This window comes from Xiphophorus maculatus, chromosome 9 (genome assembly GCF_002775205.1).
Source record: "Xiphophorus maculatus strain JP 163 A chromosome 9, X_maculatus-5.0-male, whole genome shotgun sequence".
NCBI lineage: Eukaryota > Metazoa > Chordata > Actinopteri > Cyprinodontiformes > Poeciliidae > Xiphophorus > Xiphophorus maculatus.
The window spans coordinates 21,463,103-21,603,631 of NC_036451.1; the positions used below are offsets into that span (position 1 = coordinate 21,463,103).

Here is a 140,529-nt window from a genome sequence, read left to right on the forward strand (position 1 = left end):
CTCACAAATGTGTCAAAGTTCACACAGTGTGATGTGCGAGGTGCAGTAGAGCTCTAACACAGCCATAAATATGTTGTAGTTTTAATGTACAGTAACAGTCCACACTTTTAAAAAAAATAAAAGTTTCTAATTTACGCTAAAATATCAGCAGCTGTGGTTGCCAGAATTTTACAGTTTTTATATGGCAAAATCCAGATAAATACGGATTTTACCCTAAAATTCTGGCAACCACAGGTGCCGGTATTTCACCGTAAATTAGTTTTTTTTTTAGTTGTTTTTTTTTTTTTAGTGCTGAAATATTGTTGCTGTAAACCTTATTCTGGAGGTGTGAGATGTTAGTTGGCGTATCTGCAGTCGTCTCCGCTCCGGCCCGTTCGGCTCCAGTCCAGTAAATGTTTCTGCGTCGTTTCCCCACGCACAATTTTGTTTTTCTTCGTCGAAACGGCCAAATATATCAGACCGCAACAAGTTAGCATGAGCTCAAGTTTACTGGAATCAAAAGCGAGACCATTTTTCTTTTAATTTACATCCCAACTCCTACAGGTGAAACTCCTAATTGTCATTGTTGACATAAATTTGCTTCGTCAAGCAGAAATTACAGAGCGGCACCATGCGCTGTCATCGATTTCCTGCATATTTTAATACCGCTTACTTGCAACAGTCAGGTGTTTTTTTTTTTTTGGGGGGGGGGGGGGCGTTTCGGGTTGTTTTTGTTGACCGGTTTACCTGAAGTGACCCACTTTCCCAGCATGAATAATTTTTTTTTGAAAAACTCCACTAACTGTCTGGCTCTGTCTCACCTGGGAGTTTTGCTTCAGCTCACAAGAAGAAAAAAAGAGAGAGGAGGGAGGGAGAGAGAAAAAAAAAAGGTGCTAATGTGGAGAAACCTTTGACCTTTTCGAGGTTTGCACTTTCTGCCCACCTGCCCCGTGAGCCGCAGAGCTCTGAACTCTCTGCGAAAGGTTCGCGTCGAGCGTTTTGTCCTCTTTTTTTTTTTTTTTTTTTTTTTTTTTAAACTCGCCACACCTCTTCTGATCAGCCTGAGAGGGATTCCCAGCGGTTTGGTTAGCTGTTGCCCCTTTCTGCGCCGTTATCACCTCCCACCTCCCCTGCGGTTTTGCTCTGCCTACGCCGTGGAGATCAAGTCGCTGCTCATGAGTCAGTTGAGTGCAATCATGCTGACACGCTGTGGTTTGTTGATCTTTACGGTCTCCCCGACGAGAATCCATATGGGAAACCTGCAGCACGTCTCGACCAAAACCAGTAGCAAATGCAAAATGCGAGAGCCGCGTGTTTTTTTTTTTTCTTTTTCTCCTTTTTTGCAGAAGTGAAACTAAGCGGAGCACGGTTTGGGCCGCTTGGTCTTGATGTGCTCGCAACATGTGCAACGCTGAATCAAATGTAATGCAACAAGACTGTTACGAGAGTTGGATGAAAGGAGAGGAATAACTTCGGCTGAAGTAAAAAAATTTGATATCGAGGAATAAAAATATATCCCTGCAAAACAAATAAAACGTGTTCTTTTCTGTTCCAATTTTTTTTTAACGCAGAGATTTAAAATAGTTGGGTTTTTGAACAATATTTGTAGTTCTGATACTTATAAATTTAATTATATGTCTGAAATGTTCTGCAGAAAGTTTTCATAGAGTCTGGGTATAATCTTAGGGCAGCACACCAAGAGCCATAACAATATTTCAGGAATCTTATTATGCTGTTGTCATGTGCACTTAGAACCACAATAAATCCATGGGTGAGGTTTAGGGTTTTAACTTTACCAACATTTTTCTTCTGTCTGCACGTAACACTAAAAGTTTGGGTTGGCCCAACCAAAGTAACCGACTTGAGTACTGCAGAGAGTGGAGAATGCTGACGATTAGGGTGATGGCGAGGAGGGCTTCCAGCGAGTCGTCACCAAAAATAAATCATCAAAATGGACAGTAGAAACGCGCCAAAAGCTGCTCATCTGTTACAAAAACGGTTTGATCTTTGCAATGCTAATGTTTCCGTTTCTCTGTCTTTTTTCGAAGAGTATAAATAATATTTAAAGCGCTATTATGCAGATCTTTTGTTTGAGCTTGATTTTCATTTCCCGCCAGAAAACAAAACGTCTCGGTTGAATGGTGATGCATTTAAACCAAAACCCGTCATCGTGTGTGAGGGGTGCCAGTAGTCGGCAACACTATGAACGAAAACAAAAAGGTAGATTCGAGAGGTTCAGCTTTGAGAAGAGAGGGTTACCTCTAAACTGGGTTTATTCCTCTTTTAAAACCAACCAGACTCAGTTGCAAGAGAGCCCCCTGACCTTTAGGAGATCACACTTTTTTTTGTCTGAGTCGCATTACGTGTGGCAGAGGGAATCCCACGTTTCACACAAACACTCACACGACCCAGCAGAGTGTTCTGCAGCGTGCTGACGCGGACCCCACGCACCGGCTGTGGGCGGACGGTTACTCGTCACTGAGCGTCGGGGTGGAAAGGAAAACCCTCTCAAAGTGTGTGCGTGTTTGTGTGAGAGCTGAGGTCGCAGGTACTGGAGCTGCCGAGAGTCTGGTGGTCTGTGTCACACCCACGCTTTCCCCCCCCCCCATCTGTTCTGAAACCGCGTTCGCTTGAGTTCAGCATTATTTCGCCAGAAAATCCTTCCATTGCATCAGACGCACACGTAGCGCTGGGTTACGCTTACACCAACTGATGTTTGGAGGTCAGCCATGTCTACATCAACTACAGTAAACACAAAATACAATTAGAAAAGAAGAAAAAAAAATCCTCATCTAATTCCAGCCTTGAAGACAATAAGTGTCCCCTCATCATACCTTACCCAAAAACTTAATTGCTGCTCTTGCAAACATTTCCGTACTTCCCAGCTTGAGTTTCACTTTTTGTCACATCGCAGCCTCAAACATTAACAAATTTTTGTTTGGCTTTTATGCAGATAATTGCAAAGTGAAGGACAAACATTGTTTTTGTTGTTTTGTTTTTTTAAGGAAGGGAAAATCATTTTTAAAAATGCATTTGCATTCAGGCTTGTTTATTCTCATACGCATGACTAAATAAATCAGCCTCATAAGTCAAATAATTATGTAGTTATGAGTCTAGATGTGTGTAAGGAGATGCAGAAATCCACACATCAGGTGGACAAGCATATTGGCAGGGCAATTATTCGTCATTTTCTTCATAAATCTGAATATGTGTGGTGGGAAATTAACACAGTGCAGAATCCCCATGGTGAAACATGGTGGTGGCAGCACCATCCTGTGGGGATGGTGCTGGGGAGAGGAAAGATAATCATGTCAGTGCCAAAAAAAAAAGAAAAAAAATCAACATGAAAGGATGAGGCCATCCAGCAGGACAACATTAAAAAAAAGTTGAATCAAACATATTCATGTGTTTGAATGGCTCAGTCAAAGTCTGGCCTGTGGTAAGACTAAAACAGTAATGTTGAAAGATGCTCTCCATCCAAACTTAATGGACAGACATTTCAATCTGTACATGTGAGGAGCTGGTAGAGATGTGACCTGGACCTGCACTGGGTGATTGTGGGATGAATATAAATGCGCTTCACAGTCTGCTGATTTGTAAAACAATAGAAGCGTGTGTCATTATCCTTCTACGTCCACAATTATGAGGTACATTGTGTTGCTCTATTATCTAAAATTGCTATGAAATATATTGGAGCTTTTGTTTTGTACTCTGACCAATTATTAAAAAGTTCTGGGGTAATGAAAACAATTAGATGTTGCAGCCTCTTCCAGAAACACTCAAACCCTGCAGAACTGAGATCCGTGCCCGTTGAGCGCGGCGGCGATGCACGGTTGAGGGCGGGACGGGAAGCTCGGCCGTGTCCTGGCTGACGACCAGGTCGGCTCGGATCCCCCCACGCCGTGAGGAGAGGGCAGAGGGGACCCGGTGGAAGGCCTTCAGCCCCGTCCCAGTCAGATGAAAAGAAAACAGCTCCAGTTCAGGTTTCACGTGTCGAGGCGAAGGTTGAAAATGTGTTTTAGATTTCCCCCCCTCTTCCTTCTCCTCTTCAGCTCTGTTTGACTGTGAGCTGGAAGGGAATAACCCCGTAAGAGTTCTCATAACACCTCTCGTTGTCCTGGCTTACTCCAGGGGTTTTTGTTCTTCCTCTGTGAGAGGAGAGTCTGGCCTCGGATGATGTAGTCCAGCATATTTCGGTTTCTTCCTTCCTTCGGGGTAGCGTTTGGGGTTGGCTAATCCACTTCTCCAGGCTTCCTTCCCAGAACGCCGAGACCTTTCTAAAGAAAACACCTCAGAAATCCCTCCACCTCTCTCATTAAAGACGAGGGATGAACGTGAGGTTGATTTTCTTAATTCAATTTCAGCCGGGGAAACTGAGCCCCGGCCACGGCTCTGCGAGTCCAGGATGAAAGAGAGGCAGCAGGAGGAGGTTCACTTAAGAGGCGAAGAACTTAAGTGAACAAAGATGGATCTGTCACACGCTCACAGCTCTGATTTCCAGATATGTGAGCAACATTAAAAGGCAAACTGATCGCTAAGTATAGCAAAAGCGTTCAAAACGCTCACATCTTAGCCTTGCAGTTCATTCAATTCTGCTCTTCTGCTATCTGCATTATCTCTGACCCAATGAGCAGGATTGAAATTACAAGCAGATAAGTCAGATATCGGTGTAATGAGACAAGCCCTGCAGGTGCAGCTGCCCTGAAAGCAGAGCCGTCTACCTCCGCTCACGTGCAAAAAATGTCCGCATGTGCTCGAGAGTTGCGTAATTACCCAGCAGGATAATTGCATGCCAGGTAAATGACAAACCTGCAGAGTTAAACACAGTTCTTAAGTGCATGTAATTCAAACACTAACCCACTGTGAACTGCGCAGTCCTGCCAAGCTGGACCGGTTCTCTATAATCATAATTGTCGTCATTTGGACACAGAAAAGGGAGAAGATTCTTTCTTTGTTAATGCGTTACATAAACGAGGCCCCTGCGGTACCTGGGAGTTGAAATCGACACACGGCGTTGGGATCGGCTGCCTGAACAGAATCCAGGAGGCTTTTTTTAAACCCCCGTACCCTCCTCGCCTCCTCTGTGTTTCAGTGAAGTCAACAGAAAGACACTCGAAAGACTCCAGCATGGCTGTCTGTTCTGCGGACGGCACTGTTTGTCTCTGTGTCGGCAGGCGATCAGCACCTGGAAGCCCAGTATCAAAGTTAAACATCGAGAGTTTCAGCTGGGAAAGAAATCCAGTGAGAGAGTTGGGTTTTTTTTTCTTTTCTTCGTTTTTGTTTTTTGTTGTGGGATTACTTTTGTCCCACTTTGGAAAATGGGCAATGTCTGACAGAGAGGCTGAATCATAACGACTGGTGAGCTGGAGTTGGAAAAAGGGAAATTCATCCTTAAAGTACTAAATAATATGACTGGCTGCACCCAGGGGGTTAATTAAAGGTGCAATTATTACTGGATGGGGCGCAGCTTAACGGTTGCTACTGAATAACTTCATGCAGGATTAGCATCCATCCGTACATCCATCTGTCAGAGAGTGAGAACTGGGCTACCCAGTTAACAAGCCACACGTCCGTCTCAGGACTGAAACAGAAACATTTGACCTTTGACCTTTCACGTTCATAAACATGAGAGTAACTAAGAGTCTCATACGTCCCAAAATACTGTGCGATTTCTAAACAAAACGTTCAGTTTCCGCAGGCTATACCTGAACGAATCCATGTTTGCAGTCTACCACCTAAACACGGGGTGAAGGGTGAAGAATATTAACAATAACAGATCTCTATAAAAACAGACAAATATTCTTACCAGCTTAAACCCTGACCTCATGCAAGCACACAGTCACCGAGCTCTTCTCGCATTTGAGGGAAAAAGCTACGTCTCGTTTCTGCTTTGGGAACCAAACCTTTACCACCCCAAAGAGGTTTCTTTGCATCATAATGTTATAGAATAGAAAAGAATCAAATAGAATAGGATTTCTTGCCATTTGTGCAGATACATTACACGCACATTTGAATTCTTGCGCGTTTCTCCAACTCAAGAATAGCAAAGGCTTATGAAAAGAAAACAAAATATGTAAAAATCTAAGATGAAATGGACACAGAAAACAAACAAAACGCATCGAGTCTGTATAAACAACAGTCACTTTAAAATGATCTAATTGCAGGTCAATTAGAGTGGAGCAATTAGAGTTTATTAACAAGGGAGAGTCGAGCTCAGTCGAAGTTTATTATAAAATCCTTTATGCTCTAAAAGGAATGAATGTGGCTCATTTGAACATGATCGGTGCATCGGTGGTAGCAAAAAAAGACAATAAACTGAGCTCCGTTCCACCCAAGACCTCCAGCAGTCCACCGGTCTAGTGTAATATTTCTATACAACAAACTCATTCAGATCAAATAAAATGGCGCAGTAAACTTTGCTACACACACTTGTTACTGTAGAACAACCTCAAACCACCGTGGGAGTTAATAGTGTGGGGGCAAATGCACTGAAAACCCAGCTGACTGTACTTCCCCTCGCAACAGGGGGGCTACTGTATTCAAACACGACCGAGACTCAACCTGAGAATGTGTTTTTTTTTCTTCTCTTTTCTCTCTCTCTCTCCTCTAACATCGCCAGCTGTGTTCTTGTTGTTCTTTCCTCGTTTTCAGTCCTCCTGTCTGCATCGGAGCCAGCGCCGACGGGCCCCGTCAAACACCGCAGCCACGTCTCTTTCTTCAGAGGTTCTTCACGATTGTTCAGAGCGCGTTGAGCTGTCAAAGCCGCGTTCAAATGAACAGCGCGCATGCGGACGCCTTTTAAAGTCCTCGCCTGTTGCCAAGAGAGGCCTGGAAAACGCTGCAGTCAACTCTCCACGTCTTTGACACGTGAAACGAACAACCGAGTGAAGGAGTTGAGCAGATGTATCCATGCTGGATGAAACACAGTGCCATAGTCATCCCTGAAACACTCCTACGCCAGGATGCTTCAGCCGACCCCCCTCCTCTGGTGTCTCAGGGGAGCCGCCACAAGCTGCCCGGCTCCAGCGTTCTGTACTAACACCAAGGGGGTCTTTAAGGGGGGCAGGACTTACCCACGCCATGATTCCCTGCGGTGGTGCAGGTATACTCATCTTCCTGGAATCAGAGCAAATCAGGGTCACATGTGCTCATAAACAAGGTATGAGCTCGGTTAATGACTCACAGTAAATTCTCAATCTTGGCTGAATTTCCACTGTATTTGGTGGAAATTTAAGCAAGAAAGTTATTGAGAAGAACAGCGAGGGAAAATAACTCTCCCACAACTTCTGATCTTATTTCCTCTCTGCACTTCGGATTTCCTCTTCTGATTGCCCCTGTTAACTGTGACTTTTCTGTGAAAAAAAAAAAAAGAAAAGAGAAATCACAACTGAAAAACAAAGATCACAGAGCGAGCGAAAGTAATGAAGCTGTTTAAGTTGAGCTAAACGTCAACATGGGGTCCCAAGGTGTTAGCACACTAATGTGTGTATTTTGGATTGGTTGCTGGATCTGACATTTTGAATTTCCATTCCATTTCTTTATTTTTGAATATGTACGTGCACACATTTAAACACACATACACAAAACTAGAATCAGTCTTTTGAACTTGTCCGAAAAGGAGGGCGAATTAGTTTTCATTATTTATAATTGACACCCCTTTACGCTGTTATTCAATATACCCTATCAAAAAACACGTGAATGTTTTTTTTTTTAAAGCTTTTGTGTTTAATGGTGGATCTGGATCCCCCCCCCAAAAAAACAGGCGATAAATCAGGATTTTCATATTGCAAAGTGATGACAAATTCTTAAATTTGAGAACTGGCACAGAAGACCTGAGGAATAAAAACCAGGCATGCGGGACATCGACGACGGACAACAGAGAATCTGGCAAAGACTGAAATTCTTTCAGCTACTTGGAAGGTGGATGAAAAACACGAGAGCAGGTTTAACTCATCAGAATGCAAAACAGCTGGGGAAGACCCCGAGCAGGTACGAAGGTGACAAACAACCACAGAGAAGGTGACAAACAACCACAGGTGTGTTTGTTTCACAACCACACCTGTGTTGTTGTGAAACAAACACAAAACACAGCCGGTTCTTGCTAATCAGGAGCTAAAGACTAACGTTTAGAATGAGAATCTAAATTAATACACAAAGAGCAGGACCACTGAAGCTCGACGAACCTCAGCAAACAGACTGAGCATGTAGGGAATAGGGACAATAATCAACAACCACAAATAAACAAAATGCAGAACTAATTGAGAACCACAAACACAAAACATGACCTCATTCTTTGAAATCAGTCACGTCCTGTGCTTTCCTGTTCTGAGTCTGCATATCTATGGGCCACAAATGCAGTAAAAAAAATTTGCCAAGTCTTTTTGAGCTGCAGTCACACGGTTTGTTATTGTGATTAAAAAAAACAAAAAAACATGTTTATCCTGTTTATTTATTTTATACAGAGACAATGCACAATACTTCATAAAAATTTTAAAAGGAGAGATGCATGGTGCCAGGTTATGCCAAAGAAGAAGTCAATTTCCCGGACAGGTTGACTCAGTCAAGTACGATTTAGCAGATTATGACTTGGTGAAAAGCCAGTTTATTAATTAATTACATACATGTTTGATGAGTCATTATTCAAATCTCACTGAAACCAAGCAAACTAAACTACAACCCAACACACAATTCGTAAAACTGTTTTTCAGTTTTCATCAATAACAAGTACAGATCTGCTAATGATTTTGCCAAATTTGCAAATATTTTAAAACTAGATGTTATAATCTCATTTGGCAAGCTAATCCGATTTTACTCTTGTGTTAGAGTTAGTGTCACTTCACTTTGTTCAGGGCCTCTATAGGCTCCCTCATAGTTATGAAATAAGAAAATATAAACAGCGTGCTGCCATTGAAGCTACTTCCTGTGTGTTGATGTCAGAGAATTGTCATCGGTGCAGGATTAGATTAGCATGGTTTAGCACAAATGTGTGGTTTGTACAATGCTGTGAAAAAAAGTTATTTGCCTCATTCATTTCTTTTTGTTTTATCTTCTTTTTGTTTTGGTCACTTCTAAATGTTTTGGATCATCAGACTCGTTTTAATATCAGACAAAGACAACCAGGGTAAACACAGCAGTTTTCAGTTATGATTTTATTGAAGGGGAAAATGCCCTCTAAAGCAGCCTGACAGTACGGCTACACTGTGGTTTTAATCCAGCCATATTGGAGAGGTTGAACCGTAAACAGACTGTTTAGGGTCCCAGCATCTTGACTGCATTTTAATATGGAATTCAGTTGGGATAGTTTTCCCACTTTGATGAGTGAAACGCATTTTGCATTTACTCAGCTTACCTCTGTCTTGATGAAAATGTGTTGATGGGATGATCTGAGTGAGAGTCAAAGCAGAAACAGAAGAAAACAGGACGGGGGTGAAGGATCTATCACAACTCTGCGTGGCGTCATCTTTTTGAGACGTTCATATGTAAAGAATCAGACGCATGAACAGTCAAGAGGTGTTGTTGCTAAAGCAGACTAGAGTGTTTTCAAAAAGCACAGAATTTGCACAAAAAATAATATATATTTTTTTCTACTATACAACGAAGAAATACCAGGACTTTTTATACTTTGCTTAAGGATTCCTCTTCATGGGAGTTCTTGCTGTGGAGAACCGCACACGGTGCTTTTAAAGGTCGTGTTGGCTCAAGTGGCCTTTATTTGAAAGATGCCAGACAGGAAGGTGGGTTGTGAGAGAGGGAGGGAGACATGCAGCAAAGGTCATGGGGCTGGGACTCGAACCTCTGGAACCTGTGTCGATTACCAAGGCCTCCAAATTTGCTGCACTCTACCTCTTTGCCACTGCCGCACCCCGAGTGCTGCCACACTTAAATCGGACCTTGGTGTACCAAAGCCTTAAAATAGACGGAGACTTGATGAGGCCAAGAAGACGATCTTTGCTGAAGTTCTGTCAGAGTGAGTGTTGGGAATTTTCACACCTTCCTCTCCATCCTTTTTAAGATGTCTTCACTACTTCTCCAGCTCTTGTTATGGATGAGTTGAAGTTCGTTCTGGAGGCCATTTTCTGCCACTAAAGATCAGCAAAGCACCTGCCTGAACTGGTGGCATTTTCACTTGTCTGGAGGGCAACAAACAGATGCAGACTCTGATTAATTACCGCTTTAATCAAGTGGTAATTACTCAGCATGATCGGAAGCGACAATTATTTCTCAGTGTAGGGTCTTATTTGTTTCCTTGCTAAGTGTTCTAACCTTTTTAGATTGACATAATGCATGTGCAATAAAAGATTATTTGATTTTAAGGCTTGTTGCACATCATTGCCTGAGTTTGACTTTTTGCACTTTCTAGTGGTTTTATGATAAGGATCAACTCGAGTCTCCTCTGATTCACCAGATGCCGTTGCAGCTAAGGTGAGAACCGGCAGGTTTCTCTTGCTGGGCTGGATGAGAGGTAGCGGTGGTGTGCCTTGAACAGACGCAGTTAGACATCAAACATTTTAACACAGAAGGGCTGGAAACCAAAGATGCCAGTTGTGGTTTTTTAGACCCCACGTTCTCAGTTTCAGGCTTGAGAACCATCCTAATAAACGTTATTGTACCCTCAAAAATGAGTACGAAGTACATACTGTGCCTTGTAAAAGTGTTTATACCCCTTAACAACCGCAACCTGCAAGGTATTTGGTGATAGACCAACACAAAGCAGTGCAAAACAGTGAAGTGAAAGAAAAATGATAAAAGGTTGAGAACATTTTTTGCGCTTAAAATATTTGAAAAATGCGGCCGGGATGTGTTCCTCCTCGGATTCGACACGTTTCAGAACAATTGTTTAGCTCCGGTCGTGGCTGCAGACCTTTTGTCTCTACCGACCGTGCAAGTTCAGACTGACAATTTCTGCCCTGGTTTATTTGCAGAATAGTCAGATGGGACGCAGCAGCATTCTGAACTGGCTTAGACTTTGAGTCATTTTAACTTTGAAACTCCCAGTGTTCAGCAACGTCTGGATGTGCTGTCGGTCCAACCCTTGAATCACATACAGTAGTTTATCTGCCTAAATTAGCCAAAATATTTATTTTATTTTATTTTTTTTATTTGAACACGTTTTTCCACTTGCTTGCTGTGTCCATCACACTACTTTTGCACTTCTTAAGAATTTCTTTCGGCCACACACCCGTTCTTTATAAATGTTTTGTTGTGTGCAAGTTGTCCCACCCGAGGTGTGGATCTCTGCTGTTCCTCCAGAGAAACCTCGGCTGTCTGGACTGCTTCTGTGACTGATGCTCTCTGCTCGCAGCCTCTCAGTATAAGTGGACACCCAGCTTTGGAGAGTACAATTCTCTCTCCAAAGCTTGAAATTTTGTTTTATACCCCCAACCAGGCTTTGGGGTTTTGTTTTGGGGTATCACAGTAAAGGGGGGTGAATAAAAATACATGCCACACACACATTTTTAACAAGCACTATTCACCATTTTCTACAGCTGCAACTAATGATTATTGTAGTCATTGATCAATCTATTGATTATTCTGACAATCAGATGAATTGGCACATTCTGCAGATTTTTCATTTAAGCCTTTTTTAATACAATATTAGAAATGCATTAAAAGATGCAAATAATTAAATTCCTTTCTTTTTTTAAAAAAAAAAAAAGAAAACTTTTTATTGCACATATTGCACTAAAACATTCCTTTAGTGAACACTTGATCATCTTCATCATGTGGTAACTCGGTTCTTTCTGCTCAACGTTTGAATACAGTGCAGGGCTAATCTGTTGGTTTTTGTTTGTTTTATTGCATTAACTGATTCATAGACTGAAAAAGCAAAAGGTGCTTAGCAGGATATTTTTCTTTGCAGAAATTGAACCAGCTGAAGCTGAAGTTTCTTGGTAGCGCATATTTACAGAGAAAGTTTTTTTTCTTTTCATCTTAAATTCAAAATGTGTATACTTTGCAGAGTTTTGGCTTCGATTACTGCTCTGAATGTGTTGCTATTTCAGCCAATGGTCTGTTTTGACTTTGTATTCTCCAGTGAACAATCGGTTCTGAAATGATATGACAGTTATTTCAATAATGGACTGATCTCTACCATGTCTTGTATTATTATGGGCTCCTGTTGGTCTGTCAGATAAAGTTCATCCGGTTCGTCTTCGCCGTGTAGAAAAAGAGGAAGCTGAAGGGCTGTGAATATTTTCGCAAGTTGCAAACTTCACACTCTTCTCTTATATTTCTTTGACAGCCCTCAGAGTCGCAGCTGTTTGATCGGTCTCCTGCGCTGGCTGCTACTCTGTCACGGATTTGTCTGCTGCACACCCACAGGCCACTTAGAGCCCGTTGCCCTTTGACCTTCAGGGGGGGTTAACCATGAGAATGAGAGGGTCACCGAGAAGTGAAGGGTTAATTGTTGTCCTTTTTCACGAGTAATCGCCAACATCACCCTTGCTTAGTGCCTCCTCCCCGCTACGAGTCTGTCAGCCAACACACACACGCACACACACACACACACATTGGACAGCTCTGGCAGATTCGCCATCTTCTGTAGAGTCCCGCATCCCTGCCTCCAGGCGAACAGTCCCCCCTTTTTGTAGACAGATAGATGTTCTTCTTGTTTCCTGCCGCATGTTCAGCATACCACAGAGAGCTGGAAGGTCAGGCCTTGCCCTAGCCTCTCCCCTCATTACTTGATTTGGACCGTACCCCCCACCCCCGTCACCCTCTTCTTCCGCCCCCCTGGGTTCACCCAAACACACAACCAAACCGCCGTCTCAGAAATGCAGTCCCAATGTGACCGAGTGCCGCCAAGGACACTAAGAAATGAACAGAGTGATCCGTAAAAAAAAAAGGAATAAAAATCAAAGTAATTCACTTTATTGGAGAGCTGAAGTTTATCATCCCGTTTCCCCCCGTTGGTTTGAAGGACAGTGTGGGGTTGTTTGCGCGTCTCCGAGGAGAGTGATGCGTGCGTTCATGTGACTGGGTGTGATTAGAGGACGGGATGGAGCGCGGCAGGTTAGGAGGTGGGGATGGAGAGGCAGGGGAAAGCCAGGTTGGGACAGGAGGGTAATTGGCTGAGATGAAAAATGAGAGTCCTTGACCTTTTGTTACCCCGAGCGATCGCTGATAGCTTGAGAGCACATCCCTGATCCCCTCCCCCACCCATAAAGATCTTTAACTAGAGGGATGGAGGTAAAAAAAAAACAAGGAGGGGAGTCGATGGCTTGTTCTTGGGCGTGGTGGTCTCTGAGGGTCTCAGCTGTCTCAGGATCCATTAGTCACTAATAGGGCTGTCACTCTGGGCTTTTAGCTCTTCTTGTTAGCACGGCAGACACCCAGCAAGCCCTCACAGATGTTTCCATTAGTATTGTTCTCTCTAACCAGGCTGTTCCAAACAACCACGGGTCTCGCTTGCGAGGTGAGAGTCCTGCCTCAAACACACACAACACCCACCAGGGGAAAAAAAATAACTGCCAAAAAGCAGCTTTCCTTTGGCACCGATTGGCAGCTGAATGTGGGCTTCATGGTCTATTGTAAAATACAGTTGTAGCATAAATTCCCCAAGCGTCCCTGTTTTGACCTTCGGTGTAAATGTGCTGCAAAGTGACAGGTGTGTCTGTTAATTAAAGCTCAGAGGTAATAACAGGGAGGCAGGCAGAAGTGGCCTTTGAAAAGAACTGAGGCCCGGAGGGAAGAGGATAACCGGACTGGGTTTACAGGAAGACTGAAGACCTTTGTTTTGTTTTTTTAAACAGACAAAAAGTATACTTGGTAAAGAAAAAATGTTGCTGAAATCCAGTTTTGAAAAAAAACCAAAAGAAGACAGAAGCATGTTTCTGTAAAAATGTTCTGTTAAAATCTCTAGTTAAAGAAAGATTCAGAAAAAAATAAAATAAGGTAAATGCATTGTAAAACTATTGGCAATGCACAATAGTTATTGGCCACCACAAGGTATCGTGGGTTTTATATGACAGACTTAAAAAACAACAACAAAAGAAAACAAACTGTGGCATGCATTTGTATCCATCCACAGTGAATCGGATTTTAATCAAATATTTGAACTAAATCTTTATATAATCTCATGGAGGTTTCTTCAGTTCACCTAAAGATGGAAAGAACCTTTATATAAGAAGTGTTAATGAGAGGGTGTTAAACACTTTGTTTGCCACAAGTGGTTCAAAGGGAGCGTTGGGGAAACTAATGCCACACTTCGCCCCTGACACCAGTTCTCTCATAAAACACGGCGGTGGCAGCATCATGCTTTGGGAACGCTCCACTTCAGTGTTGAGAGAAAGATGGATGTCACAACGTCACAATTATGCTCTGCTCTCGCATGCAATTTCAATAAAACCCACTGACATTTGTGGTTGCAGCCTGACACAGTGTGAAAAGGTTTATTAATTTCAATCAGACAATAAAAACTAAATACATAAACAAGACAAGTAGTCATACCAATTTTACAAACAGTTAAAAAAGGAGCCAGTAGTAGATCAAACATTTCACATGCAATCATTTAAGTCTCTCCACACCCTTAAAGTATTCCCACATTTAAAAACTCAAACCTCACGTTCTCATTGCTGAACGTACAATTATTCACACATTAACATCCATGGCAGCTTTGCCCTTTGAGGCACCCATCCTACTTACAACTGTCACGATGTAGTAATTAATAAAGAGTCGGAAAAAAATAAAATAAAACAAACTTACCACAAAAAAAGCTTGGAGAACAGAGACAGGAATCAGAAACGAACAAAAAGCCACCAGGGTAAACCAGGGAAGAAAGAGGATTTAACGAGAGGAACCAATGAGGATGGAGAGCAGCAGAAGTGTTTAAATGCTGTCAGGGTGAATGTTGGAGCAATAGACCTGCTGATTGGCTAACAGGTTGCAGGTGTGAGGAGAGAAAGAAAATGGCACAGGGGGCGAGAGAGAGAGAGAGAGAGAGAGAGAGAGAGAGAGAGAGAGAGAGAGAGAGAGTACACAACCAGGGAACGAGGAGAATGAACCTAACTAACAAATAAGTAGACAAAAACAAACTAGAATGACTAAGAAAGGACTGAAACAGAAACAAAGCTGATCTAATCAAAATATTGAGACTAAGGAACACAGAGTATAATGAGACTAGAATCAACTAATCAAAACCCCAACGACAACATGTTTCCCAATCGGTTCAGTATTTTAAACTGGTTTATATTTTGTACTTCCGGTTCATCATTTAATCCCCTCCATAGATCCGACCCACACACTGGTTGTTCTGATGCTTTGCTGTTGTTTTATGTCAATGTTCAAAAAAAAAAACATTTTTTTTTTTGAACATTGAGCGGAAGATGACGGCTTCTTGCTTTGGACATTTGATTAAAAATAAATAAATAAATAAATAAATAAATAAATAAAGGGTTTGCATGCTCCCGATACTTCCTGATTTCTTTTGTGTCACGTGCAGCGGCTGGACATATAAATGGACTTTATGTGTATGTTTATTACCAAAATGTTAAGGAAAATGCAGTTGGAAAAAAAAAAGATTAAAAAGTCGGGGGGGGTCAACAAGGAAGAGACTTTGATGGAGAAAAACGGAGCAGCGGGAAATTAGGCACCAGAGAGCGAGCAGCTGTGAGGAGGTGCAGGTTCCCCTTGTTAAACTCACCACCATATGGATGGCATCTGAGCCGGTTCTGGGGGTGATTTTTATAACTGCTTTCACAGTTTTACAAGCCTCCCAACGATCCAATGAGAAATAACCTTTCCTACCTGCCAACGCACGACCGTGGAGCTCACGAGGAGGAATAAACGCAAACACTGTCCTGTTTCACATCTGACTAAACGCTTGGACGATCTCCGGGGGGCCGCAGATGTTCACCTGTCCTCGCCCGGTTCTGCTGCTTTTCTTTGTCCACCGCGCCATCCATCATCCGGTCCTTCAGGGGTCTTGAGGACGATTAAGGGCTCACGGAGAAATAAATCCATTTAAAGTAAAAACAAACTGTGCTGATTTCAGTTGTCTTTTTTTTTTTTTCCTAACCTGACGGATGTGCTGCAGTAGCTGAAGGTAAAATAAATACATTCAGCTGAAAACTGAAAAAAGTGCTTCAGTCTGCCCAGAGTGGGCCAATCATGTGCATCCCATTACTTGGCAATTACAATCAGACTTAAGTGTTCAACGACAGATTATGCAACATTGAGCGACAATAATTGCTGTATTTTCAAGATATGCGACAGAATTTTCAGCGCTTAATGATTGTTGAGCATATTTTGCTTTCACGTCAAATCGTTAAAGGAATAAAAGTCACTTCTCAGCGAAGCCCTTCTATGGGAACCCGCCCGCACTCAGACTCACACACACACCCACACACACCCACGCACACACACACACACACACGCACACACACACACACACATATTGTACATTAAATCTGCCAAGAAGCTCATTGCCGCTCATGCTTTTCCCATTGAGTTCACTGAGTTTCGCCGCCGTGTCATCCGAGTTGTCGAGGCTCTCAAGCAAATTGCATTTTTCAGGCTTTTCTCTCAGCGTTTGAACTGGAAATCTGAAGGGGGATCGGGTTTCCACTTGTGGGGCCGGGGGAGGGGATTGGAGAGAATGTTCTCTCTTCTCGTCCCACGTGAGACAGTTGGTCCACGCGCTGCTGTCTGTCAGTGCTCAGCAAGTGTCAAAAGTCTGACTCGTCCGACAAGTCCACTAAAGTTTTCTCAAAACATTTCAGCAAATTGGACCACGGCGCTGTCCAACTGTGTGCGTGCGCGGGTGTGTGTGTGTGTGGAGTGGGCTTGTGTGTTAGGTTTGTGCACAGCCTCTGAGACCTTCTGTTGATTCCCTCCATGCATTTCTCTAAACACTCTTCTCTTTAATCAGTCTATCGATCAATCCAGTTTATTTGGGTAGCACATTTCAACAAGGAGGCAGTTCAAAGAGCTTTACGTCAAAACGCAAAAACAAAACAAAAAAAATCATGAAAACGTCATACAGTCACCAATTGACAAACCAGTATCGAACATGGCCTCCAACAAGCTTCAGAATAAACCCCCATCATATACAAGCCATGCAAGATGTGTACTTACTTCTCTGGTTGGAATTGCACGCACTTATTGTAACTTAGTGCAATAGAGTTTTTAAAAACATATTTCTTGCTTTCGCTCTCAGCTGTTTTGGAGGAAAATAAAAAAATAAAACGGTACGGAACATAGCACGGAGGAAACTAGCCAACCTCTTTGCATCAGTTGTGAAAACAGACGCTTGAGCCAAAACATTTGGTCTATTGTGCTCCAGTCTGAGAGCATCTGTGACTTTTAATGAGGCGGATCTCTGCGGACCAGCCACAGGAGGACATGTGGACACCAGAACTGTCTAAGCAGAAGACTTGCGGGCTTTACCTGCACATCTGCATCATGTGCCCACATGTGAAACAAAGTAATAACAAGATCAGGAACTTCAGAAAGACGAAAACAGATGCTAGTGGATCACGAGTGCCCAAAACTATTAGTATCGCCTCTTTTTTCCAACGTGTTGTACTGAAAGTACCTGATGGACAAAAGCAGCAGTTTTTGCAAATGTTGTTGTGGCTCAGAGCTTCCTAGGTATTCAAGGCTGAGTAAAATAAACTAGAAAATGTTGATACATGTTTACATTTGCTGTACGGCTCTTGAGCTGCAACACCTTTTGAAGTGCAGTGAGTGAGACAGAGTGGTTCCACACAGTGAATGCACAGAGGTGGGAAAGTGACAGTATGGGGGGAGCACATGTGAAAACCCCATGCTAGGAGGATGACATTTAAACAGTGTTCACCGTTGATCAAAAATACAGGCTGATCCAAAATGTGCAGATTTCACCTGATTTATGAAGAGCAAAGCGGAAAACTATTAGGGAGTTTTCTCCTGTCTTCAATACAGTGGAGAAGCCTTGGAACATTATACAATAAAAGTAAGAGGAACACAAAACAGAATCTTAACTGGGCCAGTCTGATACATGAGCATGCTTTGATCAAAACCACTGGTCTCACACTGCGGCCATCGAGTCCTGAAACTCTTAGATGGGTCTCTTGTCCTGCACACTTGGACTAAATGGCTACTTCACCTCCTTACCATGTAGCCAGGCTCTACAGAGCTCTGCTAATGAGCTAATATTGGAGCCAGGTGTGCTGAAACAGAGAGGCATCTAAACGTTGCAGACCACCGGCCCTCAAGGACCACCGGTCTAAACCAACCCACAGTAACCTGGGCTGCTAGTTTAGGGTCGTCTCCTGTTGGAAGCAAAGAGACCAGAGTACGAATGGGAACCACATTTTGAAAACCGTATCACTAGACTTCCACTTTACTGCAATTCACCCCTTTTTTTCCGCCTTTTTATATCATAAAATCCTAAATGAATGCGTCTTGGCTTCTCTTTGCAGAACTGCGTTTAGTTTTGTGCTTCATCTCGGTAAGTAATGTGACCTGTTCGGTACTTTCTCCTGAAACTGTAACTCACTTTGCACCCTAGCACACTCTCTAAATTGTTGTTCCCCCTGTGCACTAATAAATTTCCTGTTTCGCAGAGGGACGGCCAAGAACGCATAAAGCCCCCGATCAATAATCGGGGCGCATTCCTGCACCTGACGCCTTCTGATACCTTCCGACCTTGCCTGTCGAGCGGGATCTTACAGCTTTACTGAGCCGACCAAAAGTTGTGTCTTCGAGTTCAAAGCGAGAGACGTCCGCTGACGCACATCGGTCTATGAGGTGGCTGAGAAGAGCGATCGTTTTATCTCTGTGTCAGGTAACCACAACAGTGGGGGGGTTGTGTGAGTGTTTACATCATGGTAACAGAGCCAGGGCTCACCGCGCCGCCTCCCTCCTCCTTCATCGTGACGTTGTTTTTTGTGTACCGTCGCCAGCAAACTGTTCCACGTCTCCTCCGCCAGCTTCCCCTCTCCTCCCGTCACGTGAGGCTTGACCTTCAGATGCTGATTACAGGCCCACTTTGAGTGTTTTTCTTTTCTTTTCTTTTTTTCCTTTTCGTCTGTGGCAACAGAAAAAAAAATAAAAAATTAGGAGGTTGATACGAGGAAGGAAAAGGAAACCATGAGAACAGCTGGAGTAGAAGAGAGCTTTCGAAATGGTTTTTTTTTTTTCTAAACAGAGAGCCAGTGAGTTGGGAAGGAAAAGGGAGAGGGGGGGAGAGGAGCTGGGAAGAAGGGTGGAACGCACAGAAATCTGAACCGCTGCCAAACTATTGTAAGAGTAGCTGCTCTGCCTGCAGCTGCCTTGGAGATCTTTCTGAAAAAACTCGTTTCCCCTGCACATCTGTCCTCATCCCTCTTCTTTGTCTTCTCTGATGAGGATCTGATCGCCAAAACAGACAGGCCTTGTTTGAGCCGAGGGGAAATCTCGCCACACACTAACAACATGAAGGCGCACTGAGTGATGTGTGTTTAGGGGCAATTTGAAAGGATTTTATTTATTTATTTTTTTTTTATTCTGCTGAAAGAAGCAAAATGGATTCACCTCCCAACCTGATGCTCATGGGGAGAGATGGATTAGAAAGGAGGGCACTTTAAATGGAAAATGGCGGCGTGCCAAGTGGGAAAGTGGCCTTTCAAGCTCTCCGCTTGTTTTATACAGACTCTCCTCCATTTGCCGGTGTGGTTTCAGGTGAGCTTTAGTGCAGAAGTATTCACGCTTTTTTGCATTACCAATACAAACTTCAAAGAGTTTGTTGGGATTTTGCATAATAAGAAGAGTTGATCTGATAGTAGCTCAGACAGGAGGTGGAAGAAATCAAACTTTTTACGGATTATCCGTCAGACGTTACGCTGTCACGACACAGAGACAGTTTTACACATGCATGTACGTAAAACACACATTCTTCATAAACGTTACATAAAGCTTTAAGGACGTAGCAGAGAGAGCCGTGCTAACTCTGGAGGAGTTGCAGAGATCCAGAGCTCAAGTGGGAGAATCTGCCAACAGCAACTTATAACTTATGTATCCCATGTTTTGGGCTTTTCTTGTAGAATGATAAAGGAAATAAATTATTGAAAGGACTCCAAGAGAGAATCCTGTTTACAGTTTGCAAGTTGAACATTTGTCAATTTATACACGCAGGATCCATTTGATTTTCAAGCCAAAACTACGCACCGCTTTGCGCCGATCTGTTACATGAACTACAATTTCATACGCTGAAGTTTGTGGTTTTCGACGTGAAACGAAAAAGTGAAAAAAGTTCAAGGGGCGTGAGCAGCTGTACCTGCCAAAGCGTTTTCCTCTTACAATAAGCTGTAAAAAGCTTTGTGTCGAGGTGCGTGTGAGGGAGTGACTTCCTGTCAGAGTCGTAAAAACGGGGATAACACACTCGAAGGTACGCCTGTCACACATCTCCTTACAAATGGGCTGCGTGTGTGTGTGTGCGTGTGTGTGCCCTCATAAGTCAAACTCCAGTCGTCCCTTTTTGCATTCAAAGCATCACACTGTTTGCTCTTATCTGTGCATCTGGGCAGAAGGAGGAAGGGCGAGCAGCTGACAGGTTGTAATTAAGCTCTCTGTTCCCTCACTGCTCCTCGGCTGCAAATAACATTTGTCTTTAAGTGCTGACTAAGGAGACAGACTGTGTGTTTTTAAATTTTGCCTGACATAATTAAAGAAAAGAAAGGAAAGCACAAACGACCTCTCAGCTCATGTCCCGGCGTCTCCACACATGTAAGTCCCGTATGGTCTTCTCTCTTGGACAGATGTCTCTGAGAGCCTGCGCACGTCCCTACAGTCCAGACCTGGCAACCTGCATCCGAGTTCATTTTATTGCAAGTATTTTACCAGGAATGAGTTTAGTAAATAGGCAACAAATGTACAGCGCCTTGTTGAAGTATTGTCACTCCCCGTTTATGTTTGATGTCACAACACTTCCACAAATTGTAAAATATTTCATTGAGATTTTATGAGACATGCCATCGTAAATTCATGGGTAATTGGGAGGTAGAAGGAAAATGTTGCAACTTTGTTTTATTTTTATTTGCAGCTTTGCACAAAGCATGTCGGTGAAGCAGAAAACCTGCGGAAGAAGATGTCCTGGTCAGATAAGGTTAAGATTAAACTTTATTCCCGACATTTTACGTCTGAACCCTGAACGTGCCATCGCACAGTTAAATGTGGTGGTGGCAGCATCAGGCTGATGGGATGATTTTCTTTAGCAGGAACGAGAGGTGGGTAGACTACCCAAAACTTGTACCATGTATTAGCAGCACTGCTTAAACATAGTTTTTACTCAAGTAAAAGTTTTTTTAAAAAAAAATAGAATTTGGTAGTAAGGTAACTTAAGTACCAAAAATCAGTCATTTAATATGTCAAATGTCCATCATCACACAGACCAACATATAGAGTTATGTGAAGATTTTGGTATTTTAAAGACCAAAATGAAATATTTGAAATGTAACTCATATGATGAATAATAGAAATATAGAAAGTTTTCCAAATCAGTTTCTTTCAATACAAAACTTATGAAACTGTAAAAGGTCTGAGTCTAGTGATTTATTTTATTTTATTTTTTTGTTAAAACAAGCTTCTTCTTGATTTAGTGAAGTAACTCTGAGTGGGTTGGGCATTCAGAAATTTTGCAGAAGTAAGAGTAGTGACACTTCATAATAAAATTACTCACGTAAAAGTAAAAAGTACAACTAATTTTGGTTGCTGAAGTAAATCTGAGTAAATTTATCCAGTTAATATCCAGCTCTGTCAGCGGCTTATAATATGACAAAATATGAAAAGTTATACATTTGTTTTTAGCTTTTATGAAAACGCACAAGAAAAAATATGGCTTCTGATTGGCTACTAAGACAGGAAACAGTATGGACCCCGCCAAAATAAAACACCAGATTAAATGATTCTGTTCTAGCTACAAATATAAATAAAGTCAGACACTAAGAACACAAAGTGGATAAAAAGTGATCTTTAAATTTTAAAAGTGTATAAAAGATTAATCACATTAATTACATTAATGTGATTTTTACTGCCAAGCGTAAGCCTTTTACAGAGTTGCGTTGCTGCTACTGAACTCTGCTCACTGTAGCACAGTGTCAGTATTGTTCCTAAAGAGTTCCCTGCAGAGCACTAACCAGAGTAGATGCACTAAAAACAAAGACCTTTATTTAGAGAAGGCTTGTTAAAATCCTGGAGCATTGTTTGCCCGGTGTACCCTCTTAAGTGGCATCTAGCAGAGGTTGTGATATTGCGCTGAGTTGAGATGAGAAAAATAGTCAAAATTCCCCTCCATCATCTGTAGCCCTTTGTGGCTGATTGTCTGTGTCCTGACATGAGAAAGGCCGGCTGGGCGCAGGCCAGCTGGAGTCGCCCTCAGCTCCTCTGAGAGCCAGAGTTACAAAGGCTCACTGTGTCGGAGTGGCACACTGAAACTGCACCCTGGCAGCAGCTCCAGGCAGCACTTTAGCAGTGATTTTTTTATTTTATTCTTTTTCCATCCACTGTCTTTAAACCCGATCCGGTCATTCTGCTTTTTATTTTCCTGCTTTTGTTTCTGTTTGTGTTTATGATGTCCAGGTTTCTTTCTCCATTCTTTCCCTCTTTCTTTCTATTTTTCTTTCTTTCTTTCTTTCTTTCTTTCTTCCTCTCTTTGCCCGCTCCTCATCTCTGGCACATTATTAAGCAGACTGTCTATTTCACAACAGCTCGCCCTTTCACACAATGTCCTGTCGGCAACATGTTTTTCCATATAAACAAGATTTTCCGGCTCTGTTTACACATGTGCTTGCAGTGAATAGCCCTGACAACAGGGTTACGTTGTCTTCATGTGAGACCGGGATTAGGTGCCCTCAGGTGGAAGCAAGGCACTAATCCGCTGTAAGAAGCCTAACATCGTGGATCCAGATGACAACTGAGAAAACGGCAAGAGTTAGGCGGTGGGGAAGTCCCTTCCTAACCCCATCCATCCTGTCATCTTGCCATTACATCAAGCTGGTTTTAAATCTCTTCTAAAACTGGTGTTACTGAGCCACCTAACGCTGTTTCGGTTTGACTCTCGTCTGTCCGAGTTATCAAAGTAGGAAGGAAAATCTCACCTCTTTTGCTAAGAAAACAAGTCAGGCCTCAGCAGGTTATCTGTGACATTTAACCGGATTTGTAAGATTTCTGATCTTTCAAGTAATCCCTGCATGCAGGCTATGGAAATATGTCGGGCTGAACTTTTGAGTTAAGCGTTCCGTTTCCTCTGGTGACAACAGTGCCAGTGTTTTTGCACACACAAAAAAAGTGTGATTTTCAAAAACCTGCAGGGTCTTGCAAAAGTATCAGAACTCAGTAAACGTTGACACGTTGCTTCACGTTGCAAACACAAATTTCAATGTATTTTATTGAAATGGCATAATAATGCAGTGGGAGGTTTAAAAACAAAAAATCTGGAAAGCATTTGTACTCATTTCCCCTGAGTCATTAAAAAAAAACACCTTTGACTTCAATTACAGCCACAAGTCTTCTGTGGATTTGCACGTCTCAGAACTAAAATAGATATCGAGTCTTATTGCCAAAAATAGCTCCGGATCAGTCAAACTGTATTTGGCAGAAACTATCTGATTCCCTCATGGAACAGATTGCCACAGATTTGTAGAGTTATTACACAGTAATGACACTAAGTCTGATATATCATTATGTTTATAGTGTTGTACACAATTTCTACAAGAAGCACTACTCCAATATACCAATTGCAAAGACCTGATAATAAAATAACTTGCCATGCTATGCATGTGTTCTGTCTGCACGGATGAAGAGGTAATCAGCTCTGGATGCTGAATGCTTGAAGCTGCTTGAGCTGATTGATTACTTTTCATCTAAATTTTATGAATCCTATGGGGCTCGCGTAAAGAATTGAACTTTAAATCCCTCGTGGAGAGCTGATTAAGTATAGAAAATCGGGATGGAGTTGAACACTTTGAATTTTACAGCCTTAAGCCCAAAACACATACACTGTCCACAAGTTTGGTGGCTTAATACTTTGACACAAAGATATGACAGGATAGACAATGAGCTTTATTTCTTCACATTTGGACCTTTCCTGATTTCTGCGGTAGACCAACATGCATGGAAAGTCACAATAGCAAAGTGACAGCAGCGTAAGAGCTCAGTTTTGTTAAAACGAAATTTGGTGTTCAGCTGCGATGGATTGTGGCCCCCACCCTTTGGAGATCGGGAAAGGCCAGATTCTGGGCACTGACCCTACAAAGGTTTAAGCGAGGCTAGAGGACATAAGCGGTCGCTCTGTGCAGCTTGATGTTTGGTGTGTGCCTGTTAAGCGACTGAGTTGACCCCAGAATCGTGGCCGCTGGGTCAGTCAGAGGTGTGAAGCCACTGACCCAACGTCTAACCTGGTGTTTCGGGTCTTTCTCTTCCCAGCAGTCAAATCCAAACACACACAAAAAAATGGAATCAAAGTCATACAGAGTGTTCCCTCTCTGCCATTTCCATCCTCTAAGATCCTCAAGCCTACCTGTGTAAATAAACGCTCCAGTCACCTTTCCTCCTCAACGTCTACTATTTAAGATAAACACAAGGAGGTTGGGGTTGGGGGTGGGTTAATGAGGCCAAGTTTAGGGAAGAGGAGGAGTGAGGAGGGAGTGATGGGGAGCTGGAAAGTGGGGTGGAAGGTAGGGGAGACCCCGGGGAGCTCATTATACTCGGTCGGAGAAGACGTTAACTTACTAGCACAGATTCAGGCCCACACCTCCGAATGTTTTTAACGCACACACAGAGACTTGTTACTCTCCGGGTGTAGCGTACGCTGTTGTAAAAGCTTTTAAAGCGTGCTTATTGAAAGCGGTAGCCAAGACATCCAACTGGTTTCTGGAGGGTTGAAGCGCCATGAACTAAAATTTCACGTAAAACCACAAAACAAAAAGGTGACATTTGTTAAAGAACTGTTCCACAAAAGATTGAAGTTAGTAGATTTTCCAGCATTGGGGGTAAATTTATATTTTTTACCTTTTCTTTTAATAAAGAAACAATCGTTTTCAATATAGGCACATGTATTTTATTATTGGCCCGTAAAATATATTTCTTGTTTTTTTTCCTTCCCTAGCCTTTGTCAGTGTTATTCTGGCTCTGTTTATTTACAAGTCCTTGTTTTATGATCATCGCTTTAATTGATAGTTAACTATGGCTCTGCTCCCCCGCTGTTAGATGAACATAAACAAGCACTAAAGCAAAACATATGTGACTCCCTCCACCCCATGTGTACGTGGACGCAACCCGGGGGTGTGAGAGCCAGGAAAGCCAGACTGGTTTCATTATACTCCAAACTAGCTCATTATGGTTTGGGAAAAATCATCCAAACCCCGAGCTGTTTCCATGGCAATGCCATCTCAGCTCTTCCTCTCCTCTTTTCTCCTTCCTACAGCTTCGGCGCTCGTTTTAGTTTTTTATATTTTTTTGTTTGTCTCATCCTCCTCTTCTCGCCTAACAATCTGAGTAAACACTACACACACACACACACACACACACACACACACACACACACACACACACACACACACATGCACGCACGCATGCACAGGAAAATGGCACTCTCTTCTCCCAGAGATAAAGTTTCACAGCTACCCTCCCTCTGCCCTTTTACTCTGGCTGCCTCCTGCTTAAAGACAAATAAACCAGTGGAAAAGAAAACAGCAGGTTTTTTTTTTGTCTCTGTCCTTTTCCTTGCTGCTTTACTTGTGTCCATTTTTCTTGTTTCTAGAGAATTTATGCTCCCATGCTTCCACTTGCTGTTTTTTTTTTTTTGTTTCTTTTTTGCAGACCAGGATTGTGTGAGACAAAGCAGGAAAGTGTCACAATGAAACTTTACTCTTTTCATCCTAAGTTACATTGTGAAATGACCTTTTTTTTTTCTTGACTTAAATCAAAAACAGAACTGTTTTTTATTTTACTTGTTAACAACAACAACAGCAAAAATTATTCCATTTCAATTTATTTGGGTAGTTCATCCATGGTGGTTGACCTTGGTGTCTGGGGATCAGGGAAGTTCTGTCCGATGAAGACCCCTCTAAATGGTCGTCCAGGGTGAAAGATCAAAGGTGGTGGCATGTAAACTCAAGGGCAGGTAAGGTGGGAGGCGTGGCGTTTCTCTCTCCCTCATAATGTGGCCTTTAGGATGTGGGATGTCCTGGACACAGTGAGCGTCCTGTGTAGGGGTGTTAAACTCAGGTTTAAAGCGAAAGTGAGAATTTCTGCTCCAACACATCAAAAGGAATCAGTGGAGGTAGTTCAGACATCTGATCATATGGATATATAAAAAATGTGATCTGGATATATGAAAGAAAGTGACTTGAGTCCCGTTCTTACAACTGGCAATACATTTGTTCATCTGAGCCCAAAAACAAGTTGAAAACTACATGCCTTCCTTTTAGTAAAGCAAAAGTGCAAAATTATTTTAAACGTTTGGATCTACGATGAAGAACTTTCTACTACCGAAGATTAAATCAATAAACCAGGCTGCTTTTAACATTTTATTTTCTTGAGTGCTTTTGTCTCTACAATTTTGGCCAACGTGACAAAAACGTTTGGACACCCCTGATCTAAACTAATCGTGCTCCCATGTTTGAGAACACAATGAAGTAGATCAGAGCTGTGCGGTTTCTTCTCATTATTGTACGTTGTTTCATGTTTTCTCTTGGTGACCTTCGCTCCAACCCCGCGCGCACTCTGCACGCGCGCGCACACACAGGGGCTCGCACTTTATCATGTGAGCGACCATTTGCGTTGTCACCTTGATGAAGCTCTTGGCGCCTCTCTGGGGGCCGTTTTAAAGCCCAGACATCCTTAGCCATTACTCAGGTGAAACGCCACCGGCTGGTGATCAATGTGTCTCTAATAGCGAGCACGAGAAGGAGCAAAAAGCTAGAGAAAGGCAATGAAATTGATAGAGAGAGATAAAGAGAAGCACCGAGAGTGACTGCACTTTTTACCATCTCGTTTATCACCCTGTTCTTTGGGAGCACTAACCCGCTGCTCTAATAGCCTGTCTGGAGAGAGTATTTACAAGGTGCCATCAAAACAGCTGCATTTATCTGGGCACTTGAATCACACACCTTTATCATTACGCCGGCATGCAGGGGTGAGACGGGGTGTGTGTGTGTGTGTGTGTCTACTGAAAGGCCAGTTGACCCTTGCTTTAGCCAGAGAGGGAAGTGTGAAAAGGTGAGGCTCGACTGCGAGGCGGATAATGTTCCTTAAAGTTCAGCCAGATCATGAGGTCATTGCTCCCGTGTCTGTTTGTCTGCCTGACCTTCAGTCTGCCCATCTGTCTCACCGCCTATCAGTAAGACAATCTCCGCCGTAATGCTTTTGATGTGCGGCGCTTTCAGAACGCGAACACTGCATAAAGAAGACGAGGGAAGAAAAGTAAACAAAGAAAAAAAAGTGCATGTGCAGTTTTTTTTTTTGTTTATGCATGGGAAAAGGGAAGCTGAAGAAGCAAAAAAAAAAAAAAAAAAAAAAAAAAAGACCTTGATAAGAAGATGGAGGAGGGGGACTGATTTTGTGCGAGTGTGTGGGAGACGGGAAGAGCGGAGAGTGCCAGGCGATGCTGGAGGGAGGCTGGGCGTCTGGAAAGCATCAAGCTGTAGCCCAATGCATGTGTGTGTGGGGGGGGGGGGGGGGGGCAGGGTGTGCATGTGTGTGTGTGTGTTTTAGTGTGCGCTGTGCAGCTCCTCTGGTCTCTGGCTTGTTAACCTGAGGGTCACGGGCAGCTTCAGGTGATGAAGTCAATGCCTGGCACACAAGATGGGAATAAAGACCTCTCCCATGGTGAGCACATGTTCATGAATAAACACACATATTTAGAGGCTTATATGCTGTGGCCTCTCTGCACCACAACTCTTTTAAGGGAGTACTTTGACATTTAAGGGATTATGCTTATTCAGCATTCCCCCCCCCCCCCCCCGAAAGGTAAATAACGTAATAAATTCAGTTCTTATGTCAGAAGGATTAAAGTTGTACCACACTGCTTTGGAAAAAGTATTCAAAGCTCTGGAGCTTCACTGCGAAAACACAAAATGTTGTTAGCAAGTATTTTAGGTCTAATCTCTAGTGCAAATATCTTAGTGCATTTGCAATAAGACAAAACTAACTTACAAGTAACTTTTCAGCAAGAAATAGGAGCTCGTTTTAAGTCAATAATTCCTTAATATTGATGAAGTAGAACTAGTTTTAAGTGAAATAATATACCATAGTTAGTATAATTGTTAGTTATATTACAGAACTAATACTTTTTATAAATATTAAGGAATTATTTACATAATACAAGCTTCTATGTCTTGCTGAAAAGTTACTTGCGAGTTAGTTTTGTCTTATTTCAAGTTTACTAAGATATTTTCACTAGAAACTAGATCTAAAATACTTCATAATATTTTGTGTTTTTGCAGTTTCCCCAGATTTTTCTGCAATCACAAACTTTAATGTATCTTAATAAGAATTTTATGTGAAAATCAATACAAAGTAGTGAAGAAATGTTCTACAAGTAGAAAATCTGGAAAGTGTGGTCCATACTTATAATCAGCTCCCTTTGCTCTACCACCTCTACCTCTATTGACTTCAAAAGTCATTTATTTCTCAAGGAGATTAATTTAATTTCAGTATACCCCATGTTCCAAATTATTATGCAAGTGATATTTTCTCAGATTTTCTTAAACGGTCAATGCAAATGATGGTCAGTATAATTTTCAAGTCATGAACTATTACAGTATAAATCAGATTTTACTGAACAAAGCTCCCCATGAGAACAGTATTTTTTTCAAAAATAAAAAACTCAAAATGCACTGTTCCACATTATTATGCACAGCAGATTTTCTAAACATTTTATGGATTATAAAGAACTGCAAACAGTCATTCTTTGAATGTGCAGCATTAAGTGGTCACATGTACTAAAATCAAAAGCTATTTCAATCAAAAACATCTTAACAGACCAAGTTACATGTTAACGTTTCTGCTTGTGAGCTCTGGTTAGGGGCCCAGTAGTAGCTTCATGCACCGCAAGCCTCTGGAGGATCCTCCACCTTGAGGTTCCAGAGGCTCCAGCAGCTTCAAATAACTGTTTGCTGCTTTGTAAGGGTATTTTAGCAGCTGATCTCTTAATCCGATGAATTTGTCTAACAGAAACCTTCCTCATTCTGCCTTTATCTGTACAAACCCATCTTTGTTCTGAATCAGCCACTAATCTCTTCACAGTACAATAAATGCTTCAGTTTTTGTTAAATATCTAATGTTTTTATATCTTGTCATACGACACTAAACTATCTGATGATTTTCATCAGCAGAGAGATTCTTTCTCTTTCCCATATTGCTTGAAACCTGTGGCCTGCTTAATAATGTGGAACATCCTTCTTTAGTAGATTTCCTTTAATTGAGCTCAGCAGACAAACTAATCAACCAGCTCTCTGAAATTAATTATAGTGATTCAAAGAGACCTGACACACAATACCATCTATAAATTCAATAGCACAACAAAAAATTTCATCTTTACGACACTTAAATCCAATTTGATAATAATTTGGAACCCGGTGTAAATCCAGTTGTTTGTCAGAGAATAAGCATCGTCGTGACGACCAAGGAGGAAGAAGAGTGTTAATCACTGGTTAGGATTTTCCCCTCAATGCTTCGCAGCAATGATCAACGTTATGAAATGCCTTTATTAAGCAATTACTAAATAACACATTGAACATGTCAGAGAAGGTGCTCTGGGCAGCTGCAACACATCCTCATCACCAAATTTAGATAACCGATTTTTTCTGGCAAAGTCAAAAGTTTAAAATCCACACTTAAGAGATTTTATTCGTGCTCTCATAACTAGTTTGTAACATTTCAGATTTGGAGGATTGAGACACCAAAAACCCTCCGCTCTGTATCTGTGTGCATTGTGTAGTCAAAAGAGAAAAAGACCAACAGCTGGTACAATGTGTGTGTGTGGGGGTGGGGGGGTGGGGGGAGGCGTGTGTGTGTGTGTTTTGCCTCATGAGGCCTGGATAGGGATCGGTGTCGAATTACACAGAGTGGTTTGGATGAAGAGAGGTGGAGTGAGCGGGCTCCACAGCCAAGAAAGTGAAGGGGTGACAGATGAACAGCGTGATGGGAGACGTGGGGAGGTGAAGGGGGGAATCGGTACTGGCTAATTAAGCCAAAGTCTGACATCCAAAGCGGTTCTCGTGCTCTGGCACAAGCCATTGTGGTCAGGAATTTGAGAAATGCATTTGATCAGTGCGGTGTGTTATTTTGGATGACTCCTGGGGACAATGCAGCCACCGGAGAAGTGAGAAGGAGAAGAGAGGCATCGACTTCATGAACATGTACATCCTTATTTCAGTGCATCGGAGGATGAAACTCCTATTGAGCTCATTTGCTGTGGAGGAAAAAGGTAAAAGCAAAATTCCAGTTCTCAGGAGTAAAAGGGAGCCGAGCATTATTCTACTGGACCCCGAACACCTTGTGACTCCCACCTCGCTCATCTTTCCCTTTTGTCCTCATGGTGAATGTGCGTGTGTGTAAGATGAGTGTTCACCTTTAGACTAAAGGAGTTAATATGATCCCCAGCTCTGCAGTTTTGACAGCTGAATAACCCAACGAAGAAACAGACACCCCAATCTTGGCTTCGGTGTCCTGTCTAGAGATGAAGCCAGCCTGCTGGGAGGCGTTGGGATTCTTCATGAGCGTGCAGCACTGCGCAAAAATATCATGAAGTTTTACACATTTCATAACATTTCCGCCTTGTACTTCGATATACTTAATTGGATTATTATGTAATAAACCAGCCAGAAGCAACAAAAGTGAACTGGAAAGAAATTTATACTATATTACACTGATTTTTTAAGCATTTAAAAAAAATTTTTTTTTTCCAATATAACATGTTCTAGGTGCAGAATGCCTATAGTCTAACTAAATCAAATCCAGTGCAACTAATTGCCTTAAAAAGTCATTTAACGGAGTCCATCTGTGTGTGATTCAATCTCATGCCAAAGTTGTTAAGAAAACGACAAAAAATGTAGGCCTATATGTAAAAAAAACAAGTGGAGCTAAAACTGCAAACATGGAGGTGGCAGCATCATGCTGTGGAAAAACACTTGTTTTTTTTCCATTCAGTTAAACTAAAACCCAAATACAGGTATATTACTACGGTTTAAGATCCTGCTTTTTTCTAGCACCATTACTAGGAATCTTTAGGAAGACATTTTGGCACCAGTATGCAATTAAAACATTTCATTTAGAATTTTACAACATTCTCCATAAGAATAAAAATGTGTGAAAGCATTAAAAACAAATGTTCCTCTAGAGAATAATGTCTGTAAGTGATAATGTCCTGAGTATGCTTCTTCTTAGCCCCAGGGGTCAGACTCCTCTAAAGGCTCACAAGATAAACCTGAGAGGTCAGGGGATGATTAATGGAAGAAAGGGAGAAACAAAAAAACATCACAATTCAAGATGGCGGTATCCCCCCCCCAAACCCCTACTTTTCACCAAACGAACGCAGAGTTTAGAGAGCGTATGTGAGAAATTAGTATTTAAAATGCAACTATATTATTGTATTTATTGTGGAGCTTCATAAAAATCATCAAATTTTAAGCGTCAAGCGGCTTGAAGTTTCATCCTTATGTCACCATTTGAAAGTTCTTCACGCTCGTAGTTGCCAAGCAAAACTCAGGGACGATAACGCATACAGAGGAGTTTCAAAAAGTGTTTATTTGGCAAAAAGAGAAAGAACATGATGAGAGAAAGTTGATTGAATCCTGTACGTGCAATGAATGAAAGTTGGCTCTGAAATTAATCCGTTTTTGTCATACTTAGATGTGGCTTCAACAGTAAATAGTCATCTCAGTTCATGATACTTCTTGTTCTTAGTCGTTTATAACAGGTCGCTTCTTTCACTCCAACAATAGGATGTTTCTATTCCATGTTGGAGGTGACGTGTACGCTTGGCGCCATCTACTGGCAGAGTACAGCTCTGCAGCGACAGAATACAAGCTTTATGTTTGAAGGTTGGAGGAGGACATCTAGTGGTTGGTTATAGGACCTCTAAATGTCTACATGCAGAAAGGAGTAACAGATTTGGATGAAAAAGCTAAGCATAAAGCAGCGATGTATATTTTTTAATTTGGTTTGTATTTCTTTGTCTTCAGATCTGAGTGTAGCGCAGGTATTTTTTCCCAGAAGGCATCTCTTTGGTTGTTACTCCGTTGGGGAAGAGAGCGGAAGCTTCGGAATCGGGAAGTGAAGGAATGACCATGACTTTCTCACCAGGCTAACAAGAAACAAAACAAAGCAAAAATAAATTGTTAAGAAGTAAATAAATAGATTAAAAACGGACAATGGTTTGTCACATCACATGATTAAAATAAGTAGCGTGTCATCTACTTGAGACTGGGACAGTGCTGAGGCTGTGTGTCCATAATTTGAACTTCGTACCTTCCAGTCGACGGGCGTGGCCACCTTCTTCTGCGCCGTCAGCTGCAGAGAGTCGATGGCTCTGAGGATCTCGTCAAAGTTCCTCCCGGTGGTGGCAGGGTAGAGGATGGACAGCTTCAGCTTCTTGTCCGGGCCGATCACAAACACCTGAAATGAACCCAGATCATATTTGAATTTTGTCTCAGAGAGCAAGACTAAGAAAGTATTTCCTCTCAACCAATCAATGCCCTGAGAATATAAACGCTAATGGATAACAGAGTGTTAAACGTAGAGATGTAGAACTCCATGAAAGAAATGAGGGCGGTAGATAAGGAAAAGAGGAGCTAGGTAGGATACATGAGGAAAGAAAAGGAGGAAGGACACAAGAAAGGAAGCAAGGAGAGGCATACACAAGGAAGGAAAAGGGGAAAAAAATTAAATAAAAATCAGGAAAAAAATCTTTCCCCAATGCCATTTTAAAAACTTAATCAGAGCCTCACAAAATACTGAAATCCCATTCCATGGTTTCTCTGTCTGTGCAGGAGTACAACACAACTTAATTTCTGTAAAGTTTTCTGTTCAAAACTGCAACATGTTCTCTGTGGACCTGCAGAGGTTGGAGTCTTGAATCAAACAGAAGAAGGAATTACAGTATTATCTCCGTCTATAAAACGTGCATCACAGAATATGCTGGGTCATTGCTTGTGGCCTGAACAAGTGGATGTTTTCAGACTTGATGCCCTGAATTATTTTTTTTTTTTTTTAGAGTCTGATGTCAATTTTAAGACAAACCTGATCCAGAGAAAATGGTCAAACTTGAATTTTAGTTTTTATTCGTTATTGAAACCAGGCAGAAAGCAGGATTCTTACGCAGCGAGCAGTCAGGGGTAGTCCATCCTTGTTCCTCTCGTCGGGGTCCAGCATGCCCAGCTGGACCGACAGTTCTCGCTTGTCATCGGCGATGATGGGGAAAGGCAGAGGGGTGCCGGCCTCATTGGCAAACGCCATCACATCCTGTAACGGGGCGTCGGACGCATTATGCTTTACACTTTGCTTAGAACTACAACTGGAAGAGTTTTCTACAGTGTCACTGTAGCTAGAGGTGCACTGGTCAGGCTGATATTGGTTCTAGCTTTAAGATGAAAACACATTAAAGAGAAACAGCAGTTCTTTGATAGAAGCAACAGTTTTCAATTAACTTTAAAAACACCATAAAAAAGGATGCTGGTTATTAACCTGTTACTTAAAATAATACCCCCACTTAAAATAGTGGGAGTGGTTAGTTTTGATTCTTTTTTTTTTTAATAATAGCACAGGTGAAAGTTGCTAATGACATTCCAATGGGTTCAGATAATGGACTTGTATGTGTTCTGGTCTTGTTAGAGCCCAGTGCTGCTTTAAAAACAGCCAAAACACAATATTCTTTTAGAAAGTCTTGAACATGCTATAGGGATTCAGGGAACACCACTAAGCAGGTTTATTTGTCTGACAGATTCCAGTTTGTTGATACAAATCAAATCTTTTCACAGTCCATTTGTGGAGTCCCACAGGGTTCAATGCTTGGAGCAATTCTCTTTACTTTCATCTCCATCTATGCTGATGATACTCGGCTATATTCGTCCAAAAATCCGATCCGTTAGGTAGACTACAGGAATGAAGACGTAAAAACCTGGATGACTAATTTTTCTGCTTTTAAATTCTGATAAGACATAATCTTTGAAAAAGAAAATTTTAAAAAAGAAAGAAAAACTGTTTTTTAAGTCAACTGATCTAGATTACATATCTTGTCCAGGACTGATGCTGCAAAAACTAGTCTAAGCATTAGTTACGTTACGGCTGGACTTCTCTAATTGTTTGCAATCAGGAATGAGAAAGGGGATCCTCCGCCTCTCACATATAAAGCCCTTAATAATCAAGTGCCATCATACATCAGAGATCCAATCCCAACAGAGCATTTTGCTCTCAGACTGCAGCTTTACTGCTGGTCCAAAGAATTTCAAAAAGTAGAATGAGTGGCAGAAACCAGCTCCATGAAGCAGATGTCTACTTTTAAAACTACAAAAGTACAAAGCAAAAACCAGATTCAAGTGCCAAAAATGCAACATTATCCTTAAATCGATGGTACACTTGGCCGTTACTCCCAGTGTTTAACCATGCATCTCTTCTAAATAAAGCTATTAGCTGAAATTTTGCTGTGACTAATGTGCTCTCTCTCATCCTATATGCTTGAAAAGTGGCACCAAACTTATCTAAGATGTTTCTCTCCTAGACGAAGCCACTAAAGGAGCTACTGCTGCCATTAATTTCGTACTCTTCTGCGACATAGAAAGTACTGTACAATCAATGTTTCCGTGTCTTTTTTATGCGTAAGCTCCGTCTTCTCAAACATACGTGATTTTCTGCTGCCGCTACGTGCTCATCCCGGAGGAGTGAATGCTGCAAGTCAATGACTCAGAAAACTTAACAGATTAGAGTGATAAGATAGATAGAGTTGTTTGACAATTGGAATAATTTGGAATGCATGCAGGATTGGATTGCATAACTTTTCTTCCCCTCTGCCTTGAGATGACATGTTGTGATTAGGTCCCATATAAATAAACTGGACAGGTGGGGTGGGGGGGAAACAAAACTGTACTTTGGGTGCAGATTGGCAAGAAAAAAAACTGGATGATTCCAACCGCTGTTTGTTGCTCTTCTAGTTGGGACGTGCTCAAGCGCTAATGTTTAACTTTACTGGCCCGTGAGCCAGTACAGTTCACATGGATTAAACTAAACTTCCTTAGCTTCTTATAAAACATTTCTAAATTAAGAATTTTTTTTTAATTTACCCACCAGAAATAGTAAAATGTATTTTACTGACCAATAAACATTCATGAACTAGAGGAGTGTCTCTACGGTTGAAATAATTGGACTTTGAACCAACAGTAAAAGTCAATGAGCACAAAACGTCAATAAAGTGATGAAATCCCTGATTCAGTTTGAGGTTTATCAAAAATAATCCTGCTTCCCCTGGTCATGAGGACTTCAAGCAACCACGCCATTAGAACGCAAACAACTACCGATCGTCATCGGTCGATCCACAAGCACTCTGGGTCTGCTCCGAGTTAGAATGCTTCACCTTGCTCCAGTTCTTGTGATCCTCAACGCTGTCGATGGACAGGGCGATCATCTTCACCCCGCGCTTCTTGAACTCATCGGCGAGCTTGGCGGCGCGTGAGAGCTCGGTGGTGCAGACCGGAGTGTAATCCGCCGGGTGGGAAAACAAGATACCCCACCTGCAGGAAAAAAATAAAATAAAATAAAATCCATCGCCTCCACCGGGCGGATTGACGTCAAGCTTTGCTCACGAACATATGATTTTAACAACACATGACTGCTATTAACAATTGGACCTCAGTAAAGCCTAAAAGGTCAGTGGCACCTCATTCTAGCCACATGTTTGGGAACCTCAGGCTGAGGCACAGGATTTCTGGATTTATTATTCACAAATCCCCTGAAGTGTTGATAAGAGCAACATAAGTTAATAAAATGACAATGCTATGGCAGACATCTAAAGCAAAACATCACATTGTTTCTTTTGATTTGGCATCACATGCAGTGAAAGGGAACAGAAAACCCCTGGCCCCAAGCGGTATGAGGATCACCTGATGTCTAGCTGGCCAGAATCACACCACTTCCTCCCCCCATGCCCTCTGGAGCAGGTTCTAGCAACAAATTATTCAAAATGGGCTTTGTCCTGTGCTTTCCAGGGATTCGACCTTCCACGTGCATTGGCAGGAACAATCTTAATCGATGAATAGCATAACAGGAAGCAAGAAAATCTAGGACGCAGCTTTAACAGATGACTGCCTCTCCCAATTCCCACCGTGAGAAAGAAGTGAGTTACTGTCCAGCACATCTGTGTTCATCTGCCTGGCGTCCGCAGGAGGAAAAGAAATCCACAAAATTTGAATTTAGAGGTTGGTGACAACTGGTTTATCCTGTTTGGCCAAGATTGACCAGTTTTACTAGAAAAGAAAACATCTAAAAAGGTCGTGCAGCATGAGGAAAACATACAGTCCCACCAAATCAACACTATTTTTGAACAAACGAGCCTCAAAGTGCATGTTTTTACATTAATTTCATAAATTAGGCTGTTTTCGAGGCTTTGAATTAGTTCTGTGCTCAGTGAAACATGTAAAATAAAGATTACAGGCAAACAATTAAAGTTATGCACCCTGCTTATATAAACCCATCTATTGTAGCCAGCTGGCATCACTTAACTGGGAAATCTTACGGAGTCAGATAAACACAATAAAACTACATTCAGAACCGATCTGCCGTAATGTCATACTTTCTACTCCACACTCTACAGAGCAGGCTTTCACCACATGTTACACATGTTACTCAAAGATGCAGAAAATTGAGAAGCTGTGCTGAGAGGTAGAGCTCTTCCGAGCTGTGCGCACTTACGAGTCGCCCAGAAAATCGTGAAATTTAATCCTTCCGGAAGTCGTGTCCGCCTCAAAGTTTGGGAACACTTCTCCTAGCAGGATCCCAGGCATGGCTGGCTCTAAGCTGAAGCTCACACACTGTGAAGTAAAAGGCTGGCAGACCTGGAAGAGAGCAGCAGGCACTGCGATAGCGGCTCAAGGGAGCATGAATGAACCCGGAAAAGGGGGCGTGGTTAAAATAACGCACTCTAGACCCCTGACCAATCAGAGAAGAGGCGTTAAATTCGTCATTATTTCTTTTCTTTTCATCTTTAACTAGAACCTGAATGGATAACGTAACCGATACAAATACAAAAAGTAAGAGAAAGAAGCATTTTATGTATGAAATGCCATAATTTTATTTAGTTGTAAATGTGCAGAGAAGATGACGCTTGCACTCACAGTGTTGAAGAAATATTTCAAATGATTTCAAAGTGAGTTTATGTGAAGGCATTTTTAGTGATAGTTTTATAGTGATAATGAAGAAAAAAAGCTGTGATTTTCCAGTCAGATGGCAGAGCCCTTGTTTTAGCTGATTTAAACAACTTAAATCTCAAACTTAAAATGTTTATAGCCACTGTTATCATCTTACTGCCTTAGAGATTACTGTAACACGCGTAACGTAACTACAACAGGTGCAGTTACTTTTAGATTGTAACAAGTACTGGCAAATGGAGTGCCTTTAATCAAACATCGTCAACTTTTACACATTTTCTACAATGACAAAATGTGTGCGTAGTATTGTTTTTTTTTGTTTGTTTGTTTGTTTTTTGTTGTAGACCAAAGCAAAGTAGTTACTAACAGTGGAATTAAATTCAACAGGGTTTTGAAAAACATTTCAAAAGATGGGGGAAAAAGTTTATTTTGCTTTACCTCGCAAGACTTGTATACACATTTAAAGAGCCTCAGTGTTAACTATTTGGTGCAAAAAAAGTGATTGAAAATCGATTTATTCACTGCATGTTTATGTCTGTTTGTATCAGGTTGAGATAGAGCTGCACACGAAAGCGGCCCTTTAAACTATTCAGACTACCAACACAAAAGAGACGCAATTAAAACTGTCAGATGACCTATTACCCCGCGATAATAACTCAGAAATAGTCCAAATAGTTTGGATGTATTTTTTCGTCTTTCCCACTTTCTGTTTCCATTTATATCATAGGTTTGTGATGCATTTCTATCCTAAAGAAAAAGATATAAAACTTCAGATATTTCACGAGATATTAACGTGTGGAAAAACCTCACGAAATCCTTACAATGGCCACCGACACCGTAAGAAAGACTTTCAGTACTCAATTATGCCGCAATAACCTCGTGAGACCTTTTGTTTGATGTGCATTTTTTATGTCTCCTTACTATTTAGGATTAGTATGACCTAATTTTAGTTGAAATTAAATTTTAGCTTTCTATGTGCTCTTGAACTATGTCAACACCAATGCCCTCATATGAGGACAATGGGTCTGTTTTTGCATATACATTTTCTCCTTGTCATTTGGGATCATAAGGACCCAATTAGCCTAAAAATGATATTTTAGCTTTCTACAATAAGTGGTTATCTCAAAACCCAATGTCCTCAGACGAGGACATTGGGCCTATCTGTGTGACGATAAGACCATTCAATCAATGTTATTATTTACATCTGTGTTTACAAAAATGTAATGTCCTCATATGAGGATGCAGGGTCTCACTAATCAGTACATTATTGCGAGAGAACCTTTTGCGTTGCTTCGCAAAATGTAACGCAAAAGAAAATAAAAATTCCCATGTCCCATAAGGGGTTCCGTAGCGTAAGGTCCAACCAGAACAATGCAACAAACACAAAGAAGACTCAATTTCCCAGGGTCCTCTGCGTAAAGAGCAACAAATATGGCGGTTCGCTTCCAGGTACCCGGACGTGACAGGAATTATCAACAGATGAGCTAAAGGAGCGAAAACCTTCGGAAAGCGGCTGACATTTTTCATTTATCGTTTTCGTATCATTTTTTCTTGAGTGGACGGGTTACTAAAGCATAGAAGAGGAAATGCCTTCTCCAAAGGCTAAGAACGCCGGTCGCAGGGATGGCAGCCCGGTGCTCGGCAGTAACTTCGACTTCGTGTCGCTGACCAAGCCGCTGAACCGCTCCTCCCCGCCGCACCTCCTCCAGCGACAGGGCTCCGACCCCACCACCGCTCGCCTCCGGGCCTCGGAGAGCCCCTCGCGTCGCCGAGGCTCCGGCTCCTCCACGGGCTCGGCGAGCGGTCAGGGGCCGCCTGAGGAAGACGGCATACGGCTCAACCCGTCCCTCATCGGCATCTCGCTCAGCTCCCTGCTCGCCATCGACCTTTGGCTGTCCAAGCGGCTCAGCGTGTGCGCCTGCGAGGACTCGTCGTGGGGCAGCGCTCGCCCCTTGATGAAGCTGATCGAGGTATCCGGACATGGCATCCCGTGGCTGGCAGGCGCTGCTTACTCCATGTACAAGAGCGACAGTGCTGCAGGACAGGAAGTCATGCTCAACCTGCTCATGGGTAAATGCGCTCCGTCATGGGTTCATTATTGTAAATAACGCAATAACTGGACTCAGTTGAAGAAAGCAACTGGACTCACATGTAGAAAGCATAATAACCCTGCTTTGCTCTGCCTCCACATCTCGCATAATCCTCGCTATAAGTGACTGATGCTGCCTGTCGTGATCATAATGTTTTTCTTTAAATGTGGAAGCATCACCTGTCATTGTCACCGCTGACATAATATTCTGCAATATTTCATGGTGAACAACAGGGTAATACAAAACAACCAAATGTTTCTCTAATCCCAAAGAAACAGAAATTTGCCAGATTTATTTATTTACATTACTTCAGATCTTGAGTTGGGATGCTATTCACCTTTGTGAAACACTTAAATAAGGGGGAAATAAATCAGTGCTTCATATAAGCGAAGATCCAACACGTACACCGGAAACAATTGGGTTTAAATGAGATTCTGATCACGGGAAGCATAACATTTCTAAACCGCATAGGTCCTGATGAAACAAAGAATAAAACCACAAATATTAGAAAGAATGGAAATGATGAAAAGCAAGTAAAATCTACGTTTATTGAGTGGTGTTAAAATGAATTTGCAGAAAGTAGTATTCATCTAGTTCATTCATAGAGTTATAAAATCAAGATAGTTAAAATGAAAGTACTCATACTCTCTTGTACATACTGCTGTTGTCCATACTCATCCCCCTAAATGTTCTTGCAGCTTTACTTTGATTAGACCATGAGCAATAGAAACAAAGGTCAAATTAGGGACAGATTAATTTTATTTTTACTGAAGAGTTTTTGCTAAATTCTAAAACTTTCATTTTGTCCATGGCTTTTAAAGTTTGTAGAAAATCTAGATCACATTAGACCTCTAAAAAGAGAAAAATCTAATAATTTAGAACAAATGTAGCCAAGCATTTGAATGCATCACTTATGATGTGACGAGAAATACTTGTTTTCATTAGCATTTTTCTAGAATCTATTCTTCTGAGGGGTTTCCCTGCAGATTTTGGCAGAGTTGCCCCGACGTTGCATGAATTTTTTAGCACTCTGTTGCTGGCGGACATAAATCCTCCCAAACATCAGGCGCATCTTAACAGTTCCTCTAATCAGAGCTGATGGTTTTATTCCCTTTTACGTACTGGGAACATTTCTGCAGCATCATGGTCTAACATTAAAATGCGCTGTCGCCACATTAAGCGGTTGTCACATTGAACAATATTTACAGTCTGCGTTCGGTAACATGAGAAGTAGACGTCAGCTCGGTTCACATTCGGTTTACCCAGCAGACTAGGATGTGATTGTTGGTGTCAGATTATTTTAGAGGTTCACGCTTTGTTTTCGTCGACAGTTTTGATCTGACCGCGTTTTATTTCTCATCATTTCTAAATAGCTTTTGCTCCAAATACCGATTTGGCAGTTTCAACTCGCATTTCACTAAGCGCGATTTACCGGCTTCTACTTGCAGAGTAGAAAATCTAAAGTTATGAAGTACAAAAACATCCCATTTGTTGGCACAAAATGATGCATGGTTTGTTCAAAACTGCCTTGTGGAAGTGGGCTCCAGGAATATGAAACTGTGAAAAGGCAAACTGACCTTTGAGAAACCTGTTAATGTTTGTGAGATTAACTTTAAAAATAAAAAACAGTGAATGGGTTTAAGAATACCGTACTCTAACTTTGCTCCTCCATTCATTAAAAACGGTCTAGTGAGCCATAAACTCTTGGAATAAACAGATTGACACCATTAGATTAAATCAACACTAACTTGCTAATTTGCTGATCCTGTCATATTTTGGTCTGATTTAACACCAAATAAAGGTCATTATGACCCAACACTCTTCATTTGTGCAGCACAGGTTGATTTTAACCATCTTCTAAATATTTATATATTTTTTACATTTTACAATATAAAAATTATAGTATTTTTTAATTTAACCTGTTATATTTCTTAATTTTCCAAGCGGCCCCCATATAAGCACTTCTCGGTGGGATAACTAACCATGTTAAAATGTGCAGCCACCATTATTCCCATTTTCTTCTCTACTTCAACGTTTTAAGCTCGATGTTCACTGAACCTGTACATCGTCGTGCATTGAGTTGGAGCTGCAACAGAGCCGGCTGTGTTTCTGGTATTGTTGCATGTATGGAGAGTTGCAGGCTGCACCAGTCTCTCACACTGTGTGGACTTATTAGGACACTTGGAGTAAAGCCATTGGGCAATGTTATTAGTAGCACATGTAATTTTAGTTTTAGGTCAAGTCTGTGTTGGGAAACTTGATTCCAGGAGGACTGAGGAGGTGGCGCTCTGAGGTTTAATCATGTCGCATGTTTCTGATGAGGTACTACAGTCTCTTCTGAGGGTCAATAAGCATTTACAGAGTCTGGAAACTTGATTAATAAACTTGGAGTGAAAAATTGTGTGTTGTCAGATTTGAGCAAATGTCTGAGACTCGGGCACTTTCTTCACACCGCCACCAGATGGCGCCAAGACAATGATGTCTGAATGACTGGAGTTTGATGGGTTTCACTAATCTTGTTATCGTGCAATCTATGTGGAGTAGGGCTGAAACAATTAATTGTGAACTAATTTAGTAAATTATTAATCGTTAACTTGAGTATACAGACTCAAAAAATGGCCACTGGATGAAAAAACAACATATTCAGCGCAGTAATTAAGCCAAAACTGTAGAAAATTATATGTTTTGCATCTAAGATAAAAACACCTTTGTCTGTAAATATGTTCTACACAGAACTCTTTAAGTTTAAGCTTCACCCGGTTTAGATTTACTAAAGGAATGCTATGGAGTTTAGGTAATGAAATGCTAATTTTCTTATTTCAAAAAGCAATTGAAGTATTTGATTCTTTGCATCTTTTAATGTTTCTCTAACACTATTAAAAAGGCTTATTGAGTTAAACAACATATCTGTAGGCTGTGCCACTTTTTTATCCAGCTAATTGTCAGAATAATTGATGGCTTAAAATAATTGTTAGTAATGTAGAGGTAGTCCTCCTGTTTGTGGTGCAGCGTTGTGATGTTCTTCCATGTCTGCTTCTTCTTCTTCTCTCCCACAGGCCTTCTGCTGGACCTCATCCTGGTCGGCGCGGTCAAAGCGGTGGTGCGTCGGCGCCGGCCGGCTCATAACCAAATGGACATGTTTGCCACCTTCTCCGTGGACCGCTACTCCTTCCCCTCCGGCCACGCCACCCGAGCCGCCATGTGCGGCCGCTTCCTGCTGGCCCACCTGGTGCTGGCTGCGCCGCTCAGGGTCCTGGTCTTGCTGTGGGTGGGCCTGGTGGGGCTCAGCCGGGTGCTGCTGGGCAGGCACCATGTTACCGATGTGCTGTTTGGGTTTTGGATGGGGTACTGCCAGTACAAACTGGTGGAGATACTGTGGCTCTCTCCTGAAACTCTACAGGGGCTGCTCGGGCATTTAGCTTAAATTTAGAGACTGAGAGGAAGAGAGGGGGTGCGAAATGGTTTTGCTTTAAGGGCCTCTGCACATTTTTTATTTTCATTTCTCTGCTCTAAAATTATTTTCATTGGGGTAGACTCAGGAGAAGAGTTCCCCAAAGTACTGCTTTCTGCTACTTTACAGACATTCAGTCTGGTTCTTACCTTTCATTTGGGTTTGTAGGTAGGAAGCATCTACTAAACATCAACAACATTATGAAACAAACCTAACACTGCGCAGGTCTGTTTTATGTCGCTAATATGTTTGTAATCAAGCAAAACATGGGTTGAGTCTTCTGAGGGGTCCTGAAGCTGGCCTCTGTTTGGATGAGCAGCTCAGATTATCAAGACGGGTCTCACAGACGCTCCGTCACGTTCAGATCTTTGGAGTTTGGCACTCGGGTCCTCTGGGTCCAGATAAATGCCAGGATCCAAATATCTCTGCAGATCATCGTCAGCGTTAATCACAATGTTGATACCGATTATTTCAAGGGATTAAAGACCAAATTGGAGGAGACTCTGCTTAGCACTTTAGCTAACTCAACTTTCCTGTTCACCAGGATACACACGGTGACTAAATACATTTCTAGGACCAAGTTGTGCTTATGTCTTTAAAAAAAATCACATGATCAAGATAGTTGTTATTTTCCATTAGTTAATGCAGAGGCAAGCGAACATAAGAAGTAGTTTTGAGTTCCGATCCATAAGATGCACTAAAAAATAAAACTAATGCATGTTTAGATGTTTTTCTACTACTGTGGATAAGTCACTGTTGTTAAAGTAAGATTTGTAAAGTTGTTTCAAACATGTGGGTTGGCTGGACCATGTGATACATTACCAGGAGTTCATCAGTAATAAGATCAGCCATATGGTGTCCTCCTCCTCCTTATTCTCAGCGCACATAGATGATCTAGTCATTAACGTCTAAGATTTCATATTCAGCCCATCACATTCAGAGTAAACCCAATTAGCTTCTTATAATCAATATTGTCATCATGTTTACACTTTTTCTGACTGATAATCTGTTCTGTTGAATTGCATCGACCTGGTTTCCCTGCTCTACCAGATCAGATCTGACCACTGAGGGGATATTTTAAGGATTTGGGAGTCAAATGTTGAGTGTTTACACTTGATCCTTTTGGCCATGTTTGCTTGCATCTGTGGATTTTGCTTCACCCAGCAGCAGCAATCATAAAGTTCTGGTTCACTAAGCCATATAAATATCAGCGGGAACATGTATAAGTTTTCAAATCTTCTACTTGATATACTCTAGCACTTAAAATCAGTCATCCGTCACAGCGCCTCCCTGCTTTGGGTGTCAGTTTTTTATTTCACTAGATTATTTCCTTTTTAAGTACTGTTTTTAATAATTTATGATTAATGAGGGACAAATTCTCATCTGAATTTCCAACATTTAAAGAAAATCTCTGAAGAATATGCAATTAGATAAAAGCTAAACTGTTGTTTTTAAGGACTCTTAAATGAAACATTTGCAAAAATAATCGAAAAAAAAAGAGAGAATTGTTAACCGTAAAGTCAAAATTTCTGAGAGACTGTCTAAGCATATTGTTTGTTTAGATAATCAGCTAACGCTGCTACCTTTCCACTCTGCACAGAGAACAGTTTCAGGCTTTCTACACTGTAAAGGACATGTTGCATCGTCATGGCTACCTCCTCAATACCAACATATTCACTGATCAATAATTACAGAACATCTTTAGCTGTAGAGAAACTAAAGACAAAAATCATAGATGTGCTGTTTTATTATTATTATTATTATTATATAAAAGTTTACATGTGTGATGCATGGAGTACGGTTCATTTTCTCCTCAATGTCAAACAATCAAATCAACAGAACAAATAGATGCTTTAGTGACAAAAACAACAAAAGTCAGACAAAGGCTGAGGTTTCAGTGAAGATGTGCTACTTTCCTTTTTTCATACGAAAACTAGCAGAAAATGAACTACTTCCTCTACTGCAGGTGTGTCAAGCCTGTGCTCCCGGTTCACACTGCGAAAACAATCCTTGAAAGGTGTCAAGAACTTAGTTTTGTGCTCTAATGATCCGGTATATGGCCTGAAAGTTCATAGAGGTCAGCAGGTGGTGTACAGTTTTGTAACTTTCTTTACCACGTAGAGTAATAAAAACTTAAACATATCTGCCTGTCTGTGCAGCATGCCAAATAGAATTAGCCTAACCAAGAACATTTTCCAGCTTCGCTGGAGCTGATGTATGCTATATAGTGTCAAACACATTTTCATGACTGTGACAAAAACCGAACTAAATCTTATTTCTCTTCTGCAAACTAGCAAAAGTTGCCTTTCTTGTGAATGTGCTGCTGATCTTTGTTTTAAAATCCCTCATCATTTCTTTCTAAGATCTCTAAAGGCAATAACCTGCAAATGGGCCAGACTGACATCCAGGTGTCTAAACATGATGAGTCTTCCTTTAGACTTAAGCTATTATTTCACAGCGTGTGTTTGAGTGTGCATGGTTAGGAGTTAATTTTTTTATCATCATATGATTGCACTTAATATTTACATAAAAAAAGAGCACTTCTGCAAATCGTCAATGCGTTGTAGTGACGTCATCGGTGGAGATGACTCAACAAATATGTGTGTTTAATAGCAACATGGGGTCACGGAGGCTGAGGACCCTGGTTTGAGGTGTGTGAAGCTCTGGTTAGCCGTAGTGGCTTCTTCCTGGCTTGAGCAGATCCAGACGCTCCATTCGACAAACTTTTCCATCGGCGACTGTTTGGTTGACGCGTGTCAGACTGTGCCCTCTTTCTGCAGCAACGGACCAACAGTCTTCCCAGTACGTGGCGACTTTCCAGATTTCAGCGTCCTTTGCTGTTGCAAATCACAATATGCTGAATAGCACATTTATGACCAAATTTGTTTTATGGTTGTCCTACTGTGAAGAATATGAATATGACTTTAACCTAAGAGAAGCAAAGTAAAATAAGTTGCTACACTGTTAATATGTGAGTGGTGGATAGATTTTGCACTCATCAGCTGTTTTCGGTTTTGCTTACTGAAAACCAATATACTGTATTGAAGCTTTATCTTGAAGTGCTCAGATATATGTTGGTGTGATTGCATTGTGTCGTGTCAGTACATTTGCTTCTGCTGTTAAATATGTTAAAGATTTTTAATTAAATGGGGGACGCAATTGAAACCGCCTACCGTCATTTCTGATGCATGTGTGTGACGAATGATTGGAAAAATCGACTTTATTTTTCAGCTCATAAAGATTTTGGTTTACCCAAATGAGCATGATCAGCGATGTTCATTCCATGTATCATTTCAGGACAAGATGTTTTTAATTATGCACTAAACACCAGCTTTAATAACGGAGTTCATCATGGTTAGGTTGGGTCAAACACTTTTTACATGAGAGCAGTTCATAAATACTACTGCTACATAATTGGTGGTGAAATATTTTCATCCGTGAATCAAGATAATACCAACAAGTCACTCAATTAAGCTAAAAGTTGAAAAGAAACCAAGATGTTGAATGAAGAGATTCAAGATGTTCAAACTATAGATTTGAAGAACAACGGCACATTTTAGAAGTGGAGAGTCTTAATGCAAACACACAGCAAACTCTTCAAATTTTCATTTGAAAAAAAAAAAAACGTATCAATTTCCTTCTAATTCACGTGAATGAAATGAAATAAAAGTTAAACTAAATCATCTGAATGCACTAGTCTTCAAGGGAATGTAAGTCACAACAAACGAGAAGGCCCCTCAATATACTGTAGAAAATGCTTTCAATATTTCAGTAGATTGAAGCTGGACATTGTGCATAAAAAAAATAAAAAATCATAATACAATCATGCAGATGGCGTGTGCAGTGAATGCCACTCGTTCACCCGCCAGCCGTCTCCCACCACTTGATTGGAACGCAATCTGGACTTTAGTCGAAGAAAAACCTCACTGATTTGGGTAAACATTGCTCACGCCAATAAAAGCCTTTTTGGGCAATTGGGTCAGAAAAAAACCCCAATGAGGCTCTGCGATGGTTCCTTTGTGTATAAAAGACTGCACTTCAGGTGATGCTCCTCCAAACTGGTCAGAACAGCGGCACACAAGGATCATCACGGTAAGAAAAGGCACACTAGATCTCTGTCCATTTTATAGGTAAACCATTTGTCAGGTCTAAATACCTATTAAACAAAACACAGGAAAGACAAGAGAGTTAAATTCTTTTTGCACTCGCGAGGAGAACGGACAGAGATGTGCTTTCAGTTACAAATCTCCTACCGCTCTGAAACACATCTTTCCGCTCCTCTCTTTTTATTACTCTTCAGAAACCCTCGTACATTGGGCGCTTGCAACTTCTCAAAGGGAGGGGCAAAAACAATTTATCACATAGTTGCAGCGCTAATGACTTTTACTATTTAGACACATGTTATCTACAATCTAAATCCTTCTTGCTCCAGTCGAGTACCAGACACGGCCGGCGTTGAGTAAAACAAGTTGTATATCACACAGGAGAGCAGAGTTTATTGCTGGGCAATAAACTCTGCTAGAAGAGTTGTCTCCGCTATCTCCCAGGCTTTGCTGATGGCATCTCAAGGAAGTCACAGGAAGGAATCATAATTATTCAACACACAGAGACATTACTTAGAATAGAGGAAAAAGAGAAAAAGCATATAATTAAACATTATCTAAATGTTACTACAAAGCTACATGATACAACGAATATTTGATAATTACTAAAAATACAATTTATCCAACACCATTACAGTCCATGTGTGGTTTAATAAGATGAAACTAAAGGGCTCAAGGAGTTTGCATGGGCCGTTTGATTAGTGTTCACTCTTTGAAATGATCTAATCAAAAATAAAGACAACAATCCAATGCTTTCAATGAATTGTAAGATTGCCTTTGCCCTGATTTGTACTTCTAAGAACCGAGAAGATTTTATGACGGAACATAAAAGCAAAAGCTGATAAGAATATGATGCAGACAGCAGCTGAACTATTAATTACTTTGGGTGCAAGTAGGCAGATAGTGAAATACTGCAAAGGTGTGCTTTTGGTTTAAAATGTCAATAAAGCATTTACAGAAAGTTGACTTATGTAAAGTAAGGACACTAGTTGACACAAGGGGAGGAAAGTTGGGGGAAAAAGGTTTCAGCAAAGTTGCTATAAACACATTGAGAAATGGGGAAGAGGAAAAGGAAATGAAAACTTTAACAATGGAATTGCTCAACTAAAACTGCACATATGGTTGCTAAAATTGAGTTTATTTTCTGTCCTGTTGCAGCTCCTTCATGGTGCAGAGTCGCATTGATCGGGGCGGGCCCCTCGGGTCTCACCAGCGTCAAGGCTTGCCTGGATGAGGGCCTGGAGCCCACCTGCTTCAAAAGCAGCAATGACATAGGAGGACTCTGGATGTTCAAGGCAAGACGCCATCTTTAGTTGAATTTCCCTATGTTTAGTCAGCAAGTACAACCTCGAGAAAGCATTCACATTCCCGGATGTTTTACACATTTTTCACATTATGACTATGAACTTCATTGTACTTTATTGGGGTTTGATTTTCCGGACCAATACAAAAAGGTGGACAATGGTAAAGTGTTTCTTGAGATTTTGTTCCAGACCTGATCCAGACCTTTTAGGTTGGTATTTTTATAAATTTATTATGTGGAAGCCTCTTAGTTTTGCCATGTAATTAGATCCATCCAGATTCCCTTCTGGACCTGGGATGCTCCTGCAGAAGAAAAGCAGCCCTCTTTTTTAACAGTGGTTTTCTTCTTCCTAGTCTCTTTTCCTGCACAGTGTTTTTTTTTTTTGTGCAGGAAGTGCCTGAGCCAAGCAGGGCCAGCATCTACCGCTCTCTCACCATCAATATTTCCAAGGAGATAATGTGCTACAGTGACTTCCCCATCCCTGCTGATTACCCAAACTCTAAGATCTTGAAATACTTCAGGATGTACGCAGAGCACTTTAAAATACTGCAATACATTAGTTTCCAGGTAACATAAAACAACCCAATTCTTAAGAAACCTTTATTGGTCAAAATCTGTGCTGCCAAGCCTGTTTTGATAACTTCTGGGTATTTTGCTTTTTCAGACCTCAGTAAAGAAAGTCACACAAAGACCAGACTTTTCTCGCACCGGTCAGTGGGAGGTGGTGAGAGACCAAAGATGGACTGGAGGAGAGGCACATCTTTGATGCAGTCATGTGCTGCTCCGGTCATTACACCTACCCTAACCTGCTACTTAAAGACTTTCCAGGTATGTCTTGGTCTTGTGTTGTTTAGTTTGCACGTATAGTTGGAAAATTCATAGCAAAACGATCATGACGGATTTTCCAAAACCCAAGAAGCGATTGTAGCCCTTAATACTTGTTGCAGGAATAGAGACGTTTGAAGGAAAATACCTCCACAGCTGGGACTAGAAGGGACCTGAGGACATGCACGGGAAGAGAGTGGTGGTCATCGGCATCGGCAACTCAGGAGGAGACATCGCCGTGGAGGGCAGCAGAGTAGCAGAGCAGGTTCTTGTTCTCTTTGTTTTGTCTTTTTTGAGTTAACATATTTCTGTTACTTGAAGGAATGTTAATTAGTATATGTTCTGCTGCCCAGGTGTATATGAGCACCCGTCGCGGCGCCTGTTGTGATCCATCAGGTTTCAGATATTGGCTGTCCGGTGGACATGATGTACAACACAAGGTTCATCCACATCCTGTTCCAGCTGCTGCCCATCATCTTCTTCACCTGGTTTGAAGAGAAGAAACTCAACGCCGTGTACGGCCACACAACATTCGCCCTCAAGCCCAAACACAGGTGGGTTCTCTCCTGAAAATACACAATGCCGAGCAAAAGCATTTGGAAGTCTATTATGTTTTGTCATGCTACAACCACAAAGAAAGATCAAGTTTTTGATGGTCTAGGTCTTAAAATCTAGTCATCAAAAGCCGGCGTCCTGCAACTGAGAAACATCTTAAAGTTGCAAGACATCAACCCTGAAGGACTGAAGTTGAAGATCCCTAGTCTTTTGAATAAAATCCCATCAAACTCACTGATGTTTATGGAAAACGTGTAGAAATGTTCAAGGCAAGATTAATTAGATTTCTGGATCTCTTTACTGGTTAGTCACTTTGGTGATGTGCATCTTCCCTTTGATCGATCATTATCTCATCATCTCTCCTAAATCCTGTGTTCCTCTCTCTTTCCTGCCTCCACAGGCTCTTCAGTCAGATACCAGTGATCAATGACGATCTGCCTCTAAAGATTCTTTCAGGATCCATTATCATCAAACCGAATGTAAAGGGAATTTGTGGCTCTCCTGTGGTGTTTGACGATGGGAGCATGGTCAAACACTGTGAATCTTCCCTAGGAGGAAGATTCTGGAAAAGGTCCGAATTTTTCTCCTAAGTATTTTCAAGAGTCTTTCCACACTCCCAGAATGCTTTTCACTACCTTCAACATCGTCTTCATTGCAGGTAGACACAATATTTTTGCAATATGTGCTGCTCTCATCAATTTTTGACTAGCTTTATTTGTCAAAAGGGACTTTTAGGGGTTGTAGTACAGCAGTTTTGGAGACAAATAAGGTAAATGTATCAATGACTTCAAAACAAATGATTTGTTGTCAAGTTGGTGAGAAAAAAACATCTGTACACAGATCATACACAGGCATCTAAAAACAATATAAGTTCCCATTTTGTTAAAATGGGAACTTATATATTGTTTTTGTTGTTGGCTGCATATAAGATTCTGGTCAATTTTCACTTTACCAAGTAAGTAATTTTTATTTTGAATCTTCATCCAAAACCACGCGACACAGATTCCACCTGTGGGTTATTTTTAATCACAGGAGAGAAACAGGTACATCTCTTTACAGGACGTCGTGTTTATGTATTTGAGCTAATCATTTTACACCGGTTCAGACCAGACCAACATGAGAAGTTGTGAAAAACACCTTTTAATCCAGCTATTGTCCAAAAAGAGCTTTTGTTGTTTTCTTTTCCTTCAGATTTAAAAGTGAAGTGAAAATATGAATCTGGAGGAACTCAAACGGCATCATAGTGCGCCCCCTGGTGCTGACATCTCGCAGTGTATTCTTCTCATCGTGGGAATTCCAAAGACTTGAAGCTGCTGTAAATGTGAATGTCGCTTTAAGAGTCGAAACTATGAGCTTTTGAAATCACTCCATGGCCTCTGGGACCTGTGAAATTTTTCCATGCACTTTCACTTGCTGAGAAGGTTTTTTTTTTTCTTTTTTTTCCCTCCAGCTCAACACAAAGGGGGGGTTTCGATCAAAGCTACCCAGAACCTTTATCCTCTGGAACTTTTGCAGCCGCCTGCAGTCTGGTACAAAGAGCACACTCGTATGGTTTCTTTCATTAATGAGTAACATTAGCAGCAGATTTTTTTTCTTTCTTTCTTTTTTCAGAAGTTTAATTTTTAAGTTAGGATATCGTGTTTTTGTTCTGCTGTGATGTTTTCTCTTTTATTAATCCAGCATAAATATGAGCCAGTGCATTTACTCATTAGTCGTCCCATTAAGAGTAATCTAAACTACTTTATTCACGAAGAATGTTGATGCACTTAACTCATTTAGGTGCCAGAGACGGGTGGAATTTTCCATCAGCCTGGACAAAGTCTGGCCTGCTCTGTCCACGTTACCTTGACGCTTTTTTCCCCCGCATGTGGCATTATCACACATGACACATACAGTATATAGGTCTTCCAACATCCTCAAACCATTCTTACTCTACTCCTTCTACAGATTTGGTAATAAATTCTTGTTAGCTGGGAAGTGATTTTTAAACCTTTTTTTTATTATTTTCTAAAATCAGCCAAGTTCCAAATAAGTTTGGATGCACCAAAGTCAGGGTTCTGAACTTTGACCCCCCCCCCCCCCCCCCCCCCCCCCCCCCCCCGGAGCTACTAGATTGTGCTTTTCCATTAAACCAAAAAGGATTTGTAACCGGTGGAGCGTCGAGGAAGAAGCTAAAATGTGCAAAACATAGAGGACATTAGGGGATAACATCCAAACCTCAGGTCATTTTGATAACTTTTACTCAACCATAAGAGAGAAAACAGTGACTTGCAAAAGTAATAATTTGATCCAAACCTTCGCACTGCAACTGACTGAATTGATGTCCTGATGGAAGGTGAATCTCCATCACAATCTCAAGGCTACTGCAGCCTCTAGCACAAATTTTCTCACAATATTGTCATGTGTAGCTCCATTCATCTTCCATTAATCAGCTTTTCTGTCCTCCTCACAGCATGATGCTGCCACCACCCTGCTTCACCATGGAGATGCATCAAGTGACGTTCACAGTGATGTGCTTTGCTTCTTTTCTATAACACATTATATTGTCAATGTAGGCAAACATTTTAGGCAGATCACCTTCTTTCCTGTTGGTGCCTACAGACAAACTATGATCAGGACTTAATGTGTCTTTCTTTCAACACAAGTTTTCTATTTGCCAGATTTGTGGAGTGTACAAATAACAATAATTCTGTCAACACATTTCCCCGTTCGAGCTGCGGATCTCTGCAGCTCCTCCAAAGTTACTATAAACCTGTCTTACTAGGTTTATTCTGTTGTATTTTTTCCCATTCCTGAAGGAAGGACATACTTGCAGGGATGGAATACAAATACACTTTTCAGATCTTCGTCTTTAAAAATGCTGAACGGAGGGGGGAACGCATCTTCTAGATGCTTCAACAGACTGAGATGTTTAAAGTGTTGATGTGAGGTCTGAACGTCATTCAACGGTAACCCAACTTACCGTCCTTTCACAGGACATGACCCATAGTCTCCGTTTCGTCAAGAGAACTGTCCTGTCTGAGCACAGACGCTGAAAGGCAGTCAGAGGCAATCTCTGAGTAAACAATAGTTTACTGAAGAGTTGACACTCATAAGTTGGGAAAGTTTGTACACATTAACCAATTTATTGATTCCATCTACTGCAGACTTACCAAGTGCAATCGGGTTCACATAAAATGATTTGGGAACTATAGCAATGCAACCCAGTCAGCTGTGACCTTGACTTTTAGTCAGCGTGATGAAGGACAGAGTGATTGAGGAAGAACTGTGACCTGCTGAACAGACGTCAGTAGACGGACTGAGGACAGAGGATGCAGCTGCACAGACGAGCTCCACGAACTGCAGAATTATTTTTATTTTTTTAAACTTCGTGTTTTTAGATTTGTTTCACGCTCTGTCGTGTACAACGAGTTCACTCCTATCCACGCCGTCTTGTTTGTAACCGCAGTTTGTCAAACGGCGCGCGCATCTAGACGGCGGTGTGCACGCGCAGCAGCTCTCTCAAACAGGTTAGAGTAACACGCGCGCGTCCGAGCGAGCGCACACCAGACATTAGTGATAATTAATATCACCATGTACTTTTTTATTATTATTATAAAAATAAAAAATAAAAAGCACATCTTGACCAAACCGTGCTGCCCATATTTGTAACGACTCTTGACATGTTTTTTCTTCCTCGGTTGTCTAACAGCTCACGGTTTTCCCGGCATCGGCGGATCAGGTCCTCAAAGTTTTGGACCGCCCCTTTAAAGCCACATGACCCAAACTTAAGAGTACAGTTACAGTAGTCTGTACTACGGCACTACTGATAAAGCTCTAAAATAAAGAAAAAATACTTCCATAAATTAATTGATGGTGTATTTCTCTGATTAATAAAAGAAAAAGTACACGATCCTCTCATCCACAGACTGTATACAGATACAGTCGGGTGTCTTTGTTGCCTGGAGAGAAAAAAAAAAAAAACTCAGCAGCGGTCTGTATAAAAGTCGGCGCTCTGATGAGATTCGTCCCTTTTCCAGAGACAGGCCAAGAAGCACACAAGGTAAGACAATTAAGCTACTGCAAGAAAGCTTTTTATTATTATTTTTTTTACAGCTGTTACGTTATTTTTCACAATTAAATCCTTTCATCTTTAACATGCCTGCTCTTTAAAGTCGTGAAGAAAATAGCGAGGTTATTACAAATCTCGCCATGGTTTTGCACTGTTATTATTTTTTTGCATGGATTGTGTTGTTATTATGCATTTACATAGAACATTCCAATTGGTGTATTAAAAGGTTAAAATATCTACCAGCTTTTACGTTTTCTTGAAAAAAAATTTGAATGAGAAGAAAACGCACGCTGTTATTTTATTTCAACAAATGGAACATCAGAACATTGTGCAGAAGGTTTTTGAAAATAGTTTTTATTTTGTACATATACTGTATATATGTATGTATATATATATATATATTGTCTTTGACATATTTCTGTTTGTTAAAAAAAACAATACAATCAAAGTTTCTCTGTGCAAAAAAAAGTAAGGATTAACCAAACTTTTCAATAAAAAAAAGAGACAAAAGTTGCACAAGGCAAAAAGTTCCAACGGGGAAAGATAACGGGTCTTAACAGGAACTGCACAGATGTGATATAACAATTTGCGGGGTCATTGGGTTTATGTGATTTAAAGCAAAACCTTTGTTCTGCTTCTAGGAACTTGTTTTATGGCTCTGGCTGCAATCAAGAGCAGAGCATTACTGAGGGTTTTATCTGGAAGCCACAAAAGGCTGCCTCCCCTCAAATGTTGGCCGTGTTTATCAAAACTCAAACTTATCTTTAAGTGCTTGCACTGTAATGATTTTTTTGTGAATTCAGCTGAGCAACAGTTTGGTGCTTTGCTCTGATTTCATCATCACATAAAACTATGGTCACATTTAGAAACCACTTTGTAAGATGTTTTTTGCTAAAAAAAAAAAAAAAAGAGACTTTTTTTTTTTACCTTTGTTTCTGTTTACAAGTGGTGCTAAATGCACCATTACCTGTATAGGAGTAACATGAACAATATTTTTTCGAAAATGAACAATTAAACCGGATTGAAGTCAAGAAGCGCTGATTGTAACTTTTTTTTTTAAAGCACAAAAAATGTTTTCTTATCTCGTGGTCATATGAAAAGTATTGCTAGAGAAAACCTCATCTAAATCACCTGAGACTCTGCCATTTTTCCACCTTCCTCCTCAAGCTGCGTCTTGCCAAGGGAATGTAGTCAAAACTTGTTGAAGTGTGTAAGCACACTCAAAAGGAGACAGATCCTTCTAATAGGAAAGAGAACAAGAAGTTCCTTTACACAGCAGAGAAACAAATGGTAGCAGTTTGGAAAAAAAAGGTTGGATTCAGGATTTAAACGGCGAAGGATGAAAACATATTATAACCCACACATAAAATGTTTTCCTGCTTTAAGCAACCACCTTGACTGGCAGGTCAGTAATGGGTTTTGAAGCATATTTCTGTAGGTTGTATGCTAAAACCCTAAAATTGTGGGGTAAATAGTAATTCTAGTCTGCTCTAAAGACTTCTTTAAAGTGAGTTTGTGACACATCATTACTTTAATTTGATTCAACAATTTAAAGTTAATTGCGTGGAACACCGTGACATAGATTTTTCAGTAAAATATTTGATCTTATCCACTGTAACTTATACACTTTTCTGTCTTCCTGTCCTGTTGCAGCTCCATCATGGTGCAGAGAGTCGCAGTGATCGGGGCGGGCCCCTCGGGTCTCACCAGCGTCAAGGCTTGCCTGGATGAGGGCCTGGAGCCCACCTGCTTCGAAAGCAGCGACGACATAGGAGGACTCTGGAAGTTCAAGGCAAGAATCTGCTGGCTGCTGCTGTGGAGATCGTTTTAATCCTGCAGATTTCCCTGAGGAAAGCAGTGACTGAGTCACTTTCAATTCTCCGTCTTCCCAGGAAGTCTCCGAGCCGAACAGGGCCAGCATATATCGCTCCCTAACCATCAACATCTGGAAGGAGATGATGTGCTACAGCGACTTCCCCATCCCAGCTGATTACCCAAACTACATGCACCACTCTAAGATCCTGAAGTACTTCAGGATGTACGCAGAGCACTTTAAAATACTGCAGCACATTCGTTTCCAGGTAAATGCACAGGAAGAAGACCTCATTAAATCATTCTGGAGCTGTTCAGAGAGCTTTGTTGACCTTTTCCTTGCTCTTTGTCTATAACTCAGACCTCGGTGAAGAAAGTCACGCAGAGACCGGACTTTTCTCGCACCGGCCAGTGGGAGGTGGTGATAGAGAATAAAGATGGACTGGAGGAGAGGCACATCTTTGATGCAGTCATCTGCTGCTCCGGTCATTTCAACTACCCCAACCTGCCTCTTAAAGACTTTCCAGGTAAAACATGGTGGAAAACACAGAGCCTTGTGCAAGTATTCATTCTTGAACTGTTTGATATTACGCTACAAAAACACAAGTATTATCAAGTATTCTTTGTTTTTTTTGTCTAGCTTCTAGTGAAGTTATCTTATAGTACACTTGAATCCAAACTAACTTACAAGCTTGTTTTAAGTGAACAGGTCCTTGATATTGATTTTAAAAATGAAGTACACTTTCCTTTGGCAGATTTTTCACTTGTAACATTGGAAAAATGTACAAATAATTTCATAAGTTGCTGTTTTAATGCTAATCATCCTCGTTATTTGCATTCCACACGCTCAAATATTTTTCCAATATGTTCCAGGAATTGAGACGTTTGAAGGAAAATACCTCCACAGCTGGGACTACAAGGGACCTGAGGACATGCACGGGAAGAGAGTGGTGGTCATCGGCATCGGCAACTCAGGAGGAGACATCGCCGTGGAGGGCAGCAGAGTAGCAGAGCAGGTCGAGAAGACTTTCTGTTTTTTTTACAGCTGTTGCCACATTGAAAGTCTTGCTCTCCCTGTAAAATGCACTGCACACTTTCAGCGATGGCTTCATTTACTTGTTGTCCTTGAATCTTTTCCCGCAGGTGTACCTGAGCACTCGCAGCGGTGCCTGGGTCATCCGTCAGGTTTCCGACAACGGCTTGCCGGTTGACAGGTTCAACACGCGCTTTGTCCATGTCATGTTCAAGCTGCTGCCCATGAGTTTTCTCAACTGGCTGGGGGAGAAGAAGCTCAACGCCATGTACGATCACGCGGTGTACGGCCTCAAACCCAAACACAGGTACGGTACTTCAATGCTATGAAGAGGGGGGTCAATCGTTGTTTTCTGAGCAGATAATTATTTTCCTCAGCAAAACTAAATTGGTATTTGTCAATCAAATTGCAGCATCTCCTCACTGATCACCCTTTATGGAGTGTCGTCACTCTGTTGGGGAGCATGGTCTAAAAGCTACTCCAATCGTCATCAAAGTTTTCTGATTCCAGCTATAGAACAACAAACCATTATGTCCAATCTAGCAGGAGAGCAGCTTGAACTGTCAAAACAAGACCTTGGATAGATAGGTGCCTAAGCATCCACTAGATTGCAATATGTTGCTCAAGGTGCCGCTGAGGGTTAACTCAGCGGCATCTGAGCCAGCCAGTCTGAGCCAGACTGTATCTGACAACACAAGTGTCTCCTGCTGTCAGTAGAGTCAGTGGGCCAACAGGAAAATATTAACCTCACTGTGGGAAATAGGCATGCATACTTTGTTGCTTTGACATGCACCACCTACCAGGGGTTAAGCTCGAGTTATCTAGGGGTAAAGCTCCAACACGTGTTTTCCCAACTGTGTTAGACTGTCGGAGCAAGAGCTGTTCTATAATCTGTTCTGGATTTGATCAAATCTTTTGTGGGAGCAAGAAACACGACTGCTTAGTATTAAGTTAGAAAGGAATCTTTAGACTACGAGGGCATCAAACCCTTGTTTTGCTAATGTTCTACGAATATTCTACTAATGACTATTGGGTTCATCTGTGTTAAAGCAGAGAGTCTTGGAGGACTGGAGTTTGACACCTGTGAAATTGATTTTAAATCTCTTTGCACTCCACTAAAACCGGGCTGGATAAGATGGGTAAAAAGCCTAGAAAATGAATTCATCTGTGACTCCAGTGTCATAATCTTGCACAACAACTTTTAACATAACTCTGTTTATTCAATCTGGGGTAAAAAAAAAAGAAAAAGAAAAGAAATGTTAAGAAAAAGTATCCAAATTTATGGACAACAATTCCATTGAGATTAAAACATTTTTTACTAACAGTAATCAGTCAGGGTGTGGCAGGAGAGAGAAGGGCTAAAGATGTGCTGCAAAGATCCTGAAGTACCAAACACTAGAGGGCAGTGTGCTTCACCACACCCCACAATGTTACACAAACAATGATTCTATTTCCACCATTTCAAAATGAAAAGACAAAAACACGCCAAGAACATTTTTCCAAGACAATAATCACCATGATTGCTCCAGGATTACCTGATTGCAGTTCAGAAAATAAACTATCTCTACTTGATTTTCAGAGGATTTCATCATGTTTGCAGTCTACTGTTAAATCATTATCTCCTCTTCTTTTTCCTAAGACTCTTCAGCCAGATTCCAGTGATCAACGATGACCTTCCCTTCAAGATTTTGTCCGGGTCAGTCCTCGTCAAGCCAAACTTGAAAGAGATCCGTGGCTCCACCGTGGTCTTTGATGATGGCAGCGCTGCGGAAAATGTTAGAGGAAAACGAGATGTGTCCCAACCTTTTGTTTCTTTGAGGGGGGGAAAAAACAACAACCTTCTAACCAACGTATTTCCTCTCACAGGTGGATTTGATTGTGTTCGCCACGGGGTACAACTATGATTTCCCCTACTTGCCGAAGCACGTCATGTACAAGTCGGGGCACCGTGTGGGCCTCTACAAACATGTTTTCCCCCCAGTCCTTGAGCAGCCTACTCTGGCTATTGTGGGATTTATCCATTCTGACGGATCCATCATGCCACAGGCTGAGATGCAGGCCCGCTTTGTCACTCGTGTCTTCAAAGGTGAGGCTTCACTTCAACAGAGGCCTTCTTGAAATGGTGCAAATACTACTTACTTGTCCCAACCTCGGCACAGACGTAAAGGTCTGGTTGTTAAATGTCTGCTTTCTGTCTTTGGCCCTTCAGGACATAAGAAGCTTCCCTCAAATCAAACCATGATCAAGGCTGTTGAGAAGGACACCAAAAACATTGAGAAAAAGTACGAGCGACATTCATTATGACCTAGATGAAAGGTTCTTAACATTACAAGCCTGAAAGCAAGGCTTTTAGTTCTGTTGAAATCGTTTTTAAGCTCACATGTTTTTCTCCTGCAGCTACGTTGTGTCGAGGCTGACGCCACTGCAGGTGGACTTTCTCGAGTACATGGACGACTTAGCGAAGGACATCGGAGTGCGCCCAAGTCTCCTCTGGCTGCTCCTCACCGACTTCCCCCTGTTTATGCGGGTTTTCTGGGGACCCATCACTGCTTACCAGTACCGACTGATGGGACCGGGAAAATGGGACGGGGCCCGCAGGGCGATCTTCACCCAGCTGGACCGCCTGTACCAGCCCCTGAGAACCCGACAGGTCTGAAATGAGTGCTTTGTACACTCCTGGTCAGAAGTTTACATACAGTCATCATCTGCACTAATATTTTTTTAACTGCTTCATTTTTTTTTTACATTAGAATAAAACGCAGAACCTCATTAATTTTCAAAATAATTAAATGGCATATGGACTGCACTTGTATAGCATTTTGATCACTCAAAGCATTTCACACTAGAGTCACATTTATTCAGCGATATGCAGTTTGGGGTTAAGTGCCTTGCCCAGGGGCATATCAACATGTGGCAGTAAAAAGCTGGAATTGAACCTACAACCTTCAGATCACAAGAAAACTACTCTACCCATAGAGCCACAACAGTCACCCCATAAATGAAGGGATTTCTCAAAGTCCTCAAAATATACATGCAAAGTAAAATATAACTGAAATCTTATATTTCTAACAGTCAACAACAAGTTTCTGGTAGATCTGTAACCTTGGCACAATTTGAAGAGCTGATTTCAGGCATGTAGTTTCCTGGCATAGATAAAACTTAAGCATAATCAACATATTTTATGTGGGGTTAAAGTTGGGGCTATTCTAGAGGCCTAATGTTGTGTAGAGTGAACCTTGAGTGTTGGTCCAATGTGGTTCATGGGCCGTTCCTGTTCATTTTAACTAACTTCCTGCCATCTGAGAGGATCATTTAGTACAAATGGTTAGAAACTTGGACACATTTGCGCGATCCAAGAGTTGAATAATCCCAAACATACATTGAAAGTGATTTCAGAATGGATCAAACTGGCCAACCTTGAGCTTCTGGGAGGATTCTGACCTACATCTCTGAACCTGTATGTTTAATTTGATCATGTTTCGGGAAAAATCCACAATAAATTACCCCTTCAGCCTGATTTTTACATCTAAATATTGTTGAATTTGTATTATCATGCCATCTTTAAAGAAAGAATACTTCCAATGGATCATCAAAACACCCAAATCAATTTGACTTTCATGCCGTTTGACGAGTAAATTCAGACAATAACTGTTTGTGTGCTCCCACAGCTGGGGCCTCGGCAGAGCTCGACAGCAGGCCGCCTCTTCAAGTGGAGCTTGCTGCTCGTGGCTGGAGGAAGCGCCCTCTACTACATCCAAGTTCACAATCCCACCATCATCCCCACCCTGATGTCCAAACTCCGTCCACCAACCGTCTAAGAAACCCCAAGTTTAGAACCTCTGATGTTAACTGTGGACATGTGTCAGTCACGCAGCAGTGTAACCCTATCGAACAATGCAGCTCTTTTTACTTTAACATGCAACGCCGGTGACACTCAGACTAGCCTGCACTGAAGTAATGTTTCATATTGCAAAAACTATTGCAGTTTAACTGTTTACAAGCAGGCCAGAACTAAACACTGCAGACCATTGTTTATTGACAAGAAGGGAGGATGTTGAGCCAGGATCAGAAAGCTGACAGAGTTCACCTTCCTGAACTATGGAAGCAGAAAAGAAGAGGGAGAGACACAAGAAGTCAGGGAAAGCAAAATAAGGACATCAGCTGTTCCTATAATGAACTGGGCTCTGATTATATATGTCATACAAAAAGCATTCCTGAGAATAATGTGAACCTGCTTTGTTCATGTCAAACCCACCTCTTGTGCATTTTTAGGATAGATTCATGGTTGGAACACCAAATTATGTCTAAAGTTCAAACATTCAGGTGGTAACTTGAGGTAAAATGACCAGAGTGTTCTTAGGTTTAAGAGCCGCGGTTTGACTTCTCCATAGATTCCTGCCTCTTGTGGTTTAAACATTGCCTGCACTTGTCAAAAACTCTGCACAGTTTGTGTTGTAGTTCTTCTCCTGCACCAACAACCAGACGCTGTCGTCACCATAAATATGCTACCATTACAAAACTGTTTCTTTTTGTCTTTTTGATATTACATTATTTTTCATATAGACTACTAACTTCTGGTGTTTTCAGTGAACACGAAACGGCTTTTGTCATTTGAATAAACGTTTTAAAGGAACATTAAAGCAATAGGTGCTGCTAATGCTACTTTTCCACCCAGAGTTTGACTGAGTGCTCTTTTTTTATTTCTTCTTTCTGTCTTAGGCTTATTATCTCTTTTTTCACTCTAAGAAGCAATTAGAAAATCTTAATGTAAAATGAAACCTCTCTTGCAGCTCTGCAAGCTTAGAGAAGATTCAACAGCAGGTCAAGCATGCGCGCCTGTCTGTTTTGAGAGTGATGAAGGTATTGGCGGCCGGTGGAAGATCAATATCGGAGCAGATTTTGTAATGTTTCTGTTGTCTCACATGTATAAAATATGAGCAGAAATCTCCCTGCTTGTGGGCCGCTGTTGGCCGTCTTTGTTAGTTTCAGCCTCTTTTTTCTGAATCTATGGGAGCAGACTGATGGCATGAACCCCACCTTGATTTAGTCCCTCCTTCTGCAGTCAAAAATACAACCAAATAGGCCCACAGCCTTAATGAAGACCATAGAAACTGGCACACATTTTTCGTTTGAGTATTGGTTTAACATGCTTTTCCTCTGCAGCCACAAAAATGGTTGTATTCAACTGATCAAGGCACTTAAATACTATAAACCAGTGGTTCTTAACCTGGGTTCGATCGAACCCCAGGGGTTCGCTGAGTCGGTCTCAGGGGTTCGGCGGAGCCTCTGCCGCGGAGGTGAAGACACACTTGTGTAAAGTCGTGATGACACGCCCCGCTTGGCCATCGCTTGCTGCAGAGGATCATGTTGCATTGCTCGGCCAATCAGGGCTGCGGGGAATTTAGTGCGCGCAGTATCAGCGGCTGTCGTAGTTGTACGTCGCGTGGTTTCTTTCTTAATATTTTAATCCATACTAAATATGTCGAGCAAAAGAAGAAGAAAATGAACAGACTTTGCTCTGAAGATGCACTTGCCAAGGTGAAGCCACGCCTCTCAAACAGCAGAAGTCACACTGATTTGCAGGTATGTCATTTGTGCAATACTTTATTCTGGCCCCAAAAAAGTATTTTGTGGATTCAAAATGACAAAAAACAAATTAAATTAAAAATAAAACAAATAAAGAAAAAAAATTAATTCTGTGAAAAAATCCAAATTGATTTTTAATTAGTAAAATAGTAAAAAAAAAATATATTTTGGGGGGCTGAAATTCTTTTATGGGGCCGAAATATTTTTGGGGGGCCAGAATAAAGTAACACTGTAACTTGCTGTGAGTTCATGGTTTTGTTCTTTGAGCAGAGGTGACGTTCATGCATTGCTCATTTTGTGCACCAGCAAAAAACATATACATATGTCTTGAATTTGGAAAAAGTTTTTATTTTATTTATCACTAAAGAAGGGTTCGGTGAATGCTCATATGAATCTGATGGGTTCGGTACCTCATAAAAGGTTAAGAACCACTGTTTTGGAGTGTTAATTTAACAGATGTGGAAAAATGCATTATAACAATTTTTTTTTTTAGTTTAGCTTAGCATCGTTTAGTTTAGTTCAAATATTTGATGTAGCCAGAAGACATATCAGTATTTTCTCAGAGTTGAACACGGACATTATTTTTATGCCTTCTGAAAACTTACTTTGTTGTTCACAGTGTATAGTTTTATTTTTTCTTTGTATGTTTAAAATCTTGCAAAAAAAATATTTTAAGCGTACCATCTGGTCAACCCTGCAAATAGTTCCCTCAGCACCACGGAGGGTTAAACTCCCTCCTCTGCCTTACTGTTCAACTGCTGACGTCGCTGCAGCGGCTCGGTTTACAGGCTCTAAAGGCTCTTTCAAAACTTCCGGCTGCTTTGCAACTTTGCTTTTACACAGCTTACAACAAAAGGAGAGAGCAGTCGTGCACATGTAGCATTTCTCACAGACTGCAAAAATATGAGCACTGTTGCTAAATAACTGCAAGGCAACCTCCTGCCTCTGTCTCTGTGAAGTCCGGGTGAGTAAAATAAGTCTATTGTCATACATACTTTGCAAGCTAATACTAGTGAAATCATGTAATGATAACTAATTGTTCGTAACTGCTGCTAAGTTCATTTTTGTATTGTTCAGTAACTCACACAGATTTTAGTGTTTGATGTGTCATTTTCACAGCTCATCGAGGATGTACATAACTCTTTTGCTTTTGAATAAAACTTTATTGAAGTTTCTGCAGAGTGACAGATTAAACCAGGGGTGCTCAATACGTCGATATATATACTGTATATATATATATATATATATATATATATATATATATAGTCGTATATATAGTAGTGATTGCCTAAAGATGATTTTATTGTGCAAAACTGAAACGTTGCTTTGCAAGATGAAACCTCTCTGACAATCCTGTTTCTCCTCAGCGATGGTTCGCCGTGTGGCAGTAGTCGGTGCAGGCAGTTCGGGTCTGGCCTGTGTCAAAGTCTGCTTGGAGGAGGGCTTGGACCCTGTCTGCTTTGAAAGTAGTGATGACATTGGTGGCCTGTGGAAATTTAAGGTGGGACAGGTGGAGTAATTTTGATAGAACTTGTTAGTCAAGCTGCTACCCAAGTGTCTTCTTACCAAAGAAAAACCTAAGGCTGTTTGGTAAACATAAATATTCAAGTCAGGCATTTGTTTTTATTTTTACTTTTTTTTATTTTAGTTAGCTCTATCTATAATTCTATCATCTCTGGTCAACTTTATTTTTCCCATTCCCACAGCATAATACTGCGTCCACCTTGTTTTTTCTAACAGAATTGGGTTTAGGTTGATGTGTAGTGTTAGTTTTTGACTTGATTTTGGTCTTGTCTTACCACAGGACCTTCTTTCACACAAATGGATGGTTAAATTGATTCTGAAGGCAGTCAGCTGCACTGAGTTTGATCTAAACGGTTCACTTTAAAGGGAGTTAAATATAAATGCAACCATCTTATTTACATAGACAAAAACATTGGACTCAATGTATCACTTTTTTCTTCCACTTCAGAATCATGCAATCTTTTGTGTTTGTAAGTGCGTAAGGCACAGTAATGGTCTTCTTTAACAGCTCCCGTCTTTATTTTATTTTTATTTTTTTCTGCGCCTGCAGGAGTCTCCAGAACCAGATCGATCCAGCATCTACCGCTCTCTGGTGGTGAATACCTCCAAAGAGATGATGTGCTTCAGCGATTTCCCCATGCCTGACGACTATCCCAACTACATGCACAACTCCCAGCTGCTGCAGTACTTCAGGCTCTACGCTGCGCATTTTCACCTGCTCCAACACATTCGCTTTCAGGTCCGTCCTGTTTTGTTGTGGCCTTTTTTTTTAATATGAAAAGGTAATTGATCTCTACATTAAGGCTTGCGTTTCTGCACACGTTTCAGACCACTGTGAGGAGTGTTACACAAAGGCCAGACTTCTCAGTGTCTGGTCAGTGGGACATAGTGACCATGAACAAAAATAACGAGGAAGAAAGACACATCTTTGATGCGGTTCTGGTGTGTTCAGGACACTACACCCATCCGGTCTTACCCCTGTCAGATTTTCTAGGTATTAAGATTACTTCAGTAAATTTAAACTATCATAAAAGCCTTTGCCTCTGAGCTGTTTTGCCATATGTTTTTCTCCAGGACACGAAACATTCCTCGGCAGGCTTCTTCACAGCAGGGAATATAGAGACGCAGATTCCTTCAGGGGTGAAAGGGTGGTGGTTGTTGGCTTTGGGAACTCCGGAGGGGATGTTGCGGTAGAGATTAGCAGATCTGCAGAAAAGGTGAGAACAGGACAGACACAGGAGAACTGCCACGTTGTTTGAGAATCGAAGAGAGACGACAACAACATCTAATATTCTCCACCCTCTTCAGACCTTTCTCAGTGTTCGGGACGGGTTCTGGGTGATGAGCAGAATGGCCCATAGGGGCCTGCCCGTGGATATGACATTGATCTCCAGGTTCAACATCCTCCTGCTGCAGCTGCTCCCCAAGACTTTAATCAACTGGGCAGCAGAGAGAGCACTGAACCAGAAACATGACCATGAACTCTACGGTCTGAAGCCCAGACACAGGTATCACTGTTCGAATCAACCGACTAGTTTTGACTATTGCTCAAAAACAACAGGAGCTGAATTCAACGCAGACAAATTAGCGTAGCACGCAACAAAAATTTTATACCAGGCGGACCTCTCTAAGTTCAGTGTTGAAGACCACTCTGGCACTAACGCTGCAACCGACGAGGTCAATCATTCAGAACCAGACTGCTGGGCAATGTGGGCGCTGCACCAGATTTTCCGGTCAATAGGTGAAAAGGCATCTCAAACGTCCCTCACAGTATAGTGTATAAGTTCAGCTGAAAAATAATCAAGAGAAAGGTCCAAAAAATACTTATACACAATATTAAACAAGGTCAAGCACCAGACATGAAATCTAGGAAAGAAAAAACTACAGAAACAACAAAATAAAAATTTAGAGGCGCTATTGCACAGCAGCCTGCAAATAAATGTCAATAAACATCTCTTTTGCAATTTATTTCACAGACTTCTGGACAAAAGGCCTCTGGTCAATGATGATCTTCCTGGTCGAATTCTTCAGGGAGCCCTTGTCATGAAGCCCAACATACGAGCTTTCAAGGATTCAGGAGTTACATTCGAAGACGGGACAGTTGAAGACAACATTGACTCTGTGGTCTTTTGTACAGGATATAAAGGAATCTTCCCGTTCTTGCCCTCTGCTCTGTCTGAAGGGCCACACAGTGAGCTGACGCTATACAAGTAAGTCAATGCAGAGAAAGGTTCACTGTTTAAGGGGGACAGACAAGATACATCACAGAACATGATGTAAAGCGTGTGCTTTATATTATGAAAGATTACTTAATTTATTTACTTTTTTGTCATAATTCAGAAGAGTGTTTCCTCCGTCTCTTCAACAACCCACGCTGGCCGTCATGGGTTTTTTCCAAGTAAGGGGACCAATCATGCCGATTGTGGAGATGCAGGTCCGCTGGGCTGTGAAGGTGTTTTCAGGTAGACACAATATGTATACACACAGTGACTTACTAAAGTATTCATAGCCCTTTTGACACGATAAACCCACAAACGTCAATATATTTTAAAATAATTGTGTGTGACAGACCCACAAAAGGTAATTCCTAATTGTAAAATTGTTTTTCAGAATTAAAAAAAATTAAAATCTGAAAATGTGTCATACATTTCCTCCGCATGCATGTATGGATTCTCCCTCCGACTTCTTTCCTTCAGTCCAAAAAAAAAAAAAAGACAACTTGAAATTGTCCATTGGTATGAATATATGTGCTTTCTGGCTCTCTGTTGCTTGTGATGGACTGACAATGGACAGATTGGCAACACAGTAGACACATGTAATGGAAAACACTTGTGTGTGATAGAGAGCTAACACTGCGCTCTCCCATAACTCCCAACATGAATCATGTTAATGGTATGATGGGATACCTTTTACCCAACAGAATCATACAGACTGGTCAGAGTTAATGGGAGCTCAATACGGGGAAGAAAACCTGTGGTAACACTTTATTTGACGGGTTGTGAATAATTAAACTTTAGCTTTAATAACATAAAGCTACATAATTTTTAAAGTTTAATCAGTAATACTTTTATAACAAATTTATGTCAGATCAAGATTTCTTGGTTAATGTCAAGTTGTCGTAACGAAGACATTTTGAATAATGTCAACTTTGTATTAAAAGTGTCATGATTTACCGAATGACACTTTATGACAACAGTCATAAATATTCATGAAGACTTACTCATGTTCATGACAGGTGTTATGTCATGTTTATGACAGTCTTATTCACAACCCGTCAAATAAAGTGTTACCAAACCTGTCAGAAAGTGCAAATGACTTGAGACCGGGGCGAAGGTTCACCTTTCAACACCTCAGAGACCTCAGATACAGCCACAGCTGCAGCCGAGGGCTTTGATCAAATTCCGATCATGTTAGAATGGTGTAGTCAAAGCCCAGAGATGAATGCAACTGATAAATTCTGGCAGCACTTTTTGTGTCCCCAAATGTTTTCCACCAAATCCATTCTCAGGTTGAGTTAATTTGTAAAGAGTTCAAAACGTCTTTTATATTATTGATCTATCAAATAGAATTCCAATAAAAAATCCTTCATTTAAGTTTGTGGTTTTCAGAAGAAATCTAAAAAAGTTCAAGCGTTATGTATATCATTGCAAAACACTGTAAATTAATTTTGGGATGAAGAAGATGATACGTTTAATGTTTCAGGTTTGACTCGTCTCCCATCGACGCAGAAAATGCTTGAAGTCATTGAGACTGAAAGGAGGTTAAACTTGCCCAGGTAGCCATCATTCTCACACTCAAAGTTGATTTTTACGCCAAAATAAGTTGGCTGACATTCCTTCTTATGGTTTTTAAGCTTCCCTAACCCTCAACAAGCTGTTCTCCAAGTTGATTTCATCCAGTACTTGGATTTCATGGCCGAGGAGGTGAGTAGGTCCTAACACTTTGTTGTTTACAGCATCTAAGACACAGACAACCAAATAATAATAAGCTTTTCCTCACAGATTGGTGTTAAACCACATCTTTGGAGACTGCTCCTAACAGACCCAGTCCTCTGGGCAAAGATCTTCTTTGGTCCCTGCACTCCTTACCAGTATCGCCTCACTGGGCCTGGACAGTGGGCAGGAGCCAGACAAGCCATCCTCACACAGTGGGAGCGGGTTGCTAAGCCTTTCAGAAGCAGAGCGCTACCAGAGCCAGAGGTCCGGAGGTCTTTCCCGTGTTCTCCCTGGCTAACGGCATGTGCAGGAACTATGGTCATGGCTTTGCTTTTGTCACATAAGATTGTCCCGTTAGTCCAACGTGCCACCCAGATGCTGAGCAGGAGTAAGAGTTTTCTGGGTGATTTGTGGTTCACTGACTAACCTCAAAGACTTGAAATAATCGTCACTTAGAAGAACTGATGTAGAGTCGGCTGGATCAAAGCGACTTCACAGGGAATCAGAGGTAATCTGGACCTGAGTTGTCTTGCTTTGTGTTTCTTTACTGAGAATATACAAATAGAGTATACTCATCTTTTCGCCAGACTCGCTCTTCATCGCCATCAGTAAAACTCGCACATTCTCAGCTCAGCTTACGTTTGCCTTTCTGCAAATCCAGTTTAACCACTTACCTTTCTTGTCCACTGTGGACCCAGAGCAGTTTTCCCCTTGATAGTCTTCTTTTCAGAAATAATTTTTTCACATGCTGCCTGCTCCAGAGTCCAGTTGTGAAAACATGACAGACACTCTTAAGTCTGTTAGAATGATCAAAATCTTAATCGACTAATCCTCACTTTTGTTGGCATCATTTCAAGGATTGGTCAGGACAAAATAAGAGAGTCTTCATCAGCGCAGACAGAACAACTGCATAGTGTAGCATGAGATTAATATTACCTCAACATTTAAATTGCATTTGCATGAATACTGTAACAATGTTGCTATCTGGGCTTTCCATTTGTGATGCTGCACATTGTCTTGACGTGTCAAAGAAATCATTTACGGTCATTCTCGGCTAGAAAATTATATATGCTACGAAGAGGCAATGTTGGACAATTAATAACTTAAAGCAACAAATCTTCATAAGCAATGGAAATTTAAGACAAATATGTATCACTTTCACAAGGGTGTGATTTTCTTTGTCTTGCCCTTTCTTTTAGTTTGACATAACACATGTGTCAAACTCGAGGCCCGGGGGCCAAATCTGGCCCGCCGTAGCTTTTAATGTGGCTCTTTAAATTCCAAATTGCATCAATAACTTCTTCCAGTTTTTCACAAATCTGCAAAATTGACACAAAATTAAGAAATCTCCACATTTCTTTTTCTAATTTTACTGTAGATTTTCTCAAAATTGGTCAGACACACATTGAGTAACTGCAGCCTCACTTGATGTCACGTTATAGTCTGCAATTTATATGGAAAGTAATAAGAAGTCACATTTAACGTCATACATTAGCACAAACATCATAATTCCTTACAAACATTTCTAAATTGGCACCACAAAATCTGCAATTTTGACTGAAAAAAAACCACTAAAACAATCACAAAATCTGGGAAGAACAGCAATTTATTGATATTTTAGCTATTTATTGGGTTTTATCAAAACATTCTGGCGAAACCGGCCCTTTAAGAGCATTCAGGTTTTTGAATATGGCCCAAAATGAAAATGAGTTTGACATAAGGCTGAGGTTTCTGGGGACGAGTGTAAATACCAACACACTTGTGGAGTCAGCTGCCACCTGACAGAAGACGGCAGAAGACACCAGAGGTCGATCCCAGGAATGGACGATGACGGAAACTCAAACTGTGGAAGGAGAGCGGACACAAGGTAAGGATGGGGGTGGGAATCTGAATATTTACATCACAAGGCTCAGGCCTGGTTACCACTTATCGTGAACAAACCATTTGACATTCATTTCAGAGTACAAGCATCTCTAAAGCGGTGGTTCTTAACTCTGGTCTTCAAAGCAATCTGCCCTGCATGTTTTAGATGTTACCCTGCTATAATTTCAATTCGTGGCTGATTGACAAGTTTTTGCTGAACTGCAATCATCTCAGATGTCTTACATCACCTAAAACGTTCAGGGCAGGTTTGGGAAACACTGCTGTAAAACCACCTCCTAAAGGCTCCTGATTGTTCTCAGCTTGGGGTCAGATCTGTCTGTCTCCCTTTTCACACCAGAATTTAATCTGCCAGCAATTTTACTGAGTTTTCCAGCTAACCCTAAGGAAGAATTTTAAATAGCAATTATTATTATTTTGCTTTTCAATTTAAATGAAGCTTAAATTCATTTAAGCTTAAATTATCTGTAAGAGAGGCAGAAGAAACTCTTTGGATTATGAAAGTTGCAGACCTCTAGACTGTACCCTCTCTCTCTCTCTCTCGCCAAACACTGTTGATTGATCTGCTTTTGTGCTTCAAGAAATGAAATCTGATCTTCAGGCAGCCCTGTCTGCATTTCTGCAAGTTGAAACACAACCAAGTGGTTAAATAGGAGGACATGCAGCTTTTCTAAACCACTTTCTCCCAGGAGAGAAAAGGTCAGGTTGGTCAACTCCGTTAAATATTTAGCTTGTGTAGTAGTGGCCATTGTTTGCCAAACCAAACATCCAATGAAAGTCCCATCAAGCCACTATAAGGCACTTGGGTAAAATTTTTTGTACGCCGGCAAAAGAAGGTTCATTGTCCTAACTTGTTGATTGTTCTGGATGATTTATTTTTCCTATTTCAGCAAACAATTACAGAGTTCAAACTTTCCTTTGTTCTCATGCTGCCTCTCTTGCTCTGGTTAAAAAAAACCATAAGCCCCAAACCCAAATGCCTGCTGGTCCTTTACCAGGCCCCTACACTCATAGAAAGTGGGCTGACCCACCCTACTTCCTGTCTGAAGTAAGGTGGGCCTTACTTCAGACAGGCCCACTTGTCTGAAGTAAGTGGGCCTTCAGACAAGTGGGCCCACTTGTCTGAATTATTTTTCTTATTATATAAGAAAAATAATTAAACAAAAGATAAATAGAATAAACAATTATTAACCTGTACATTTACTCTGTAAATAATACAAAAAATAGAAATTTAAGAATAAAACTAACAAAATTCAAATGGATAAAGAAATAAAGAATAAATAGCTCCCACAGCTTATATATATATATATGTAACCCATGTTAATTTAACAAATATGAATTATAGCCTGTAGTACACTACATTGTCGATAGGTGGCAGTAAATGGTTTCAAGTAGTCTAAAACTACATTGATATGCCGCAGTATATGAACTAGAATAACCAGAAGATGAAACCGGAAGAAACGTTTTGTGGTCATTTTATTGACAAAACTCTGTGTTATTTTCAATATTTTTCAAGAGCTAGTTTTCATCTATGGTTGATTTTTCGATTCTTGTGTAACCGGACCCGGGAGAACTTTGTTTTTGATATTACATTTATTTGTTTTTTTGATGCGAATCTCCGGTGAGTTCTGTGCTATAATTTTCTTTGTTAGCTATCGATTAGCCACAAGCTAATATTTTGCTGTTATGTATTAAAAGTTATATTGTGATTTCATTTTACAGTTCAATGTTGAAAGGGAAAAAAAAACAATCGGAGATACTTGTTTATGATTAAGAATGTATGTTTTGTATGAAAATTAGCAATGCTTACGGCTAACTCTGAAAGGCTATTCTGCTAATATTGCGCCTTTTTTTTTCTTCTTGGAATACTGATACTGATGAGGTATCTAGTGACAGTGAGTTATTTATTCCACTGTGCGGAATTGAAGAATGCTAGAAAAAGATATGTCAATTCAGTGAATATTATGTTGTGATGTTTTGTTGAGCTAAAAGACAAAATTGGTTGTCGCAGCTGTAAATTATTTTATTTACATGGAGTGAAAGATAAACATTCACTGAAATGACTTAGAATGGTGTATCACAAAATAGTAAAATACATTTCTGCTATATGCAGGTTGTTTTTTTTGTGTTGAGAGACATCGTGTGAAGAACGGCGAGCCAGGATCCAAAAGAGCAGATTGAGATTGTGTCCACTACGACGTCAAAGAATAACGTTCTTCTGTTCCACTTGATCGGTGGGATTGCACATATTAACACTACCCGGGTAGCTACCATATAACATTCAGATCTGAAAACTGAATTGAACTGAAAAAAAAGAAAGGAAAAACTTTTGAACTCGACTGACTTGACTTAGGACTACCAAAAGGAAACATTGACTATTTTGTTCTGTTTCATTATTGTCAAATTGTGTAATAAATGTGTTTTGTTCAACACATTGTTTCCCTCGCTCCTCCTGAGTTGAACCTAGTTCTGATGCGCTATTTAATTGTAAAGATTAATAGTCACCGATTCCTTTGTTACAGGTGCCTTACCAGATAAGTACAAAGTCTTACATATATATATATATATATATATATATATATATATATATATATATATATATTTTTTTTTTTTTTTTTTTTTTTTTTTTTTAATTAAAAATTGAAGTCATAAGAAGAGTAGGGATATTCTGAGTCCAAGATTAAAGGGATTAAGATGGTTGCTATATAAAATTACTTTTCAAAGGGCAGCTTTACCAAGAGTTTCTTTAAAATATAACCATTCTAACAATTATCTTAAACTGTTACATCTGTTTTTGGGGCTGTGGGAGTTCAGTCAGTACTTCTCGCTGTGATTTTTGGTTTGTAAAGCAAAGACTGCCAGTGTTTATGTCAATGGTTTTATGCAGGAGTCTGAAATTTAACAATTCACTATGTTCCTCTAGAAATATAACTATTTTATAATTTTTGACAAAGAGCATGCTTCAGTGGAACTGTGATTCTACTGTGTAAGGAGAAAATTGACAGTTCAATGAAGCCACGTTTACCAAGTGGAGGATCCTGGTTAGAACTGAAAGCCACTTTAAGCTCAATGGTTTGTGTGAAAATGAGTTTATTAACCTTTGAGGGAGGATATTTTCTCCAGTTGTTGTTTGATTCTTTATTTTAAAGAGGCTGAGAATCACCTGTTGGATATTAAACACTTGATTTTATTTATATAGTGTCTAGCTCCAAAATGTTGTGATTAGAAAAGGCTGAACTAAAACTTTCCATGCAGTGGCTCTTTCTGATAAAGGCAACCACCCAGGGCGTTCTCATTCGAGGGCATGGGACAACGCCCCACGACCTTTGTCCTCTACCACCACCCAGGATTAACCTGTGGGGAGTGATTGACCGGAGGCGCCGGTATGGTTGTTCGCCTAGGGCACCTGACTGCCTCCGTTTCCATGTTATCAAATCACTTTCTAAGTTTTGCAACTTTAAAAGTGTGGTTAGACAATTTAATGACTGTCTGTAAACTCAGTGGGTTGTTTAAAAAAATATAGACATCATTTCTATAAATGTAGTTGTATATTGACTGCTGGTTACTTTCTCCCTCTTGTGGTCAAAAGGAAACAAGTGGTTGTTCTCTCCCATCTATTAGCGTGTTGCATGTTTCTTTTTCAACTTTCATAATGTGGATGGAAACAAATACAAAGATTTATTTTTTTGTGACTACATTAATTAAAGGGAGGGAGGATTAATCTCTTGTTGTCGTCATCAACAAACTCAAAGGCTGAATGTGAGAAAGTCTTAAATTAACAGGTGCACAAGACCACATTTTCACATGTCTCAATATTTTCAAATGTATTTATTTGATCCAAATCTTCCTTCCAACACTGATTTGTGGTCTTTAATGACAAAACAGGACCAGCCAAGTCATTAAAGCAACTGAACCTCCTGCACAGACAAATTAAAGCTACACATCATTCAAATGAACAGAATTAAAAATCAGACCACATTCCCTGACTTTTTTCTCTCCCTGTCTTGTTTCTCCTGCAGTTTAATCTGGTCTAGCTGGTCAGGATTCCCTCTGCTGCGAGCATCGCTTCTTCCACCAGAAGGTGGCAGTGATGGGCGCCGGCCCCTGTGGTCTGAGCAGCATTAATGTAATGCTGAAGGCTGGGTGTCAGAAAGAGAAGGAGCTTCTTAAAGAGACAAGGCGTCAAACTGCAAAGTCAAATTTCTTTGTTTCGATACATACAACCACTGGGTGCACCGATTGCAGTTTTCTGGCTGATGGCCAATTACCAATCTTTTAAAAAGCTTAACCTGCCGATTCCGATATTGGCTGATTCCAATTCTATTTTTTGTCTGAAATGCTGTTGAGTTGGCAACAGTGAGGTCACTGTTGATAATTGTAAACGTCCAGACATAAGTCGGTGGGCCGGTCTGTCAGTCAAACCTTTCTTACTGGAGAGCAAATGAGGACAGTGGTTGATTCTTAGGCCTTTGCCAAGCTAGATAAGATCGGTGGATAAGATCGGCTACATATGTAAAAATCGGTCAATCACCGATCTCCCAAAATTAAGGAAATCGGCTGGCCGATAAATGGGTGCACCCCTAGATGGTAAAATGGTTAATTTATTGTGCAATAAAATTGCACTATGTGCCTGGAATCACATAATACCGCTCTTTTAAACTCTGCAGAGCTTTCACCCATAAGGATCCTCAGTTAACTCCATGTTGGAGACTAATTTTCAAAGTAGGAAAGCCTAGAAATATTTTCTCTATTATGACATCTGGTCTATCATCACATCAATACGCATCTGTGGGAAGCAGATATAGCTGCGCATTACTAATAAGTTGTTCATCTTGGTCCTGACATTACACAAAACCATGTCAGTTATGGGCAAATGCACTCTAATTCAATCAATCTCAAACACAACATTTGGTACCTTCTGAGAAAGAAAAGAAGGGGAGACTGACAAAGAAAATAGAGCAGAAGTGGAACATAAAGAGGAAAAACAGAGAAAAAAGTTTTATCTCAAAGTGTGAAGACAGAAAAGAAAGAAAAAGAACACAAAGAGTGAAACCCCTTTTGCCATCTCACACAGAGAAATAAAAATTTGTGTAGTTACCAGGGAGGATGCTTTCATCCTGGTGTTTCTATAGCAACACTTACCATTTTACTGAGAGAAGATATTATTATGCAACGTGTAAGAAAAAAAACACAAAATGCTGAAAACAATTTGATAGGTGTGATGATTACATGTTTGTTGCACTAAAGCAAAAACCCATTAAGAGTAGACAATTTTATTTAAAGAACTAGAAAATTCCTGAAGAAATTTAACCGTGGCCTGCCAAAGTGTGCCCGTCGGTTTGAACCCAGTGTTCGGATGCTAAAAATTAGCATCAATGCTAAGATTAGCTACTGCGCAAGACAGTGATCTGACCTGAGAGAAAAAGATAATGCAAGGTAATATTATTGCACCGCCTATGGCAGTGCACTAGTGGAGGGCAGTGAAGTGCTAATGTTTGTGCTAATGTTAATGTACTGCTTTGCTATGAAAGGCAGCGCACTAACCTAAGAGAGAAAGATGATACAGCCTAAAATTATTGCACCGCCTATGGCGGTGCACTAACCAGAGGGAAGTATTAAGGCTTTTATTTTGAAATTTTAAGTAAGCTTCATTTTAAATGTCCAAACTAATCCCATGAGTAACAGTGATTGGGTTAAATCGTTTCGATAATGCCCAAAAGAGCAATTACCTGATGTAAAAATTGTCAATGCTTTTATTTTGAATTTTTTAGTAAGCTTCATTTTAAATGGCCACACTAATCCCATGTGTAACAATGGTTGGGTAAAATCAGCTATAAAATGCCCAAAACACAAGTAGTTCTAAAGGCCAGCTCATTCCTCCTCTGTAGTAACTGACAGTTCCGCCATGTTGTAGTCCTAACCTTGAGTCATTGTAGTTCTAAAGAGCAGCTCAGCTGTCGCGTGATGAAGCAGACAGGGAGAGACAGAATTATAATAGTTTGAAGTAGTTAGTTTTTCTGAAAGACCTGAGAGGAATATTCAGGCTTTTATTTTGAAATGTTCAGTAAGCTTCATTTTAAATGTCCAAACTAATCCCATGAGTAACCGTGATTGGGTTAAATCAGTTATATAATGCCCGAAAGAGCAATTACCTGATGTAAAAACTGTCAAGGCTTTTATTTGGACATTTTTATTAAGATTAATTTAAAATTGCCACACTAACCCTGTGTGTAGCAATGGTTGGTTAAAATCAGCTATAAAATGCCCAAAACACAAGTAGTTCTAAAGGCAGACTCATTCCTCCTCTGTAGTAACTGACAGTTCTGCCATGTTGTAGTTCTAACCTGCATGTTCTGCCATAGTTAGAACTACAGTGATGCGTTTTTGTAGTCCTAATCAGCTGCACTGCTCTGTCCTGTTCTTTGTTCTGTTGCTATGGTAATGAAGCATGTCTGTCAGACACTCAGGGCTGACAGAATTCTATTTCTTTGAGCCAGCCAGTTTGACTGAAAAAAGCAGTCCTAACAACTCCTTCCCGTTCGCGAACCGTGATACGTACTTGAAAACCGTTTGAAGCATCTGAGAGGGCTATTTGTCGTCTCCGATAGTACCACGATTCATATTCTCTACCTCACTCGCAGTAATAACAGCGATGAGAGAAAGATGGTGTGCGCTGAGCTCAGAAATTGGAAGTCAATCTGTGACTATCCTCAGAGGGATATTGAGGCTTTTATCTTGAAATTTTCAGTAAGCTTCATATAGAATTGTTGTTTGGGTTAAATGAGTTATTTACTGGCAAAACAGCCAGTAGTTCTAAATGGCAGCTCTTAATTGCTTTTAATTGAGTGTTAGAACTAGAGATATGGCGTTTTTGTAGTCCTATCTATTAGCATTAGGTTAAAGGCTAAAGCTAATAGATAGGCACTATCTGCGCAAGCCAGTGCCTTAACCTGAAATAACAAGATAATGCAGGCTAATATTAGGCCCCAATAAAGAGACGTTCTATTGGGTGTGGAACAATAGGTGCCTGCCATGCAATGCATGGAGGCAGTGACTGACTTGCTTTGCAAGTCAGTGTTTTCAAGAAGGTTAGGGATGCAAATTTTCTAACCTTGAAATGTTGAAGATTTTAGAAATTTGGAATGAAGATGATGTCATGGAAAAGAGAACTTCCAACTACAAACACTTGTTTGGATTCTTGTTGGAAAGAAAGAAAATGGTTAAAATACCAGTGGAAACCATTTAAAAAAAAATAGTACTTAACAGTTGATTTCTTTTTACATAAAATCATGGTAAGTCTGGCTATTTTTAGACCAGGGGTCACCAACCTTTTTGAGACTGGGGGCTACTTCACAGGTTCAGAGTAACACGAAGGGCTACTTGTTTGATACAGACATAAATTTTCTTTACAACAAAAATTCATTTAAGTAAATATGATTACATGCTGCCTGAGCATATTAATGTTAGGGACTATGCACAATAGTTATCAGTAAGGACAGCTATGGTTAATTGCTATATTGTGGTCAGACGTTTTTAGTTCAGAGTTTTAAGTTGGTGAGGTGGGGAACGCCGAAGCCTAAATCTTATAAGTCAATTTTCTTTTTCTGTGAGCTAAAAATGATGACTGGAGTTTGAACCACTCATCATTTGAACCTCAGGTTCTGCTTGAGCTTTTTACAGTGCGCGGTTCTGGCGGGTTGTCGGTTTATTAGCTTTTTTGTGATTTTGCGAACTGAACAGCTGACGGGTCACCTGCGGGCTGACACAAGCAGATGTCGAAAAAAAATGTCTGACAGATTGGAAGGTACAAAACTATCACTGCACCTGACCTGCAGGAGCACAACCACCTCTCCAACGCGCAAAAATCGGCACAAAACTAAACCACTAAAGCAGTGCACCCTTTTTTTTTTGTTTTTTACACAAACGATGCTAAATAATAAAGACATTGAAGCGAAGCAGTGAGATCCACGGAAAGAGGAGGATTGGTGGGATCTTAGAACTACGGGAGGTTCAAACTCCACTCATCATTTTTAGCTCACAGAAAAAGCAAACTGACCAATAAGATTTAGGCTTTGGGTGCCATTTGACCCCCACAGACTCACACTGATGTGCGCTACATACACTGCTCAAAAAAATAGAGGGAACACTTAAACAACACAATATAACTCCAAGTAAATCAAACTTCTGTGAAATCAAACTGTCCACTTAGGAAGCAACACTGATTGACAATCAATTTCACCTGCTATTGTGCAAATGGAATAGACAACAGGTGGAAATTATTGGCAATTAGCAAGACACACTCAATAAAGGAGTGGTTCTGCAGTTGGGACCACAGACCACTTCTCAGTACCTATGCTGTCTGGCTGATGTTTTGGTCAGTTTTGAATGTTGGTGGTGCTTTCACACTCGTGGTAGCATGAGACTGACTCCACAACCCACACAAGTGGCTCAGGTAGTGCAGTTCATCCAGGATGGCACATCAATGCGAGCTGTGGCAAGAAGGTTTGCTGTGTCTGTCAGGTAGTGTCCAGAGGCTGGAGTCGCTACCAGGAGACAGGCCAGTACACCAGGAGACGTGGAGGAGGCTGTAGGAGGGCAACAACCCAGCAGCAGGACCACTACCTCCGCCTTTGTGCAAGAAGGAACAGGAGGAGCACTGCCAGAGCCCTGCAAAATGACCTCCAGCAGGCCACAAATGTGCATGTGTCTGCACAAACGGTTAGAAACCGACTCCATGAGGATGGTATGAGGGCCTGACGTCCACAGATGGGGGTTGTGCTCACAGCCCAACACCGTGCAGGACGTTTGGCATTTGCCAGAGAACACCAGGATTGGCAAATTCGCCACTGGCGCCTTGTGCTCTTCACAGATGAAAGCAGGTTCACACTGAGCACATGTGACAGAGTCTGGAGACGCCGTGGAGAGCGGTCTGCTGCCTGCAACATCCTTCAGCATGACCGGTTTGGCAGTGGGTCAGTAATGGTGTGGGGTGGCATTTCTTTGGAGGGCCGCACAGCCCTCCATGTGCTCGCCAGAGGTAGCCTGACTGCCATTAGGTACCGAGATGAGATCCTCAGACCCCTTGTGAGACCATATGCTGGTGCGGTTGGCCCTGGGTTCCTCCTAATGCAGGACAATGCTAGACCTCATGTGGCTGGAGTGTGTCAGCAGTTCCTGCAAGATGAAGGCATTGAACCTATGGACTGGCCAGCCCGTTCCCCAGACCTGAATCCGATTGAGCACATCTGGGACATCATGTCTCGCTCCATCCACCAACGTCACGTTGCACCACAGACTGTCCAGGAGTTGGCGGATGCTTTAGTCCAGGTCTGGGAGGAGATCCCTCAGGAGACCATCCGCCACCTCATCAGGAGCATGCCCAGGCGTTGTAGGGAGGTCATACAGGCACGTGGAGGCCACACACAATACTGAGCCTCATTTTGACTTGTTTTAAGGACATTACATTAAAGTTGGATCAGCGTGTAGTGTTATTTCACTTTAATTTTAATTTTGTGGCTCCAAATCCAGGCCTCCATTGGTTAATAAATTTGATTTCCATTGATGATTTTTGTGTGATTTTGTTGTCAGCACATTCAACTTTGTACAGAACAAAGTATTCAATGAGAATATTTCTTTCATTCAGATCTAGGATGTGTTATTTGAGTGTTCCCTTTATTTTTTTGAGCAGTGTATAAGATGTTTTGGCACAAAAGTACTTTTTCTTCTCCATAATTTTGTTAATAGTAAACAGGGTTGGATAATAGAAATACAATAACTTTTCTTTTTTTAATTTAAAGGAAAATCTCTCAGTGCATCCAGCTGTACAGCTGCTGCTGCAACAATCCAAACTCTCAGTCACTTGTGGGCAATTTAGAATCACACAGAAAAGCTCCAAAAGGGAATCAAACTCAAAACTCTGAACTAAGAACTTCTGATCACATAATAGCAATTAGCCATAGCTGCCATGGTAAATTATTACTGATAACTACTATCAGTAGTCCCTAACATTAACATGATCAGGCAGCATGTAATCATATATAAATATATATGATTACAACACAATGTTTATAGTTTTCAAATGTTTTATGATTACCAGTCTCTAAAAGGTTGGTGACCCCTGATCCCCTGATCTAAGGAATCTGGGTGAATGGGAAAGACAACGGTATGCTTTAAACTTCTACTTTAATAATTCTGTATTTTCCACTTTTCCTTCTCTAATGTCTCCTCCCACTTAGTTAATTAAGAAAACAGAGAAATAAATATATGGTAAACTGCTCTAATATTCCCTAAGTAAACATGCTCTGATCTGCATCCAGAAGAGCTTAGAAAGTTCTCAATTAACTATTGTTCTATTGTCTTTTCTGCAAAGAAAATATCATAAAGCATAACTTATTTTAAATACTTCATGTAAATAGATGCACATTTAATATGCATGTCTTAAAAGTCTTAACTGTGACATTTGTAAAGCATTTCTTGAGGAAACAATGATAGTTCCCCTCTCTGCTTTCGCTAACCCCAAACATCCTGGTACCAGCAACCCCCCAAGCTCCCCTCTCTGCTGTCGCTATCCCCAAACATCCTGGTACCAGCAACCCCCCAAGCTCCCCTCTCTGCTGTCGCTATCCCCAAACATCCTGGTACCAGCAACCCCCCAAGCTCCCCTCTCTGCTTTCGCTAACCCCAAACATCCTGGTACCAGCAACCCCCCAAGCTCCCCTCTCTGCTGTCGCTATCCCCAAACATCTTGGTACCAGCAACCCCCCAAGCTCCCCTCTCTGCTGTCGCTATCCCCAAACATCCTGGTACCAGCAACCCCCCAAGCTCCCCTCTCTGCTGTCGCTAACCCCAAACATCCTGGTACCAGCAACCCCCCAAGATCCCCTCTCTGCTGGCGCTATCCCCAAACATCCTGGTACCAGCAACCCCCCAAGCTACCCTCTCTGCTGTCGCTATCCCCAAACATCCTGGTACCAGCAACCCCCCAAGCTCCCTTCTCTGCTGTCGCTATCCCCAAACATCCTGGTACCAGCAACCCCCCAAGCTCCCCTCTCTGCTGGCGCTATCCCCAAACATCCTGGTACCAGCAACCCCCCAAGCTCCCCTCTCTGCTGTCGCTATCCCCAAACATCCTGGTACCAGCAACCCCCCAAGCTCCCCTCTCTGCTGTCGCTATCCCCAAACATCCTGGTACCAGCAACCCCCCAAGCTCCCCTCTCTGCTGGCGCTATCCCCAAACATCCTGGTACCAGCAACCCCCCAAGCTCCCCACTCTGCTGGCGCTATCCCCAAACATCCTGGTACCAGCAACCCCCCAAGCTCCCCTCTCTGCTGTCGCTATCCCCAAACATCTTGGTACCAGCAACCCCCCAAGCTCCCCTCTCTACTGTTGCTAACCCCATACTTACTTCCAGTGACCTGAAATTTTTGTCAGTAATTAAAAAATCCAGGGTGGCACCCAGTTCCTCAGCGTTCCCGAATTATATATGTCAACAAAAACACGCCCAACTCTCTGGAATATATTCGGTTTTGGTGTTTCTTCCTCCTGGGGTTGATCAATTTGTGGCTCAATCTTGTTTTTTTTCCACCCTGGATTCCATTCTGTCTATCTTGATTTTTAAAGACACGATCTGCTTATTCAATTCCTCGTTCTCCCTAGTAACCCAGAGCAGTCTTTCAGTCTTTTCTTTTAAAGCATTTTCCGCATCAATTTTTGCCGTGGCCCGCTTCCGTTCTAGTTTTAATTTCAATTGTTGCATGTTGCAATAATCATTTTGCATTCCTTTAATTGTTGTCCTCGCTTCCTCCAATTCCAAATTAATTTTAACAATTTGTTTTTTATAAAACTGATTCGAACGTATGAGTAGGTTATTTTCTGCATGCCAATTTGCTGGGTCATCAGTCCTGTTCAGTCTCTCCAGTTTCCTCTTCAGAAGCTGTTCTATTTTCTGAAGCTGTTCATTTTCCCTGTTCAGCTTCACCTGGTTCTCTGAGAGACTCTCTAACTTTCTTAATATGAAATCTTTCTCCGCCATTGTTTCTTTCTCGTTCGAACCTTAAACTGCAAATGAATTTCTCTGTGGAATCTGGGAATACAAAGACAGTCACCAGTGATGTCACAAACAGGATGTGTGACATCACAGTTTGACATCATAGCCACAAGAAGTCTGTTGGGTGTGGGGGAAAAGGGGGATGTTTTTTAAAAAAAAAAAACTTTATTAACACTGTATGACGACAGAGAGAAACATTTGTTCTGCCTCAAGAATAAACAAATACAGATAAACATGTTCAAGAAAAAGAAAACGCTAAAGGGCTTCGGTTCCCAACTGTACATTCAAAGCAATACAGATTTCAATTGTTTTAATATCTATTTTTTGTCTTTGATAGTCGGGATATAAAACTTAACTTCATGGTAAAATGCAGCAAGGCATGGCTTCCCCTACCTGGAACAGTGAATATGATATTTAGCTAGTGACAATAAAGGATTTATCAGAAACTCTGAATTGTTGAGCTTCTAGTGAGGCCAAGTAAGAATCTTCCCATAACAGCATAAATTGTGCTTCTATGTTGTTGTGGATAAAGTCACATGTATTGCTAACTAAGGCTAGGCGCCTGACTACAAATATGGTAATAGGCAGTCAGAAAGGTTCGGCTGAGGAGCCCGAGTGTGAATAAAACACCAAGAGACAGGTAGTAAGTTTAAGTTATTGTATTCAAGCTTACAGTTTTGCATAAATGTATGGACTAGTTCGGCAAACATCAAAGAAGCTCATAAACCGACGACCCACCAGAACCGCACACGGTAAAAAGCTCTGCCGGGATCCAAACAACCGCTCTTAGAACTACGGGAGGTTCAAACTCCTGTCATTCATTTTTATGTCGTGTCTCCCAGTCCTCCCTCATCGCCCCCTGGTGGTCCCAGTGCTCCCTTGTCCCTTCTCAAGTCAGTCACTGCTCTCCTTATGCATTGCTATGGGCAGGCCCCAATTATCTTGAGACATTTTATTTAAATTGAATGGAAACAAAAATCAAAGAAGGCAAAACGTATATATGTATCACCACATGCTTTTTGAGGAATTAGGAAGCAGAAAAAAGCTTCTGATCCCAGCAAACAAAGAGGGCTGAGACTTCAGAGAGGACCAGCAGCAAGTTCTATACCTATACCAACTTATACCAAGTTGTATTACCTATGCTGAAAAGTTTTCTAAAAAAAGACACACAGATGCAGACTATTCAGGCCATAACTTCTTCTGTTTGACAGTTTTTTTTTCCATAGTGTTTCACAGTTGTTGCTTTAAGTTTTATCGTGACTCTGCTTCTTGTCTTCTACATAATAAAGAGATAAATACATGAATAAGCAAATTAATAAAATTTGCATCACTTCACTAAGAGAGCAATAATGTTAACGTACAATGTTTTTTGTGAGCCATATGAGCCAAGAGCTGCCTGCTTTTTCCTATCTTTTACTCATGTTGGTTTATCTGACGCCCCATTAAAGGTAGATTCAAATGTGAAGTTAAAAATTTTCTGAAACATCAACTTCCGTCAAATCTATATGTAGGCTATTTCTCATTTGCAATACATCCTGTTACATACTTTGCACGTGCCTTAGAATGAATGATGTACAATTGACAGTGTGATGCCATCATTTTTTTTTCTTATGACATACTTAATCGTTGCTTGACCAATTAAATTTGAGCCAGCTGGCATTACAAACTAACTTAATTGTAATACAACTGGGATTGAATTGGAATGTATGTAACCTGTCTTTACAGCTAGATTGATTTGAAAAATTTGTTTCTATATGAAATAGAAATGTTTGTTTTGATATGTCTTGTTGTAAACCAGCTCTGTATAAATAAACTCAGTAAATTGACTACGAAACGTTGCCGTTTTAGGAAAGCAGACCGATGCAAAAAGGTTTATCCAAAACTTGAGGTCATCCATCATCGACGGCCTGCTTGTGTGCATCCATGCAGGCAAAATCACACTTGCAGCTCTTTAACTAACTGTGTCATGTACATGCGTGATTTGTTCACTCTGTTTTTTACTTTTCATATAAGCCAAACATGATTTATCATTCTGTTTAGCTGTGACACATTCCTGGAGGCTGGGCATTGGCTGAGCTACTGCTGCCAACAACTTAACATTCTCTCTTGATAGATGATGAAGTTGATCTTAGTTCTCTCCTAGACAAAATCACTAGCTGAGCTTTTGTTGTGACTAACTTTATGTGTTCTCTTTCATCCTACTGCCATTAAAACTGGCTTAGAGCTTACCTGTTAATGTTTCTCTTCAAATGAAGATGCTAAAGGAGCTACTAATGCCATTAACTTCTTCCTTTTCAATAACATAGAAAGTATTCCTGGATCAGGGATTCTGTATTTTTATGCATGTGCTACGTACTTTGAATTGAACCAGGTTCTGTTGGAGGTTTCTTCCTGAAAGAGGGGAGTTTTTCCTCTCCACTGTCACTACATGCATGCTCAGTTTGTATGAGGGATTGCTGTAAGGTAAAAAACAACAGAAGCAATTTTCCATTGTACATTATCATCCAGGAGTGAATATTGCAAGTCAATGACTCAGTGCAATCTGCTCGGGTTTTTTTAGATAGAAGTTTATTTTTTTAACTATGTTGAATAATTAACTGAATTGTTTGATAACCAAAATCAATTGAAATGAGAATGATTGGATTGAATTGATTTTTTTTTTTTGTTAAATACTTTGAGATGGCATTTGCAAATGGCGCAAATTATATTAACTGAGTTGAACCTGAATTTCTCAGGTAACATAATTAACATAAACATTGCAGCATTGCCACATGCTGTGTGCAGTGGGGCCTTAAAGGCTAAAGGTAAAGAACTGGAATACCTCACTAACCATATTAATAGTAACGACTGGAGCTATGATTTAGATGTTATTGCTATGCAGTCACAGTCCAAGCAAGGATCCTTTGCAAACAATGTTACTTTCATGATGCCCTTCAGAGAATAAAATAGATTGAGCTTGATGTGAAAAAGAACATGGAAACAAAAGAGTGCAGCTCCGCTACAGAAACCATTTAGGACAATATACAATTTGTGTTATGACGACCACATATATCATGTGTTAAACAAGATCACTGCCTGTGCTGTCCCAATCCTCTTTTTCTCTTTTTGACTTTGACCATGTTGATTTTTCCTTCTGGTTCACTTTTTGATGCTCAGGCCTGTTTTCCTGTCTCTGTCTTCCTCCCTCTCTCGTCTCAAGTGTGTTCAAACCTGTTGCGATGGTAACTGACCTGCTACAAGAATGCTGCTCTGTGATTAATGTGTCCTTTCATTTTTTTTTTTATTATACTGTATCATATGTATCTACTGTATATAGTTGGTGATTTAACAAAAACAAAATAACAAAAGCAACTTCTTTCAATTACTTTATGTGTATCATGCAGTATTTATAATATTAACATTATTATTATTACTATTAGTAGTAATATGTTATGTAGTATCTGGTTGCAAATTATTGGCGCTAAAATACTACATAGAAAGACACAACAAGGTTAGGACTTGCATGCACAAGGCATTATGCCAGAGGATGGGTGTAAGTACAATTGACAAGTGGTATGAGCACAGGACTGAGAAAGAAGATAGAATAGAATAGATAGCATTTATTGTCATTGAACAGAATTCAACGAAATTTCCATTGCAGCTCCCGTGCAAAAGGTCAAATATATACAGTATAAATAAGCAAACACACAATAATAATAATAACAATATATACAACTAAATTAACTAAAGGCACTCAACCATCCAAAGAAGTAGCAGCAGGTCCAATTATGGCAAAGTACAGATAATGTGACAGTGCAAAGTGCAGAACAGTGTGGTTGACAATGAGGATTATATTGTAATGTGGAGCGATACCCGCTCTAAAAATCATACCTGTGCCATTTCTACAAAGCAGCCAGACCTTATGCTGTAAGAATAACAAAATATGTAATTTGCTTGATGTGTTTATCCCAGATGACAATAACATCTTAAAGAAAATGGCAGAGAAAATAACAGGCTAGAATCTTGAGATAGAAGTCAATTGCATGTGGAACAAAAAAAACCTGAGTTAGGCCACTTGTAATTGAAGCGTTAGAAACAATTAAAAGATTGCAAGAGCAACTGGAAAACCTCCCATGCAGAGTAGGTGCCAAAGAAATGTGCTGGTAGGGAGCTCTCGCATACTTCAACGGGTACTTGGCTGAACACCTGTCTGAGACTAAACCTGAGGGACCTTTTTGGCCTGGTGAATAAACCTGAAATAAGGGAAGAATGTTGAGAAAATAAAAATGATAAGAACAAATGCTAAATGCAACATTAAAAAGTAAATTGGCCCATTTACAGCTACAATGTCTGAGAGTCCAATAGAAATGTTAAATCAGCTTTCACCATAAATGTTTCCTGCAGATTTTAGATTGTGAATCAGAGCATCTTTCCTTGCAGTAGGTTCCTGGAATGCCTCATCCTGCACATTGCCATGTACATGCTCAAGCACATATTTTCACAGGCCATCAGGCTGGCAGCAAAACAATACCCCTGGAGAAATGTGGAAGTCTCTGCCTTGTTCAAGGGCACTTCAGAATTGGGTTTAGGTTGATGTGTAGTGTTAGTTTTTGACTTGATTTTGGTCTTGTCTTACCACAGGACCTTCTTTCACACAAATGGATGGTTAAATTGATTCTGAAGGCAGTCAGCTGCACTGAGTTTGATCTAAACGGTTCACTTTAAAGGGAGTTAAATATAAATGCAACCATCTTATTTACATAGACAAAAACATTGAACTCAATGTATCACTTTTTTCTTCCACTTCAGAATCATGCAATCTTTTGTGTTTGTAAGTGCCCAAGGCACAGTAATGGTCTTCTTTAACAGCTCCCGTCTTTATTTTATTTTTATTTTTTTCTGCGCCTGCAGGAGTCTCCAGAACCAGATCGATCCAGCATCTACCGCTCTCTGGTGGTGAATACCTCCAAAGAGATGATGTGCTTCAGCGATTTCCCCATGCCTGACGACTATCCCAACTACATGCACAACTCCCAGCTGCTGCAGTACTTCAGGCTCTACGCTGCGCATTTTCACCTGCTCCAACACATTCGCTTTCAGGTCCGTCCTGTTTTGTTGTGGCCATTTTTTTTAATATGAAAAGGTAATTGATCTCTACATTAAGGCTTGCGTTTCTGCACACGTTTCAGACCACTGTGAGGAGTGTTACACAAAGGCCAGACTTCTCAGTGTCTGGTCAGTGGGACGTAGTGACCATGAACAAAAATAACGAGGAAGAAATACACATCTTTGATGCAGTTCTGATGTGTTCAGGACACTACACCCATCCGGTCTTACCCCTGTCAGATTTTCTAGGTATTAAGATTACTTCAGTAAATTTAAACTATCATAAAAGCCTTTGCCTTTGAGCTGTTTTGCCATATGTTTTTCTCCAGGACACGAAACATTCCTCGGTAGGCTTCTTCACAGCAGGGAATATAGAGACGCAGATTCCTTCAGGGGTGAAAGGGTGGTGGTTGTTGGCTTTGGGAACTCCGGAGGGGATGTTGCGGTAGAGATTAGCAGATCTGCAGAAAAGGTGAGAACAGGACAGACACAGGAGAACTGCCACGTTGTTTGAGAATCGAAGAGAGACGACAACAACATCTAATATTCTCCACCCTCTTCAGACCTTTCTCAGTGTTCGGGACGGGTTCTGGGTGATGAGCAGAATGGCCCATAGGGGCCTGCCCGTGGATATGACATTGATCTCCAGGTTCAACATCCTCCTGCTGCAGCTGCTCCCCAAGACTTTAATCAACTGGGCAGCAGAGAGAGCACTGAACCAGAAATATGACCATGAACTCTACGGTCTGAAGCCCAGACACAGGTATCACTGTTTGAATCAACCGACTAGTTTTGACTATTGCTCAAAAACAACAGGAGCTGAATTCAACGCAGACAAATTAGCGTAGCACGCAACAAAAATTTTATACCAGGCGGACCTCTCTAAGTTCAGTGTTGAAGACCACTCTGGCACTAACGCTGCAACCGACGAGGTCAATCATTCAGAACCAGACTGCTGGGCAATGTGGGCGCTGCACCAGATTTTCCGGTCAATAGGTGAAAAGGCATCTCAAACGTCCCTCACAGTATAGTGTATAAGTTCAGCTGAAAAATAATCAAGAGAAAGGTCCAAAAAATACTTATACACAATATTAAACAAGGTCAAGCACCAGACATGAAATCTAGGAAAGAAAAAACTACAGAAACAACAAAATAAAAATTTAGAGGCGCTATTGCACAGCAGCCTGCAAATAAATGTCAATAAACATCTCTTTTGCAATTTATTACACAGACTTCTGGACAAAAGGCCTCTGGTCAATGATGATCTTCCTGGTCGAATTCTTCAGGGAGCCCTTGTCATAAAGCCCAACATACGAGCTTTCAAGGATTCAGGAGTTACATTCGAAGACGGGACAGTTGAAGACAACATTGACTCTGTGGTCTTTTGTACAGGATATAAAGGAATCTTCCCGTTCTTGCCCTCTGCTCTGTCTGAAGGGCCACACAGTGAGCTGACGCTATACAAGTACGTCAATGCAGAGAAAGGTTCACTGTTTAAGGGGGACAGACAAGATACATCACAGAACATGATGTAAAGCGTGTGCTTTATATTATGAAAGATTACTTAATTTATTTACTTTTTTGTCATAATTCAGAAGAGTGTTTCCTCCGTCTCTTCAACAACCCACGCTGGCCGTCATGGGTTTTTTCCAAGTGAGGGGACCAATCATGCCGATTGTGGAGATGCAGGTCCGCTGGGCTGTGAAGGTGTTTTCAGGTAGACACAATATGTACACACACAGTGACTTACTAAAGTATTCATAGCCCTTTTGACACGATAAACCCACAAACGTCAATATATTTTAAAATAATTGTGTGTGACAGACCCACAAAAGGTAATTCCTAATTGTAAAATTGTTTTTCAGAATTAAAAAAAATTAAAATCTGAAAATGTGTCATACGTTTCCTCCGCATGCATGTGTGGATTCTCCCTCCGACTTCTTTCCTTCAGTCCAAAAAAAAAAAAAAGACAATTTGAAATTGTCCATTGGTATGAATATATGTGCTTTCTGGCTCTCTGTTGCTTGTGATGGACTGACAATGGACAGATTGGCAACACAGTAGACACATGTAATGGAAAACACTTGTGTGTGATAGAGAGCTAACACTGCGCTCTCCCATAACTCCCAACATGAATCATGTTAATGGTATGATGGGATACCTTTTACCCAACAGAATCATACAGACTGGTCAGAGTTAATGGGAGCTCAATACGGGGAAGAAAACCTGTGGTAACACTTTATTTGACGGGTTGTGAATAATTAAACTTTAGCTTTAATAACATAAAGCTACATAATTTTTAAAGTTTAATCAGTAATACTTTTATAACAAATTTATGTCAGATCAAGATTTCTTGGTTAATGTCAAGTTGTCGTAACGAAGACATTTTGAATAATGTCAACTTTGTATTAAAAGTGTCATGATTTACCGAATGACACTTTATGACAACAGTTATAAATATTCATGAAGACTTACTCCTGTTCATGACAGGTGTTATGTCATGTTTATGACAGTCTTATTCACAACCCGTCAAATAAAGTGTTACCAAACCTGTCAGAAAGTGCAAATGACTTGAGACCGGGGCGAAGGTTCACCTTTCAACACCTCAGAGACCTCAGATACAGCCACAGCTGCAGCCGAGGGCTTTGATCAAATTCCGATCATGTTAGAATGGTGTAGTCAAAGCCCAGAGATGAATGCAACTGATAAATTCTGGCAGCACTTTTTGTGTCCCCAAATGTTTTCCACCAAATCCATTCTCAGGTTGAGTTAATTTGTAAAGAGTTCAAAACGTCTTTTATATTATTGATCTATCAAATAGAATTCCAATAAAAAATCCTTCATTTAAGTTTGTGGTTTTCAGAAGAAATCTAAAAAGTTCAAGCGTTATGTATATCATTGCAAAACACTGTAAATTAATTTTGGGATGAAGAAGATGATACGTTTAATGTTTCAGGTTTGACTCGTCTCCCATCGACGCAGAAAATGCTTGAAGTCATTGAGACTGAAAGGAGGTTAAACTTGCCCAGGTAGCCATCATTCTCACACTCAAAGTTGATTTTTACGCCAAAATAAGTTGGCTGACATTCCTTCTTATGGTTTTTAAGCTTCCCTAACCCTCAACAAGCTGTTCTCCAAGTTGATTTCATCCAGTACTTGGATTTCATGGCCGAGGAGGTGAGTAGGTCCTAACACTCTGTTGTTTACAGCATCTAAGACACAGACAACCAAATAATAATAAGCTTTTCCTCACAGATTGGTGTTAAACCACATCTTTGGAGACTGCTCCTAACAGACCCAGTCCTCTGGGCAAAGATCTTCTTTGGTCCCTGCACTCCTTACCAGTATCGCCTCACTGGGCCTGGACAGTGGGCAGGAGCCAGACAAGCCATCCTCACACAGTGGGAGCGGGTTGCTAAGCCTTTCAGAAGCAGAGCGCTACCAGAGCCAGAGGTCCGGAGGTCTTTCCCGTGTTCTCCCTGGCTAACGGCATGTGCAGGAACTATGGTCATGGCTTTGCTTTTGTCACATAAGATTGTCCCGTTAGTCCAACGTGCCACCCAGATGCTGAGCAGGAGTAAGAGTTTTCTGGGTGATTTGTGGTTCACTGACTAACCTCAAAGACTTGAAATAATCGTCACTTAGAAGAACTGATGTAGAGTCGGCTGGATCAAAGCGACTTCACAGGGAATCAGAGGTAATCTGGACCTGAGTTGTCTTGCTTTGTGTTTCTTTACTGAGAATATACAAATAGAGTATACTCATCTTTTCGCCAGACTCGCTCTTCATCGCCATCAGTAAAACTCGCACATTCTCAGCTCAGCTTACGTTTGCCTTTCTGCAAATCCAGTTTAACCACTTACCTTTCTTGTCCACTGTGGACCCAGAACAGTTTTCCCCTTGATAGTCTTCTTTTCAGAAATAATTTTTTCACATGCTGCCTGCTCCAGAGTCCAGTTGTGAAAACATGACAGACACTCTTAAGTCTGTTAGAATGATCAAAATCTTAATCGACTAATCCTCACTTTTGTTGGCATCATTTCAAGGATTGGTCAGGACAAAATAAGAGAGTCTTCATCAGCGCAGACAGAACAACTGCATAGTGTAGCATGAGATTAATATTACCTCAACATTTAAATTGCATTTGCATGAATACTGTAACAATGTTGCTATCTGGGCTTTCCATTTGTGATGCTGCACATTGTCTTGACGTGTCAAAGAAATCATTTACGGTCATTCTCGGCTAGAAAATTATATATGCTACGAAGAGGCAATGTTGGACAATTAATAACTTAAAGCAACAAATCTTCATAAGCAATGGAAATTTAAGACAAATATGTATCACTTTCACAAGGGTGTGATTTTCTTTGTCTTGCCCTTTCTTTTAGTTTGACATAACACATGTGTCAAACTCGAGGCCCGGGGGCCAAATCTGGCCCGCCGTAGCTTTTAATGTGGCTCTTTAAATTCCAAATTGCATCAATAACTTCTTCCAGTTTTTCACAAATCTGCAAAATTGACACAAAATTAAGAAATCTCCACATTTCTTTTTCTAATTTACTGTAGATTTTCTCAAAATTGGTCAGACACACATTGAGTAACTGCAGCCTCACTTGATGTCACGTTATAGTCTGCAATTTATATGGAAAGTAATAAGAAGTCACATTTAACGTCATACATTAGCACAAACATCATAATTCCTTACAAACATTTCTAAATTGGCACCACAAAATCTGCAATTTTGACTGAAAAAAAACCACTAAAACAATCACAAATCTGGGAAGAACAGCAATTTATTGATATTTTAGCTATTTATTGGGTTTTATCAAAACATTCTGGCGAAACCGGCCCTTTAAGAGCATTCAGGTTTTTGAATATGGCCCAAAATGAAAATGAGTTTGACATAAGGCTGAGGTTTCTGGGGACGAGTGTAAATACCAACACACTTGTGGAGTCAGCTGCCACCTGACAGAAGACGGCAGAAGACACCAGAGGTCGATCCCAGGAATGGACGATGACGGAAACTCAAACTGTGGAAGGAGAGCGGACACAAGGTAAGGATGGGGGTGGGAATCTGAATATTTACATCACAAGGCTCAGGCCTGGTTACCACTTATCGTGAACAAACCATTTGACATTCATTTCAGAGTACAAGCATCTCTAAAGCGGTGGTTCTTAACTCTGGTCTTCAAAGCAATCTGCCCTGCATGTTTTAGATGTTACCCTGCTATAATTTCAATTCGTGGCTGATTGACAAGTTTTTGCTGAACTGCAATCATCTCAGATGTCTTACATCACCTAAAACGTTCAGGGCAGGTTTGGGAAACACTGCTGTAAAACCACCTCCTAAAGGCTCCTGATTGTTCTCAGCTTGGGGTCAGATCTGTCTGTCTCCCTTTTCACACCAGAATTTAATCTGCCAGCAATTTTACTGAGTTTTCCAGCTAACCCTAAGGAAGAATTTTAAATAGCAATTATTATTATTTTGCTTTTCAATTTAAATGAAGCTTAAATTCATTTAAGCTTAAATTATCTGTAAGAGAGGCAGAAGAAACTCTTTGGATTATGAAAGTTGCAGACCTCTAGACTGTACCCTCTCTCTCTCTCTCTCGCCAAACACTGTTGATTGATCTGCTTTTGTGCTTCAAGAAATGAAATCTGATCTTCAGGCAGCCCTGTCTGCATTTCTGCAAGTTGAAACACAACCAAGTGGTTAAATAGGAGGACATGCAGCTTTTCTAAACCACTTTCTCCCAGGAGAGAAAAGGTCAGGTTGGTCAACTCCGTTAAATATTTAGCTTGTGTAGTAGTGGCCATTGTTTGCCAAACCAAACATCCAATGAAAGTCCCATCAAGCCACTATAAGGCACTTGGGTAAAATTTTTTGTACGCCGGCAAAAGAAGGTTCATTGTCCTAACTTGTTGATTGTTCTGGATGATTTATTTTTCCTATTTCAGCAAACAATTACAGAGTTCAAACTTTCCTTTGTTCTCATGCTGCCTCTCTTGCTCTGGTTAAAAAAAACCATAAGCCCCAAACCCAAATGCCTGCTGGTCCTTTACCAGGCCCCTACACTCATAGAAAGTGGGCTGACCCACCCTACTTCCTGTCTGAAGTAAGGTGGGCCTTACTTCAGACAGGCCCACTTGTCTGAAGTAAGTGGGCCTTCAGACAAGTGGGCCCACTTGTCTGAATTATTTTTCTTATTATATAAGAAAAATAATTAAACAAAAGATAAATAGAATAAACAATTATTAACCTGTACATTTACTCTGTAAATAATACAAAAAATAGAAATTTAAGAATAAAACTAACAAAATTCAAATGGATAAAGAAATAAAGAATAAATAGCTCCCACAGCTTATATATATATATATGTAACCCATGTTAATTTAACAAATATGAATTATAGCCTGTAGTACACTACATTGTCGATAGGTGGCAGTAAATGGTTTCAAGTAGTCTAAAACTACATTGATATGCCGCAGTATATGAACTAGAATAACCAGAAGATGAAACCGGAAGAAACGTTTTGTGGTCATTTTATTGACAAAACTCTGTGTTATTTTCAATATTTTTCAAGAGCTAGTTTTCATCTATGGTTGATTTTTCGATTCTTGTGTAACCGGACCCGGGAGAACTTTGTTTTTGATATTACATTTATTTGTTTTTTTGATGCGAATCTCCGGTGAGTTCTGTGCTATAATTTTCTTTGTTAGCTATCGATTAGCCACAAGCTAATATTTTGCTGTTATGTATTAAAAGTTATATTGTGATTTCATTTTACAGTTCAATGTTGAAAGGGAAAAAAAAACAATCGGAGATACTTGTTTATGATTAAGAATGTATGTTTTGTATGAAAATTAGCAATGCTTACGGCTAACTCTGAAAGGCTATTCTGCTAATATTGCGCCTTTTTTTTTCTTCTTGGAATACTGATACTGATGAGGTATCTAGTGACAGTGAGTTATTTATTCCACTGTGCGGAATTGAAGAATGCTAGAAAAAGATATGTCAATTCAGTGAATATTATGTTGTGATGTTTTGTTGAGCTAAAAGACAAAATTGGTTGTCGCAGCTGTAAATTATTTTATTTACATGGAGTGAAAGATAAACATTCACTGAAATGACTTAGAATGGTGTATCACAAAATAGTAAAATACATTTCTGCTATATGCAGGTTGTTTTTTTTGTGTTGAGAGACATCGTGTGAAGAACGGCGAGCCAGGATCCAAAAGAGCAGATTGAGATTGTGTCCACTACGACGTCAAAGAATAACGTTCTTCTGTTCCACTTGATCGGTGGGATTGCACATATTAACACTACCCGGGTAGCTACCATATAACATTCAGATCTGAAAACTGAATTGAACTGAAAAAAAAGAAAGGAAAAACTTTTGAACTCGACTGACTTGACTTAGGACTACCAAAAGGAAACATTGACTATTTTGTTCTGTTTCATTATTGTCAAATTGTGTAATAAATGTGTTTTGTTCAACACATTGTTTCCCTCGCTCCTCCTGAGTTGAACCTAGTTCTGATGCGCTATTTAATTGTAAAGATTAATAGTCACCGATTCCTTTGTTACAGGTGCCTTACCAGATAAGTACAAAGTCTTACATATATATATATATATATATATATATATATATATATATATATATATATATTTTTTTTTTTTTTTTTTTTTTTTTTTTTTTTTAATTAAAAATTGAAGTCATAAGAAGAGTAGGGATATTCTGAGTCCAAGATTAAAGGGATTAAGATGGTTGCTATATAAAATTACTTTTCAAAGGGCAGCTTTACCAAGAGTTTCTTTAAAATATAACCATTCTAACAATTATCTTAAACTGTTACATCTGTTTTTGGGGCTGTGGGAGTTCAGTCAGTACTTCTCGCTGTGATTTTTGGTTTGTAAAGCAAAGACTGCCAGTGTTTATGTCAATGGTTTTATGCAGGAGTCTGAAATTTAACAATTCACTATGTTCCTCTAGAAATATAACTATTTTATAATTTTTGACAAAGAGCATGCTTCAGTGGAACTGTGATTCTACTGTGTAAGGAGAAAATTGACAGTTCAATGAAGCCACGTTTACCAAGTGGAGGATCCTGGTTAGAACTGAAAGCCACTTTAAGCTCAATGGTTTGTGTGAAAATGAGTTTATTAACCTTTGAGGGAGGATATTTTCTCCAGTTGTTGTTTGATTCTTTATTTTAAAGAGGCTGAGAATCACCTGTTGGATATTAAACACTTGATTTTATTTATATAGTGTCTAGCTCCAAAATGTTGTGATTAGAAAAGGCTGAACTAAAACTTTCCATGCAGTGGCTCTTTCTGATAAAGGCAACCACCCAGGGCGTTCTCATTCGAGGGCATGGGACAACGCCCCACGACCTTTGTCCTCTACCACCACCCAGGATTAACCTGTGGGGAGTGATTGACCGGAGGCGCCGGTATGGTTGTTCGCCTAGGGCACCTGACTGCCTCCGTTTCCATGTTATCAAATCACTTTCTAAGTTTTGCAACTTTAAAAGTGTGGTTAGACAATTTAATGACTGTCTGTAAACTCAGTGGGTTGTTTAAAAAAATATAGACATCATTTCTATAAATGTAGTTGTATATTGACTGCTGGTTACTTTCTCCCTCTTGTGGTCAAAAGGAAACAAGTGGTTGTTCTCTCCCATCTATTAGCGTGTTGCATGTTTCTTTTTCAACTTTCATAATGTGGATGGAAACAAATACAAAGATTTATTTTTTTGTGACTACATTAATTAAAGGGAGGGAGGATTAATCTCTTGTTGTCGTCATCAACAAACTCAAAGGCTGAATGTGAGAAAGTCTTAAATTAACAGGTGCACAAGACCACATTTTCACATGTCTCAATATTTTCAAATGTATTTATTTGATCCAAATCTTCCTTCCAACACTGATTTGTGGTCTTTAATGACAAAACAGGACCAGCCAAGTCATTAAAGCAACTGAACCTCCTGCACAGACAAATTAAAGCTACACATCATTCAAATGAACAGAATTAAAAATCAGACCACATTCCCTGACTTTTTTCTCTCCCTGTCTTGTTTCTCCTGCAGTTTAATCTGGTCTAGCTGGTCAGGATTCCCTCTGCTGCGAGCATCGCTTCTTCCACCAGAAGGTGGCAGTGATGGGCGCCGGCCCCTGTGGTCTGAGCAGCATTAATGTAATGCTGAAGGCTGGGTGTCAGAAAGAGAAGGAGCTTCTTAAAGAGACAAGGCGTCAAACTGCAAAGTCAAATTTCTTTGTTTCGATACATACAACCACTGGGTGCACCGATTGCAGTTTTCTGGCTGATGGCCAATTACCAATCTTTTAAAAAGCTTAACCTGCCGATTCCGATATTGGCTGATTCCAATTCTATTTTTTGTCTGAAATGCTGTTGAGTTGGCAACAGTGAGGTCACTGTTGATAATTGTAAACGTCCAGACATAAGTCGGTGGGCCGGTCTGTCAGTCAAACCTTTCTTACTGGAGAGCAAATGAGGACAGTGGTTGATTCTTAGGCCTTTGCCAAGCTAGATAAGATCGGTGGATAAGATCGGCTACATATGTAAAAATCGGTCAATCACCGATCTCCCAAAATTAAGGAAATCGGCTGGCCGATAAATGGGTGCACCCCTAGATGGTAAAATGGTTAATTTATTGTGCAATAAAATTGCACTATGTGCCTGGAATCACATAATACCGCTCTTTTAAACTCTGCAGAGCTTTCACCCATAAGGATCCTCAGTTAACTCCATGTTGGAGACTAATTTTCAAAGTAGGAAAGCCTAGAAATATTTTCTCTATTATGACATCTGGTCTATCATCACATCAATACGCATCTGTGGGAAGCAGATATAGCTGCGCATTACTAATAAGTTGTTCATCTTGGTCCTGACATTACACAAAACCATGTCAGTTATGGGCAAATGCACTCTAATTCAATCAATCTCAAACACAACATTTGGTACCTTCTGAGAAAGAAAAGAAGGGGAGACTGACAAAGAAAATAGAGCAGAAGTGGAACATAAAGAGGAAAAACAGAGAAAAAAGTTTTATCTCAAAGTGTGAAGACAGAAAAGAAAGAAAAAGAACACAAAGAGTGAAACCCCTTTTGCCATCTCACACAGAGAAATAAAAATTTGTGTAGTTACCAGGGAGGATGCTTTCATCCTGGTGTTTCTATAGCAACACTTACCATTTTACTGAGAGAAGATATTATTATGCAACGTGTAAGAAAAAAAACACAAAATGCTGAAAACAATTTGATAGGTGTGATGATTACATGTTTGTTGCACTAAAGCAAAAACCCATTAAGAGTAGACAATTTTATTTAAAGAACTAGAAAATTCCTGAAGAAATTTAACCGTGGCCTGCCAAAGTGTGCCCGTCGGTTTGAACCCAGTGTTCGGATGCTAAAAATTAGCATCAATGCTAAGATTAGCTACTGCGCAAGACAGTGATCTGACCTGAGAGAAAAAGATAATGCAAGGTAATATTATTGCACCGCCTATGGCAGTGCACTAGTGGAGGGCAGTGAAGTGCTAATGTTTGTGCTAATGTTAATGTACTGCTTTGCTATGAAAGGCAGCGCACTAACCTAAGAGAGAAAGATGATACAGCCTAAAATTATTGCACCGCCTATGGCGGTGCACTAACCAGAGGGAAGTATTAAGGCTTTTATTTTGAAATTTTAAGTAAGCTTCATTTTAAATGTCCAAACTAATCCCATGAGTAACAGTGATTGGGTTAAATCGTTTCGATAATGCCCAAAAGAGCAATTACCTGATGTAAAAATTGTCAATGCTTTTATTTTGAATTTTTTAGTAAGCTTCATTTTAAATGGCCACACTAATCCCATGTGTAACAATGGTTGGGTAAAATCAGCTATAAAATGCCCAAAACACAAGTAGTTCTAAAGGCCAGCTCATTCCTCCTCTGTAGTAACTGACAGTTCCGCCATGTTGTAGTCCTAACCTTGAGTCATTGTAGTTCTAAAGAGCAGCTCAGCTGTCGCGTGATGAAGCAGACAGGGAGAGACAGAATTATAATAGTTTGAAGTAGTTAGTTTTTCTGAAAGACCTGAGAGGAATATTCAGGCTTTTATTTTGAAATGTTCAGTAAGCTTCATTTTAAATGTCCAAACTAATCCCATGAGTAACCGTGATTGGGTTAAATCAGTTATATAATGCCCGAAAGAGCAATTACCTGATGTAAAAACTGTCAAGGCTTTTATTTGGACATTTTTATTAAGATTAATTTAAAATTGCCACACTAACCCTGTGTGTAGCAATGGTTGGTTAAAATCAGCTATAAAATGCCCAAAACACAAGTAGTTCTAAAGGCAGACTCATTCCTCCTCTGTAGTAACTGACAGTTCTGCCATGTTGTAGTTCTAACCTGCATGTTCTGCCATAGTTAGAACTACAGTGATGCGTTTTTGTAGTCCTAATCAGCTGCACTGCTCTGTCCTGTTCTTTGTTCTGTTGCTATGGTAATGAAGCATGTCTGTCAGACACTCAGGGCTGACAGAATTCTATTTCTTTGAGCCAGCCAGTTTGACTGAAAAAAGCAGTCCTAACAACTCCTTCCCGTTCGCGAACCGTGATACGTACTTGAAAACCGTTTGAAGCATCTGAGAGGGCTATTTGTCGTCTCCGATAGTACCACGATTCATATTCTCTACCTCACTCGCAGTAATAACAGCGATGAGAGAAAGATGGTGTGCGCTGAGCTCAGAAATTGGAAGTCAATCTGTGACTATCCTCAGAGGGATATTGAGGCTTTTATCTTGAAATTTTCAGTAAGCTTCATATAGAATTGTTGTTTGGGTTAAATGAGTTATTTACTGGCAAAACAGCCAGTAGTTCTAAATGGCAGCTCTTAATTGCTTTTAATTGAGTGTTAGAACTAGAGATATGGCGTTTTTGTAGTCCTATCTATTAGCATTAGGTTAAAGGCTAAAGCTAATAGATAGGCACTATCTGCGCAAGCCAGTGCCTTAACCTGAAATAACAAGATAATGCAGGCTAATATTAGGCCCCAATAAAGAGACGTTCTATTGGGTGTGGAACAATAGGTGCCTGCCATGCAATGCATGGAGGCAGTGACTGACTTGCTTTGCAAGTCAGTGTTTTCAAGAAGGTTAGGGATGCAAATTTTCTAACCTTGAAATGTTGAAGATTTTAGAAATTTGGAATGAAGATGATGTCATGGAAAAGAGAACTTCCAACTACAAACACTTGTTTGGATTCTTGTTGGAAAGAAAGAAAATGGTTAAAATACCAGTGGAAACCATTTAAAAAAAAATAGTACTTAACAGTTGATTTCTTTTTACATAAAATCATGGTAAGTCTGGCTATTTTTAGACCAGGGGTCACCAACCTTTTTGAGACTGGGGGCTACTTCACAGGTTCAGAGTAACACGAAGGGCTACTTGTTTGATACAGACATAAATTTTCTTTACAACAAAAATTCATTTAAGTAAATATGATTACATGCTGCCTGAGCATATTAATGTTAGGGACTATGCACAATAGTTATCAGTAAGGACAGCTATGGTTAATTGCTATATTGTGGTCAGACGTTTTTAGTTCAGAGTTTTAAGTTGGTGAGGTGGGGAACGCCGAAGCCTAAATCTTATAAGTCAATTTTCTTTTTCTGTGAGCTAAAAATGATGACTGGAGTTTGAACCACTCATCATTTGAACCTCAGGTTCTGCTTGAGCTTTTTACAGTGCGCGGTTCTGGCGGGTTGTCGGTTTATTAGCTTTTTTGTGATTTTGCGAACTGAACAGCTGACGGGTCACCTGCGGGCTGACACAAGCAGATGTCGAAAAAAAATGTCTGACAGATTGGAAGGTACAAAACTATCACTGCACCTGACCTGCAGGAGCACAACCACCTCTCCAACGCGCAAAAATCGGCACAAAACTAAACCACTAAAGCAGTGCACCCTTTTTTTTTTGTTTTTTACACAAACGATGCTAAATAATAAAGACATTGAAGCGAAGCAGTGAGATCCACGGAAAGAGGAGGATTGGTGGGATCTTAGAACTACGGGAGGTTCAAACTCCACTCATCATTTTTAGCTCACAGAAAAAGCAAACTGACCAATAAGATTTAGGCTTTGGGTGCCATTTGACCCCCACAGACTCACACTGATGTGCGCTACATACACTGCTCAAAAAAATAGAGGGAACACTTAAACAACACAATATAACTCCAAGTAAATCAAACTTCTGTGAAATCAAACTGTCCACTTAGGAAGCAACACTGATTGACAATCAATTTCACCTGCTATTGTGCAAATGGAATAGACAACAGGTGGAAATTATTGGCAATTAGCAAGACACACTCAATAAAGGAGTGGTTCTGCAGTTGGGACCACAGACCACTTCTCAGTACCTATGCTGTCTGGCTGATGTTTTGGTCAGTTTTGAATGTTGGTGGTGCTTTCACACTCGTGGTAGCATGAGACTGACTCCACAACCCACACAAGTGGCTCAGGTAGTGCAGTTCATCCAGGATGGCACATCAATGCGAGCTGTGGCAAGAAGGTTTGCTGTGTCTGTCAGGTAGTGTCCAGAGGCTGGAGTCGCTACCAGGAGACAGGCCAGTACACCAGGAGACGTGGAGGAGGCTGTAGGAGGGCAACAACCCAGCAGCAGGACCACTACCTCCGCCTTTGTGCAAGAAGGAACAGGAGGAGCACTGCCAGAGCCCTGCAAAATGACCTCCAGCAGGCCACAAATGTGCATGTGTCTGCACAAACGGTTAGAAACCGACTCCATGAGGATGGTATGAGGGCCTGACGTCCACAGATGGGGGTTGTGCTCACAGCCCAACACCGTGCAGGACGTTTGGCATTTGCCAGAGAACACCAGGATTGGCAAATTCGCCACTGGCGCCTTGTGCTCTTCACAGATGAAAGCAGGTTCACACTGAGCACATGTGACAGAGTCTGGAGACGCCGTGGAGAGCGGTCTGCTGCCTGCAACATCCTTCAGCATGACCGGTTTGGCAGTGGGTCAGTAATGGTGTGGGGTGGCATTTCTTTGGAGGGCCGCACAGCCCTCCATGTGCTCGCCAGAGGTAGCCTGACTGCCATTAGGTACCGAGATGAGATCCTCAGACCCCTTGTGAGACCATATGCTGGTGCGGTTGGCCCTGGGTTCCTCCTAATGCAGGACAATGCTAGACCTCATGTGGCTGGAGTGTGTCAGCAGTTCCTGCAAGATGAAGGCATTGAACCTATGGACTGGCCAGCCCGTTCCCCAGACCTGAATCCGATTGAGCACATCTGGGACATCATGTCTCGCTCCATCCACCAACGTCACGTTGCACCACAGACTGTCCAGGAGTTGGCGGATGCTTTAGTCCAGGTCTGGGAGGAGATCCCTCAGGAGACCATCCGCCACCTCATCAGGAGCATGCCCAGGCGTTGTAGGGAGGTCATACAGGCACGTGGAGGCCACACACAATACTGAGCCTCATTTTGACTTGTTTTAAGGACATTACATTAAAGTTGGATCAGCGTGTAGTGTTATTTCACTTTAATTTTAATTTTGTGGCTCCAAATCCAGGCCTCCATTGGTTAATAAATTTGATTTCCATTGATGATTTTTGTGTGATTTTGTTGTCAGCACATTCAACTTTGTACAGAACAAAGTATTCAATGAGAATATTTCTTTCATTCAGATCTAGGATGTGTTATTTGAGTGTTCCCTTTATTTTTTTGAGCAGTGTATAAGATGTTTTGGCACAAAAGTACTTTTTCTTCTCCATAATTTTGTTAATAGTAAACAGGGTTGGATAATAGAAATACAATAACTTTTCTTTTTTTAATTTAAAGGAAAATCTCTCAGTGCATCCAGCTGTACAGCTGCTGCTGCAACAATCCAAACTCTCAGTCACTTGTGGGCAATTTAGAATCACACAGAAAAGCTCCAAAAGGGAATCAAACTCAAAACTCTGAACTAAGAACTTCTGATCACATAATAGCAATTAGCCATAGCTGCCATGGTAAATTATTACTGATAACTACTATCAGTAGTCCCTAACATTAACATGATCAGGCAGCATGTAATCATATATAAATATATATGATTACAACACAATGTTTATAGTTTTCAAATGTTTTATGATTACCAGTCTCTAAAAGGTTGGTGACCCCTGATCCCCTGATCTAAGGAATCTGGGTGAATGGGAAAGACAACGGTATGCTTTAAACTTCTACTTTAATAATTCTGTATTTTCCACTTTTCCTTCTCTAATGTCTCCTCCCACTTAGTTAATTAAGAAAACAGAGAAATAAATATATGGTAAACTGCTCTAATATTCCCTAAGTAAACATGCTCTGATCTGCATCCAGAAGAGCTTAGAAAGTTCTCAATTAACTATTGTTCTATTGTCTTTTCTGCAAAGAAAATATCATAAAGCATAACTTATTTTAAATACTTCATGTAAATAGATGCACATTTAATATGCATGTCTTAAAAGTCTTAACTGTGACATTTGTAAAGCATTTCTTGAGGAAACAATGATAGTTCCCCTCTCTGCTTTCGCTAACCCCAAACATCCTGGTACCAGCAACCCCCCAAGCTCCCCTCTCTGCTGTCGCTATCCCCAAACATCCTGGTACCAGCAACCCCCCAAGCTCCCCTCTCTGCTGTCGCTATCCCCAAACATCCTGGTACCAGCAACCCCCCAAGCTCCCCTCTCTGCTTTCGCTAACCCCAAACATCCTGGTACCAGCAACCCCCCAAGCTCCCCTCTCTGCTGTCGCTATCCCCAAACATCTTGGTACCAGCAACCCCCCAAGCTCCCCTCTCTGCTGTCGCTATCCCCAAACATCCTGGTACCAGCAACCCCCCAAGCTCCCCTCTCTGCTGTCGCTAACCCCAAACATCCTGGTACCAGCAACCCCCCAAGATCCCCTCTCTGCTGGCGCTATCCCCAAACATCCTGGTACCAGCAACCCCCCAAGCTACCCTCTCTGCTGTCGCTATCCCCAAACATCCTGGTACCAGCAACCCCCCAAGCTCCCTTCTCTGCTGTCGCTATCCCCAAACATCCTGGTACCAGCAACCCCCCAAGCTCCCCTCTCTGCTGGCGCTATCCCCAAACATCCTGGTACCAGCAACCCCCCAAGCTCCCCTCTCTGCTGTCGCTATCCCCAAACATCCTGGTACCAGCAACCCCCCAAGCTCCCCTCTCTGCTGTCGCTATCCCCAAACATCCTGGTACCAGCAACCCCCCAAGCTCCCCTCTCTGCTGGCGCTATCCCCAAACATCCTGGTACCAGCAACCCCCCAAGCTCCCCACTCTGCTGGCGCTATCCCCAAACATCCTGGTACCAGCAACCCCCCAAGCTCCCCTCTCTGCTGTCGCTATCCCCAAACATCTTGGTACCAGCAACCCCCCAAGCTCCCCTCTCTACTGTTGCTAACCCCATACTTACTTCCAGTGACCTGAAATTTTTGTCAGTAATTAAAAAATCCAGGGTGGCACCCAGTTCCTCAGCGTTCCCGAATTATATATGTCAACAAAAACACGCCCAACTCTCTGGAATATATTCGGTTTTGGTGTTTCTTCCTCCTGGGGTTGATCAATTTGTGGCTCAATCTTGTTTTTTTCCACCCTGGATTCCATTCTGTCTATCTTGATTTTTAAAGACACGATCTGCTTATTCAATTCCTCGTTCTCCCTAGTAACCCAGAGCAGTCTTTCAGTCTTTTCTTTTAAAGCATTTTCCGCATCAATTTTTGCCGTGGCCCGCTTCCGTTCTAGTTTTAATTTCAATTGTTGCATGTTGCAATAATCATTTTGCATTCCTTTAATTGTTGTCCTCGCTTCCTCCAATTCCAAATTAATTTTAACAATTTGTTTTTTATAAAACTGATTCGAACGTATGAGTAGGTTATTTTCTGCATGCCAATTTGCTGGGTCATCAGTCCTGTTCAGTCTCTCCAGTTTCCTCTTCAGAAGCTGTTCTATTTTCTGAAGCTGTTCATTTTCCCTGTTCAGCTTCACCTGGTTCTCTGAGAGACTCTCTAACTTTCTTAATATGAAATCTTTCTCCGCCATTGTTTCTTTCTCGTTCGAACCTTAAACTGCAAATGAATTTCTCTGTGGAATCTGGGAATACAAAGACAGTCACCAGTGATGTCACAAACAGGATGTGTGACATCACAGTTTGACATCATAGCCACAAGAAGTCTGTTGGGTGTGGGGGAAAAGGGGGATGTTTTTTAAAAAAAAAAAACTTTATTAACACTGTATGACGACAGAGAGAAACATTTGTTCTGCCTCAAGAATAAACAAATACAGATAAACATGTTCAAGAAAAAGAAAACGCTAAAGGGCTTCGGTTCCCAACTGTACATTCAAAGCAATACAGATTTCAATTGTTTTAATATCTATTTTTTGTCTTTGATAGTCGGGATATAAAACTTAACTTCATGGTAAAATGCAGCAAGGCATGGCTTCCCCTACCTGGAACAGTGAATATGATATTTAGCTAGTGACAATAAAGGATTTATCAGAAACTCTGAATTGTTGAGCTTCTAGTGAGGCCAAGTAAGAATCTTCCCATAACAGCATAAATTGTGCTTCTATGTTGTTGTGGATAAAGTCACATGTATTGCTAACTAAGGCTAGGCGCCTGACTACAAATATGGTAATAGGCAGTCAGAAAGGTTCGGCTGAGGAGCCCGAGTGTGAATAAAACACCAAGAGACAGGTAGTAAGTTTAAGTTATTGTATTCAAGCTTACAGTTTTGCATAAATGTATGGACTAGTTCGGCAAACATCAAAGAAGCTCATAAACCGACGACCCACCAGAACCGCACACGGTAAAAAGCTCTGCCGGGATCCAAACAACCGCTCTTAGAACTACGGGAGGTTCAAACTCCTGTCATTCATTTTTATGTCGTGTCTCCCAGTCCTCCCTCATCGCCCCCTGGTGGTCCCAGTGCTCCCTTGTCCCTTCTCAAGTCAGTCACTGCTCTCCTTATGCATTGCTATGGGCAGGCCCCAATTATCTTGAGACATTTTATTTAAATTGAATGGAAACAAAAATCAAAGAAGGCAAAACGTATATATGTATCACCACATGCTTTTTGAGGAATTAGGAAGCAGAAAAAAGCTTCTGATCCCAGCAAACAAAGAGGGCTGAGACTTCAGAGAGGACCAGCAGCAAGTTCTATACCTATACCAACTTATACCAAGTTGTATTACCTATGCTGAAAAGTTTTCTAAAAAAAGACACACAGATGCAGACTATTCAGGCCATAACTTCTTCTGTTTGACAGTTTTTTTTTCCATAGTGTTTCACAGTTGTTGCTTTAAGTTTTATCGTGACTCTGCTTCTTGTCTTCTACATAATAAAGAGATAAATACATGAATAAGCAAATTAATAAAATTTGCATCACTTCACTAAGAGAGCAATAATGTTAACGTACAATGTTTTTTGTGAGCCATATGAGCCAAGAGCTGCCTGCTTTTTCCTATCTTTTACTCATGTTGGTTTATCTGACGCCCCATTAAAGGTAGATTCAAATGTGAAGTTAAAAATTTTCTGAAACATCAACTTCCGTCAAATCTATATGTAGGCTATTTCTCATTTGCAATACATCCTGTTACATACTTTGCACGTGCCTTAGAATGAATGATGTACAATTGACAGTGTGATGCCATCATTTTTTTTTCTTATGACATACTTAATCGTTGCTTGACCAATTAAATTTGAGCCAGCTGGCATTACAAACTAACTTAATTGTAATACAACTGGGATTGAATTGGAATGTATGTAACCTGTCTTTACAGCTAGATTGATTTGAAAAATTTGTTTCTATATGAAATAGAAATGTTTGTTTTGATATGTCTTGTTGTAAACCAGCTCTGTATAAATAAACTCAGTAAATTGACTACGAAACGTTGCCGTTTTAGGAAAGCAGACCGATGCAAAAAGGTTTATCCAAAACTTGAGGTCATCCATCATCGACGGCCTGCTTGTGTGCATCCATGCAGGCAAAATCACACTTGCAGCTCTTTAACTAACTGTGTCATGTACATGCGTGATTTGTTCACTCTGTTTTTTACTTTTCATATAAGCCAAACATGATTTATCATTCTGTTTAGCTGTGACACATTCCTGGAGGCTGGGCATTGGCTGAGCTACTGCTGCCAACAACTTAACATTCTCTCTTGATAGATGATGAAGTTGATCTTAGTTCTCTCCTAGACAAAATCACTAGCTGAGCTTTTGTTGTGACTAACTTTATGTGTTCTCTTTCATCCTACTGCCATTAAAACTGGCTTAGAGCTTACCTGTTAATGTTTCTCTTCAAATGAAGATGCTAAAGGAGCTACTAATGCCATTAACTTCTTCCTTTTCAATAACATAGAAAGTATTCCTGGATCAGGGATTCTGTATTTTTATGCATGTGCTACGTACTTTGAATTGAACCAGGTTCTGTTGGAGGTTTCTTCCTGAAAGAGGGGAGTTTTTCCTCTCCACTGTCACTACATGCATGCTCAGTTTGTATGAGGGATTGCTGTAAGGTAAAAAACAACAGAAGCAATTTTCCATTGTACATTATCATCCAGGAGTGAATATTGCAAGTCAATGACTCAGTGCAATCTGCTCGGGTTTTTTTAGATAGAAGTTTATTTTTTTAACTATGTTGAATAATTAACTGAATTGTTTGATAACCAAAATCAATTGAAATGAGAATGATTGGATTGAATTGATTTTTTTTTTTTGTTAAATACTTTGAGATGGCATTTGCAAATGGCGCAAATTATATTAACTGAGTTGAACCTGAATTTCTCAGGTAACATAATTAACATAAACATTGCAGCATTGCCACATGCTGTGTGCAGTGGGGCCTTAAAGGCTAAAGGTAAAGAACTGGAATACCTCACTAACCATATTAATAGTAACGACTGGAGCTATGATTTAGATGTTATTGCTATGCAGTCACAGTCCAAGCAAGGATCCTTTGCAAACAATGTTACTTTCATGATGCCCTTCAGAGAATAAAATAGATTGAGCTTGATGTGAAAAAGAACATGGAAACAAAAGAGTGCAGCTCCGCTACAGAAACCATTTAGGACAATATACAATTTGTGTTATGACGACCACATATATCATGTGTTAAACAAGATCACTGCCTGTGCTGTCCCAATCCTCTTTTTCTCTTTTTGACTTTGACCATGTTGATTTTTCCTTCTGGTTCACTTTTTGATGCTCAGGCCTGTTTTCCTGTCTCTGTCTTCCTCCCTCTCTCGTCTCAAGTGTGTTCAAACCTGTTGCGATGGTAACTGACCTGCTACAAGAATGCTGCTCTGTGATTAATGTGTCCTTTCATTTTTTTTTTTATTATACTGTATCATATGTATCTACTGTATATAGTTGGTGATTTAACAAAAACAAAATAACAAAAGCAACTTCTTTCAATTACTTTATGTGTATCATGCAGTATTTATAATATTAACATTATTATTATTACTATTAGTAGTAATATGTTATGTAGTATCTGGTTGCAAATTATTGGCGCTAAAATACTACATAGAAAGACACAACAAGGTTAGGACTTGCATGCACAAGGCATTATGCCAGAGGATGGGTGTAAGTACAATTGACAAGTGGTATGAGCACAGGACTGAGAAAGAAGATAGAATAGAATAGATAGCATTTATTGTCATTGAACAGAATTCAACGAAATTTCCATTGCAGCTCCCGTGCAAAAGGTCAAATATATACAGTATAAATAAGCAAACACACAATAATAATAATAACAATATATACAACTAAATTAACTAAAGGCACTCAACCATCCAAAGAAGTAGCAGCAGGTCCAATTATGGCAAAGTACAGATAATGTGACAGTGCAAAGTGCAGAACAGTGTGGTTGACAATGAGGATTATATTGTAATGTGGAGCGATACCCGCTCTAAAAATCATACCTGTGCCATTTCTACAAAGCAGCCAGACCTTATGCTGTAAGAATAACAAAATATGTAATTTGCTTGATGTGTTTATCCCAGATGACAATAACATCTTAAAGAAAATGGCAGAGAAAATAACAGGCTAGAATCTTGAGATAGAAGTCAATTGCATGTGGAACAAAAAAAACCTGAGTTAGGCCACTTGTAATTGAAGCGTTAGAAACAATTAAAAGATTGCAAGAGCAACTGGAAAACCTCCCATGCAGAGTAGGTGCCAAAGAAATGTGCTGGTAGGGAGCTCTCGCATACTTCAACGGGTACTTGGCTGAACACCTGTCTGAGACTAAACCTGAGGGACCTTTTTGGCCTGGTGAATAAACCTGAAATAAGGGAAGAATGTTGAGAAAATAAAAATGATAAGAACAAATGCTAAATGCAACATTAAAAAGTAAATTGGCCCATTTACAGCTACAATGTCTGAGAGTCCAATAGAAATGTTAAATCAGCTTTCACCATAAATGTTTCCTGCAGATTTTAGATTGTGAATCAGAGCATCTTTCCTTGCAGTAGGTTCCTGGAATGCCTCATCCTGCACATTGCCATGTACATGCTCAAGCACATATTTTCACAGGCCATCAGGCTGGCAGCAAAACAATACCCCTGGAGAAATGTGGAAGTCTCTGCCTTGTTCAAGGGCACTTCAGAATTGGGTTTAGGTTGATGTGTAGTGTTAGTTTTTGACTTGATTTTGGTCTTGTCTTACCACAGGACCTTCTTTCACACAAATGGATGGTTAAATTGATTCTGAAGGCAGTCAGCTGCACTGAGTTTGATCTAAACGGTTCACTTTAAAGGGAGTTAAATATAAATGCAACCATCTTATTTACATAGACAAAAACATTGAACTCAATGTATCACTTTTTTCTTCCACTTCAGAATCATGCAATCTTTTGTGTTTGTAAGTGCCCAAGGCACAGTAATGGTCTTCTTTAACAGCTCCCGTCTTTATTTTATTTTTATTTTTTTCTGCGCCTGCAGGAGTCTCCAGAACCAGATCGATCCAGCATCTACCGCTCTCTGGTGGTGAATACCTCCAAAGAGATGATGTGCTTCAGCGATTTCCCCATGCCTGACGACTATCCCAACTACATGCACAACTCCCAGCTGCTGCAGTACTTCAGGCTCTACGCTGCGCATTTTCACCTGCTCCAACACATTCGCTTTCAGGTCCGTCCTGTTTTGTTGTGGCCATTTTTTTTAATATGAAAAGGTAATTGATCTCTACATTAAGGCTTGCGTTTCTGCACACGTTTCAGACCACTGTGAGGAGTGTTACACAAAGGCCAGACTTCTCAGTGTCTGGTCAGTGGGACGTAGTGACCATGAACAAAAATAACGAGGAAGAAATACACATCTTTGATGCAGTTCTGATGTGTTCAGGACACTACACCCATCCGGTCTTACCCCTGTCAGATTTTCTAGGTATTAAGATTACTTCAGTAAATTTAAACTATCATAAAAGCCTTTGCCTTTGAGCTGTTTTGCCATATGTTTTTCTCCAGGACACGAAACATTCCTCGGTAGGCTTCTTCACAGCAGGGAATATAGAGACGCAGATTCCTTCAGGGGTGAAAGGGTGGTGGTTGTTGGCTTTGGGAACTCCGGAGGGGATGTTGCGGTAGAGATTAGCAGATCTGCAGAAAAGGTGAGAACAGGACAGACACAGGAGAACTGCCACGTTGTTTGAGAATCGAAGAGAGACGACAACAACATCTAATATTCTCCACCCTCTTCAGACCTTTCTCAGTGTTCGGGACGGGTTCTGGGTGATGAGCAGAATGGCCCATAGGGGCCTGCCCGTGGATATGACATTGATCTCCAGGTTCAACATCCTCCTGCTGCAGCTGCTCCCCAAGACTTTAATCAACTGGGCAGCAGAGAGAGCACTGAACCAGAAATATGACCATGAACTCTACGGTCTGAAGCCCAGACACAGGTATCACTGTTTGAATCAACCGACTAGTTTTGACTATTGCTCAAAAACAACAGGAGCTGAATTCAACGCAGACAAATTAGCGTAGCACGCAACAAAAATTTTATACCAGGCGGACCTCTCTAAGTTCAGTGTTGAAGACCACTCTGGCACTAACGCTGCAACCGACGAGGTCAATCATTCAGAACCAGACTGCTGGGCAATGTGGGCGCTGCACCAGATTTTCCGGTCAATAGGTGAAAAGGCATCTCAAACGTCCCTCACAGTATAGTGTATAAGTTCAGCTGAAAAATAATCAAGAGAAAGGTCCAAAAAATACTTATACACAATATTAAACAAGGTCAAGCACCAGACATGAAATCTAGGAAAGAAAAAACTACAGAAACAACAAAATAAAAATTTAGAGGCGCTATTGCACAGCAGCCTGCAAATAAATGTCAATAAACATCTCTTTTGCAATTTATTACACAGACTTCTGGACAAAAGGCCTCTGGTCAATGATGATCTTCCTGGTCGAATTCTTCAGGGAGCCCTTGTCATAAAGCCCAACATACGAGCTTTCAAGGATTCAGGAGTTACATTCGAAGACGGGACAGTTGAAGACAACATTGACTCTGTGGTCTTTTGTACAGGATATAAAGGAATCTTCCCGTTCTTGCCCTCTGCTCTGTCTGAAGGGCCACACAGTGAGCTGACGCTATACAAGTACGTCAATGCAGAGAAAGGTTCACTGTTTAAGGGGGACAGACAAGATACATCACAGAACATGATGTAAAGCGTGTGCTTTATATTATGAAAGATTACTTAATTTATTTACTTTTTTGTCATAATTCAGAAGAGTGTTTCCTCCGTCTCTTCAACAACCCACGCTGGCCGTCATGGGTTTTTTCCAAGTGAGGGGACCAATCATGCCGATTGTGGAGATGCAGGTCCGCTGGGCTGTGAAGGTGTTTTCAGGTAGACACAATATGTACACACACAGTGACTTACTAAAGTATTCATAGCCCTTTTGACACGATAAACCCACAAACGTCAATATATTTTAAAATAATTGTGTGTGACAGACCCACAAAAGGTAATTCCTAATTGTAAAATTGTTTTTCAGAATTAAAAAAAATTAAAATCTGAAAATGTGTCATACGTTTCCTCCGCATGCATGTGTGGATTCTCCCTCCGACTTCTTTCCTTCAGTCCAAAAAAAAAAAAAAGACAATTTGAAATTGTCCATTGGTATGAATATATGTGCTTTCTGGCTCTCTGTTGCTTGTGATGGACTGACAATGGACAGATTGGCAACACAGTAGACACATGTAATGGAAAACACTTGTGTGTGATAGAGAGCTAACACTGCGCTCTCCCATAACTCCCAACATGAATCATGTTAATGGTATGATGGGATACCTTTTACCCAACAGAATCATACAGACTGGTCAGAGTTAATGGGAGCTCAATACGGGGAAGAAAACCTGTGGTAACACTTTATTTGACGGGTTGTGAATAATTAAACTTTAGCTTTAATAACATAAAGCTACATAATTTTTAAAGTTTAATCAGTAATACTTTTATAACAAATTTATGTCAGATCAAGATTTCTTGGTTAATGTCAAGTTGTCGTAACGAAGACATTTTGAATAATGTCAACTTTGTATTAAAAGTGTCATGATTTACCGAATGACACTTTATGACAACAGTTATAAATATTCATGAAGACTTACTCCTGTTCATGACAGGTGTTATGTCATGTTTATGACAGTCTTATTCACAACCCGTCAAATAAAGTGTTACCAAACCTGTCAGAAAGTGCAAATGACTTGAGACCGGGGCGAAGGTTCACCTTTCAACACCTCAGAGACCTCAGATACAGCCACAGCTGCAGCCGAGGGCTTTGATCAAATTCCGATCATGTTAGAATGGTGTAGTCAAAGCCCAGAGATGAATGCAACTGATAAATTCTGGCAGCACTTTTTGTGTCCCCAAATGTTTTCCACCAAATCCATTCTCAGGTTGAGTTAATTTGTAAAGAGTTCAAAACGTCTTTTATATTATTGATCTATCAAATAGAATTCCAATAAAAAATCCTTCATTTAAGTTTGTGGTTTTCAGAAGAAATCTAAAAAAGTTCAAGCGTTATGTATATCATTGCAAAACACTGTAAATTAATTTTGGGATGAAGAAGATGATACGTTTAATGTTTCAGGTTTGACTCGTCTCCCATCGACGCAGAAAATGCTTGAAGTCATTGAGACTGAAAGGAGGTTAAACTTGCCCAGGTAGCCATCATTCTCACACTCAAAGTTGATTTTTACGCCAAAATAAGTTGGCTGACATTCCTTCTTATGGTTTTTAAGCTTCCCTAACCCTCAACAAGCTGTTCTCCAAGTTGATTTCATCCAGTACTTGGATTTCATGGCCGAGGAGGTGAGTAGGTCCTAACACTCTGTTGTTTACAGCATCTAAGACACAGACAACCAAATAATAATAAGCTTTTCCTCACAGATTGGTGTTAAACCACATCTTTGGAGACTGCTCCTAACAGACCCAGTCCTCTGGGCAAAGATCTTCTTTGGTCCCTGCACTCCTTACCAGTATCGCCTCACTGGGCCTGGACAGTGGGCAGGAGCCAGACAAGCCATCCTCACACAGTGGGAGCGGGTTGCTAAGCCTTTCAGAAGCAGAGCGCTACCAGAGCCAGAGGTCCGGAGGTCTTTCCCGTGTTCTCCCTGGCTAACGGCATGTGCAGGAACTATGGTCATGGCTTTGCTTTTGTCACATAAGATTGTCCCGTTAGTCCAACGTGCCACCCAGATGCTGAGCAGGAGTAAGAGTTTTCTGGGTGATTTGTGGTTCACTGACTAACCTCAAAGACTTGAAATAATCGTCACTTAGAAGAACTGATGTAGAGTCGGCTGGATCAAAGCGACTTCACAGGGAATCAGAGGTAATCTGGACCTGAGTTGTCTTGCTTTGTGTTTCTTTACTGAGAATATACAAATAGAGTATACTCATCTTTTCGCCAGACTCGCTCTTCATCGCCATCAGTAAAACTCGCACATTCTCAGCTCAGCTTACGTTTGCCTTTCTGCAAATCCAGTTTAACCACTTACCTTTCTTGTCCACTGTGGACCCAGAACAGTTTTCCCCTTGATAGTCTTCTTTTCAGAAATAATTTTTTCACATGCTGCCTGCTCCAGAGTCCAGTTGTGAAAACATGACAGACACTCTTAAGTCTGTTAGAATGATCAAAATCTTAATCGACTAATCCTCACTTTTGTTGGCATCATTTCAAGGATTGGTCAGGACAAAATAAGAGAGTCTTCATCAGCGCAGACAGAACAACTGCATAGTGTAGCATGAGATTAATATTACCTCAACATTTAAATTGCATTTGCATGAATACTGTAACAATGTTGCTATCTGGGCTTTCCATTTGTGATGCTGCACATTGTCTTGACGTGTCAAAGAAATCATTTACGGTCATTCTCGGCTAGAAAATTATATATGCTACGAAGAGGCAATGTTGGACAATTAATAACTTAAAGCAACAAATCTTCATAAGCAATGGAAATTTAAGACAAATATGTATCACTTTCACAAGGGTGTGATTTTCTTTGTCTTGCCCTTTCTTTTAGTTTGACATAACACATGTGTCAAACTCGAGGCCCGGGGGCCAAATCTGGCCCGCCGTAGCTTTTAATGTGGCTCTTTAAATTCCAAATTGCATCAATAACTTCTTCCAGTTTTTCACAAATCTGCAAAATTGACACAAAATTAAGAAATCTCCACATTTCTTTTTCTAATTTTACTGTAGATTTTCTCAAAATTGGTCAGACACACATTGAGTAACTGCAGCCTCACTTGATGTCACGTTATAGTCTGCAATTTATATGGAAAGTAATAAGAAGTCACATTTAACGTCATACATTAGCACAAACATCATAATTCCTTACAAACATTTCTAAATTGGCACCACAAAATCTGCAATTTTGACTGAAAAAAAACCACTAAAACAATCACAAAATCTGGGAAGAACAGCAATTTATTGATATTTTAGCTATTTATTGGGTTTTATCAAAACATTCTGGCGAAACCGGCCCTTTAAGAGCATTCAGGTTTTTGAATATGGCCCAAAATGAAAATGAGTTTGACATAAGGCTGAGGTTTCTGGGGACGAGTGTAAATACCAACACACTTGTGGAGTCAGCTGCCACCTGACAGAAGACGGCAGAAGACACCAGAGGTCGATCCCAGGAATGGACGATGACGGAAACTCAAACTGTGGAAGGAGAGCGGACACAAGGTAAGGATGGGGGTGGGAATCTGAATATTTACATCACAAGGCTCAGGCCTGGTTACCACTTATCGTGAACAAACCATTTGACATTCATTTCAGAGTACAAGCATCTCTAAAGCGGTGGTTCTTAACTCTGGTCTTCAAAGCAATCTGCCCTGCATGTTTTAGATGTTACCCTGCTATAATTTCAATTCGTGGCTGATTGACAAGTTTTTGCTGAACTGCAATCATCTCAGATGTCTTACATCACCTAAAACGTTCAGGGCAGGTTTGGGAAACACTGCTGTAAAACCACCTCCTAAAGGCTCCTGATTGTTCTCAGCTTGGGGTCAGATCTGTCTGTCTCCCTTTTCACACCAGAATTTAATCTGCCAGCAATTTTACTGAGTTTTCCAGCTAACCCTAAGGAAGAATTTTAAATAGCAATTATTATTATTTTGCTTTTCAATTTAAATGAAGCTTAAATTCATTTAAGCTTAAATTATCTGTAAGAGAGGCAGAAGAAACTCTTTGGATTATGAAAGTTGCAGACCTCTAGACTGTACCCTCTCTCTCTCTCTCTCGCCAAACACTGTTGATTGATCTGCTTTTGTGCTTCAAGAAATGAAATCTGATCTTCAGGCAGCCCTGTCTGCATTTCTGCAAGTTGAAACACAACCAAGTGGTTAAATAGGAGGACATGCAGCTTTTCTAAACCACTTTCTCCCAGGAGAGAAAAGGTCAGGTTGGTCAACTCCGTTAAATATTTAGCTTGTGTAGTAGTGGCCATTGTTTGCCAAACCAAACATCCAATGAAAGTCCCATCAAGCCACTATAAGGCACTTGGGTAAAATTTTTTGTACGCCGGCAAAAGAAGGTTCATTGTCCTAACTTGTTGATTGTTCTGGATGATTTATTTTTCCTATTTCAGCAAACAATTACAGAGTTCAAACTTTCCTTTGTTCTCATGCTGCCTCTCTTGCTCTGGTTAAAAAAAACCATAAGCCCCAAACCCAAATGCCTGCTGGTCCTTTACCAGGCCCCTACACTCATAGAAAGTGGGCTGACCCACCCTACTTCCTGTCTGAAGTAAGGTGGGCCTTACTTCAGACAGGCCCACTTGTCTGAAGTAAGTGGGCCTTCAGACAAGTGGGCCCACTTGTCTGAATTATTTTTCTTATTATATAAGAAAAATAATTAAACAAAAGATAAATAGAATAAACAATTATTAACCTGTACATTTACTCTGTAAATAATACAAAAAATAGAAATTTAAGAATAAAACTAACAAAATTCAAATGGATAAAGAAATAAAGAATAAATAGCTCCCACAGCTTATATATATATATATGTAACCCATGTTAATTTAACAAATATGAATTATAGCCTGTAGTACACTACATTGTCGATAGGTGGCAGTAAATGGTTTCAAGTAGTCTAAAACTACATTGATATGCCGCAGTATATGAACTAGAATAACCAGAAGATGAAACCGGAAGAAACGTTTTGTGGTCATTTTATTGACAAAACTCTGTGTTATTTTCAATATTTTTCAAGAGCTAGTTTTCATCTATGGTTGATTTTTCGATTCTTGTGTAACCGGACCCGGGAGAACTTTGTTTTTGATATTACATTTATTTGTTTTTTTGATGCGAATCTCCGGTGAGTTCTGTGCTATAATTTTCTTTGTTAGCTATCGATTAGCCACAAGCTAATATTTTGCTGTTATGTATTAAAAGTTATATTGTGATTTCATTTTACAGTTCAATGTTGAAAGGGAAAAAAAAACAATCGGAGATACTTGTTTATGATTAAGAATGTATGTTTTGTATGAAAATTAGCAATGCTTACGGCTAACTCTGAAAGGCTATTCTGCTAATATTGCGCCTTTTTTTTTCTTCTTGGAATACTGATACTGATGAGGTATCTAGTGACAGTGAGTTATTTATTCCACTGTGCGGAATTGAAGAATGCTAGAAAAAGATATGTCAATTCAGTGAATATTATGTTGTGATGTTTTGTTGAGCTAAAAGACAAAATTGGTTATCGCAGCTGTAAATTATTTTATTTACATGGAGTGAAAGATAAACATTCACTGAAATGACTTAGAATGGTGTATCACAAAATAGTAAAATACATTTCTGCTATATGCAGGTTGTTTTTTTTGTGTTGAGAGACATCGTGTGAAGAACGGCGAGCCAGGATCCAAAAGAGCAGATTGAGATTGTGTCCACTACGACGTCAAAGAAGAACCTTCTTCTGTTCCACTTGATCGGTGGGATTGCACATATTAACACTACCCGGGTAGCTACCATATAACATTCAGATCTGAAAACTGAATTGAACTGAAAAAAAAGAAAGGAAAAACTTTTGAACTCGACTGACTTGACTTAGGACTACCAAAAGGAAACATTGACTATTTTGTTCTGTTTCATTATTGTCAAATTGTGTAATAAATGTGTTTTGTTCAACACATTGTTTCCCTCGCTCCTCCTGAGTTGAACCTAGTTCTGATGCGCTATTTAATTGTAAAGATTAATAGTCACCGATTCCTTTGTTACAGGTGCCTTACCAGATAAGTACAAAGTCTTACATATATATATATATATATATATATATATATATATATATATATATATATATATATATATATATATATATATATATATATTTTTTTTTTTTTTTTTTTTTTAATTAAAAATTGAAGTCATAAGAAGAGTAGGGATATTCTGAGTCCAAGATTAAAGGGATTAAGATGGTTGCTATATAAAATTACTTTTCAAAGGGCAGCTTTACCAAGAGTTTCTTTAAAATATAACCATTCTAACAATTATCTTAAACTGTTACATCTGTTTTTGGGGCTGTGGGAGTTCAGTCAGTACTTCTCGCTGTGATTTTTGGTTTGTAAAGCAAAGACTGCCAGTGTTTATGTCAATGGTTTTATGCAGGAGTCTGAAATTTAACAATTCACTATGTTCCTCTAGAAATATAACTATTTTATAATTTTTGACAAAGAGCATGCTTCAGTGGAACTGTGATTCTACTGTGTAAGGAGAAAATTGACAGTTCAATGAAGCCACGTTTACCAAGTGGAGGATCCTGGTTAGAACTGAAAGCCACTTTAAGCTCAATGGTTTGTGTGAAAATGAGTTTATTAACCTTTGAGGGAGGATATTTTCTCCAGTTGTTGTTTGATTCTTTATTTTAAAGAGGCTGAGAATCACCTGTTGGATATTAAACACTTGATTTTATTTATATAGTGTCTAGCTCCAAAATGTTGTGATTAGAAAAGGCTGAACTAAAACTTTCCATGCAGTGGCTCTTTCTGATAAAGGCAACCACCCAGGGCGTTCTCATTCGAGGGCATGGGACAACGCCCCACGACCTTTGTCCTCTACCACCACCCAGGATTAACCTGTGGGGAGTGATTGACCGGAGGCGCCGGTATGGTTGTTCGCTTAGGGCACCTGACTGCCTCCGTTTCCATGTTATCAAATCACTTTCTAAGTTTTGCAACTTTAAAAGTGTGGTTAGACAATTTAATGACTGTCTGTAAACTCAGTGGGTTGTTTAAAAAAATATAGACATCATTTCTATAAATGTAGTTGTATATTGACTGCTGGTTACTTTCTCCCTCTTGTGGTCAAAAGGAAACAAGTGGTTGTTCTCTCCCGTCTATTAACGTGTTGCATGTTTCCTTTTCAACTTTCATAATGTGGATGGAAACAAATACAAAGATTTATTTTTTTGTGACTACATTAATTAAAGGGAGGGAGGATTAATCTCTTGTTGTCGTCATCAACAAACTCAAAGGCTGAATGTGAGAAAGTCTTAAATTAACAGGTGCACAAGACCACATTTTCACATGTCTCAATATTTTCAAATGTATTTATTTGATCCAAATCTTCCTTCCAACACTGATTTGTGGTCTTTAATGACAAAACAGGACCAGCCAAGTCATTAAAGCAACTGAACCTCCTGCACAGACAAATTAAAGCTACACATCATTCAAATGAACAGAATTAAAAATCAGACCACATTCCCTGACTTTTTTCTCTCCCTGTCTTGTTTCTCCTGCAGTTTAATCTGGTCTAGCTGGTCAGGATTCCCTCTGCTGCGAGCATCGCTTCTTCCACCAGAAGGTGGCAGTGATGGGCGCCGGCCCCTGTGGTCTGAGCAGCATTAATGTAATGCTGAAGGCTGGGTGTCAGAAAGAGAAGGAGCTTCTTAAAGAGACAAGGCGTCAAACTGCAAAGTCAAATTTCTTTGTTTCGATACATACAACCACTGGGTGCACCGATTGCAGTTTTCTGGCTGATGGCCAATTACCAATCTTTTAAAAAGCTTAACCTGCCGATTCCGATATTGGCTGATTCCAATTCTATTTTTTGTCTGAAATGCTGTTGAGTTGGCAACAGTGAGGTCACTGTTGATAATTGTAAACGTCCAGACATAAGTCGGTGGGCCGGTCTGTCAGTCAAACCTTTCTTACTGGAGAGCAAATGAGGACAGTGGTTGATTCTTAGGCCTTTGCCAAGCTAGATAAGATCGGTGGATAAGATCGGCTACATATGTAAAAATCGGTCAATCACCGATCTCCCAAAATTAAGGAAATCGGCTGGCCGATAAATGGGTGCACCCCTAGATGGTAAAATGGTTAATTTATTGTGCAATAAAATTGCACTATGTGCCTGGAATCACATAATACCGCTCTTTTAAACTCTGCAGAGCTTTCACCCATAAGGATCCTCAGTTAACTCCATGTTGGAGACTAATTTTCAAAGTAGGAAAGCCTAGAAATATTTTCTCTATTATGACATCTGGTCTATCATCACATCAATACGCATCTGTGGGAAGCAGATATAGCTGCGCATTACTAATAAGTTGTTCATCTTGGTCCTGACATTACACAAAACCATGTCAGTTATGGGCAAATGCACTCTAATTCAATCAATCTCAAACACAACATTTGGTACCTTCTGAGAAAGAAAAGAAGGGGAGACTGACAAAGAAAATAGAGCAGAAGTGGAACATAAAGAGGAAAAACAGAGAAAAAAGTTTTATCTCAAAGTGTGAAGACAGAAAAGAAAGAAAAAGAACACAAAGAGTGAAACCCCTTTTGCCATCTCACACAGAGAAATAAAAATTTGTGTAGTTACCAGGGAGGATGCTTTCATCCTGGTGTTTCTATAGCAACACTTACCATTTTACTGAGAGAAGATATTATTATGCAACGTGTAAGAAAAAAAACACAAAATGCTGAAAACAATTTGATAGGTGTGATGATTACATGTTTGTTGCACTAAAGCAAAAACCCATTAAGAGTAGACAATTTTATTTAAAGAACTAGAAAATTCCTGAAGAAATTTAACCGTGGCCTGCCAAAGTGTGCCCGTCGGTTTGGACCCAGTGTTCGGATGCTAAAAATTAGCATCAATGCTAAGAGAGAAAAAGATAATGCAAGGTAATATTATTGCACCGCCTATGGCGGTGCACTAGTGGAGGGCAGTGAAGTGCTAATGTTTATGCTAATGTTAATGTACTGCTTTGCTATGAAAGGCAGCGCACTAACTTAAGAGAGAAAGATGATACAGCCTAAACTTATTGCACCGCCTATGGCGGTGCACTAACCAGAGTGAAGTATTAAGGCTTTTATTTTGAAATTTTCAGTAAACTTCATTTTAAATGTCCAAACTAATCCCATGTGTAACAGCGATTGGGTTAAATCAGTTATATAATGCCCGAAAGAGCAATTACCTGATGTAAAAACTGTCAAGGCTTTTATTTGGACATTTTTATTAAGATTAATTTAAAATTGCCACACTAACCCTGTGTGTAGCAATGGTTGGTTAAAATCAGCTATAAAATGCCCAAAACACAAGTAGTTCTAAAGGCAGACTCATTCCTCCTCTGTAGTAACTGACAGTTCTGCCATGTTGTAGTTCTAACCTGCATGTTCTGCCATAGTTAGAACTACAGTGATGCGTTTTTGTAGTCCTAATCAGCTGCACTGCTCTGTCCTGTTCTTTGTTCTGTTGCTATGGTAATGAAGCCTGTCTGTCAGACACTCAGGGCTGACAGAATTCCATTTCTTTGAGCCAGCCAGTTTGACTGAAAAAAGCAGTCCTAACAACTCCTTCCCGTTCGGGAACCGTGATACGTACTTGAAAACCGTTTGAAGCATCTGAGAGGGCTATTTGTCGTCTCCGATAGTACCACGATTCATATTCTCTACCTCACTCGCAGTAATAACAGCGATGAGAGAAAGATGGTGTGCGCTGAGCTCAGAAATTGGAAGTCAATCTGTGACTATCCTCAGAGGGATATTGAGGCTTTTATCTTGAAATTTTCAGTAAGCTTCATATAGAATTGTTGTTTGGGTTAAATGAGTTATTTACTGGCAAAACAGCCAGTAGTTCTAAATGGCAGCTCTTAATTGCTTTTAATTGAGTGTTAGAACTAGAGATATGGCGTTTTTGTAGTCCTATCTATTAGCATTAGGTTAAAGGCTAAAGCTAATAGATAGGCACTATCTGCGCAAGCCAGTGCCTTAACCTGAAATAACAAGATAATGCAGGCTAATATTAGGCCCCAATAAAGAGACGTTCTATTGGGTGTGGAACAATAGGTGCCTGCCATGCAATGCATGGAGGCAGTGACTGACTTGCTTTGCAAGTCAGTGTTTTCAAGAAGGTTAGGGATGCAAATTTTCTAACCTTGAAATGTTGAAGATTTTAGAAATTTGGAATGAAGATGATGTCATGGAAAAGAGAACTTCCAACTACAAACACTTGTTTGGATTCTTGTTGGAAAGAAAGAAAATGGTTAAAATACCAGTGGAAACCATTTAAAAAAAAATAGTACTTAACAGTTGATTTCTTTTTACATAAAATCATGGTAAGTCTGGCTATTTTTAGACCAGGGGTCACCAACCTTTTTGAGACTGGGGGGCTACTTCACAGGTTCAGAGTAACACGAAGGGCTACTTGTTTGATACAGACATAAATTTTCTTTACAACAAAAATTCATTTAAGTAAATATGATTACATGCTGCCTGAGCATATTAATGTTAGGGACTATGCACAATAGTTATCAGTAAGGACAGCTATGGTTAATTGCTATATTGTGGTCAGACGTTTTTAGTTCAGAGTTTTAAGTTGGTGAGGTGGGGAACGCCGAAGCCTAAATCTTATAAGTCAATTTTCTTTTTCTGTGAGCTAAAAATGATGACTGGAGTTTGAACCACTCATCATTTGAACCTCAGGTTCTGCTTGAGCTTTTTACAGTGCGCGGTTCTGGCGGGTTGTCGGTTTATTAGCTTTTTTGTGATTTTGCGAACTGAACAGCTGACGGGTCACCTGCGGGCTGACACAAGCAGATGTCGAAAAAAAATGTCTGACAGATTGGAAGGTACAAAACTATCACTGCACCTGACCTGCAGGAGCACAACCACCTCTCCAACGCGCAAAAATCGGCACAAAACTAAACCACTAAAGCAGTGCACCCTTTTTTTTTTGTTTTTTACACAAACGATGCTAAATAATAAAGACATTGAAGCGAAGCAGTGAGATCCACGGAAAGAGGAGGATTGGTGGGATCTTAGAACTACGGGAGGTTCAAACTCCACTCATCATTTTTAGCTCACAGAAAAAGCAAACTGACCAATAAGATTTAGGCTTTGGGTGCCATTTGACCCCCACAGACTCACACTGATGTGCGCTACATACACTGCTCAAAAAAATAGAGGGAACACTTAAACAACACAATATAACTCCAAGTAAATCAAACTTCTGTGAAATCAAACTGTCCACTTAGGAAGCAACACTGATTGACAATCAATTTCACCTGCTATTGTGCAAATGGAATAGACAACAGGTGGAAATTATTGGCAATTAGCAAGACACACTCAATAAAGGAGTGGTTCTGCAGTTGGGACCACAGACCACTTCTCAGTACCTATGCTGTCTGGCTGATGTTTTGGTCAGTTTTGAATGTTGGTGGTGCTTTCACACTCGTGGTAGCATGAGACTGACTCCACAACCCACACAAGTGGCTCAGGTAGTGCAGCTCATCCAGGATGGCACATCAATGCGAGCTGTGGCAAGAAGGTTTGCTGTGTCTGTCAGGTAGTGTCCAGAGGCTGGAGGCGCTACCAGGAGACAGGCCAGTACACCAGGAGACGTGGAGGAGGCTGTAGGAGGGCAACAACCCAGCAGCAGGACCACTACCTCCGCCTTTGTGCAAGAAGGAACAGGAGGAGCACTGCCAGAGCCCTGCAAAATGACCTCCAGCAGGCCACAAATGTGCATGTGTCTGCACAAACGGTTAGAAACCGACTCCATGAGGATGGTATGAGGGCCTGACGTCCACAGATGGGGGTTGTGCTCACAGCCCAACACCGTGCAGGACGTTTGGCATTTGCCAGAGAACACCAGGATTGGCAAATTCGCCACTGGCGCCTTGTGCTCTTCACAGATGAAAGCAGGTTCACACTGAGCACATGTGACAGACGTGACAGAGTCTGGAGACGCCGTGGAGAGCGGTCTGCTGCCTGCAACATCCTTCAGCATGACCGGTTTGGCAGTGGGTCAGTAATGGTGTGGGGTGGCATTTCTTTGGAGGGCCGCACAGCCCTCCATGTGCTCGCCAGAGGTAGCCTGACTGCCATTAGGTACCGAGATGAGATCCTCAGACCCCTTGTGAGACCATATGCTGGTGCGGTTGGCCCTGGGTTCCTCCTAATGCAGGACAATGCTAGACCTCATGTGGCTGGAGTGTGTCAGCAGTTCCTGCAAGATGAAGGCATTGAAGCTATGGACTGGCCAGCCCGTTCCCCAGACCTGAATCTGATTGAGCACATCTGGGACATCATGTCTCGCTCCATCCAACAACGTCACGTTGCACCACAGACTGTCCAGGAGTTGGCGGATGCTTTAGTCCAGGTCTGGGAGGAGATCCCTCAGGAGACCATCCGCCACCTCATCAGGAGCATGCCCAGGCGTTGTAGGGAGGTCATACAGGCACGTGGAGGCCACACACAATACTGAGCCTCATTTTGACTTGTTTTAAGGACATTACATTAAAGTTGGATCAGCGTGTAGTGTTATTTCACTTTAATTTTAATTTTGTGGCTCCAAATCCAGGCCTCCATTGGTTAATAAATTTGATTTCCATTGATGATTTTTGTGTGATTTTGTTGTCAGCACATTCAACTTTGTACAGAACAAAGTATTCAATGAGAATATTTCTTTCATTCAGATCTAGGATGTGTTATTTGAGTGTTCCCTTTATTTTTTTGAGCAGTGTATAAGATGTTTTGGCACAAAAGTACTTTTTCTTCTCCATAATTTTGTTAATAGTAAACAGGGTTGGATAATAGAAATACAATAACTTTTCTTTTTTTAATTTAAAGGAAAATCTCTCAGTGCATCCAGCTGTACAGCTGCTGCTGCAACAATCCAAACTCTCAGTCACTTGTGGGCAATTTAGAATCACACAGAAAAGCTCCAAAAGGGAATCAAACTCAAAACTCTGAACTAAGAACTTCTGATCACATAATAGCAATTAGCCATAGCTGCCATGGTAAATTATTACTGATAACTACTATCAGTAGTCCCTAACATTAACATGATCAGGCAGCATGTAATCATATATAAATATATATGATTACAACACAATGTTTATAGTTTTCAAATGTTTTATGATTACCAGTCTCTAAAAGGTTGGTGACCCCTGATCCCCTGATCTAAGGAATCTGGGTGAATGGGAAAGACAACGGTATGCTTTAAACTTCTACTTTAATAATTCTGTATTTTCCACTTTTCCTTCTCTAATGTCTCCTCCCACTTAGTTAATTAAGAAAACAGAGAAATAAATATATGGTAAACTGCTCTAATATTCCCTAAGTAAACATGCTCTGATCTGCATCCAGAAGAGCTTAGAAAGTTCTCAATTAACTATTGTTCTATTGTCTTTTCTGCAAAGAAAATATCATAAAGCATAACTTATTTTAAATACTTCATGTAAATAGATGCACATTTAATATGCATGTCTTAAAAGTCTTAACTGTGACATTTGTAAAGCATTTCTTGAGGAAACAATGATAGTTCCCCTCTCTGCTGTCTCTATCCCCAAACATCCTGGTACCAGCAACCCCCCAAGCTCCCCTCTCTGCTGTCGCTAACCCCAAACATCCTGGTACCAGCAACCCCCCAAGCTCCCCTCTCTGCTGGCGCTATCCCCAACATCCTGGTACCAGCAACCCCCCAAGCTCCCATCTCTGCTGTCGCTATCCCCAAACATCCTGGTACCAGCAACCCCCCAAGCTCCCCTCTCTGCTGTCGCTATCCCCAAACATCCTGGTACCAGCAACCCCCCAAGCTCCCCTCTCTGCTGGCGCTATCCCCAACATCCTGGTACCAGCAACCCCCCAAGCTCCCATCTCTGCTGTCGCTATCCCCAAACATCCTGGTACCAGCAACCCCCCAAGCTCCCCTCTCTGCTGTCTCTATCCCCAAACATCCTGGTACCAGCAACCCCCCAAGCTCCCATCTCTGCTGTCGCTATCCCCAAACATCCTGGTACCAGCAACCCCCCAAGCTCCCCACTCTGCTGTCGCTATGCCCAAACATCCTGGTACCAGCAACCCCCCAAGCTCCCCTCTCTGCTGGCGCTATCCCCAAACATCCTGGTACCAGCAACCCCCCAAGCTCCCCTCTCTGCTGTCTCTATCCCCAAACATCCTGGTACCAGCAACCCCCCAAGCTCCCCACTCTGCTGTCGCTATCCCCAAACATCCTGGTACCAGCAACCCCCCAAGCTCCCCACTCTGCTGTCGCTATCCCCAAACATCCTGGTACCAGCAACCCCCCAAGCTCCCCTCTCTGCTGTCGCTATCCCCAAACATCGTGGTACCAGCAACCCCCCAAGCTCCCCTCTCTGCTGGCGCTATCCCCAAACATCCTGGTACCAGCAACCCCCCAAGCTCCCCTCTCTGCTGGCGCTATCCCCAAACATCCTGGTACCAGCAACCCCCCAAGCTCCCCTCTCTGCTGTCGCTATCCCCAAACATCTTGGTACCAGCAACCCCCCAAGCTCCCCTCTCTACTGTTGCTAACCCCATACTTACTTCCAGTGACCTGAAATTTTTGTCAGTAATTAAAAAATCCAGGGTGGCACCCAGTTCCTCAGCGTTCCCGAATTATATATGTCAACAAAAACACGCCCAACTCTCTGGAATATATTCGGTTTTGGTGTTTCTTCCTCCTGGGGTTGATCAATTTGTGGCTCAATCTTGTTTTTTTCCACCCTGGATTCCATTCTGTCTATCTTGATTTTTAAAGACACGATCTGCTTATTCAATTCCTCGTTCTCCCTAGTAACCCAGAGCAGTCTTTCAGTCTTTTCTTTTAAAGCATTTTCCGCATCAATTTTTGCCGTGGCCCGCTTCCGTTCTAGTTTTAATTTCAATTGTTGCATGTTGCAATAATCATTTTGCATTCCTTTAATTGTTGTCCTCGCTTCCTCCAATTCCAAATTAATTTTAACAATTTGTTTTTTATAAAACTGATTCGAATGTATGAGTAGGTTATTTTCTGCATGCCAATTTGCTGGGTCATCAGTCCTGTTCAGTCTCTCCAGTTTCCTCTTCAGAAGCTGTGCTATTTTCTGAAGCTGTTCATTTTCCCTGTTCAGCTTCACCTGGTTCTCTGAGAGACTCTCTAACTTTCTTAATATGAAATCTTTCTCCGCCATTGTTTCTTTCTCGTTCGAACCTTAAACTGCAAATGAATTTCTCTGTGGAATCTGGGAATACAAAGACAGTCACCAGTGATGTCACAAACAGGATGTGTGACATCACAGTTTGACATCATAGCCACAAGAAGTCTGTTGGGTGTGGGGGAAAAGGGGGGATGTTTTTTAGAAAAAAAAAAACTTTATTAACACTGTATGACGACAGAGAGAAACATTTGTTCTGCCTCAAGAATAAACAAATACAGATAAACATGTTCAAGAAAAAGAAAACGCTAAAGGGCTTCGGTTCCCAACTGTACATTCAAAGCAATACAGATTTCAATTGTTTTAATATCTATTTTTTGTCTTTGATAGTCGGGATATAAAACTTAACTTCATGGTAAAATGCAGCAAGGCATGGCTTCCCCTACCTGGAACAGTGAATATGATATTTAGCTAGTGACAATAAAGGATTTATCAGAAACTCTGAATTGTTGAGCTTCTAGTGAGGCCAAGTAAGAATCTTCCCATAACAGCATAAATTGTGCTTCTATGTTGTTGTGGATAAAGTCACATGTATTGCTAACTAAGGCTAGGCGCCTGACTACAAATATGGTAATAGGCAGTCAGAAAGGTTCGGCTGAGGAGCCCGAGTGTGAATAAAACACCAAGAGACATGTAGTAAGTTTAAGTTATTGTATTCAAGCTTACAGTTTTGCATAAATGTATGGACTAGTTCGGCAAACATCAAAGAAGCTCATAAACCGACGACCCACCAGAACCGCACACGGTAAAAAGCTCTGCCGGGATCCAAACAACCGCTCTTAGAACTACGGGAGGTTCAAACTCCTGTCATTCATTTTTATGTCGTGTCTCCCAGTCCTCCCTCATCGCCCCCTGGTGGTCCCAGTGCTCCCTTGTCCCTTCTCAAGTCAGTCACTGCTCTCCTTATGCATTGCTATGGGCAGGCCCCAATTATCTTGAGACATTTTATTTAAATTGAATGGAAACAAAAATCAAAGAAGGCAAAACGTATATATGTATCACCACATGCTTTTTGAGGAATTAGGAAGCAGAAAAAAGCTTCTGATCCCAGCAAACAAAGAGGGCTGAGACTTCAGAGAGGACCAGCAGCAAGTTCTATACCTATACCAACTTATACCAAGTTGTATTACCTATGCTGAAAAGTTTTCTAAAAAAAGACACACAGATGCAGACTATTCAGGCCATAACTTCTTCTGTTTGACAGTTTTTTTTTCCATAGTGTTTCACAGTTGTTGCTTTAAGTTTTATCGTGACTCTGCTTCTTGTCTTCTACATAATAAAGAGATAAATACATGAATAAGCAAATTAATAAAATTTGCATCACTTCACTAAGAGAGCAATAATGTTAACGTACAATGTTTTTTGTGAGCCATATGAGCCAAGAGCTGCCTGCTTTTTCCTATCTTTTACTCATGTTGGTTTATCTGACGCCCCATTAAAGGTAGATTCAAATGTGAAGTTAAAAATTTTCTGAAACATCAACTTCCGTCAAATCTATATGTAGGCTATTTCTCATTTGCAATACATCCTGTTACATACTTTGCACGTGCCTTAGAATGAATGATGTACAATTGACAGTGTGATGCCATCATTTTTTTTTCTTATGACATACTTAATTGTTGCTTGACCAATTAAATTTGAGCCAGCTGGCATTACAAACTAACTTAATTGTAATACAACTGGGATTGAATTGGAATGTATGTAACCTGTCTTTACAGCTAGATTGATTTGAAAAATTTGTTTCTATATGAAATAGAAATGTTTGTTTTGATATGTCTTGTTGTAAACCAGCTCTGTATAAATAAACTCAGTAATTTGACTACGAAACGTTGCCGTTTTAGGAAAGCAGACCGATGCAAAAAGGTTTATCCAAAACTTGAGGTCATCCATCATCGACGGCCTGCTTGTGTGCATCCATGCAGGCAAAATCACACTTGCAGCTCTTTAACTAACTGTGTCATGTACATGCGTGATTTAGAGACAGACTTTAAACAGAGGCACTCAGGATCATTAAACTCAGTGGATGCTGCGTTTTGCCTTTAGCACATCCCATGACAACACAATTTTGTCAACTCCTTTGCATAACCTTTTTTGTTGCTGTAGTAATTGCTGATTAAGAGTCTGTTAGAAAAACAAGAATAAGTCGAGTGTGGAGGTTGAAACTGAGAGACACCGTAAGAGGATGGCAAAGGAAAGAAAAGAAATTGATACCTCAATTGATACCTCTTTAGAAATGTGCCCCCATTTTGATTCTGACATGTTACATAAACCACCGTCTGGTCTGAAAAATGTCTTGAAAAGATTTCCGCTGAATCTATTGAAACAGAAACAGCACATAAAAACAGAGACAAATAAAGGAATTCAAGTTATGAGGGGATGTGAGGTAATGGGTTGTTTTTCTTGCTGGTCTGACTGAATTTTTAGAATGGAAAATAAGACAAAAAACTGAAGAAAAATAAATTAAAATACACCCTCAAGTCCCTCAAGGTCAACAGGAGAATCATCAGCTAATCACCAATGGTTGTTTATATCAATTAAATTTAATCATAACTGCCAGAGATTGAACATAGTTTGCTCACAAAAAACGACATTTGAAATTTATGCTTTTGTGAACTAAAAGTGCATACATACAGTACTTATAATACATCATATATCACTAATGAAGCCGCAGAAGCCCTTTGTGTCTGTTACAAGTGTAATTTAGTCAGGGTGAGACTCTAATATGAGAGAAGTAAGATAAAGCATTAGAAGGAGTCTGGAAAAGAAAAAAAGGAGTTTTTAAATAAATAAAATGGCACACATTGCAGTTCTTGTAACATCTAGGTTTTTTTCAAAATTCTGCTCAATGGTTTTGGCTCAAATAAGACTATAAAAATGTTGACATGCTGTAATTGTTTATATTGTCTGCTCTTTTTAAAGCAACCATATAATGACAACCCTTCTCACATCTACTATTTCCTTGAACTTTCCTCCACAGTTCTCTGAACTCCTTACAAGTTCAGTATATATTTATGAAGTTCCTTTAATCCAGTAAGACCCACTGCTGTAAAATCACATCTTTATTTCAAACTGCAAAAATTCCAAGTTTTGACTTTTCTATGTGTACATACTTGTGTACATATGTAAATTTTGTGCAACTTGTGTACATATGTAATTTTTGTGCAACACTACAAAGCAAAATACAGTGCTGCTTGAAAGTTTGTGAACCACCCGAATATGGTCATTATTTTCTAAAGAAAAATTATAATAATCATGTGAAATGAACATCCAAATCTCAAATTGTAAAGCAAACCTTCCAAATAAGGGAAACAAAGAAAAAAGGATACATGTTTTCATTATTTATTCAACAAAAGTATTTTATCTGTCAAAAAACTGAAAATCTGGAAAGTGCAAAAGTATGTGAACTCTTTCAGTTAGTACCTTGTGGCTCCTCCTTTTGCAGTCATTACTTCAACTAAACGTCTTCTATAACCACAAACGAGTGTCTCACATCTGCTTTATGGGATTTTTGTCCACTCCTCCTTGCAGATCTCTGCCAGTTGAGTGAGGTTAGGGGGACATCTGGCATGTACTGCCCGTTTCAGATCTTGGCACAGCATTTGCTCAGCTTTTTGGCATTACTCTGTCAAAAAGCATTTTTTAAAAATATATATCAAACGGTAATAAACTCAAGCAATTTAGCAGAAACGTGAAGGTTTTGGATCAAAGCTGATAGCTTTTTTTTTTGTTTGTTTTTTTGTTTTTGGTACTAATCATAAATTCTTCCACTTTGACAAAAAAACCTCGAATAAAACTAACCCCGCAGCATGACACCACCACCCCCGTGTTTCTCCGCGGACGTGCTTTTCTGTCAGTGACGTTCTGCGTGGCAAACAAACAAAGCAATCTGCAACTGTGTTTCAAAAAGTTTCCTCTCGTAAAGCACGTTCTCAAACAAGATAGTGGGAGTATTTTTAAAACACGCAAACGCCTCAAACCCGAGAGCATCGTGTCTAAATTAAAATTTAAAAAAAAATTAAAAAGCGACTAAGTCATAAAATATCTTATCAATAACTCTCATCTTTTAAATGTTCGCCTTTTAGCTTCTATGTCGTGTCGCTATCTCTCCTACAGGTTGTTGTTGCCAGCAGCATGATTAATGATTGTTTAATGTAGCGGGTATTAAAGCGTTTCCCAGCCCAGGAAGTCTGTTTACTTTTCCTCCCTGTCTCTGTGAAGAAGCAAAGGTTCAGTCTGCAGTGGAAGCTCCAGGTTGCGCTCCACCCACTGCGTGCAGTTATATAAAACAGCAAGGAAACCGGTTTCCTCCTGTCGAACCAAAAAAAAAAAGGTACGCCATTTAAGATCACTTTTTGGCACTTTTAGCGGAGAATGAATGTTGTGTTTCTTGCCAATGAAAGCGCCAAAAAATGAAGCTTCGGAGCAGCAGCAGTTGTTGTTTTGCCTTGAAACTCTCGGGGAGGGAGGAGCGTCACGCTTTGCGCTCTTTTCGATTAGATATGGAAAAAAATAAAATAAATAATAATAATAATAATGTAAAAGTTGTTTTTAATTTGTTTGGTGACTCTTGAATCGTTTAATCAAGTGTTTTGACGTAGGAGGTGTGTGTAAGACTTTTTGGGGGGTTAAAAAGAAAAAAAACAAACAAACTTGGAACTATAAGATCAAGCAGAGTTAAAATGCAGCTACGTGACGTGCGTCGCTGCACGGATGCAGCGTGGATGTTCCGCGGGGTAATAGTGGTTTCTTTCTCCCCGACGATCAGAGCTGAAGCATGAGTCGTCGCGTGGCCGTGGTCGGAGCGGGGAGTTCGGGTCTGGCCTGCATGAAATGCTGCCTGGACGAGGGGCTGGAGCCCGTCTGCTTCGAGAGCAGCGATGACATCGGAGGTCTCTGGAGGTTTAAGGTCGGTGCACGCATTTTGAAGCGAGGGTCGCCTCGGTTAATCAGAATATCAAATGCATGTTTTTTTTTTCTGGAGGGGTAGTGAGTTCAGTACAGTAGGTTCATTACACATAAAGCGATATCCATTCCAAGGGTCGTTTATTCTTTCTTACAGGACATGAAGCCCCCAAAGTTCAACTTTTCAGAGAATTAAAATTTGATACAAGACTAAAAAAACATCTTCAAGAACTGCCCCGTGAAGGGTAATAGTCGAGCTGTATGTTCAGAGAGCTGTGAGCATATAGCTGGGAAGTTCAGTGGAAGGAAAAACTACACGAGCATTCCTTGTGATATTCCCATTGATAACCGCATTTCTTGCAAAATTGTAAAGCAAAATCGGATCATTTATGTGTAACATTTTAATTGGAAATCAATGTCCCAGGAGTCTGATGGAAGAGGGGGAAGTGGCGAAGCATCTAAGTGGGTGGAAAGAACAGTTTGGGGTTCCATCTCATTTTCAAATTTTCTGAAAGATTTTAATTTGGGTTTTCATTAGCAATAAGACGGAATGATTTAGATTATCAAAGCTATATGCTTAAAGTTGAACTTTTTTGAGTGGAGATGCAGCTGTACTGTCACAACATATAGGGCTTAATGGACTTTGCTTAAGCCCCAGCTGTGTGTCGCTGCAGGAGAATCCAGAGCCGGACCGCGCCAGCATCTACAATTCACTCATCATCAACACCTCCAAGGAGATGATGTGCTACAGCGACTTCCCCATCCCTGCACACTTTCCGAACTACATGCACAACGCTCTCATCTTGGACTACTTTCGGATGTACGCGGACCACTTCCAGCTCACCAAGCACATCCGCTTACACGTAAGGACGCAACTGCCAACGCCAGGCTTCCGCCTCCAGCGCGTGCGATCGGTCTCCGTGGCCGACCGTTTCTGTCTCTCTGTTTCCCCAGACCCGCGTCGTGAACATAAAGAGGAGATCCGACTTTTCCCGTTCGGGACAGTGGGATGTTGAAACGGAGAACAAGGACGGCAAAAAGGAGAAGCACATTTTTGACGCTGTAATGATCTGCATCGGACATCACTGCCACCCTCACCTGCCTCTCCATGACTTCCCTGGTAACGCCTCGGAAAAGTTTTACACCCTTTCAACTGTTTCACATTTGTAGTGGCAACAACAAACTTCGGTGTACTTTAGCTGATGCACCACTAGAGCATATTTGTGAAGAGAAATGAAAAAGGAAATATGGTTTTTCTGTTTTTCGCAGGTGGAAAACTCTGAAAAGTGTGGTGTGCATTTGTATTCACCCCCACTTTATGCTGTTACCCCTAAATCAGTCAAATCCACTGCAACCAGTTGCCTTCACAGGCACCAATGTTGTAAATATCCTTCCTGTCTGGCAGAGTTAGGTTTTAAAACACAATCCAAAGCTCCAAAGATCTCCCATCATCTGAAAGTAGCCGTAATGCGGCACAAGTCCAAGCTAAATGCGGGTCAGTCCTGGAGGAAAACCTGCTGGAGTCTGTGCAGTCAGCACTACTTAGCATCGGTCTGTCATGTAAAATCCTGATAACACACGTTGAAGTTTGTGTCTGCTCTGTAACAAAAGGTTTACAGAGGAACAAAGAAAAAGGATAACTCTGTTCAAGGCAGAGAACATATAAATATCCTTGTTTTTATGCAACACCTGCTGTGGTATGTTGACCACAATTGCAAAACCTAGCAACCTTTGAAACAGCTCAGCTTATCGTGCTGTGGTAACTCTTTACTGAACAGTGTGGTTTATTATTAGCAACAACACCCAGCAATATTATAGTGTCTGCAATCTGCAACCACCTAGCTAAGGGACAGTTTTTATCTAACCCACCTCCCTCTCACCTTCGACCCCTTGCAAACACACTCACACCCATTCGCTGGACTTTAAAACTGCTAGACGTTTGCAACGGGGCCCACTGCTTTATGCCAATGCCGCTACTGTCGCTTTCGCACTTTATCATTTGCATAAAATGCCTAGAAGTGTAATTTCAACTCTCAGTACAAACTTGTTTTAATTTATCTCTTATATTCTTCTGAGTTTTGCCCCTTTTTATCGTTTCTCCATATACATGTATATGTATTTTTTTCTATATCACAAATTAGACCACTGCAATTTTGTTATTTTCTAGCAACATAATGACAAATAAAAACCTTCTGTCTTTATCTCAGGCATCGAGACTTTCAAGGGAGAGTATTTCCACAGCAGAGACTACAAGACTCCAGAGCAGTGGAGAAACAAGAAGGCGGTGGTGATCGGAATAGGAAACTCCGGTGGAGACATTGCAGTGGAACTGAGCAGATTCGCCAAGCAGGTGGGACTGAAATCACCTCGGACCTGACTCGTCTCTTTAAACCGAGATGACCTTTATGGAGCTTTCGACTAAAGGCTTTCACATCCACGAATGTTTTCTCATTTTGTCTTGACACAAGCATAAATTCGGTGTATTTGCTTAGGATTTCAAACGGCAGAGCAACACCGAATAGTTTATGAAGTGAAAGGAAAGTGACGGAAGTTGTGGTTTTTTTTTTTATAAATCTTTCACACATTAAACTCTGAATCGTTTTATGTGTGCACAAACTCTCGACTAAAAGTGGAGGGTTGGTGCTTGGTTTAGCTAAAATTATAACAAAGCAACAAATGTATTTTCCCTTTTGGTTTAAACTTGTAGTGGTATTTCCATGAAGATGACCGCAAAGTGGCAATTTTTTATTTGTTTCTTGTTTTGGTCCTTCAGGTTTACCTGAGCACTCGAAGGGGGGCCTGGATTCTGAACAGAGTTGGAGACAATGGAATCCCGCGTGATATGGTGTTTACCAGAATGATGTATGCTCTGCGTCATGTGATTCCCTCTAGCTATATATGTTCTATTATGGAGAACAAACTCAACAGCAGAATGAACCATTCTCTGTACAGTCTAAAGCCCAAACACAGGTACTGGATGTTTGCAGATTCTATTACAACCTGCAAAAAAAAAGCAAAAAAAACACTGAACCTTACCAATGCATCTATCATTTAATTTGCCTTATTTCAGATCTTATCAATAAAATCCTTATAATTCCTGCAGCTAAGTTGTGAATTTAGCCTCTTTGTGCACCGCGCCTCCTGTTTCCCAGGTTGTTCAGTCAACATCCTACCGTCAACGACGATCTTCCCAACCGCATCCTGTCCGGGACAGTTCAAGTAAAACCCAACATCCGCAGATTTCATGGCTCCTCTGTCGAGTTTGATGATGGAAGCGTAGTGGACGATGTTGACCTTGTGGTGGGTTTAATTGTCTTTTTGTGCAAAAAAAAAGTGGCAGCGCTGGGTCAGAGACTGACAACCTCTCTTTGTGTCTTGAAGGTGTTTGCAACAGGTTACAAGTTTTCCTTTCCTTTTCTGGCCTCTAATGTGGTTCCAGTGACTGATAACCAAACATCTCTGTACAAGTATGTGTTTCCACCTGACCTGGAACGCCCCACGCTGGCTATCATTGGATTGGTGCAACCATTGGGAGCCGTCATGCCTATCAGTGAAATGCAGGCTCGATGGGCTACAAGGGTCTTCAAAGGTAAAGGCAACATTAACCCCTCCTCCGTTGTCAAGTCTCGCTCCACCCAGTTAATGTCCAGTTCGGTTTCAGCCAAGTTGGATGTGTTTCCATTGGTGTCGTGTTCCTCACAGCGTGGGCGTGAATGTGGGACCCAAAAAATGGGGAGGAACGACACGAATCTGACGGAGGCTAAATGGGGAAGAACAGGTTACCATAGCCACGTCCAGAGGGGAAGGGGCGTGGCCTCACTGTAGACGTTCTTACTGAGGGAGGAAACCCCTTAGTAAGAAGGTTTTCTGCATCAGCGAGGTGCTTAGAAGCTGAAGTACAAACGCTGTAGGAAGTTGTACTTTCAATGACGAGACATGCCTGTTGTTAATTCTTGCTGCGAGAGCAAAACTTTCAGCAAATAACTGGAAGATTGAATGGAGCACGAGAAAGTTTCCTGATTTTCTTCCCTCCTGTCAGGAAACATGCTGGATTTTGGAAATGTTGACAGACTTTTGGAAATCCTAAGTTAAATTAAAAACGTATGCTCTCTTTGGAATACATTTGGGGAGGTTTAAGTAATGCTTGCTGCTCTTCACTGCACTTACAGTGCTAAAGACAAGCAAACAAAAATAATTTAGTAACCGCTTATTGCAGGAGGGCAAGAAAAACGTATTAAAAATGCAGTTTTTATATCTTTTTATGCTATAGTTCTTAAAGAGAAATCATAAAAAACTGCAATCAGTTCAGAGTTGTCAGAAATGTGCAAAAGATGTGCTACCACTATATTTACTGTATATGTGTCTTTTCCAATGTCTTAATAAAATGTCTTTTTTTGTTGTTGTAGGCTGCATAAAGCTCCCCTCATTACCCAACATGCAAAGAGACATCCAGTGCAAGCAGGAAGCCATGGCTAAAAGGTAAAAGTTACTCAATGGTTTTTATTAACCTCTGTGTGCGTCATGTTGTTCGCATGCTGAACTCGAGCCTTTGCTATCAGGTACGTCAACAGTCAGAGACACACCATCCAGGTGGACTACCTCGACTACATGGATGAGATTGCAGACCTGGTGGGAGTCCGACCCAGAGTCTCCAGACTGCTGCTGACCGATCCCAAGCTGGGGCTGAACGTGCTGTTCGGCCCCTGCACCCCTTACCAGTATCGACTCAGGGGACCCGGAAAGTGGGCCGGCGCCCGCAAGGCCATCCTTACCCAGTGGGAGAGAGTCTGCCAGCCCTTGCAGACCAGGCCTTGCAAAGACCCCGAGCGACGGAGATCTCTGAAGCTGCCTCTGCTTCTGTCCGCGGCGGCGGTGGGATTGGCTGCCTACTACAACCGGAGCAGCCTCCCAGCGTTTCTGCAGGATCCTGCTGCCTTGCTGGACAGGGTGAAATCCTCCCTGCCCACACAATGACGCTAATGTCCATCCATTCATCAATTACCTCGACCTGCTTGTCCTTGCCGGGTTGCGGCGTGAAGCTAATGTCATGACTGATTACATTTGCCTTTAATTACAGTTTTAATTCATAAACTTTTTTGCATACTGTTTTACTACTGATCTTTTTAAATGGCTAAAACTAAAACTTTACAATAGCTTATTCTCTATTTGACCAAATTGAACCTTTCTGTATACAGTTATTTTCCTGTAGTCCTTGGTTTATATAATTTTATGAATCTGTTGCAACACCTACACGCTCTGTTCTCAAGTTAAGTTTTGAAATGCCTCCATGCATCCATCTAAGACCAAATACGGTTAGTATTTTTAATTCTTACACTCTGAAACCCTCTTTTGAAATCATGTATGCAGCGCATCTAATAAATGTTGTGTAAAAGTTTTTTCTTTCTTTCTTTGTTCAAGTTTACAGACAGAAACCAAACAGAAACCTTTAGTCACATTACAGCCACAAACTTTAGTATGCGTTTTATTTTTATGTGACGGACAAACACAAAATAGTGAATAGTTGTGAAATGAAGGGCAATTGTGAGGCATGCATTCACAATTCAGATACTCAGATACAATTCAGAGCTAAATGCAGGACAATTTATAAAACCGAAACGCTTCTAGATTGTGCAAAAGACTTGAGAGTAGGGGTTAGGTTTGCCTTCCAGTCTGACAAGAACACTGAACATAGAGCTTGATCTACAACACAGTGCTTTAGGTCAAAGTATTTCCATGTTTCACATGCTACAGTGACCCGAGGAAAGTGCAGACCTTAAACTGATTAATCTGTTTTAGGACATAAATAGACTAAATTGCCATCTTTAAATGTCCCAAATGGATAGCAACAGCACAAAAACACTTGCAGCTGCAACGGCAGCAAAAATGATTTCTGTAAGGGACTGACTCAGAATGTACGATAAAGCACCTATATGACAACATACAGGAGAAGTAAAGAAAAATCCCTAAAAGTACACATGCACACCACACTTTTCAGATTTTTGTTTGTAAAAAAATGTTGAAAAGCAAGTATCATTTTCCTTCGACTTCTGAAATATAGCTCATTTTGTGTTTGTCTGACACAGAAAATCCTAATTTAATAAACTAAACACACAAAAATGCATTTCTATGTATCTAGCGACAGACTGATGTCGAACTGAGCTGAAAACGTTTAATAATCTCTGTATTTAAAGCCAAAGGACTTTGTTCTCTCTGCTTCACAAACCTTTCCATGTAACTTTCTGGCAACTTTTCTCAAACCCTTTAATAAGTTACATTTCAGGAAAAGAAGATAAGAAGTGTTTTTAGGTAAAGTCTTTACCTAAATCACTTTTGATAAGTTTGCGATGGGATAAAATACGCTCAGGCTTTTTTTTATTTATTAGAAAAGCCACTTCATCGTCAGTGAAATAAACCAATCACTTTCTGAATGAGATGAGGGGCTGGAGTAACTTGGCAACTGTTTGTTTATTTCCAGCAGGCTTTTGATAAGGAGAGCCCAAAGTAGGTCAACACCGAGCTTTTAATGATCATTGTTGACGTACTTTGGTCTCTCACAGTGACACAAAGACACAAATTTGTACAATGTAATGCTGATATGGTACTACAATTATTATCAAAGGGACAAAAAAAAAATCAGCTTTTAAAACACTGATAAGCTTCGGTTTGAGCAATAGGTTATCCATGAACACCGTTGACACTGTGCTAAACAAACTGTTTTGCATTCACACAGAGACACTTTTCCTTTGTCCGCTCTCTCAAAGTGTTGCACACCAATATCTTAAAGAGGCAGAAATATTTTTATATTTTAAAAAAATGCTTTGATTTTTCATTCAGTGAAGTTTTTGTCGCAGATATTCCGGAAAGTGACACTTGATTCTACAAAATATATAATGGAGTTGGAAAAAGCAGACAGAAAAGGCTCTTTGATACGCTGAAACTGAAGGGACCTTTGATCGGGCCTCTGGCTCTGTCGGCTGCAGCTGGGTTATGGACGGTCAACAAACATCCTTTCGGCTCTATCAAAGGCTCTACTGAACACACATTAACAGAAACATACAATATAAAAAAATCCTGACTTGGCAGACTTGTAGTTACTTGCTTTTCAGTATTTAGATTCCGCAACAGCAAAAGATTTAAAGAAAAACTAATATTTAAACTTTGAATTTGACACCTCTGTTGAATTCATATATGAAAGGATAATAGAAACATATCTGCCTTGTGTGACAGTCTATTTCCACGGTGGACATCGGGTTTAGACATCGTTCATTTGCTTATGGCGCCATCTAACGGTGAGTGCAGATTGCAGCCTGAGTTCGGGGTGGAAAGGTCAGGGCTTGTTGTGGTTCACCGCATCACACTGTCGGCATGTGACAGGAAGTTCCCGCTGGGAACCGAATCAGATGTGGAACAACTGCAATGCAGGATCAGCTAAAAAAGAGCAAACGTTGTATTTTGTTGCTTTTCCTCAGGTATAAGTGGTCATGGAAATGGAGACGATGCACGTTGCAGTGGTTATCCCTCCGCTAAATTCCCTGGTACAGATGATGTGTTGATTGCTAGTCTTCTTGAAACAGTCAGAAGGATTATTTTTACTGAATGGTCCTCCATTTTTGAGAAATGTAGTAGCCTCCCAGTGTTCGTCGTTCTTTAGGTCTTGGGGTAAATATTCTGGCATAATTCAGGTTGTGTTTTCAGACCTGTCATTTTTGCAAACTGGGTAAGAGTTCAACTGCTTTTCTGGAACAGAGATATCTTTTTTCTTCTTCTTCTTCTTCTTCTTCTTCTTCTTCTTTTTTTAATAATTAGCAAATATATTCCTGAAATCATTAGGCCTTATCCCAAAATACAGAAATCATTTTTGAATGCAAACGTATTTCTGCTACTTGCATTAAACTACTGCAAGTAGTTTCCAGTCATTGCTCTGTTAGAACACCCAAAATACCAACCATCTGATCCAAACACAAATGAAAGACGGTTTGTTAGAATGAGCAAGAAAAACAAAGAAACCATCAAGACTTGATTTCTTCTAATATGGGCAGATGAGACAAGGATTGAGCTATATTCAACAAGCTTGTCTTTCACTTATTCTGATATTTTGAAAGTAGAAATTATTTTCGGTAATCTATCCTAAAACAGAGAAGATGTCGTCTGATTTATTGGCAGACTGGGAAATATGTCTTTTTTAGACAATGTATTTAAATATTTGATTGATATTTGATTTGATTGTAGGTCAAGGTCAAAGGTTTTAGAATGGTCCAGTCAAAGTTCAGACTTGAATCAATTTGAGAATCCTTTGATAATTCACAGACTATCCCCATCTAGTTTGAGGTATTTTGTAAGGAAGAACGAACTAAAAAGAAATAAGGACAGATGTGCAAATCTGGAGAATGACTCAAAAAAAAAAAAAAAAAGCTAGCAGCTGCAATAACAGCAAAATGTTTTGTTGTTCTTTTTTGAAAATGCACACCTGAACCTTCACAAAACGCTTTTAAGATTCTGATTTGGAAATAATAATAATAATAATAATAATAATAATAATAATAATAATAATAATAATAATAATAATAATAATAATAATAATAATCGAAAACAATTTATGGAATTTATTCGCCATCAAAATGATGAACTGGTTTGTATTGGTCCACCACATGAAGTGTCATTAAATTACAAAATGTGAAAATGTTGCATGTGGTGCAGCGAATAAATTCCTTAATTCCCGTCGAATAATCTGAGATCTGCTCTTTGCCTCACAAAGCAAAGTTTATGATTTAATTTAAATAATGTGAATCACAGAGATTTTAATGACTCGACGCTTGGAGCGACATCCAGATCGGAGACACTTCGTTGGATCAAGTCGGCAATAGAGACACGGACAGACAGACGGACAGAAAGAATCAACACTGATTCAGTAAATCTGTGAAGTTCAAACATTGCGCCGCGCGTGATTCGCCGGTACGCCCCGGAAACAGATTTCGTCCACGCGTGACTCCTGAGAGTTTGGGTTGCCAGGTTTAGATATTCGAGTATTCAAAAAAGTTATCCACATGTTGTCTTGACTTTTTGATGTCCTGGGCTGGACTTTACTTCGTTTTATTGCGTGTAGCAATGCAATACTCGTAAGAACATGAGGTAGAACTGCAGAGAGATTGTGGGGAATTCGTATAAACTAAATAATAAACTATGTAAATTACAGAGATTTAAATGACAAGCTAGAGAAAAAGTTACCTCCCGTTCTGCAGCAGCCTTTCTTATGAAAAGATTTTTACAAATTGGAAAATAACTGAAAAGAGGCCAGGGTGTGGACCTGATCGCAAAATATTATTTATTAAAGTACCCATTGTCTTAAAGGGGTAGCAAAAATAACATGAAAATCATCAATGATATCAAATCTGAAGGTTCTGCTCAGATTTTATCATCTTCAGCCAAATGAAAAACTAAAGTTAATGAGGCCTCCAACTCATTTGTCTGTTCTATTCAATTATGTAAAACCAGTATTTTCAAATCCTTGGCAAAAGACGTTTTGCATCAAAATTAATCTTAATGAACTTGCAAATTGTTCAGCTATCGTTTGACACACTGATTGTTTTTTGAATAGCCAAAAAACAACAACATTTTCAAAAATCAGACTGGAAATTTTTATAAATATTTGCCTCTTCCAGAGTTAAGCAAGTAAAAGTCTGACAATTTTTTCTCATGTTCTAATGTCAAATAGAAAATAGCCAACAAGGTCTATGTTGAAGAAACAAAAACAACTGAAAACAATGTGTGTCCCAGTCTACCATTTTAACCTTACAGTAATTATTATTATGCTTCATTAGTTGCTACATTGGTTCATTAGGTTATAAAGAGTTTATACTTGCTGTTTTTAAATCAACTCAGTTTTAGTTTTTATATGTTTAAATTTATTACCTTTAATACATTTTTTGTATACATTTTAATGAACCTCAGCACACATCTCTGAGCATCAGCAACCGTACACTTGAAGAAGTTGAGAACATTACATTCCTTCAAACACAGAGCTCTGTTTACCTCTTAGTAGGC

The 140,529-nt window shown here is 40.6% G+C and overlaps 7 protein-coding genes, 3 long non-coding RNA genes and 1 pseudogene across 11 annotated transcripts; 10 read left to right on the forward strand and 1 right to left on the reverse strand.

The window, feature by feature from the left end:
- Positions 1 to 31,663: 31,663 nt before the first annotated feature.
- prdx6 (peroxiredoxin 6) lies at positions 31,664 to 37,031 on the reverse strand. The gene is made up of 5 exons (XM_005795555.3): positions 36,841 to 37,031; positions 35,507 to 35,663; positions 33,259 to 33,402; positions 32,410 to 32,556; positions 31,664 to 32,245 (listed from the first exon to the last, which is right to left on the reverse strand). The coding sequence occupies exons 1-5, from the start codon at positions 36,930 to 36,932 to the stop codon at positions 32,120 to 32,122; spliced, it is 666 nt and encodes a 221-aa protein (XP_005795612.2). The 5' UTR covers positions 36,933 to 37,031; the 3' UTR covers positions 31,664 to 32,119.
- A 1,445-nt stretch (positions 37,032 to 38,476) lies between these two features.
- plpp6 (phospholipid phosphatase 6) lies at positions 38,477 to 46,001 on the forward strand. Its single transcript, XM_005795554.2, has 2 exons — positions 38,477 to 39,365; positions 42,442 to 46,001. Exons 1-2 carry the CDS (start codon positions 38,882 to 38,884, stop codon positions 42,807 to 42,809), a joined length of 852 nt encoding a protein of 283 aa, XP_005795611.1. The 5' UTR covers positions 38,477 to 38,881; the 3' UTR covers positions 42,810 to 46,001.
- LOC102222233 lies at positions 45,454 to 51,642 on the forward strand (annotated as a pseudogene).
- Positions 51,643 to 53,560: 1,918 nt separating this feature from the next.
- Positions 53,561 to 61,188, forward strand: LOC102225417 (dimethylaniline monooxygenase [N-oxide-forming] 5-like). Its single transcript, XM_023339981.1, has 11 exons — positions 53,561 to 53,664; positions 55,327 to 55,465; positions 55,566 to 55,754; positions 55,847 to 56,012; positions 56,359 to 56,501; positions 56,629 to 56,825; positions 58,158 to 58,293; positions 58,385 to 58,604; positions 58,728 to 58,800; positions 58,916 to 59,168; positions 60,187 to 61,188. The coding sequence occupies exons 2-11, from the start codon at positions 55,334 to 55,336 to the stop codon at positions 60,334 to 60,336; spliced, it is 1,659 nt and encodes a 552-aa protein (XP_023195749.1). The 5' UTR covers positions 53,561 to 53,664; positions 55,327 to 55,333; the 3' UTR covers positions 60,337 to 61,188.
- Positions 61,189 to 62,870: 1,682 nt separating this feature from the next.
- Positions 62,871 to 69,093, forward strand: LOC102221012 (dimethylaniline monooxygenase [N-oxide-forming] 5-like). The gene is made up of 11 exons (XM_023339235.1): positions 62,871 to 63,068; positions 63,472 to 63,605; positions 64,179 to 64,367; positions 64,457 to 64,622; positions 64,703 to 64,845; positions 64,937 to 65,136; positions 65,605 to 65,838; positions 65,969 to 66,090; positions 67,331 to 67,403; positions 67,482 to 67,551; positions 67,630 to 69,093. Exons 2-11 carry the CDS (start codon positions 63,474 to 63,476, stop codon positions 67,987 to 67,989), a joined length of 1,689 nt encoding a protein of 562 aa, XP_023195003.1. The 5' UTR covers positions 62,871 to 63,068; positions 63,472 to 63,473; the 3' UTR covers positions 67,990 to 69,093.
- A 133-nt stretch (positions 69,094 to 69,226) lies between these two features.
- Positions 69,227 to 71,876, forward strand: LOC111609691. The gene is made up of 2 exons (XR_002753261.1): positions 69,227 to 69,430; positions 71,558 to 71,876. It is a non-coding gene; the product is annotated as an uncharacterized LOC111609691 (long non-coding RNA).
- Positions 71,877 to 86,378: 14,502 nt separating this feature from the next.
- Positions 86,379 to 90,450, forward strand: LOC111609680 (dimethylaniline monooxygenase [N-oxide-forming] 5-like). The gene is made up of 9 exons (XM_023339287.1): positions 86,379 to 86,570; positions 86,660 to 86,825; positions 86,906 to 87,048; positions 87,140 to 87,339; positions 87,808 to 88,041; positions 88,172 to 88,293; positions 89,533 to 89,605; positions 89,684 to 89,753; positions 89,832 to 90,450. The coding sequence occupies exons 1-9, from the start codon at positions 86,445 to 86,447 to the stop codon at positions 90,189 to 90,191; spliced, it is 1,494 nt and encodes a 497-aa protein (XP_023195055.1). The 5' UTR covers positions 86,379 to 86,444; the 3' UTR covers positions 90,192 to 90,450.
- A 976-nt stretch (positions 90,451 to 91,426) lies between these two features.
- LOC111609692 lies at positions 91,427 to 94,076 on the forward strand. The gene is made up of 2 exons (XR_002753262.1): positions 91,427 to 91,630; positions 93,758 to 94,076. It is a non-coding gene; the product is annotated as an uncharacterized LOC111609692 (long non-coding RNA).
- A 14,504-nt stretch (positions 94,077 to 108,580) lies between these two features.
- LOC111609679 (dimethylaniline monooxygenase [N-oxide-forming] 5-like) lies at positions 108,581 to 112,653 on the forward strand. Its single transcript, XM_023339282.1, has 9 exons — positions 108,581 to 108,772; positions 108,862 to 109,027; positions 109,108 to 109,250; positions 109,342 to 109,541; positions 110,010 to 110,243; positions 110,374 to 110,495; positions 111,736 to 111,808; positions 111,887 to 111,956; positions 112,035 to 112,653. The coding sequence occupies exons 1-9, from the start codon at positions 108,647 to 108,649 to the stop codon at positions 112,392 to 112,394; spliced, it is 1,494 nt and encodes a 497-aa protein (XP_023195050.1). The 5' UTR covers positions 108,581 to 108,646; the 3' UTR covers positions 112,395 to 112,653.
- A 978-nt stretch (positions 112,654 to 113,631) lies between these two features.
- LOC111609693 lies at positions 113,632 to 116,281 on the forward strand. The gene is made up of 2 exons (XR_002753263.1): positions 113,632 to 113,835; positions 115,963 to 116,281. It is a non-coding gene; the product is annotated as an uncharacterized LOC111609693 (long non-coding RNA).
- Positions 116,282 to 129,783: 13,502 nt separating this feature from the next.
- Positions 129,784 to 135,884, forward strand: LOC102233892 (dimethylaniline monooxygenase [N-oxide-forming] 5-like). 2 transcript variants are annotated; one of them, XM_014470970.2, is made up of 10 exons: positions 129,784 to 129,916; positions 130,352 to 130,492; positions 131,163 to 131,351; positions 131,443 to 131,608; positions 132,696 to 132,838; positions 133,262 to 133,458; positions 133,641 to 133,788; positions 133,870 to 134,077; positions 134,895 to 134,967; positions 135,048 to 135,884. In XM_014470970.2, the coding sequence occupies exons 2-10, from the start codon at positions 130,361 to 130,363 to the stop codon at positions 135,460 to 135,462; spliced, it is 1,671 nt and encodes a 556-aa protein (XP_014326456.1). In that variant the 5' UTR covers positions 129,784 to 129,916; positions 130,352 to 130,360; the 3' UTR covers positions 135,463 to 135,884. The 2 variants fall into 2 exon arrangements, with proteins under 2 accessions (XP_014326456.1, XP_023195945.1); XM_023340177.1 differs by having other exon boundaries at positions 133,262 to 133,350.
- The last annotated feature ends 4,645 nt before the right edge of the window (positions 135,885 to 140,529 follow it).

Coding starts and splice junctions, on each gene's coding strand:
- LOC111609679 (XM_023339282.1), top strand. CDS start 108,647: ATGATGTGCTTCAGCGATTTCCCCATGCCTGACGACTATCCCAACTAC. Junction 110,244..110,373: donor AGTGAGCTGACGCTATACAA/GTACGTCAATGC, acceptor GTCATAATTCAG/AAGAGTGTTTCCTCCGTCTC. Junction 111,809..111,886: donor AGGAGGTTAAACTTGCCCAG/GTAGCCATCATT, acceptor ATGGTTTTTAAG/CTTCCCTAACCCTCAACAAG.
- LOC102221012 (XM_023339235.1), top strand. CDS start 63,474: ATGGTTCGCCGTGTGGCAGTAGTCGGTGCAGGCAGTTCGGGTCTGGCC. Junction 64,368..64,456: donor TCCAACACATTCGCTTTCAG/GTCCGTCCTGTT, acceptor CACACGTTTCAG/ACCACTGTGAGGAGTGTTAC. Junction 66,091..67,330: donor GGCTGTGAAGGTGTTTTCAG/GTAGACACAATA, acceptor TTAATGTTTCAG/GTTTGACTCGTCTCCCATCG.
- plpp6 (XM_005795554.2), top strand. CDS start 38,882: ATGCCTTCTCCAAAGGCTAAGAACGCCGGTCGCAGGGATGGCAGCCCG. Junction 39,366..42,441: donor CATGCTCAACCTGCTCATGG/GTAAATGCGCTC, acceptor TCTCTCCCACAG/GCCTTCTGCTGGACCTCATC.
- prdx6 (XM_005795555.3), bottom strand. CDS start 36,932: ATGCCTGGGATCCTGCTAGGAGAAGTGTTCCCAAACTTTGAGGCGGAC. Junction 35,664..36,840: donor CACGATTTTCTGGGCGACTC/GTAAGTGCGCAC, acceptor TTTTTCCTGCAG/GTGGGGTATCTTGTTTTCCC. Junction 32,246..32,409: donor CCACGCCCGTCGACTGGAAG/GTACGAAGTTCA, acceptor GTTTCTTGTTAG/CCTGGTGAGAAAGTCATGGT.
- LOC111609680 (XM_023339287.1), top strand. CDS start 86,445: ATGATGTGCTTCAGCGATTTCCCCATGCCTGACGACTATCCCAACTAC. Junction 89,606..89,683: donor AGGAGGTTAAACTTGCCCAG/GTAGCCATCATT, acceptor ATGGTTTTTAAG/CTTCCCTAACCCTCAACAAG. Junction 89,754..89,831: donor TGGATTTCATGGCCGAGGAG/GTGAGTAGGTCC, acceptor TTTTCCTCACAG/ATTGGTGTTAAACCACATCT.
- LOC102225417 (XM_023339981.1), top strand. CDS start 55,334: ATGGTGCAGAGAGTCGCAGTGATCGGGGCGGGCCCCTCGGGTCTCACC. Junction 56,502..56,628: donor GCAGCAGAGTAGCAGAGCAG/GTCGAGAAGACT, acceptor CTTTTCCCGCAG/GTGTACCTGAGCACTCGCAG. Junction 59,169..60,186: donor AGCCCCTGAGAACCCGACAG/GTCTGAAATGAG, acceptor GTGCTCCCACAG/CTGGGGCCTCGGCAGAGCTC.
- LOC102233892 (XM_014470970.2), top strand. CDS start 130,361: ATGAGTCGTCGCGTGGCCGTGGTCGGAGCGGGGAGTTCGGGTCTGGCC. Junction 132,839..133,261: donor TGAGCAGATTCGCCAAGCAG/GTGGGACTGAAA, acceptor TTGGTCCTTCAG/GTTTACCTGAGCACTCGAAG. Junction 133,789..133,869: donor TGGACGATGTTGACCTTGTG/GTGGGTTTAATT, acceptor TGTGTCTTGAAG/GTGTTTGCAACAGGTTACAA.